At 46.6% G+C, this 144,179-nt stretch overlaps 4 protein-coding genes, 1 non-coding gene and 1 gene segment (V, D, J or C); 2 read left to right on the forward strand and 4 right to left on the reverse strand.

Annotated features, from left to right (window-relative positions):
• The first annotated feature begins 3,063 nt into the window (after positions 1-3,063).
• Positions 3,064-3,135, forward strand: TRNAA-GGC (transfer RNA alanine (anticodon GGC)). The gene has a single exon. It is a non-coding gene; the product is annotated as a tRNA-Ala (tRNA).
• An 8,159-nt stretch (positions 3,136-11,294) lies between these two features.
• Positions 11,295-104,090, reverse strand: LOC130476546 (T cell receptor beta chain MC.7.G5-like). The gene is made up of 8 exons (XM_056848492.1): positions 104,030-104,090; positions 102,228-102,530; positions 101,154-101,167; positions 24,514-24,553; positions 17,190-17,528; positions 15,704-15,721; positions 14,677-14,783; positions 11,295-11,381 (listed from the first exon to the last, which is right to left on the reverse strand). Exons 1-8 carry the CDS (start codon positions 104,088-104,090, stop codon positions 11,370-11,372), a joined length of 894 nt encoding a protein of 297 aa, XP_056704470.1. The 3' UTR covers positions 11,295-11,369.
• Positions 39,070-45,468, reverse strand: LOC130476794 (anionic trypsin-like). The gene is made up of 5 exons (XM_056848793.1): positions 45,429-45,468; positions 43,860-44,022; positions 42,479-42,732; positions 40,208-40,344; positions 39,070-39,219 (listed from the first exon to the last, which is right to left on the reverse strand). Exons 1-5 carry the CDS (start codon positions 45,466-45,468, stop codon positions 39,070-39,072), a joined length of 744 nt encoding a protein of 247 aa, XP_056704771.1.
• Positions 58,159-66,137, reverse strand: LOC130476795 (cationic trypsin-3-like). The gene is made up of 5 exons (XM_056848794.1): positions 66,098-66,137; positions 64,278-64,443; positions 61,910-62,166; positions 61,231-61,367; positions 58,159-58,308 (listed from the first exon to the last, which is right to left on the reverse strand). Exons 1-5 carry the CDS (start codon positions 66,135-66,137, stop codon positions 58,159-58,161), a joined length of 750 nt encoding a protein of 249 aa, XP_056704772.1.
• A 625-nt stretch (positions 104,091-104,715) lies between the features above and the next one.
• On the reverse strand, positions 104,716-109,769 carry LOC130476547 (T cell receptor beta variable 3-1-like). The segment is given in 5 exon segments: positions 104,716-104,743; positions 106,160-106,172; positions 108,847-108,892; positions 109,001-109,287; positions 109,727-109,769. Coding segments are annotated over 5 exon segments (417 nt in total).
• A 33,362-nt stretch (positions 109,770-143,131) lies between these two features.
• The window catches only part of LOC130476793 (trypsin-like), a 7,326-nt gene continuing 6,278 nt past the window's right edge, over positions 143,132-144,179 (forward strand). The window contains exon 1 of the mRNA XM_056848792.1: positions 143,132-143,171. Within this exon, the coding sequence (XP_056704770.1) occupies positions 143,132-143,171 (40 nt within the window). The remainder of the gene's footprint in view (positions 143,172-144,179) is intronic.

A 144,179-nucleotide genomic window follows, 5' to 3' on the forward strand; every position in this document is an offset into this window, starting at 1 on the left:
CTGAAGCTTTTCTCCGCACAAAGGTAAAGAACATGAATGGCAAATAACATCCCAAGAAGCCTCTATTAAAGGGACAGGGCATTTTTCCCCCTCCAGGCAGTTGGCAACCCTAGTGGAGAAGTTCCAATATAACCCTAGTGGAGATGTTCTTGGCCATCTTCTGGGCATGGAGTAGGGGTCACTGCGGGGGGGTGGGGAGGTAGTTGTGAATTTCCTGCATTGTGCAGGGGGTTGGACTAGATGACCTGGGGGTCCCTTCCGACCCTGTGATTCTATGATTCAAATTTGCCTCAGCCTTGAACTTGAATGGGTGCTTGTAGGCAAGTCACCTCAGCGCCGCTCCCCCACCCCAAAGTCGCTTCAGCTCCACTTCCTCCCCAAAAGTATTACTAACCCACCCCACAGGGTTGTTGTGATGATTACCAGTGTCATAATGATCAGCGGGGTGTAGCGGTTAAGGTTTTAAAGTGTTTTTTCTAATTTTATCCTCACGGCAGCCCCGTGAGGTACTTCAGGCTGAGAGAATGTGACTGGCTTGCAAAGGGGACGACCTTTACCTGTAGACCTTGATTACAAGGATGAGAAACTATATGATATTGTGGTAAAGCTGGGTTGCGAAGATGAGGAAGCGATGCAATAAAAACGGGAGAGGGCGGGGGGAAACCTCCACGTTTCTGGGGAGCAGCTGCAATCAAGTTTTTTACGTGAGCAGACAGATGCTGTCTGTTGCCAACGGCCCTAGGAGGAGTGTAAATCGACAGGCTCGTAATCGGATGTGACAGAAATGTGTCTGCGGATAATCTGGGGTGGAATGCTCTGTCTGTTTTCATAGAATCATAGAATTATAGAGTCGGAAGGGACCACCAGGGTCATCTAGTCCAACCCCCTGCACAATGCAGGAAATTCACAACTACCTTCCCCCCCCCACACACCCCCAGTGACCAGAAGATGGCCAAGATGCCCTCCCTCTCATCATCTGCCTAAGGTCACAGAATCAGCATTGCTGACAGATGGCCATCTAACCTCTTCTTAAAAACCTCCAGGGAAGGAGAGCTTACCACCTCCCGAGGAAGCCTGTTCCACTGAGGAACCGCTCTAACTGTTAGAAAATTCTTCCTAATATCAAGACGGAAACTGTTTCGATTTAATTTCACCCCATTGGTTCTGGTCCGACCTTCTGGGGCAACAGAAAACAACTCAGCACCATCCTCTCTATGACAGCCCTTCAAGTACTTGGAAGATGGTTATCATATCCCCTCTCAATCTTCTCCTCTTCAGGCTAAACATACCCAGCTCCTCCAACCTTTCTTCATAGGACTTGGTCTCCAGACCCCTCACCATCCTTGTTGCTCTCCTCTGGACCCGTTCCAGCTTGTCTACATCTTTCTTAAATTGCAGTGCCCCAAACTGAACACAGTACTCTAGGTGAGGTCTAACCAGAGCAGAGTAAAGCGATATGTTTTCAGCGAGTATGTTGGTCTACCGATCCCAAACTGTATCTGTGGGATTCCCCACAGAATATCCCCCCTCTCCAAGTTGTTTCATGCTGCTTGCCATTTGGCTCAACAGAGCATACCTGTTCCCAGATTGACCAGATGCCCAGCCGGGCAGTCAAGGAGCAAGAAGATGTCACGCTGTAAGCACTTGTTCCCGATGCACTCTCACAAGCAACACTCGCAGACAGGTAGTCCAAAGAAGGGTTGACTTTAATGGAGGTCATACAGGTATACAGAGCTTGCAACGATTAAAAAGGCAGGAATGGGGCAAAAGGGACATACAGCAGACTATATGGAGTAACAGGTCATATCAAGATAGCGAAGGTTGGCACGGAAACCCCTCAGTCCGACGGGCCAGACTCCCACGAGCTTCAAAGCCAGAGAGGAATGCAGTCCTTAGGAAAACAATCCTTGAGCAAAGCAGAGCATCTGTGAGAAACCAAAACTATCCCTAAACGCAGAGAGCAGGCCTGACACACGGGGACATGCAGGAGTAGCAATAGTGGCCCATACATGTATTGGTATCGTTGGAGGCCAGGAGAGGAGCTGTGCATGATTTAGTACGCCCTTGGGGATCGGCAGAGTAAATTCAAGGTGACCCCCTGATGGAGGGTAATTGCTTCAGTTTGACGTTTCATCTGGCCTGAAAGAAGACGCTGCTGACGACTGTTGCACTTCCTTTGAAGACACAGCACTTTAAAGACACCGTGTGTGTGTGTGTGTGTGTTAAGTGTCATGAAGTCGCTTCCAATTCATGGCGACCTGGTGAATCAATGTCCTCCAAAAGGTCCTTTGCTCTTCCCCAGTAGCTGATTAAGTGCCATCAGACCTGGGGGTCCCATCTTCCAGCACTATATCTTTTTTTTCCCCATTTTGGATTGACTCATCATAGGGTTTTCAAGGTAAGTGATGGTCAGAATTGGTTTTACCAGTGCCGCCTTCTGCGCAGTACTAACCAGGGTTAGCTGTAGTAGCACTGCCGTTGTCTACAAAGGATCCTCCTCCATTGTCACCTTTCACTGTTGCTGCTGCCCAGCAGCTAACCTTCAAGGATTCCTCTGCCCCATCACCATTGGAACCGCCTGCTCTCTTCTGCAGATGTGGCCATTGATCCCTTAAGGAGGTGGTGGATGCATCTTCATCTGGTGACTCAGCTGTGACCGTTCTGTCTTAAGTGACTCTGCTAGGAGTTTAGCCTCTTGATAGAGTCTAGACCCCTTACGGCATTGCTCCCAGTTTCCTTGACACACACAAACCCCCTCACCACGTTAAGGCGTGCATCCAAAAGGAGGAAAGTCACCCTTTGGGCATCTTGGGCATCTTCTGGGCATGAAGTAGGGGTCACTGAGGGTGTGGGGGGGAGAGGTAGTTCGGAATTTCCTGCATTGTGCAGGGGGTTGGACTAGATGACCCTGGTGGTCCCTTCCAACTCGATGATTCTATGATTCATCCCTTTACACAACTGGTGGTAGAAAGTGCTGTCAAGTCACAGACAATTTATGGCAACCCTATAGGGTTTTCAAGGCAAGGGACTTGTGGCATTGGCTGGACAGTGACCACTTGGGGAGGGGCTGTGGCTCAGTGGTAGAGCATCTGCTTGGCATGCAGAAGGTCCCGGGTTCAATCCCCGGCATCTCCAGTTAAAGGGACCAGGCAAGTAGGTGATGGAAAAGACCTCTGCCTGAGACCCTGGAGAGCAGCTGCCGGTCCGAGTAGACAATATTGACCTGGATGGACCAAGGGTCTGATTCAGTATAAGGTAGCTTCATGTGTTCATGTGTTCATTTGCTCTAACAGTTGGCTGACTGCTGAAAGTTTAAAGGAGTGAACTGGTCTAACATTGCAGACAGCTTGATGGATGTGACCCCTGGAGAACTAGGGGGTTTAATTCCACAATCAGCCATGAATCTCAGGAGCAAAGGTTGGACCAATAGCAATTCCTCATCCTTCCCTAACTCACAAGCTTAATCCGTGTATGTTGCTCTAAGCTTCTTGGAGGGAAGATAGGATGAAATTGTGATGATAAATCAACAGGAGAGCCGATATTTCACTGGTTATATACTCCCCTCCTATCCCAGGTGCTTTGTGTCATTCCCTTTCTAGTGTATTTCTATTTTTCTAACAGTAAGAGTGGTTATTCAGTGAAACAGGCTTCCTCGTGAGGTGGTAAGCTCTCGTTCCCTGGAGGTTTTTAAGCAAAGGCTAGATGGCCATCTGTCAGCAATGCTGATTCAATGACCTTAGGCAGATCCTAAGAGGAAGGGCATCTTGGCCCTTCTGGGCACGCAGTAGGGGTTGTTGGGGGAGTGGGGGGGAGGTAGTTGTGAATTTCCTGCATTATGCAGGGGGTTGGACTAGATGACCCTGGTGGTCCCTTCCAACCCCATGATTCTATTATTCTATTCTATGATTCTATTGAATCACTTTGGCACAGGCACTTATCGAAGCCACCACTCTACTGTGCTCTCTGAAGCATTGACAGTAACAGCCAATTTAAAAGGGAAATCAGAAGGCTGCCTGACAGGACACATTATAGAGTCCCCAAGTTGGAAACTGCTGTATAAATGTAGTCCAACCCCCTGTTCAGTGCTGGAAATCCAAAGCGACAGGATTCCCTACAGACGGTGCTTAGCTCTGGCTGAAGAACTGCAATGAGGGAGTGCCCACTTCCCTGTCAGTTAACTGGTCCCATTTTCCTCAAACCACTTTCACCAGCGTGGTGTCATGGTTAAGAGCGGTGGTTTGGAACGGTGGACTCTGATCTGGAGAACCGGGTTTGATTTCCCCACTCCTTCCACATGAGCGGCAGAGGCTAATCTGGTGAACTGGATTTGTTTCCCCACTCCTACAAACGAAGCCAGCTGGGTGACCTTTTAAGGAGATAGGAGAATCAAACCGGCTTACAATCTCCTTCCCTTCCTCTCCCCACAACAGACACCTTGTGAGGTAGGTGAGGCTGAGAGAGTTTGAAGAGAACTGTGACTAGCCCAAGGTCACCCAGCTGGTTTCATGGGTAGGTTGGGAAATCCAACCCAGTCTGCCAGATTAGAGTCTGCCACTCATGTTAGGGTTGCCAACCTCCAGGTAGTATGTGCAAAAAAACAACGTTAGCTTGCTGCAATGTGTGTTTGGAAAACACAGCAGCAAAAAATGCAAAGCCAATAAAGATTATTACATATATTCAACAATCATACCAAAGAGATCCGTTCACCAGGAGAAAATTGCCGCTTTGGCAATTGGACTCTATGGCATTGAAGTCCCTCCCTTCCCCAAAGCCCGCCGTCCTCAGGCTCCGTTCCAGAAACCTCCCGCTGGTGGCAAAGAGGGACCTGGCAACCCTAACTCATGTGGAGGAGTGGGGAATCAAACTTGGTTCTCCAGATTAGAGTCCACCGCTGTTAACCACTGCACCACGCTGACTTGTTTTCTAGATGCCCCCCCAACTGTGTTTGTAGCCCTCTTCTGAACTTTAGCCTAAGCCATTCAGCCTTTGAACCACCTTCTAAAGGGGATGTTGGGTCCAGGTGTCCCTGTAGAATCTAGGTCATTTGAGGCTGCTTCTGTTTTGGCCATGAGATGGTAGGTAGACCCTCCAAAACAACAAGTAAACACCTGCAACAACAGGCAACCACTTCCTGCCACGACACGATAGTGTGAGAACAGGCTCTGAAACCCCAGGCGTAGGTGGGACACGTCTGCGCTCCGCCGTTTCCAATAATAGCAGGAAAAGGTGACGGGTTTGACTGAGCTCTCTATCATAACGAAACATGGGCTGCGGTAAAGTCTGCTCAGGAGAATGAGCTTCTCAAGCAAATGTCAAAGCCGCATCCTGTTATGCCCCAAAGCGCCTGCCCTCCCCCCACTCATTCTCTTAAAGGAAGAATAATGAAGTGGGTGAAATGCAAAAAAAAGAAGAAGAAGAAGAAGAAGAAGAACCCTGAAAAAGTATCTATAGATACTTTTCAAATGGTCTCTTCCTTCTGCTGAAGTTCTCCTGATCCCACTTGGCCCTGACCTGCCCAGATCTTCTGGATTCCAGATTTGACATTTTGTTCTCCTAGGGTTGCCAGGTCCCTCTTCGCCACCGGCGGGAGGTTTTGGGGGCAGAGCCTGAGGGGTGGGGTTTGGGGAGGGACTTCAGTTCCATAGAGTCCAATTGCCAAAGTGGCCATTTTCTCCAGGGGAACTGATCTCTATTGGCTGGAGATCAGTTGTAATAGCAGGAGATCTCCAGCTAGTACCTGGAGGTTGGCGACGCTATGTTCTCCTCATGCCACTTTGACTGCATCCACATATTAATTTTCAAAAACATACAAACAAACATACACACATACCTATCCAATCTTCCATATATATACAATGTAAGCAGTCTTTCAGGGAGTTCATTTTAAATTAGTACTCATGTCAATCTAAACATTTATTCAGTCAGTTGTCTCCTTATATCCAATATCCATATTTTCCAAGCTGACTATTATGCTTCACTTTTGTTCTTCATCTGCTTGACACAATTTAGGTGTTACCTAAACACTATATTTCTGCTACCTTGATATTAGTATTCTTATATTTGATACTATATCACCAACATTCTTTGCTCACTTATTACTGTATCTCCACCCTTCTTAGCTAAATTCTAACTTCTGCTTCATACATTCAAGATAGAAAGTCCATTTCTTCTGGAATTCTTCCATTGTTCTACCATTCACCAAGTTAATCTAGCCATCACTACATATTCTCAATTTGCCCTACATATTCTCAACAGCCCTATATATTTGCCCTACATATTCTCAACAGCCCTCAGTTTGCAAGATCTGAGCAAGGCTGTCAAAGGTAGGTAATTTCGGAGGACATTGATTCATAGGGTTGCCGTTGACTTGGAAGTGACTTGACGGCACTTAACACCCACAGAGACACATATTCTTCCATTTTATCTTGCCATTTCTCAATTTCCGGAATTTCTACTTTTTTCCAAAGGATATCACACTGTTGTTCTGTTGCAAGAATAATTTGCAATTGGATTTTTTCCTGTGTGGACAGGACGAGGCAATCCAGTCGTGAAGGATCGCCATAGTGCAATAGCATGTGGATGTGCCCTTAGTTTGAATGCTTTTCATCTCTCAGATTTCGAGTTTGCCAATCTGGAGTCAACAGTCTCATTTACCGCAGCACTTAAATTTTGATTGCTCCGGACTTGTGTCTTTTGGCAGGCACCAAATATGACATCTCGTACCGTGACAGATGTCAAAAGCAGTGAAAATTCTAAATACCATGGCGTGCCAATGATCAAACGCAGTCAATTACTAACTGTTCAGGCAAGGGAACCATAAAATACAGCTTTTCCATACAAACTAGTCCTGCAGACATGAGAAGAAGAGACATACTAGCTTCAAATGTTAGAGATTTTATGGGGGGGAAGCGTTCAACCGTATGAGATCTTGACATCTGAAGGAATATAGGCCCACCAGACACAGACAACATTAAATGGTCCAGATGTATCACAGAATGTGGTGGTAACAATGTGGCTGATTGCGGTGGTGATACACATTATTTACTTATTTATCTATTTACTTATTAATTATTAAATTTATACCCTGCTTTTCTCATGTGGCTAGGGTTGCCAACCTCCAGGTGGTTAATCAAAAGTATAACTATTAATTATAATATTATAATTATATTAATTATAACATTATAAATTATAAATTATATAAACCAATGACACCTTTTTGTAAAATACTGTCTTTAATAATTATAATAGAAACACCGTTGGAATACACTACTTTAAAGAAACTCCAAAAGCTTTGAAAATCTTCAAACGGCTACAGCAAGATGCAATGCTAAAAATAAGCAGTCTTCAAAAGGAAATTAATCATAATTAACGGGACTATTATACTTACCAACTGAAGAAATTTACTTTGAAACAGGACACATACCGGAATCCTGTCTTGTTGTGTTCTTATCTTGCGTTTTTATCATTTATTGTGCTTTGCCATAACTGTTATTGTATATGTCTATAAGAAAATTTACAGCTGTGCCTATTCTTGTAATTAGAACCTTTACAAATTGCATAGTCTTTGTGAAATAACAAATGGCTAATATATAACAGCTATATACTTCTTTGTGTTTTTGTGTTATTGGTTTGTATTTCTTTAAAAATTCTTGAGCCATAGTGACTGCATACTTTTGATTAGCTACAATATTGCAACCTCCAGGTGGTGGCTTCTGTGGACATTCAGATTTTGCTATGAGAACCATGTACTGTAAAATTGAAAAGTTATATTTTTGCCTATTGTGATAATATTGCTTATTATTACAAATTGTCAAGCGGCAAGGCTTTGTCCTTGCTAGCTTGAAGCACACTGCGAACTATAAGTTGTCCTTACAAGTTAGTTCTCAAGGATATAAAAAGATTGTATATCTTGGAAATGGCTTAATAGCTATTATTCTATGCCATAAATGCTCAATTTTTTGATTTCTCAGTCTCCGTTGGGGCACTAGTTGTTTTTGTTTGACTACTAAAACCTCCAGATGGTGGCTGGAGATCTCCTGCTATTACAGCTGATGTCCAGGTGACAGAGATCAGTTCACCTGGAGAAAATGGCCGCTTTGGAAGGTGGACTCTATGGCATCATACCCCATTGAAGTCCCTCCCCTCCTAGGGTTGCCAGGTCCCTCTTCGCCACTGGTGGGAGGTTTGAGGAGGGGAGGGGACTTCAATGCCATAGAGTCCAATTGCCAAAGCGGCCATTTTCTCCAGGTGAAATGTTCTCTATCGGCTGGAGATCAGTTGTAATAGCAGGAGATCTCCAGCCAGTACCTGGAGGTTAGTCAAACAAGACAGTAGTAGGCAAAAATAAACAAGCAATAGGCAAGGATAGCAGTTAATATAGACAGCAAGGCTATCACTGTAATACAATGATTGCAACAAAATTAAGCAAACAAAGCTAAGCAACCGAGGTTACAAAGCGAAAACAGCAAAAACAATGTGGCAGAAGCTGATAATAAATATACAAAAGTTCGTGTAAGGCATGGAGTTGTGTTCTAGTCAATTTCAAATTCTTCAGGCAACGGAGATATAGGTGGTAACGCGGCTCCGGAAGTATTCCAGCGTTTTCACTACAAAAAGTAGCTTCATCAGCCAAGACGGCTTAATTGTACAATTCCTATGATAAGTTTGGAGCTCCCAAAACGGGCTGCTATCAGAAGAGTTCATACCACCTCACACTTCTGCTGTTAACCAGTCCCTGAAGACCTCCAGGTTGACTTGAGAGAAGGTCTCCATATTTGAGATCTTTGTCTTTGAGACTTTCAAAGATGGAGAGAGAGCTTAACTGAAGCCAACCTGGGGGGCTTCAGAAGCAGATTAACCCCCACCACCTCATTCTGCCTTACTGGAAACATGAAGAGTTGGTGTCTCCTAGGGTTGCCAACCTCCCGGTAGTAGTTGGAGATCTCCCGTTATTACATAGGGTTGCCAGGCCCCTCTTCGCCACTGATGGGAGGTTTTTGGGGTGGAGCCTGAGGAGGGCAGGGTTTGGGGAGGGGAGGGACTTCAATGCCATAGAGTGCAATGGCCAAAGCAGCCATTTTCTCCAGGTGAACTGATCTCTATTGGCTGGAGATCAATTGCAACAGCAGGATATCACCAGCTAGTACCTGGAAGTTGGCAACTCTAGTCTAAGTCCATTTGTTTCCATGTATAGCATTCCACCATTAGATTGTAGACACCAACTTTCCTATGGCAAGATAGCACCCTGCCTTGATCTGGATGGTTCAGGCTAGCACAATCTCTTCAGATATTAGTTACTGCTCTGATGGGAGTCCACTGAGGAAGTCCAGGGTCACTATGCAGAGGCGGGCAACGGTAAACCACCTCTGTTTGTCTCTTGCCTTGAAAATTTCCCTGAGGGGTTGCCATAGGTCAGCTGTGACTTGAGAGTACACATAGAGATAGTACCCCACATGATTTTTCCTGTCGCACTTTCCCATCTAACCCTGCACCAGGGTGCCCAACGGAATTGTTTTAACAGTAGTTGAGGGGATAGAATCTGGGCCTGGTAGGGTTGCCAGGTCCCTCTTTGCCACTGGTGGGAGGTTTCTGGGGCAGAGCTAGGGTTGCCAACCTCTAGGTACTAGCTGGAGATCTCCTGCTATTACAACTAATCTCCAGCCATAGAGATCATTTCCCCTGGACAAAATGGCCGCTTTGGCAATTGAAGTCCCTCCCCTCTCCAAATCCCACCCTCCACAGGCTCCGCCCCAAAAACCTCCTGCCATTAGCAAAGAAGGACCTGATAGTCCTAGGTGGAGCCTGAGGAGGGCAGGGTTTGGGGTAGGGTTGCCAACCTCCAGGTAGGAGCTGAAGGTCTCCTGCTATTACAACTGATCTCCAGCTGACAGAGATCAGTTCCCCTGGAGAAAATGGCCGCTTTGGCAATTGGACCCTATGGCATTGAAGTCCGTCCCCTCCCCAAACCCCGCCCTCCTCAGGCTCCACCCCAAAAACCTCCCACCGGTTGCAAAGAGGCACATGGCAACCATAGTCCAATTGCCAAAGCAGCTGTTTTCTCCAGGGGAACTGATCTCTATCGGCTGGAGTTCAGTTGCAATAGCAGGAGATCTCCAGCCAGTACCTGGAGGTTGGCAACCATAGGGCCTGGGTATAAACTTACTCAAGCCTGTAGGCATAATGAAATAAACGGACAGGAACAGTGTGGTTTGCATTTTAAAACGAACAAGAATGAAGCTTCTTCAGAAAGAAATACACAACTGAGTAAGAAACACACAATCCGTTTATTCAGAAAGAAACACAACTGAGTAAGAAACACACAATCCATTAATTCAGAAAGAAACATACAATCAGATGAGACAACACCCCCACCCATCAGAGCTAAGGTGTGCCATTACATTATCTGAAACCCACTGAGAAGATCCAAATTCTTGTGTCAGAATCACTTTTAACAGAAGAAACGCTAGAAATTAAAGTCTTCAACTTTATTTAAAAGAAGACATGGCTGTTTCCCTCGCGGTCACCCCCAGACTACTTTCGGGCTTTGTTCTGATTATGCATGCATTTCCCGACCAGCATCCAGAAAACGTGGAGAAAATGCGCAGAAATGAGTGGGGAGAGTGAGGCGATCTCTGAAGGTCGGGAAATGCATGAATAATAAAGGCAAAGCCCCGAAGTAGTCTGGGGGTGACCGCGAGGGAAACAGCCATCCATAAAAGGCCACAATTTTATTTTGAGTGCCTTCAGTGTCTTCTTTTTAATAAATTCACAGACTCCTTTTAGTCGGTTTGCCCTGTATCTTTTCCCACTCTTTTTGATAGTATAGTCGTTGTTTAAGCCCGTTTCTTTTAAATTACAGGGCTTGTTCCAGTCAAAGTGAAACACTTTAAACCACATTGATTTCAGCCCTGTAAAGATCTCGGCTCTCTTTGAAATCAATGGGGCTTTAAGGCTGTTGTTTTAAGCATGCCTATTTTCAAATGAACACAGTTAAAAATGTAAAGAAACTTAAATACAAATGGTCAGTGTATTTATGAACATAAAGAACTGAAGAGCCTCAAAGACAGAGTCAGAAGAAGAAGAAGAAGAAGAAGAAGGAGGAGGAGGAGGAGGAGGAGGAGGAGGAGGAGGAGAAGGAGGAGGAGGAGGAGGAGGAGGAGGAGAAGAAGAAGAAGAGTTGGTTTTTATAAGCCGACTTTCTCTACCACTTAAGGAAGAATCAAACCGGCTTACAATCACCTTCCCTTCCCCCAAAAGAAAGTTCCAAAATGCTGGATTGGATATTTGGGCAAGAGAGTTTGGATTCCTCTTTCCTTCCAGTTCCAAGCAATTCACTCCACGCTGGCGAGAGGTTCCCAGGCAAAGGGCTTCTATTGCACTCTCTGTCATAGGAAAGGAAAGAGAACAGAACTGATGGTTGTTATTCAAAACAAAACATGTATTATCTGCCTTTCTCCCTTGTGGCACTCAAGGCAGCTGACAATATAAATAAAGCATTATAAAAACACAATAAAAACAATTATAAAGAGTCAGAATTTGAAAAAACAAAAACAAAAAACTCCCAACTAGGACCACTAATAATAAAAGCTAAATCAATCAAATGTAGTCCTAAATAAAACTGTTTTCAATTGCCTCCTGAAGATTGACCACGAGGAGGCCACGCACACTTCCCTGGGGAGGTTGTTTCAGAATTGTGGGGCTGCCACTAAAAAGGTCCTGTCTTATGTGCCCACCCAATGAGCATCTTTTATTGGTGGGACAGTCAGAAGGGCACCTCCCTGCAATCTGAAGTCCCAGGAAGGAATATATGGGAGATGATGTTCCTTCAGATACCCCAGACCCAAGCCATGTAGGGCTTTAAGGGACAAAACCAACACCTTGATTTGGGTGTGGACCAGTAGCCTGTGTAATGTTCCTTCAGATACCCCAGACCCAAGCCATGTAGGGCTTTAAAGGACAAAACGAACACCTTGATTTGGGTGTGGACCAGTAGCCTGTGTAATTGCTGTAATATCAAGGGTACATGCTCCCAACAGCTGACCCCAACCAGCAGTCTAGCCCCAGCCTTCAGCACTAGCTGTAGCTTCCGAACACTCTTCAAGTGTAGCCCCAATTAGAGCGCATTGCAGTAGTCCAGTCTAGATGTAACTAAAGCACGGATTACTGTGGCGAGATCTGACTGACCCAGGAATGGGCGCAGTTGACGCACCAGCCAAAGCTGGGCAAAAGCAGTCCAAACCACCACAGCCATCTGGTTTTCTAAGGTGACCGCTGTGTCAAGCAGTACTCCCAAGCGGTCAGCCTGGCTTTTCAAAGGGAGTATGACCCCATCCAAGGCAAGGGAGCTCTGAAGTTCCTGGTCTGCCTTTCTACTAACCCAGAATCTCTGTCTTGTCAGGATTAAGTTTCAGCTTGTTCACCCTCATTCAGCCCATTACTGATTTCAGGCACAGGTTCAAACGTCAGCAGAATTCAGTGGAAAACAGGGTTGTGCATATCAATATACCCGAACCGAAAATAAACCCGAAATTAGCCATTTTGGCAATATTTTGGTATTACCGAATGCCAAAATTTGTGATTCAAATACCGAATGCCAAAACCTGGGAATCTTCCTGAAGCCGAATAGGACGAATACCCATATTGGTAAATATGGTATTCAGCTCTATTTCCGGGTTCCCCCCCAAAAAATCAGGTCCATTATAGTCTATGGGGGGGGAAATTGAAGCTCCTGTGGGGGCATTTTTGGAGGTAGAGTTCCCAAATTTTCAAGGACTCTCCTTGCATGAACCGCAAAGTTTGGTGAAGATTGGGTCAGGGGGTCCAATTTTATGGGGCCCTGAAGGGGTCGATCCCATAATGCTTCTCTACCTCCAAAAATGCCCCCACAGGAGCTTTGAAATTTTTTTCCATAGACTATAATGGACCCATTTTTTGTGTGTGGGGGGGGGGGGAACAAGAAATAAAGCTGAATACCATATTAACCTGTATGGGCCTTCGGCTTATTTCGGGTTTACTGGGGGGGGGGAGGGGAAGGGCCCAATAAACCCAAAATTTACCAATTTTTTTTTTTTTGCACAACCCTAGTGGAAAAGAAAGGTAGAGATGAGGATCATCCACATATTGGTGACATCACAGCCCATACCTCCCAATGACCACTCCTAGTAGCTTCATATAGATATTAAATAGCATGTGGGATAAGATGGAACCCTGCGGCAACCCACAGGTCAACAGCCATGGGACAGAGCAGGAATCCCCCAACACTATCTTCTGTGACCGAAACCCCACCCCCCCATAGGACTCGTACCACCGTAATACAGTACCCCATAGTCTCAGTTAGATGTGGGCTAAATATCTTACACCAGATAATCTACTCCAGATCCGTGGGGAGGCATTTCCCGTAGGCACCTCTCTGATTAATAGATTTGCCAACCTCCAGGTACTAGCCTTTTATGCAGGGACGTTTTCCCTCGGTCACCCCCGCCGACTCACTCTCCCTGCACATTTTGCCCATGTTTTCCAGATGCTGTTTTAGCCAGAATCTGGAAAATGCAGGCAAAACGCGCGGGGAGAGCCAGGCAACCTCCGACAGGTGGAAAAGGCATGCATAATCAAAAGGAAGCCCCAAAGCCGTCGGCGAGGGGTTGCCAACCTCCAGGTCCTTTGGCAAACAAAAGACAGCAACTTATGCGAAAAATACAAGTGGTATTAATTTATCATATCCACTGTTGCATAGGAAAATTAATTCTATAGAGAGGCAACCTTGCCCATTACAAAAATTAGTACAAAAATAATACAGGTATAATTATTCAAAAAGTACACTGTGCATCATAGCATGTGTAGCTCATCACTTTGTCTAAGAGGAGTGTTGCAGGTTCTTTCTTCGACAGGTGTCCGGTAACCATCTGTTTCGGCTTATATCAAAGCCTTCCTCAGGGACCACTAAACCATAATATAATAGCTTAGTGCAATACATGAACGCAGAAAGCATAAGGAAAAGAATACAGCATAATGAGAATATAGCAAAACATAAAATGAAATACTCAGTGTACTTTTTGAATAATTATACCTGTATTATTTTTGTACTAATTTTTGTAATGGGCAAGGTTGCCTCTCTATAGAATTAATTTTCCTATGCAACAGTGGATATGATAAATTAATACCACTTGTATTTTTCGCATAAGTTGCTGTCTTTTGTTTGCCAAATTATTGTCAGCACGCTAACTTTAGTTTGCTAAACCTCCAGGTCCTAGCTGGAGATCTCCCGCTGTTACAACTGCTCTCCAGCCAATAAGAGATCAGTTCCCCTGGAGAAAAGGGCCGCTTTGGCAATTGGACTCTGTGGCATTGAAGTCCCTCCCCTCCCTAAGCCCTGCCCTTCTCAGGCTCCACCCCAAAAATCGCCAGGTATTTCTCAACCTGGAGGTGGCAACCCTACTACCACAGCAGAATGAACATCAACACTTCAGCCACCCCTGAGATGTAAGAATCACATTTTATTGACTGTTACCCTAAATCACTGTCTTTTTTAAAAAAAATGCTACAAATAGAAATTTCTGACAATGTGCCTCCAACAGGCACAGATTAGAGCGGGATATTGGATCATGACCAAATCACACAAACGGTGGATTCCTGGGGTGGGGCTGCAAAGGGCATTTAAAAATCAGAACTGTACATTACCTTTTTCCTCAGCATCAATCCCATGACAAAGGCCCCATACAAGGTGCTCTTTAAAATGAGAAGAATGTAGACAAAGCGTCCGACGTAGCTGCTGTTTTCATATGACGCTAAAAATAAAAAAGAAAGCAAGGTGAAGAAATGCAAAGGATCACCGAGGAAGACACTGCTTTTTGTTTATTTTTATCTATTTATTCACTTATACCTCACCTTTCTCCTCAAGGGGGATCCAAAGTGGCTCACTCAAATCTCTTTTGTTCTCCCAACATCCTTTCCAGGTCGGTAGGGATGCCAGCCTCCAGGTGGGACCTGGGATCCCCTGGAATTACAGCTCTTCTCCAGACTACAGAGATCAGTTCCCCTGGAGAAAATGGCTCTTTTGGAGGGTGGACTCTATGGCATAATACCTCACTGAGGTCCCGGTCCTCCCCAGGCTCCATCCCCAAATCGCCAGGAGTTTCCCAACCTGCATCTGCCAGACCTGGCCCCCATCCCCCACCTGTGGCCAGGGGGGCTAGGATTGCCAGGTTCCCCCTAGTCACCGACGGGAGCTTTCTAGGGCTGGGGCGATGTGAACCAGATGTGACGCACATGCTCTAGCTATTGCCTCCGAAAACTCTGTGGTTTCCATAGAATTGGGGGGGGGGAGTGTGCTAGAGTGTCCCCATCACTTCCCAGTAAACTCAGAAGTGATAGGGATGCTCTAGCAATCTCCTCTGAGAACTCTCTGGAAACCATAGAATCAGCATGCCAGAAATGCAAAGCGTGTACCCTAGGGATGCCAGCTCCAGGTTGGGAAATACCTGGAGATCTTGGAGGTGGAGCCAAGAGGCAGGGCGGGGACTTCAATGGGGTACGATTTCATACAGTCCACCTTCCAAAAGAGCCGTTTTCTCCAGGTGAACTGACCTCTGTCTGGAGAGCAGTTGTAAAAGCAGAAGATCTCCAGCCACCACCTGGAGGTTGGTAAGCCTAATGCACCCATTCATTTCAGCACCAATTTGGAGGAAGAAGGATGATTTTGCCTTACCTTTTGCTGTGTCACAACCTGAAAGCAGAAGGGAGAAAATCGATGTTAGCTATTGCTGGGGCTGAGAGTGCAGGGGGTGGGGGTTAGGGAACAGTGCATTTTGGATAATAACTGAAATTCAAAAACAGTACGATTGACAAGAAAGAGTAAGGGGTGGGGTGGGGGGAGAAAGACTGCCAAATGACACCAGAAGGAAGAATAGGATGAGTGAGCAAAACAGTCCAAATGCTGTTTGCAAATAATACCAGTACTCAAACTGATAGGAATATTCGTATTATAATTAATGCTAATTACTAATTATCTAGGAGCCCCGTGGTGCAGAGTGGTAAGCTGCAGTACTGCAGTCCAAGCTCTGCTCATGACCAGACTTCAATTCCGACGGAAGTTGGTTTCAGGTAGCTGGCTCAAGGTTGACTCAGCCTTCCATCCTTCCGAGGTCGGTAAAACGAGGACCCAGCTTGCTGGGGGTAAAGGGAAGATGACTGGGGAAGGCACTGGCAAACCACCCCGTAAAGCAAAGTCTGCCTAGGAAACGTTGGGATGTGACGTCATCCCATGGGTCAGGAATGACCCGGTGCTTGCACAGGGGACCTTTACCTTTACTAATTATAATATTAATACTACTAATAATAATAATGGTGATGATGAAGATGATGTAAAAGTCGGAATAAAACTTTACTTGCCCACGGGTTTCAGAAAGTTTGGGGGAATTTTTAAAAACGCTTTTAATTTGGTTTTTTAAGTGAAACTGGTTAAAAAGCCAGGGCGGTGCTGGGAGCAGAATTCAGCTTCCCTCCATGTCTCAGCTTTTGTTTTCTGTTCCTTAAAGTCAAGTTTCTAGCCCTTATGGTTGGGGGGAAAATAGGCTGAATTTTGATGGGTAAAGGCTGGTGAAATCTCAGAAACTAGAGGGGTGGTTGAATAATAATTCTGGGAATTGGGGGGAGATTCTTATTCACAGGTCCAAAAAAAATGGTTCAAAACAGAAGAAGAAGAAGAAGAAGAAGAAGAAGAAGAAGAAGAAGAAGAAGAAGAAGAGTTGTTTTTTATATGCCCACATTCTCAACCTTTTAAGGAGAATCAAACGGTTTACAATCTCCTTCCCTTCCTCCCCCACAACAGACACCTTGTGAGGTAGGTGAGGCTAGAGAGTTCAGAGAGAAATGTGACTAGCCCAAGGTCACCCAGCAGGCTTCATGTGGAGGAGTGGGGGATCAAACCTGGTTCTCCAGATTAGAGTCTACCAGTCCTAACCACTACACCACGCTGGCTCTCATACCAACTGGATTAATTTGTTCTGTGTATTCGGATGGCAAAATCCAGCATTCATGGTGCAGAACTTGGACAACCTTGACGCAGAACTCTAATTTGTTTTTTTTGTTAAAAAATGATTATTATAAAAATGTACTGAAGTTTCATTACAAGATTTTGACTTTATTTTTTAGCGCAGAGTTTTGCCAACAGAGCTTCCCCACGTTTCGCTCACCTTCTCTACGGATTTCACTTTCATAGTCTGTACCACCGTCATTATTGTAGAACTTGACTTTACACCGGAACGGATTCAGGGAATTCTCCCACTCGTACTCGGAGAGCCTCAAACGGCTGGTCAAGGAGTAGCTCTTTGTGACGCTGTCGTATTTGCAGAACTCCTCCGTCTTTACCCCCTCCGTTATCTCTGTGTCAGACTTGTACCATCTAATGTTGACGTGGTCTGGAATGAAATTGTAGGCCAGACACACAAGGGTGACGGCATGCTTTTCTTTAATCTCCTCCTTGGAGGGGGCGAAGATGGTCACATTTGGGGGTCTGGGTTCTTGTCCTGGTTCTGGAAAACAAATTGAGGTATGGCACAACTGAAGTGATCCTTCGCGTCCAGCGAGAGTCTCTTTGCTCATATATGTTGGTCGAGCCATTACAGATCTAACAGCGCTGACAGGGCCTTCCTCTCCCTTTGGATCGCCTCAGATGCAAAGCTTTACAGATGTTCCACATGTTCATCCACTGATGGGAGACTGAGAGAAATGTACGCATGTGGGGATCACTCCTTAACACAGTGGAGTGGATCTTGCCCCTGTCCTACCACTCCACCAAGCAAAGTTTCTATATGTATTTATTAGTTAAAATATTTCTACCCACCTTTCCTGTCGGCTCAGGTTGAAAGCCTTCCTCCAATCTGAGGACCCTTCCTCCAATTTAAGTGGCTTTTCTGTTGAAGGAAGAGCCACTTAAGTTGGAGGGAGGCTCTTTAGGCTGGAGGAAGGCTCCTTGGAGAATAGTTGGATCCACCCTGGTGGTTCTTAAATTTTGTGAAGAGGGACCCATTTCCAAATTTACGGTACTTATGGTAGGAAGGCCAGCCTCCAGGTGGGACCTGGGGATCCCCCAGAATTACAGCTCATCTCCAGACATACAGAGATGCATTCCCCTGGAGAAAATGGATGTTTGGAAGAGTTGACTCTATGGTATTGTACGCCACTAAGGTCCCTGTCCTCCCCAGGCTCCATCCCTAGGGCTGCCAGGTCCCTCCTTACCACTGGCGGGAGGTTTTTTTGGGTGGGTCCTGAGGAAGGCGGGGTTTGGGGAGGGGAGGGACTTCAATGCCATACAGTCCAATTGTCAAAGCGGCCATTTTCTCCAGGGGAAACTGATCTCTATTGGCTGGAGAACAGCTGTAATAGCTGTCTTAACCTTCAGGTACTAATAGCTAGTACCTGGAGGTTGAGACAAAAAGAACAGCACGCAGGCTCTATATCTCTATACACCTATTTAATGTGAATACATGTACTAAAGGAAACTTATAGAATGGAAACTTATAAAAATTATTGCACCCGACCTTAACTCTAAGTGTGGACACTAACCTTAAACCTAACTAAGCATCTCTAGCAAACTACAATCTCTCGCGCTATATACTCTAACCAACAGCAAGTAACACACAAGGAACAAGTACCCGGAGGTTGGCAACCCTATCCATCCCCAAATCTCCAAGAGTTTCCCAACCTGGATCTGGCAACCCTAACTTATGAGGGTCCACTTGTGAAGTAACTCCATATTACTTTCTCTACCCCCCACCCCCCACACACACTCACACTTTTGGAAGAAGTGGTGAGGAAAGAAAGAAGACGTCTTATCAGAAACTTGTTGTGGGGGTTAAGAACATAAGGGGGGAAAGCGAAAAACAGAAAAGAAAGGCCATGCTGGATCAGACCCAGGCCCATCAAGTCCAGCAGTCTGTTCACACAGTGGTCAACCAGGGGCCTTCAGGAAGCCCACAAACAAGACAACCGCAGCAGCATTATCTTGCCTGTGTTCCACAGCACCCAAGATAATAGGCATGCTCCTCTGATCCTGGAGAGAATAGGTATGCAGCATGACTCGTATCTATTTTGACTAGCAGCCATGAATAGCCCTATCCATCCTCCATGAAAATGTCCACTCCTAACGGACACATAGTAATAACAGCCCAAGCTTGGAAAAAAGTACAAATTGCTTATCAGAAGAGGAGCATGCAAACAGTATTTGCTCTGAACGATGTTACCTAGGACAGTGAGCCGAGTTCCAGTTCCAAAGTGCACTTCATAGCCAGAGCACAGAGGAACAAAGCAGTACAAAAATTCTTTTCTCTCTCATCTAAACCTGGCCAACAAATCAAGGTGGCTGGGGATGACGAAACAACCTTAGAACAAGCTGAACCAAGTAGTCATTGGGGCGTGGGCAGCGCCGCCGGGACCACTCAGCTGAGAACCAGGGTGCCGCAATGACAATATGGGGTTTAGCCCCATCTTGGGTGCTGTTGCTGAGCAGACCACGCAGGCACCGCACGCAGGGTTGACAGCGTCCAGGTGGTAGCTGGAGATCTCCTGGGGTTACAACTGATCCCCAGGCGACAGAGATCCATTCACCTGGAGAAAATGGCCACTTTGGAAGGCGGGCTCTGCAGCATTCGGCCCCTCCCCTCTGCAAACCCCACCCTCCTCAGGCTCCACTCCCCAATCTCCAGATATTTCCCACCTGGAGTTGGCAACCCTATCCGCACTGACTACTTTTCATGCCAGGGAGATAAATGCGGGGGCGGGGGGGTAGATAACAGAATGACATGTTGTTCTGCCTTGAGTTATCCTTATTCCCATCACTAGGACAACATCAGGGTCAATTCAAGACACATCCATTGCCTTCTGCATCCATTGCCTACTCATGGACAGGACAGAGACGGGTAGTGGCGCAAGTCCAGGGCGCAGTGCCCGTCACCTGATGCCCATCACCTTTTGTGCCACCACTGGCTGAGAGTCAGCTAAAGCCCCTGCAGTGTATTGGCCCCTCTTCATTGTGCCCCCCACAGATGTGTTTGGCTGGATAACCAGCCTTGGTCAAGGTCTATTAGGGTGTGAGTAGGGTTGCCAACCTCCGGGTGGAGGCTGGCGATCTCCTGGAATTACAACTGATATCCAGACAACATGAACCACTTGTTTATTACGTATTTATTTAAAGCATTTATTCCACTTATCTTGGAGGAAATGGCCACTTTGGAAGGTGGTCTTCATGGCGTTCTACCCTACCAAGGTCCTTTCCCGCCCTAAACCCCACTCTCTCTGGCTCCATCCTCAGATCTCCAGTTGTCTTGTTTGTGGGCTTCCTAGATGCACCCAGAGGGGAGAGGGCTCAAGTATGAGAACCACATCCCTAAAACATCAGCACCCCTATTTTCACTCGGCTTCTGTTTGGAGGGTATTTCTCCTGCTCTTCCTAGAGTAGGTTTGCCTATGAGGAAACTGGCAACCCTAGGTGTGAGTAAACCTTGGACGACCAATGTTAGGAGGCGACATCCTGCTCTGAGGAGCAGAAAAATTTTCTCCCCGTGTTTGAGTTCATCCTAAACAAAGGAATTACACAGTTGTTGTTTTGGGATTTCTTTTTTGCCGGATTGAGTGTTCGGTATTTAGGACTAGCTATACGCCCTGACCTGGATGGCCCAGGCTGGCCTGATCTTGTCAGATCTCAGAAGCTAAGTAGGGTCAGCCCTGGTTAGTATTTGGATGGGAGACCCCCCCCCCCAAGGAATACCAGGGTTGCTGTAGTGTGCAGAGGAAGGCACTGGCAAACCACCTCTGTTAGTCTCTTGCCATGAAAACCCCCCAAAAGGGGTCGCCATAAGTTGGCTGCGACTTGAAGGCACTTTACACACACACATTCCCTATACAGTCACACGAAACTGAGGATGATACTCCACTTCAGCGCACTCCACTTTTATCAACACTCCATTAACATAGGCTGTTACCGCACTCGGTATTCCCAGCGATGTATTAAGAGTCTGAAAATGTTATAAAAAATACTGTTCGCACTTTGTTTGGCCCCTTTAGCTGTGAAGACGTTTTCCAACCATTTTTTAGCCGTGGCATCAAAAAACCCTTTTAAAGCGATGTTTTTTATAACATTTCCAAACTCCTGATACATCTCTGGGAATACCTAGTGCGGTAACAGCCATAGTTGCAGCGGCAAAGAAACGAGGCTGAAAACTGCGCTAGAGTTTCACCCTGGGGGTTCAAACACATCCGAGTTTCTCGGGAATACTAGCCTACATAATGCAGAATGCAGCGATTCCGTTTAGAGGTGTGGCTACCACCTCCTTAAATGTCCTAATGATAAATCCTTTCTCCGAAGACCAAAACCCCTTCACATTTTTTTTCAGATTCTTCTATGGCAAGCTCTTCTGATTATTATTTTGCCCAATATTGCATCAACTGCATAGTAACATCTCACCACCACCACCACCACCACCCCACATCCTACAGGATTTCATAAGCCCATCCTTTGCAGATTCTTACCTAGTACGGTAAGCCGTGTTCCTGGTCCAAAATAAAGCTTATCTGTAGAGCACAGCATGGCACCCTCGTAGGCAAACCTACTCTAGGAAGAGCAGGAGGAATACCCTCCAGACATAAGCCAAGTGGAAATAGGGGTGCTGATGTATTAGGGATGTGGTTCCAATACTTGAGCCCCCTCCCCTCTGGGTGCCTCTAAGAAGCCCACAAACAAGTCGACTGCAGCAGCATTATCCTGCCTGTGTTCCACAGCACCTAATATAATAGGCCTCCTCCTCTTATACTGGAGATAATAGGTATGCATCATGACTAGTATTCATTTTGACTAGCAGCAGCCGTGGATAGCCCTCTCCTCCATGAACATGTCCACTCCCCTCTTCAAGCCTTCCAAGTTGGCAGCCCTCACCACATCCTGGGGCAGGGAGTTCCACAATCTAACTATGCGTTGAGTGAAGAAATACTTCCTTGTATCTGTTTTGAATCTCTCACCCTCCAGCTTCAGCGGATGAGCCTGCATTCTAGTATTATGAGAGACGGAGAAAAGCTTCTCCCTTTGGGCTAGATCCAACCTGCTTTCCCATGGGTAATAAAAGGAGGAGGGGTCCCCTTTGGCTACCAAAAAGGCTACGCTGGGGATCATGAGACCTCACGGATAAACACTGCATTGAATGTGCTGTAATATGGAGAGGGATAGGTGAGATTGAGTAAAAAAGCTGGCTGGATCCAACCCTTTATATACAGCCTGTAATTCAGCTCTATTGATGAACAATTTTTCCCATGTATTGGCTCCATCACAAAGAGTTAGATAATTTTAGAATGCAGACTCTATGGTCCCATATGGGGTCCCCCCCTCTTTAGATGATAATGTATACATCAAATGAGAAAATGCTACCCGATTCCCCCCACTCCACCAAACCCTGGAATGATCCCCCAAAATCTGATCCTGACAGCACCAGTGATCTTTTCTTTATTGACCCCCTGAAGAGTTTCAGAGACCAGCAGAACAGAGAAGTCTATGGGTCCCTACTTGGATCAAATCTCCCGTGAGCCATGAATCCATTGGACGGACTTCAAGCTGGCCACTATTCTCTCTCCGCATCAGCTCACAGTTTCCAGTAATTATAATGAGAATACCACGCTGCTTTGCAGGGTTGTTTTTAAAATGTTGAGATCACTCTTGAGAATGGTTTACAATCCTTCCCTCTCGTACAGTCACCATCCCAGCGTTTCTTACCTAGCACAGTCAGCCGCGTTCCTTGTCCGAAGTACAACTTCTCGTTGATTCACAGCATGTCATCCCTGTAAGCAAACCTGAGCCCCCAGAGAACTAAGGATGGGGTTCTCTTCCTCCCCTTTATTACTAACGTGTGCTATTTTTGAGCGTAAAGAAATCCAGCGTTGGATCTCCTTCCAGAAGTAACGGCAGCACGCTGCTGGCTCAGATGAACCTTCTCGTTCACTGGGTTCCCAGCATCTCTCCAACATAGCGCTAGCAAAGTAGCCCCAGAACATTTTACTTACCCCCCATCCCAAGGATCTCTGGGGAATTACCTCATTTAATCCACACTTCTACCCTATCAGATCAACTGCTTGGTCACCTGGTCAGCTTTGTAGACCAGCACCAATTCCATCCACTTCTCCTCGATCCAAATCCCACATTCTGGTCTACTGCTCCTCAGCGGCTCTCAGGGGTTTCATACTAAAATTCAAAATTTTAAGGCCTAGCAAAGATAGTGAAAATCTCTCCTGAACATCCAGAAGAACAATACTTCCACCCCACTCCATATCGCCTGCTGCTTACCTAGAACAGTCAGCCGAGTTCCTTGGCCAAAGCTCAGTGGGTAGTTGTTGGCACAGCGTGAAACCATGCTATCAAAAAGGATGGCTCTCATCAAGGACTGGGGTACCTCTGCCTCACAATGATGACATTATATGCTACCAAGAGCTTTTTTTCTTAACTTTTTAATATCTAGCTAGCAACTGTTGACAGAAGAATTCTGGGCTATGTGGACCTTGAATATTTCCTTATTCGTTACAATTCTACCCTCCTTCCAAGGAGCTCAGGATTGTGTCCCTAGTTCTTTCCCCTGTTATCTTCACGATAATCCATGTTAGGCAGATCAGGATAAGGGTGGAGCGACATGTTCTCCCCCCCTCCCCGATGGATTTTTAAAAACAGATGGCAGTCATTGCAGCTATGCTTCAAAACAGCAGTTTAGCTCAGGAGCCCTACAAATGTTCATATCCTATAATTTCAGATTACATCAAGGCGAGCACCCTTTTAAAGCCTTTGGGTTGGATCCAACCAGCTTTTTCATTGGTAATGAAAGGTAATGAAGGGGGTTCCCCTTCGACTACCAAAAATGCTATGTTGAGACCTCATGGATAAAAGCTACATTGAGCAGGGCTTATAGAAAAGAGACGGATTCGGTGAGATTGTGCGCAAAAGTTGACGGGATCCAACCTTTTCTGAACAACCTGTAAATTAACCCTGTTGATGAACAATGTCTCCAATTTATGGGCCCCATCACAGATAGTTTTAGAATCCAGACTTTGTGGTCTTATGCAGCCCCCCCCCCCATTTTAGATGATAATGTAAACATCAAATGTGAAAATGCAGCCTGATTTTACTGGGGTCCCGGACTGCTAATCCAAAATCTAATCCTGACAGCACTACCAATTACTTATAAACCCTTTCTTTACAGGCCCTCTGGAGGGTTTCAGACACCAGCAGAACAGACTAGTCTATGGGTCCCTACTTGGATCAAATCTCCCATGCACCATGAATCCATTGGGTGGACTTCAAGCTGGCCACTATTCCCTACCAGTTTCCAATACATGACACAAGAAAACTGGGCTAGCCTGATACCATACTGCTTTGCAGGGTTTTTAAGAGTGTTGAAATCACACTTGAGAATGGTTTACACTCCTTGCCATCATCACCTAAAGGCTAAGTGTTACTCTCTCCTAGGTCACCATCCCAGTGTTTCTTACCTAGCACGGTCAGCCGTGTTCCTTGTCCAAAGTACACCGTCTGGCCGCTCCACAGCATGTCAGTCCTGCAACCAAACTTGGTCCCCGGAGATCTTTGGCATTGTGGAGTGTGTGTGGGGGTGTGGGGGTGTGTGTGTGTTCCTGTTCCTTCCTTTTATTACTGACACAACCTGTCTTTGAGCCTACAGAACTCCAACTTAGGCTCTCCTTCCAGATGTAATGGCAACATACTGCTGATTCAGATAACCCATTTCATTTACTGGGTTCCCAGCTTTGCTTCAGGGTAGTGCCAGCAAAGTCGTCGTCAGAACGTTTTACTTTGGTACATCCCACTGTCCCTCCAAAGAGTTCCCTGGGTTAGGTGGGAGTGGAATCTTGTTTTACCTTCACAACGACCCTGTAAAATTGACTGCTTGGTCACCCAGTCAGCTTTTGTGGCTGATCAGCGATTCCATCCAGATTCCCCTAATCTAAATCCTATACTCTTATCTGCGGCTCACTAGCAGCTCTTAGGTATTTCCCTACTAAAATCTGACTTAAAAAGCCTGGCGCGTAGAGTAAAAAACATCTCCCGAGCATCCAGAAGAACAATACTTCCATCCCACCCCATATTGCCTGCTGCTTACCTAGAACAGTCAGTTGTGTTCCTTGTCCAAAGCTCAGTGGAGAGGTATTACACAGCGTGAAGCCATGCTATCAAAAGGGATGGCTCTCATCGGACTGGAGTTCCTCTGTAAACACCCTGGTATGCTACCAAGAGCTTTTTTTCACAACTTTTTAATATCTAGCTAACCATTGTTGGTACAAGAAAACCGGGCTATATGGACCTTGAACCTTACTTATTCATTGCAATTCTACCCTCCTTGCAAGGAGTATGGCGACCCTGTTCTCTTCCCTGTTACCCTCACAATCATCCATGTTAGGCAGATCAGGTTAAGGGTGGAGCCACATGTTTATTTCCCCCCAAGGATTTTTTATTATTATTATTTTTTGCAGCCATGAGGGCTGTGATTTAAAGCAACAGTCCAGCTCAGGGGCTCTACGACTTCCCTCCCCTTGCATCTTTTCCTCCTTCAGAAACCCCTTCCCCCCACACCCCCAGCTCCTTTGACTTCCATTGGGGAAAATTTACGAGTATCCATAAATATTGAAACCAGCCTGGAGATGGCAATTTTCATGACATGTCGATCCCCCCTAAGGCTGCATGCAAACATTGCTGGATATCGTGTTATCATTGTAATATCGTTTGCAGCTGGATTGACTTGTCTACACAGGAGAATCCAGCTACGAATTACTGTTGAAGAAGAAGAAGGAGAAGGAGAAGGAGAAGGAGAAGAGTTGGTTTTTATCTACCAGCTTTCTCTACCACTTAAGGGAGAATCAAACCAGCTTACAATCACCTTCCCTTCCCCTCCCTACAACAGACACCCTGTGAGGTAGGTGAGGCTGAGAGAGTTCTAAGAGACCTGTGACTAGCCCAAGGTCGCCCAGCTGGCTTCATGTGTAGGAGTGGGGAAACCAACCCGGTTCACCAGATTAGCCTCCGCCGCTCATGTGGAGGAGTGGGGGAATCAAACCCGGTCCTCCAGATTAGAGTCCACCTGCTCCAAACCACCGTTCTTAACCACTACACCACACTGGCTCTCAATGATAGTACAACGATAGCACAAGGTTCAGATGCAGCCTAAGGCTGGCGCAGTGTTATACAGTGAGCTTCAGGACTTAATGGACAACTGAAGCCAGGTCTCTCTCTACGTCCTAGTGTATATGTTCATATGGCCAAACCAGATGATCATGATACCCTTGTCTCCTGCTCCGGTATCCCTTTAGCATCCAGCTTCAGGCATTTCGACCTTTTCATCTGCCAAGGCTGACATATGTTCTGCTTCTCCCTTGTGCCGTCCTATACTTCCCTTGGCCTGTTTAGGGATTTGCCCTTTGCCCATTGTTTCTTTACCAATCTTAGTCTTTGAATAGACTCTGGATGTCAGCAGCTGCTTTCTGGTCTCAACAAATATACCTTTTTCTGAAAGCAATGCTAAAAATACCCTCTTTTTTGAGTGTTGGAGCCAAATGCTAAGTATTGATTGTTCCACTGAAAAAAGGCCCAGTATCAGCAGTTTAGCTGCTGCCACACACAGTATAGGTAGATTAATCAATCTAAAATACTGGAGCCAAAGAACCTTAGCTATTCAGGCTGGAGGTGCATGAGAAAATTATATTTTTCTTACCTAAAACAGTCAACTTGGTCCCTGCTCCAAAGTGAAGCTTGTCACTGTTCGCACAGCCAGCCGGCTAAGGAAAGAAACCCCCTCGCACGGCCCACAAGGAAGCCAATGTTTTATTACACAAAGGATACCCATCAGGGATACCCACCCACTCCCTGTCTAGCGCTGATAAGGAATTAAAAGGAAAAAGGCAAAGACATGTGCTTCCTCATGATCAGTTACTAGAATTTGGCTACAGGGCTCTTTCGACGGAATCTGTTTCCTGGCTTTTCCTTCGCCCGTCATGAATGGGGCTAGAGGCCCTAAGCACTTAAAAGATTTTGGTGCCCCCATATACACGTAAAAAAACAGTTGATATTAAATTATTTAATATATTTTTTAAAAAGAAATAATATATTGAGCCTAGTGTGATTAGTGTGATTATTCTCAGTTCCCACTTTTTCTCTTTTTTTAAGAATAAGAGTAAAAATTGTGATGTTCAATTTTTTTGGGGGGGAGTCACTGTGGAGTCACTGAGAGCCAGCATGGTGTGGTGATTAAGAGCAGTAGCTTGGAGCGGTGGACTCTGATCTGAAGATCCGGGTTTGATTCCCCCACTCCTCCACATGAGCGGCGGAGGCTAATCTGGTGAACTGGGTTGGTTTCCTCACTCCTGCACACGAAGCCAGCTGGGTGACCTGGGGCTAGACACACTCTCTCAGCCCCACCTACCTCACTGGGTGTCTGTTGTGGGCAGGGGAAGGGAAGGTGATTGTAAGCTGGTTTGATTCCCCCTTAAGTGGTAGAGAAAGTCAGCATATAAAAACCAACTCTTCTAATTTTTTCATTTATTGTGGGGGCCCCTTTCTGTGGACCCTGGTTCAGCTGCACCATTTACAGTTTTGCACCACACGGTCCATGGTAAATCCGGCAATGGAACATTTCTATGATGCCCCTCCTTCCCTTGATGCCCTAAGCACCTGCTTATTTTGCTTAATGGTTAATCCAGCCCTAGAGACCCAGCATCTCAGGAAGAATGTTCATATCTGATCATTTCAGATTATATCAAAGACTTTCCCTGTCACCTCACACACACGCGATGCTTTCCAAAGGAATCTGTTCACATGTTCAGGAACAATTCAAAGTGGTGGTGAAAGACATGTGTGGCCGAACTTGCCACTATAAACCAGGGTGAGGACTGGGATGGGGAGCTGATCTAAAGTGCAATATGACTGTTGGTGTTTTCCTCCCTTTTCTTCAGCCATTTTATTCCTAGCATAACTCTAGGACTAAAAAGAACCTCTACTGAAAGAAAAACAGCCGGAGAGAAGCAGTTTTGAGGAGGGAAAACAAAAGGCATGGGATGTTCCCTTGTTGGGTTTTTACCTGCTTTCCCACTCATTCATGCCTGATTCCTCTCCACACAGTAGCCCCTGTCCTCCATGGTTTTTGCCCATATGGGACCTACTATCCCTGGCAGAATGGTGTGGATCCAACCATCCCCCAAGGAGCCGAGAGAACCCCCTTCCAACTTAAGAAGCTCTTTCTCCAACAAAAGACCCACTTAAGCTGGATGAAGAACTTCCTTTGGCCGGAGGCAGGCGTCAAGCTTTGCTTAGGGGAGTGGTAGGATAGGGGTAAATCTTCATCCCCCCCAGTGTTTTTAATGGTCAAAAGTGGCCTGTCCTCAATGTTTTTTGGGCAGAAAAGCTGGTAGGATCCAACCCCTGAGTTCCCCCAGCCCACCCACCTATATTGCACTTGAAGTCTTCCTCCATTCTCTACCTTTACAGAACTTCAGCACAACTGGGACAGGACTGGGTCGCCATCATACTTAGCCCTCAGTCACTAGCCATCCAGTGCACCACAATCCAGTGCAGAGAAATCATGATGGACGCAATGTATGTGTGAATCAGTCCCCAAAGAATGAAAGGTCTTCCTCAAGATCCCCTACATACTTTCTGCATCTGTCCTGACACTGAAATAATTAATCTGAGACTTGTCATAGTCCTGAAGTAAACACTAAATTTAAGTGTTTCTCCTAAAGCAAAACATCTGCAAAGGTTTGAAGGAAGCTCGACATATTTTTGGGTGGATGGTAGTCCATACATCAAAAAATTGTCCCCAGATTTTGCCTAAAGCAACATTCTGACTGAATCTGGGAGGTTCTTCCTCAGGCAGAACATCTGAAGATGTTCAAGAGAAGCCACGTTTTGCTCAGACTTAACAGCATTCCTCAAGCTGAAGGCGGTGGTAGTGAATGGCACATATCTCTCGTTCACTGTAATTAGTGACAGTTAATGAAAGATGTACATTGCAAGATCCCCTAAGTCCTACAGACCTATCAACATTAACCAGCTCCAATTCTGGCCGGAGAAAAATATACGTTGTGGATTTCTCTTACCAAGAACTGTGAGTCGAGTTCCCTTTCCAAAATGAACTTCAGAGTAGCTACACAATAGCAAAAGCATCTTCTAAAATGGATGCTGCCTCTCCCGGTCTCCCCGACCTTACATTCTACCTTGACGACACCAGCTGTGAGACTTTGAGCCAAATATACCACCCCCACCAATACTCCAATAGCCAGAGAAGTGAAAGAAGAATGGGAAACAAGAAATTGATGGGAAGCCACTTTGTGGCATGGAGGTTTTGGCCCATTCCCACCTCTTCCTCAAAGTGTCCCTCTTGAATAATTACTTGCTGATCTTAAACCTTTAGTGATGAAACTGTAGCTGGTATCCTGGATTTTGAATGTTGATTCAGCTTGTAAATCAAGATACCTCCCCACTCCTCCTTATTCCCATTATCAGTTTAGTTCCTGACATGCCATCATTAGGATCCTGTTTAATGTAGGGTTAGGGTTAGGGTCAGAGAGCATATTTTTCACTTCAAGTGAATTCTAGTAGCCACTGGGGAATTCTCTTGGGCAAGCCCCACTGAAATGAACCCAACTTGTCCAGGCGCCTGTTCATTTCAATAGAGCTTGCACGGGAGATATTCTTTGTGGATTGTATCCTTGATTATTAATAAAGGAAAGGGTTGTAAGAAGACTTACCAAGTACCGTCAGTCTGGTTCCCTGGCCAAAGTGCACTTCTGTGTTGAACACAGTGTTAACTAGAGATACCAGAATATTTTCCCCAGGGAAATTATCAGGTTCAGACAGGGTGATTTAGGAGCTCGTGAGGTGCAGTTTTCTGACTCCGGGTGAGATAAGCATGCATACCTCATCAAAGTTTTAAGAAAGCATCAGAATTTCTTATCTGTTGGAGGGAAAAGGCTATCAAAAGTGGCTCATCTCTTCAGGATTCACCTTCCAAAAGAGTCATCTCCATCCCCACCTCTGCTTTTCATCTCTAGAGCCTCATTATTTAAAATCTTGATCTTTTGCAATTTCAGTTAGATCTCTCACAGTTTTTCCAAGGGGGAGGTAGTAAAAAGTGAGGGAGGTGCCCATCAAACCGATATTTTCCGAAGTCCGCAACAACGGTTGTGCGAGTCTGTTATAGCCCAAACAACCCGTGGCATCTTAAAGATGAATGGATGGATTGTGGCCCATTTTTTAAAAAAGTTTTTTTTAGAAAAATAAAAGGATAAACATAAAAAAAGAAGGATGTGGGGATAGGGGTTATCTACTGTTCAATTATATCGACAAAAGTATGCATGTCTACTCCGGGTGTGGATATCCCTTGTATCCCTATACATTCTAAAGTATACTATATTTATTGTCTGTTTCTATATTTCTATTAAACTTAAACAAAAATACATTTTAATAACACAGTTTTGATATCTTCCATATCAAAAACCTTATCACTTATATTGTTCTGGCGTAAGCATAATAGGGCCTCCAGTCTGAGATAAATTCTTTTCTAGGTCTTTTATTTACTAGATTGGTTAGTTCCTCCATCACCGCATATTCTATTGTGGCCCATATTTTTTGATGACTACAGCTCATCTCATGAGAGGCTTGACATTTGATCCTCAGAATGACAGACATGAATGGGTACAGACATTTAAAAAACCTTTGCAAATAGTGGGACCAAAAGATCATGCCATGCCTAGGGTACCGGCAAAACAAATTAATAGACAGCGGAAGGGATACCCTTTAGTCTCACTGTTTAGATACTATTTTTCTTTGTTCTAAAGACAGGTGGATTGATAAGGCTATCAAAAGTGACAAGTCACTTCAAGGACCACCTTCTCAGGTCTCAGCTGGAAGACCTACCAACTGAGAATAGCCCTACTTCATGCATCTGACAAAGTAGTCTCTAATGCACAAAAATGTACTCTCTACCTGGACTCTTGGTTGTTTTAAATATTTTTATTCATCTTATATGAAACAAAAACATTCAATTGCACCAATTAAGTCTGCACTTCTCCCCTTATCTATTACCATCAACTGGATTTTTGAGTCATATGGGGGGAGGGAAAGCTTGAAATAATATATATTACTTTGGAGGTCTTTACCAGATCCTAGGTTGGAAGATCATCTTTATACAGGCATAGGAAGTGAGGCATTTTTAAAAACAGTTAAGGAACCCAAGAACAAACTGAAGAGAAATAATCTTGCACTCAGATGTAAAAATGGAGGATTTATTCAAACTGAAAGGCTGTATTCTATAGCACAAACTTATGTTGACTTTATACCCGTCTCCCACACAATCCTGGTAATTGTATTTTTGGGGAAAGTTTTGGTCCTTAACCTTCTTTAATGACCTACAGTTTCTATGAGAGGCAATTTAAAATCACATTAATTTAAAATCACATCAATGAATAACTTACCTAGGACGGTGAGTCGGGTCCCGTTTCCGAAATATACAACATTGTTAGTACACGGTGTTATCAGGCTTAGTAAAATGAACCACAGCTTTCTCTATCGACCATTTTGAGAGCGAGGTCTCCAGAATACCATTCCCTCCGAGAGTTATTCCTATAAGAGGAAACAGTGAAGGGACTTCCAAGAGTGAGTTCAAATGACAATCAACCTCACAGGGGCCAATTAAAAATATACCCTGTGATAGTTATAACGACGCAGAGAGAAGGTTGCCTGGACCCACCCTAAGTAAGCAACAATGAATGAAGAGGTCATCTTCATTCTCTTCATTCTCCCATGAGCGGAATGGGAGCCATCTTACCATGAGAAATAATATAAACAGAAAACATTGTTGAGTGATCAAGGTAGTACTATCCCAGAGTAATTCAACTGGTGGATCAACAGCTCAAGGGCACACAGACAACCTCAGGAGGGTCTCTCTCTCTCTCTCTCTCTCTGGATGGATAGATAGATAGATAGACAGATAGATAGATAGAGATAGAGATAGAGATTTCTATCTATCTATCTATCTATAATCTCTCTCTCTCTCTCTCTCTCTCTCTCTCTCTCAGATGGATGGATGGGTGGATGGATGGATGGAGAGAGAGATATGATAGATAGATAGAAATCGATATCTATATCTATCTATCCATCTATCCATCTATCTATCTATCTATCTATCTATCTATCTATCTATCTATCTATCTATCTATCTATCTATCTAATGTTTTAATGGAAGGGAGAAGGAGTATGGTGGAGTATGGTGGAAGAAAAGAAAATGGAAGAAACATGGACAGAGAGAAAAGTGGGAGAAAGACATTTCCAGTTGCTTCCAGGATATCAAGTTTAGAAACAAAATTAGATGAATAATATATATCATCTAGTATTCAAAGTGGCTCTCACGCTGGAAAATAAAGGCGGGTCTCTGGTCCTAAAAAGCTGAAGAGTGATGTGTTACCACCGGGGTCACCTCTACCACAGAATGTTGCTTGCCTCCTCTTCACCAAGTGCAGGAGGGTTTTTGTAAAGGCCTCCCAAAGAAATGTATCACCGTGGCCCCCTGTCCCCACAATGATTTAGACTAATACAGAAACGACGCCTCCTCCACAGGAATTAACGGCAGAAGAAGACCTTGGGGTTTGACCGAGTCAAGGAAGACTAGTGACAGCAGCGGTGGGAGTGATCAAAGTTACGGAGGCAGATGCAGAGGCACTGAAGGGGGCTTCTCCACTCAGGAAGCCACCGTGGTCTGCGTTTCCTCGCGGCTGTGCTAAACTGGGGACTGTATGTTTAGAAAAGTATGTAAAGGACTCTGAGGGGTAACTACGCAGAGATGCCCGCCGGCTTTCCTGTTTGAAAAATATATATGAGCATTTCAATATTCAGAGAGAAATTTTACGATGACGACGACGGCTCAAAAGTATAGCTAGGGTTGCCAACCTCCAGGTGGGGCCTGGAGATTTCCTGGAGTTTCAGCTGACCTCCAGACAACCACGATCAGTTCCCCCGGAGGAAATGGCTGCTTTGGGGTGGGTGGGCGCTATGGTATTATACTCTGCTGAGGTCCCTCCCCTCCCCAAGCCACACCCTCCCCAGGACCACCCTCCAGTTTCTCCCCCGGAGGTGGCACCCCAGTATAGGTAACAGAGATGTGGTGTAGCGGCCAAGAGTTCCCCGTTCAGGGAAGAGATCCCTATGCAACAAAGGGAGATATAATGGACAAAGGCAATCAAGTTCACAGCTTGTCAAGCTCTTAGAGAAAATTGGTATAAAATGTTCCTCCCCTGGTATATTACACCCAAAGATATTCAAAAGATAAATAAGGAGAACAGCAGACATTGCTGGAATATAAAGAGCAAGGTCACCCAGCTGGCTTCATGTGTAGGAAACAAATCCAGTTCACCAGATTAGCCTCCACTGCACATGTGGAGGGGTGGGGAATCAAACCTGGTGCTCCAGATCAGAGTCCACCGCTCCAAACCACTGCTCTTAACCACTACACTACACTGGTGTATAAGGTGTGATATATAAGGTGAAAGTAGAACACAAAATGATATATGGGCCAACTGGGGGGGGGGGGGGATGAGACCAGCTTTCCTTGAAAGGGGAAACAGACATATGGTGACCCCGTAGGTTTTTCAAGGCAAGAGATGTTCAGTGGTGGTTTGCCATTGCCTGCCTCCGCGCGGGCTGAGAGAGTTCCGAGAGAACTGTGACCAGCCCAAGATCTCCCAGCAGGCTTCATGAGGAGGAGTGGGGAATCGAACCCGGTTCTCCAGATCTGAGTCCGACGCTCTTAACCACCACACCCCGCCGGCTCTCAAAGGGGCAAGGCTGTTGGCTAAAAAAGTCTTCCTGGTGAAGTAGCCGTCACTGGAGAAGCGGGTAATTCTCTTTAATATTATAGTACCAATATATAATATTATAGTACCAATCCTGGTACTCCCGCTGCGGGCACCCTGGTTCGGTTCTTGCACTGAGCTCTTGGGAGTTTGCAGCGCTGTGTTCTCAAAGGCACAGAAATACATAGCCGTGACACTGGGGGTCATCTTGGTTATCCGCAGTGAGAAACGTCGATCGTCGTCACGCCTTATCCTGAATCCTTTCTCTTGAAATTCTGCCTCGAGAGTGGGCTCTTGAGACCCCCTAACCAGAAGACCGATGCGTTTCAGCTTGCCATCTGCCACCTTCTGCTGGTACCAGAGGTCTGAAAGGTGATCGGTGCTGACCCGGTTACAGTCAATTTGGGCCGTGGTTCCAGGCTGCCCGGTAACCCACCGGGGCTTTTTGGGTGAGAAGCACGCCATCTTCTTCTTTGCAGAGTGCTACCAGTGATAAGGAGAGAGGGTACAAAGCGTTAGGAGGTTTGAGGGTCATACCCAATCGTTTCATGACCAGGAACAAAAACTAGCAACTACTTATAATGCAAGAAAAATACAAGCTTCTCTTTGAAACTTACTAATCATGACTTTTACATATAGGCTAGAGACTGAGCGCCTGTTTATCTGGCACATTTTAATCGCACCCATCTTCCAAGGAGATTCTCCCTTTCCCATTGAAGACAGTTTGAAAGAGAAGTCATTGATCATGGTGTACACACTTATTTCACTTCTCCCAGTGGTAAACAGGTTTCGTGGGGGTTTTGTATCGTTTCAAAAACCCACCACACCTGTTTAATCAGCAGTGCCAGCCAGAGAACAGGAATTAACTTCACATGCAGTGTGAAGTGGGACCTCTCTCAAGCGGCTTGCAGTTCCCTTCAAAATTATTGTCTGTCTCCAACTTCTTTCTCCCTTCCTCCCTCGCTCCCTCTCCTTCTGTCTCTTACACCGAGGAAGGAAGAGCCACCAAAGAAATAGACACAGACTAGGCGTCATTTGGCCGGTGCAAAGTGTCGCGCTCTGTTCGAATCAAAGGATGAACTGCTGGTAAAGCTCGGGAAAGAAACGTCTCAGATGATTCACACTTCCGATGCCTTCCCTTCTCAGTTTGGTTGGCGGTAGCTCTGGTCTGGCTGACAGCAGATTCAAGACAGGCAAAAGGAAGTGCCGCTTCGTGCAAGTACTTGACTTGTGGAACTCATTGCCACTACAAGATGCAGTGATGGCCACTGGTTTAGATGGATTGAAAAGGGGACTGAATAAAGGATAAGCCAGCATGGTGTAGCGGTTAAGAGCAGTGGTTTGGAGTGGTGGAGTCTGATCTGGAGAACCGGGTTTGATTCCCCGCTCCTCCCCATGAGCGGCGGAGGCTAATCTGGTGAACTGGATTTGTTTCCCCACTCCTCCACATGAAGCCAGCTGGGTGACCTTGGGCAAGTCACACTCTCTCAGCCCCACCTACCCCACAGGGTGCCTGTTGTGGGGAGGGTAAGGGAAGGTGATTGTAAGCCGGTTTGAGTCTCCATTAAGTGGTAGAGAAAGTTGGCATAAAAAGCCAACTCTTCTTTTTCTTCTTCTTCTATTGCTGGCCGTTAGCCATGATACCTGGATGAGACCTCTGGGTTGAGAGGCAGAAGGCTTCTGCTTGCTAGGTGCAGGGGAGCAGTCGGCTGTTCCCCGATTGGTTGGGTTTCCAACCTCCAGGTACTAGCTGGAGATCTCCTGCTATTACAACTGATCTCCAGCCGATAGAGATCAGCTCCCCTGGAGAAAATGGCTGCTTTGGTAATTAGACTCTATGGCCTTGAAGTCCCTCCCCTCCCCAAACCCCGCCCTCCTCAGGTTCCGCCCCAAAAACTGCCCACCGGTGGCGAAGAGGGACCTGGCAACCCTATTCAGCAGGGATGTCACCCTCCAAATCAACCATTTTCTCCAGCGGAACTGATCTCTGTAGTCTGGAGGTTAGTTGTACTGCCAGGAGATCTCCAGGCTCCACTTGGAGGTTGGCAACCCTAGCAGAGGGGTAGGATACCATGTAATGAATCAGCCAGAAGGAACACAGGTGTTCCCCGGGAGGCGTGATCATAAGTGATTTGTGTCTGCATACCACTTCAGACAGCAGGTGGGGGCACAAATGGCTGAATGCTTTCCAGCCCCAAGAAAAAAACAATTTTTAAAATCCTGCCTATGGTAAACTGGATGTGAAGGGAAAATATTCTAACCTAGCCATCTTGCTGATGTCTAGCTTTTTATGTGCAGTCCCCCCCACACACACACACACCCGTGGAGAAGCACTCAATGCTGTGAGCGCCCATCTGCAGTCCATCTGCAGTCTAAAGCGGTATGGCGAAGAACTATGCCTCAGGCGCTAGCTATGTATCAGATGTAACTACACTGGTTCCCTCTCTGGCTGAGGCTGGGACTTTTGCTATTGTATATACTGCCCTCTGCTGTGGGAAAAGGACCCCGCACAGTTTAGATGCCACCAACTGCGAGGGTGCATCCTAGGGTTGCCAGGTTGCTTGGATTGGTGGGCAATTGCTCATCAATCCAGAAGAAGAAGAAGAAGAAGAAGAAGAAGAAGAAGAAGAAGAAGAAGAAGAAGAAGAAGAAGAAGAAGAAGAAGAAGAAAGAAGAAGAAGAAGAAGAAGAAGAAGAAGGAGGAGGAGGAGGAGGAGGAGGAGGAGGAGGAGGAGGAGGAGGAGGAGGAGGAGGAGAAGAGTTGGTTTTTAAACGCCAACTCTCCCTACCACTTAAGGGAGACTCAAACCAGCTTACAATCACCTTCCTTCCTCTCCCCACAACAGACACCCTGTGAGGCAGGTGGGGCTGAGAGAGCTCAACGAGAGCTGTGACTAGCCCAAGGTCACCCAGCTGGCTTCATGTGGAGGAGTGGGGAAATCAACCCGGTTCACCAGATTAGCCTCCGCCGCTCATGTGGAGGAGTGGGGACTCGAACCCGGTTCTCCAGATCAGAGTCCGCCGCTCCAAACCACCGTTCTTAACCACTACACCACGCTGGCTCGGATAGGGTTGCCAACCCCCAGGTACTGTGGATCAAGTAAGGAGTAGAACGGGAGAAACAGGAGGCTCCCGTCAGTGCCAGCAGGGACACTACTGGAGTACAATGAAGAAAACCGAAATCCAACTAGACACCACCCTAGGCTGGTGTGCGTTTCGACCCTTCTTCAGTTAGTTGGTCTTTCCTTCAATACTTTTTATTGGTAAACTTTCTATGTGGGATATTGCCCACTCACGATATCTGGTATGTAAACCTCTTGGAGCAATGTGTATAGACCTCTCATGGTTCCTGTTACAGGAATATCCATCGTAAGGAGGACTGAACATTATTTTTGGTTGCATGTATTTTTCTGCGTGAAGTGTTTGTGTCTGTGTGAAGTGAACACAGCATTTATTTATTTCTCTGTGTAAAGTGTCTGTGTGAAAGGAACACAGTATTTTGCATTTGCATTTACTTCTATGTAAAATGAATACAGCGTCTTGCATTCCTATTGAATTGAATTGAACATGAACCAGTGAAACTGATGAAACTGCGGGGGTTACCGCACTTTGTATTCCCAGCGATGTATTAAGAGTTTGAAAATGTTGTAAAAAACATCGCTTTAAAAGGGTTTTTGGATACCACGGCTTATAAATGGTTGGAAGACGTCTTCTCAGCTAAAGGGGCCGAACAAAGTGCGAATAGTATTTTTTATAACATTTCCAAACTCTTAATACATCGCTGGGAATACAAGTGCGGTAACCGCCTGTGTTATGTATTATTTATGAATAATCTTTAGTTTAAAATTGAGCTGATGTGCTGTTGTTGCTAACTAACTGTGTTGATTCAGCATAGGTATATTGTTTTCGCCAACCCCCAGGTACTAGCTGGAGAACTCCCGCTATTACAACTGATCTCCAGGGGACAGAGTTGAGTTCACCAGGAGAAAATGGCCGCTTTGGCAATTGGACTCTATGGCATTGAAGTCCCTCTCCTCCCCAAAGCCGCCCTCCTCAGGCTCCGCCTACATGCACCCTTAGGCAACTATGGGGGTTTTGCTTTGTTTTTCAGGAAAAAAATATTTAAAATTGCCAGCAGAGGGAAACCTACTACAGCCTGTAATAGATTGGCAGGGGAGGGAGGGGAGGGGAGATGGAATTTTTGCAAGATGTTCATGTAGTTCTGACACCCCACCCAAATATGTATACAAATAAAAGGAAATGGGGGGAGAAAGGGTGGGAGGCAGGGAGAGATCTTGTTTCTGTTTCTATTTCTGGCTGCTTCTATTTCTGTACATGGCTCCTACTATTTCTAGCCCCAAAGGTAAATTTGCATTAGAAAACCAGGACTTCAGTGTCTCACTCTTATTTTCTCCATCTATGCCATCTAGGGCTGTTGAAAAAAAATTCGGTAAAATTCGGGTTCTGATTTATTTGCCGTTGTGGGGGGGAGCCCGAATGCTGAATTTCCTATACCGGTAAAAGTAGGAATTTGGCTTTAAATTCGGGTTTCCCAAAACATTTCACGGCTTTCTGCGGCTCCTGGGGGGCATTTTTTGCAGGTAGAGGTCCCAAATTTTCAGGGTTGCTAGAGGGGACTCTCCTTGCAAGAACCCCCAAGTTTGGTAAAGATTGGGTCAGGGGGTCTGGTGTTATGGGGTCTGGAAGGGGTCACCCCCTCCTCCCCCACTGAAAAGCATTGGCAAAGTGGCTGTGTTCAGATGCTTTAGTGTGATCTTCGCAATGTATCTCAATGGAGAAGCCGGGCTTGAAACGGTGGGAAAGGTCGCCCCGTGCCTCCATAGAGATACAAGGTCCTGGAAATGGGCTTTGACTTTGCATGCAGGAGTAGAATATTGTCCCATTGGAAATTTGGTCTTTCCTTTCTTGGACATGGCCAGGTTCCTAATGGAACATGGTGTGTGGACAAACCAGTACCCTTTAGAAATGAGTTAGAAAGGCTCTGAAAGCGGACATACGGATAGGCTCTTCAGTCAATATAACCAGAGTGCTTATTTCTTGTAATAAAAAACAACGTAAATAAATTGGCAATTAGCAGATGTGATGTTTATTTCCAGTGTGTGTACATATGTATTATTTATGGATTAAATGAGAAGGAAACGCACACATCTCGTGACCAGAAGAGAAATGGCTGCTTTAATTAGCAGCGATGGTTTCTTGGATCCAGTCATTATAGTTGCAGACTTTGGTGTAGACTCCAGGGTAACCGGGCAGAGCACATCCGATTCCCCAGGAAACGATACCATGGAGCGCCCCTTCACAGACCACGGGGCCACCGGAATCACCCTGCGAGACAAAACGGTCAATAAGGAGGGAGAGAGGGGTCGTTTCAGACAGGATGTCGACAAGTCTACCTGTACTTTTTCTCTTATTTGCTCTCTTATTCATTTGGTCACCAAGTTATATCACTTGTCTCTAGGGCTGCCAGTCTCCAGAGGGCTGGAGATATTAATTCTACATGGTATGCTTCTTTTCTTCATCCCTACGGGAGATTATTACCACTGGCTTTGAAAGCTTGCATTGAAACAAGTGTAGTTGTTAAGACTCAAACTAAACGGGACGGAGGAAGACTTGAAACGATCATATCCCTGTCTACCTTCTCTTCTTCTGAAGATTTCCAAGCTGGATTGACTGTGACTGTTACTCTTTTGTAGACACTCACCTTTGGATTGATGGTTACTCTCTTGTAGACACTTACCTTAGATTGATAGTTACTGTATATTATGTGATGTTTGCTTATGCTTATTACATTTCTTGAGTATTTGGCTATAGTGATTTGTTCTGTACTTATTTTCTAACCTTAGGTACTAGTACAGAGGTGTTAACCTTTGATTACTTAGTCTCCAGAGGGCGTGGAGGAAAAATGCTTCCTGACCCCAAAGTGGCGATCGGCACTACCTTGGGCATGCAAGAAAGGGCCACGAGAGCCAAACGCTGATGCCAACCTTTCTGATCTCCCTCACATGCTTTGATTATGCTTGGATTTTCTGACCATCAGAGGTCGCCTCACTCTCCCTGCACGTTTCCGCTCTCCCCCGCGTTTTCTGGACGCTGGCTAAACACGAACCCAGAAAACGCGGATTGTGTTTTTCCTCTGACAGTCGGAAAATGCAAGCAAAGTAGTCAAAGCAAAGCCCCAAAGTAATCAGCGGGGTGATCACGAGGAAATAGCCATGCATAAATGGCCTTAGTGTTTAATTTTTTTAATGATTAACGTCTAGCAAATGCTCTGAATTCCTAGCCTAGCAGCAGGACTGAAAGCAGAGTCTCTTACCTGGCAGGAGTCTTTGCCACCCTCCAAGTATCCAACACAGATCATATTGTCGGTGATTTGCCCGGGGTAAGCGTTTTCACACTCAGAGTGGCTTAGGATGGGAGCCTCCACACACTGCAGAAGGTCAGGGTAGTTAGCTGGAAGGAAAGAGAGATGAAGCGGGATTTAACTAAAGAATGTTGAATGCCGGCGTGGTGTAGTGGTTAAGAGCGGTGGTTTGGAGCGGTGGAGACACGGGTTTGATTTCCCACTCCTCCACATGAGCGGCAGAGGCTAATCTGGTGAACTGGATGTGTTTCCCCACTCCTACACACAAAGCCAGCTGGGTGACTTGGAACTAGTCACACTCTCTCAACCCCACCTACCTCACAGGGTGTCTGTTGTGGGAAGGGGAAGGGAAGGTGATTGTAAGCTGGTTTGATTCTTCCTTAAGTGATGGGGAAAGTCGGCATATAAAAGCCAACTCTTCTTCTTATCTGGGAAACAAGTGCTATCCAATTTCTAGGAGTACTATCACATAATTTTAATAAAAAGAGCCTGGTCTTCATTGATCGATTCAGGCCATATCAAAATCACTAAGGTGCTCCCACAATGCTTACATAACTGTAATGTGTTAGAAAAGGCTAGAAAACATCTGTACGCTGTACAAGTAGCTTTAGTTTCTCTCAGTGCTTTGCTCTGGAACACATGAAGCGAGGCTGCTTCCTAGGGTCGCCAACCTCCAGGTACTAGCTGGAGATCTCCTGCTGTTATAACTGATCTCCAGCAGATAGAGATCAGTTCACCTGGAGAAAATGGCCGCTGTGGCAATTGGACTCTATGGCATTGAAGTCCTTCCCCTCCCCAAGCCCCGCCCTCCTCAGGCTCCTCCCCAAAAACCTCCCAACGGTGGAGAAGAGGGACCCAGCAACTCTACTGCTTCCAGACTGGGGTGCAAAACGTGTCCCTGCTATGGCAGCGGCAGCAAGGGGCGTGGGAGTGGGCAGAAAGGGCATAAACACACACATATTCCCATGCCACTCTCTGCTGCCACCATCCATTCCTTCCCTTCTGCCCCTCTCCCTATCACAAAAGTGGAGATGTGATGACAATTCCCAAGAGCACTCTAGCCTGGAATCCTCCCCTGGTAATGTTACAACACGGTTGGCAGAGCAAAAGGGAGAAACCTTTTCAAGGGTTAAAAAAAAAAGGTGGGAATGACATATGTAGGGTTGCCAGCTCTGAATTGGGAAATACCTGGAGATTTGGGGGGCAGAGCCTGAGGAGGGCAGGGTTTGTAGAAGGAGGGATTTCTGAGCCATAGAGTCCAATTGCAACAGCGGCCATTTTCTCCAGGGGAACTGATCTCAGTCACCTGGAGATCTCCAGCCGCCACCTGGAGGTTAGGAAAAATGATCAGCACGCAGCTCCATGTAATAACAAGATCAATGACTCTCCAAAATCTATTTCCTGTGATAACAATCACTGTAATAAAACTGTAAATATGCTCATACAAACTACAAATATAGCCAAACAACCATGCATATGGTACATTAATACATTTCTTCAGAAGGATGGGACTCTAGAACCCTCTGGGTCCCAATCCAAATGAGTGAACTAACGAAAGTACGGATGAGTCGGGCAGTATCAATGAGCCGACAGAGCGGTGAGCCTGCAGAATGATGCGCGCGGCTGCTGACAAGCCAATTTTTGAAAAACGTCCCAAAGGGATTCGTATGTGCCGCGCGCGCAGCTGCTGCTGGAAGCCAAGCGGAGAAGACCGGCAAAAGCCGACAGAGCGGTTAGCCGCTCTGTCGGCTCATTGATACTGCCAGACTCATCCATACTTTTGTTAGTTCACTCATTTGGATTGGGACCCAGAGGGTTCTAGAGTCCCATCCTTCTGAAGAAATGTATTAATGTACCACATGCATGGTTGTTTGGCTTTATTTGTATTTTGTATGAGCATGTTTATAGTTTAATACAGTGATTGTTATCACGGGAAATAGATTCTGGAGAGTCATTGATCTTGTTATTACGTGGAGCTGTGTGCTGATCGTTTTTCCTTACTTCCTAGTAACAGCACAGGTGTATTTTCTTTTTGTTGTACCACCAGGAGGTTGGCAGCCCTACCCACAACAGTAGGCCGGATGCTAGCAGAAAAAACAACAAACAATGTGTGGGACAAAAGGACAGCATATGGCTTGTTTGCCCTTCCACACTTGGGGGGTGGGGAATCCCAGGCTGGATCTGTAAAACGAAGGGTCAGCCGAGGGACGTTCACACACTCACCGCCACCGCTGAGGGTGTTGCCCCACCCTGAGATCAGGCATTCGGTGCCGGGAGCTGCACATCCCTGGGGCAGGGTGATGGGCGCGATGCGGGAGGAAACCTCAGCATGGTCCGACAACTTGATGAGCATAATATCGTTATCCAGGAGCCAGGAATTGTACCTGGGATGGCGAATGACTTTTTCCGAGCTGACAAACTGCTCGTCTCCTTCTATCTGCATAATGTCGTGCTCCCCGAGCCTCACTTCTATACGGCTGCAAAAAAGAAAAAGAAAAAGCATGCGTGCAACACAGAATTCAGTACACTGTCGCAGAGCAAATGTTCAAGAATATCACAGAAGCCTAGGAATAGGGTCAGATGACTGCTGATCTGGTCCTTGGATTGGGTTGCCAGCTCTGGGTTGGGAAATGCCTGGAGATTTGGGGGTGTGTGTGTCAGCAGCCGTAGAAGCTGCCATTTTTTTATTTGGAGGGTATATCCCTCTAGATGGGACAGGGTAAGCCCCGTCTTTTAAATGACCCTTCTGCCTCCAGACTAGCTGGATAGTTTGGTCAGACCAAGTTGGCTCTGATTACACGATCCCTACCTCAAAAGGGCCCCAACTGTGGGGCCCTAACAAAACCAGTCAAAGATAAAAAAAATGGGAGAAAGCACAGAGCCGTCCACCTGAGTGAAGGCAAATAGCCAAACCTGAAAAATTCGGCCTTTTCGGCTTCGTGCAGATCCCCAAGTTTGGGTATTTGGTCTACCCAAAACCCGAATATTGCTGAAAAGGCAAATTTGGGGTTTATTGTCTATTTGGGTATATCAGTATGCACAACCCTAATTGCAAGATCTCAAGCTAAGCAACTGTCGTCTTCTGGATCCTACTTGAGTAAATCAAATGTCATTTGTAGCAAGAGGCCTTTTTCTAATACAGGGGCTTTGCAATCTCTAAGAAGCAATCTCCATACATTTTCCGTACCCTAAAGGGTTCCTAATTGCTGTCACTGAATTCACAGGTTTTCTGATTGCTTTGTTACCCCCACATATCCGAAGAAGTGAGCGGGGTATGCATGGAAATATTTTTAAACAATATGTTCATTTTTAATGGCATCCTGTTAAAACTTCTGCCTGAAGTGTTGAAGAGTTACTATTAGTTACCTACAACCTAGGGTTGCCAACCTCCAGGTACTGGCTGGAGATCTCCTGCTATTACAGCTGATTTCCAGCTGATAGAGATCTGTTCCCCTGGAGAAAATTGGGCTCTATGGCCGTTGGTCCCTCCCCTGCTCAAGATCTGACTCTTTCCAAAGTCTAGGTGTACTGAAAGCAGGAGATCTTGGAGGGTCTCACCTACTGGCGGCTGAATAACACAAAAATGGAGGAAGGATTCACTTACGATTTGTAGCAATGAGCAGCAGATAAAACCCATCGGTCATTGATGAGGGAACCCCCACAGAAGTGGTACCCGGCATTCAGCGACACCTGGTAGGGGGCAGAGTTCCTGGCGCAGGTATAGCCCCCCACAATCTTGTCATCGTCACCATCATCAGGGACAGCAACTGACAAATGCAAGGAAATAAATTGTAAGAATTCTGCAAAAAGAATCCTGCAAAATGGAACCCCTAATGAGGTACAATTTCATAGGCTTTCCAGGTTGCTTGCTGCTGCCACAATCCATCCCACATGCTGGATTGATGAATCAATGGGAGGAAAAAATGGCAGGGATGATGTAGCAAGTGCCTTGATTTCACTTCCAGGTGAACATCCAGAAGTGACATTGTAGCATCTGTGTCACTCTAGGAATTCTCCAGAACCTCTATGGTAAAGATAGGGGTCCCCAACACCTGTGGGCACCATGGTGTCTGGTCTGCCAACACCTGTCCAGCTGCCCACCAAGTGTTGTGAGAAAGTGGGTGTGGTCAGGTCGGGCAGTTGCCCAATAGGGCTTCTGATTGGCCACTGGAGATCGGATTGGCTGGGTAGATTAAAATAATGTTTGTGTGGCAGTTGCCACTAGGTTGGTTATATTCGCTCTCACTCCTTATTTCCAGAGTATTTTTTAAATTACCCATTTCCCCTGCACTTGTGTGTGTGGCTTCACCTCTTGCAGCACCCCTTTTGTGATTGGCTCCCTTTCCTGTGGCAGTAGGGCTGTCAACTCCCGATTGGGGAATACCTGAAGATTTTGGGGGTGGAGCCTGAGGAGGGCAGGGCTTGGGGAGGGGACGGACTTCAATGGAGGATAATGCCATCGAGATCACCATTTTCTCCAGGTGAACTGATCTTTGTCACCTGGAGATCAGTTGTAATAGCAGGAGATCTCCAGCCATCACCTAGAGGTTGGCAACCCTATGTGGCGGCCATATGGTGGTTGTACCCACCACTATGTGTCAGAATTCTAAAGGTGCCCACAGGCTCAAAAAGGTTGGAGACCTCAGCTACAGAGACTGGGGGTGTGTGTGTTTCTAGTATGCCACATATGTTGTGATGTCCCTTCTGGGAGCTTACCCGGATGTGACTTCTTGCTGCCCATGTTGCTCCCCTTCCCAGGCTCTGTCCCGGAAATGGTTGTGGGGATTGCCAGAAGAGGGCTGGCAGCACTACGGTGCAGGTGCTCGCTACAGGTAGCAGCCCAATTTAAACAAGACTCTGGACCATGTGCAAAGTGCATTCTTTGACCTTGCCATCTTCACACTGAAACCAGGTACGTGTCAGAGGAAGGTGTAAAATTGTCAATAAGGATCGGGAAAGGAAGGAGAAGAACTCTATGGATATGGTTGCGACTGGCAGGAGATGAAGGCAGGGGCTTGCTGTGTGGATAGGGGCAGCTATGATCCCTGCCAGCTGCAGTGGTACGATTCAACCCGTTCAGTCTCATTCTTATCTCATTGCGCTCACTGGAAGGATACACTAGATCTTAGAGAAACTCTAAAGAGAATCAAAGGCATTTGAAGGAAAATCTCACCTGCTGCGCCCAGGAATGCGAAAAGCAAGAAAAATTTCATGGTGTCTTTGCCGGTGGACTTGTTGGACGTAGGACTTTTGGGAGAAATCTCCCATTTATACCTTCCCCAGGAACTTATCTCTCCATTTGGAAACCCCACCAGCTTCCGACTTCCCAGGATCTTGCATAAGCTTACTTAAAGATACTTTATCAAAAGCACACCCTGATATATGTGACTCCCAGATGCCACACGTCTGAAGCGAAACATATCTAGGAACAGAAAGAGTAAACAGACGGTTGGGCATGTGGTAAAGCGCTGCAGATACCTGTTTTTATCACCAGGAAATTGGGATTTACTCAGCTGGCCTAGGTCTCAAGCTGCTAGGTCCCAATGAGGAATTCCTGTGACCCACCTGGATCCTACCCAGTGTGTCGTTCTGCCAGTGTACTAAATTCTGTCTTAATTCTCTGTCTTGGGAATTGTATTCAGCCTTAACAAGTGTTCCCTTTTCGTTATGTTCTGTAAGTGACAACCCAAAGCTAGTTTTTCCTGAAAATAGCATTCTAGGATCTCCCAAAGCCACATGGACTTATGTGATTGACAGATCAGATCTGCTTTCTGTTGGGACCTATCTGCTGAGGGGACAGGACCTAGAAGACTGCTTAGCTCTCCTTCTTCAGCTAGAATTGCAGAACCCTCCCCCATCAATAACTACACATTCTGACCAAGGAGGGTCTGGACTCAACACTAGGGTTGCCAGCCTCCAGGTAGTAGCTGGAGATCTCCTGCTATTACAACTGATCTCCAGCCGATAGAAATCAGTTCCCCTGGAGAAAATGGCCACTTTGGCAATTGGACTCTATGACATTGAAGTCCCTCCCATCCCCAAACCCTGCCCTCCTCAGGCTCCATCCCAAAAACCTCCTGCCAGTGGCGAAGAGGGACCTGGCAACCCTACTCAACAATGTGTGACCATCAGGTAAAACCCAGATGTGACAAAGGACTTTTATGCATGGGTGTTTCACTCGCCATTCAGAACATAAGAAAAACCATGCTGGATCAGACCCAGGCCCATCAAGTCCAGCAGTGTGTTCACACGGTGGCCGACCAGGTGCCTCTAGGAAGCCCACAAACAAGATGACTGCAGCAGCATTGTACTGCCTGTGTTCCACAGCGCCTAATAGAATAGGCATTCTCCTCTAATCCTGGAGAGAATAGGTATGCATCATGACTAATTTCCATTTTAACTAGAAGCCATGAATACCCCTCTCTTCCATGAACATGTCCACTCCCCTCTTAAAGCCTTCCAAGTTGGCAGCCAATACCACATCCTGAGGCAGGGGGTTCCACAATTTAACATTACCCCTCCGACGACTTCGGGTCTTTGTGTTGATTATGCATGCCGTTTCCGACCTTCAGAAGTCGCCTCGCTCTCCCCCTGCATTTCCTCGCATTTTGCCCAAGTTTTCAGAGATCTGTTATATCTCAAAATTGAAAACGCGGACAAAACTTGGGGAAAGGCAGGGGGAGAGCGAGGCAACCTCTGATGGTCAGAAACGGCATGCATAATCTACACAACGACCCAAAGGCATTGAAGGGGTGACGGCAAGTGAAACAGCCAAGCATAAAAGACCAAAGAATAGCTCTAGGAATCACCAGAATACTAGCGATTTCTAGAGCTACCCTGTGTCACTTATGGGTTTTATTTGGAAGTGACAAAAAAAATCAGCGACATTGCTTCCCCCATCCTCCCCCACTGCCACTCACTGCCCCACAGCTCTCCGGAGCCGGAAACCCTTCTCACGAACCTGTTGACTTCAGAAAGACGATTGCTGTGTTAAGCTTTTGGAAACAAAAACGGATCTAGGAAAACAGCGTTCTTGGGAAATACCTGTTATTTCATGCACCGTGCTACAAGGTGATGGGGGGGGGGGCATTATTGTACTCTACCAAAGGCGACAGAGATTTCTTAAAATTATATTTATTTATTTTTAGATACTAATGAATACAAAAACAAATGAAAAATGGAATCGACGAATGACAAAGGACTGAGATTATTACTACACTTAAAAATATGTTTCAAATTCAAAACAACCGCTGATTTAAACATTGTGTTTAAATAAAGACAAACATACTCAATGTAACATACAATATGAAACAAGTCATTACTTCGAATAGGTGGCAAGCTTCAAGAATAGCTTGGCTATTAATCAAATATATCATATTGAAAATAGTTAAAGCGATAAATGAAATACATAAACCAGAGGGATTATTCCTATGATGTCTATAATTAGGCAACAGAGATCTTGACCCGGCGCTGAGGTGACAGAAATTTTCCACAGACCAACCCTGAATTTCTTGGCTAACCTCTATTTAAAACTCAAAGGTGACGTCTCTGGACTCTTGTCAGTTCCAGATTTTCCATTCCCAGAATTGTTTCCTACATGGAGTGTGTGTCAGATATGTGCAGCCGCTGGAACTAGGGTTGCCAGGTCCCTCTTCGCCACCGTTGGGAGGCTTTTGGGGCGGAGCCTGAGGAGGGCGGGGTTTGTGGAGGGGAGGGACTTCAATGCCATAGAGTCCAATTGCCCAAGTGGCCATTTTCTCCAGGTGAACCGATCTCTATTGGCTGGAAATCAGTTGTAATAGCAGGAGATCTCCAACTAGTACTTGAAAGTTTAAACAAAAAAACCCAGCCCTTATGGCCCAAAAGCAAGACTACTTATCTTGAAATAAATGCAAAGTTGTATTCCTGTAATCATAAGGAACAAATTACCAAGACACTCTAGCAGCAGCTTGTCATAAATAGCAATTACAGTGAACAGAATGCAATTTGTCTGCAAAAAAGCAGTACAATACAGTTACTGAAGAGTCACAATGAACAACGTCCATGGGTGCCAAAAAAGACGGGTTTCCGGTATCAAAGTCCCATTTCACTTAGGCTTCCTCAATTGTGGCAATCCTGAGAAAGAAGACTCCCACAGAACATATGTTCCAAATAGTAGGCGTGTACCCTCTCTGTATTAGTGGATGGCTGAATGATGCATCTGAAGTTGGCAACCCTAGCTGGAACTCATGAGTACCTGGAAGTTGGCAACCCTAGCTGGAACTCATGAGAGTAACACCTGCCAGGGACTGGAAATCATAATGAGGATTGCCGCTGGAGGGTTTTTTTTTTATTAAATTACACTTGCTTAAATTAGCCATTAAGAGCAGCCTGACAAGAGGCAATTCAGCGATGATGCTTTCCCCTCAAAGGTACTCTCATCCAAGAACCACTTCATCTACTAAATTTCTAGAGTATTACTATCAATCAATCAATCAATCAAGTTTTATTTCGATACAATATCAGCTCTGAATAAAAATCAAAGTTAGGTTAAAATAATAAAATAATAAAAAGTTGATGATTCTAGAAAGGATGATTTGAAGAAGAGGAGGAAAAAATCTTCTATGGGGAAAGGTTTTCAATTAGCCGTTTACGAATCCCACTAGACCGAAGGCAGAATTTGGCTACTTGAATGGTTATCTCCCGGGAGGAGTCTAGAGTATTACTAAGGGAACAATAGGGTGGCCAACCTCCAGGTGGTGGCTGGAGATCTCCCACTATAACAACTCATCTCCAGGTGACAGAGATCTGTTCCCCTGAGGAAAATGGCTGCTTTGGCAATTGGACTCTATGGCATTGAAGTCCCTCCTTTCTCCAAACCCTACCCTCCTCAGGCTCCGCCCCAAAATCTCCAGGTATTTCCCAATCCGAAGCTGGCAACCCTAAGGAACAAGAAGCAGACTTTCCTCCTGTTTCTTATTTCAAGGAATAGCCCTTTATCTAGTACTAGAAGTGCCCCCTTGCCAAAGATGTAACTTGCTGCGCTCATGATAATTTGACTACTTGGCGAATAGTTCTGCTGCCTTCCAAAAGAGATGCAGCAATACCAGTTGAATAGGGTCGCCAACCTCCAGGTGATGGCTGGAGATCTCCAGCTATTACAGCTGATCTCCAGGCGACATCAGTTCACCTGGAGAAAACAGCTGTTTGGAAAATGGAACCCATGGCGTTATACCCCACTGAAGTTTTGTCCCCACACCAAACCCATCCCTCCTCAGGCTCCACCCCCAAAATCTCTAGGTATTTCCAAACCTGGAGCTGGCAACCCTATGGATGAAGCAACAGCCATCGTGATCATCCTCTTTTGCAAACTGCAGGCAAAATTAGATTGATAACAAATGTCACACCTTGCCTTTCTCCCCCAAGTGGTACTCAAAGCAGCTTACAAGATTCTCAAAATTTTATCTTTGCAAAAGCCTTTGAGGTAGGTATAGGGTTGCCAACCTCCAGGTGGTAGCAGGAGATCTCCTGCTATTACAACTGATCTCCAGCCGGTAGAGATCAGTTCACCCAGAGAAAATGGCCGCTTTGGCAATTGGACTCTATGGCATTGAAGTCCCTCCCCTCCCCAACTCCCACCCTCCTCAGGATCCGCCCCCCAAAACCTCCAGGTATTTCCTAACCCGGAGCTGGCAACCCTACACGGCAGCCGTGTTGTAGTTGTGCCCAACCCCCTGTGTCAAAATTCCAAAGATGCCCACAGGCTCAAAAAGGCTGGGGGCCCTGCCCTATAGCCATTTAGTCTGTCCTTTAAATAAGGGGGTAGCAGCACATATAACCCATCTTAGCCCAAGCTTGTCAGAGTATGGGATAGGGTTGCCAACTCTGGGTTGGGAAATACCTGGAGATTTTGGGGGCGGAGCCTGAAGAAGGCGTGGTTTGGGAAGGGGATGGACTTCAATGCCATAGAGTCCAATTGCCAAAGCGGCCATTTTTCCCAGGAGAGATAATCTCTGTAGTTTGGAGATCAGTTGTAATAGCAGGAGATCTCCAGCTACTACCTGGAGGTTCAGTATAGGAATAGCTGTAACTAATGCCAACAGTTTTGAGGCTATATATTTACAGTATGTGGTAATATACCCACCAGCATCACATATTACCAACAACACATGTATTTATTTCTTTTACACATAGAATTTATGAACAAAGACACATTCTCAGCACTTCCTATAAAAGGTAAGTATAATAGTATTGCATCATAATCAATTTGTCCTTTATGATGTATTTCTTTTTCTTTTGCAGCAGCTGATTAGTTGAAGGAGAAAACGATCGTTTCAAGGCACAGAGGCCGATTCTTCTTCAGTTCTTCCTATATGATACAATAAATGAAGCTCTCTGATAATCATAAATATCTTACAAATTATTCTATATCAAAACTGCAATAAATAACAATTCAAACACAAACAGTATATACAATTTCCATCATGTACTTACAATCATACGTCCTATGCAATTTATTTCTCATCATCCAAAGTTTCAGGTTTCAATTGAATAACCATTTATGGATATGATGTACAATAAGTCCCCACACAGGGTAAGTAACAGGAATCAGTCCACTCTGGTAACGATCCCAATGGCGTTATTACAAAAGTGCAAGCTAGTTACCTAAATAGCTCTCCGGTGTTTGCTCCCTAATACAGCTGATGTACATTGCCTACGAGCCAGGTTCTTAAAGTGCCAGTACACATTTACAGAAAACAAGACAAATCGTTCTCCAAGTTTAAGCCATGAGGAGCCATGGTATTTAAAACATGTATAAAGTATGCTTCCTTGCGTCTAAGGATTCTTTCATTATCATTCCTGTTAAATCTATTGCCTTGCAGACGCCAAATTACAAAAAATCTTAGCTCATTCTCATTATGTTTCAATTTTAAAAAATGGTCGACAACCGGGGCTGTAGTTAGTCCTGCCCTAATTCTAGATTTGTGCTCTAGGATCCGTGTTTTTATTGGCCTTATGCTAGATCCAACATAAATCAATTGACAGGGGCAAATGAGGCAATAAATACAATATTTTGTATTGCAATTAGAAAATGAGCGTAATGTAAACTTGAAATCTGAATCTGTTCTTTTGAACTCCTTCACCTCCAATGCCAAATTACAAGCGAGGCATTGATGACACTTGTAATGTCCCACAACAGATTGTCTTTTAGTTTCCCTGTATATGTCAGAATGAACCAGTCTATCTTTCAACGAGTTAGTTTTTTTAAAACCTATTTTAGGAGGTACTGCACATCCGGGAATATCGGACAATAAATGCCAATGTTTCTTGACAATCCCTGCAATCTGTGCCGATAGATGACTATGCTGTAAAGCGAAGGCTAAAGGTTTCACCCCTTCTCCATCCTTGCGATTCCTGTAAATTATGGTATCCCGGTCCACATTATTTGCCTTCCATCTGGCTTTTTGGATGACTTTACTGGGATACCCCCTATCCTTCAAAGCAGTTTCTAGAGCTGCTGCATGCTGCTGATAGTCCGGTGGGCGGGTATTGTTGCGTTTAATGCGCAAAAATTGTCCGTAGGGTAAATTCTCTCTCATATGCCTGGGATGAAAGGATTGAAAATGTAAAAGAGCATTCCTGTCCGTATCTTTTCTATACAGAGTCACTGCCAGTTTATTATTGTCCTTATATACCATTGTGTCCAGATAGGGGATATGCTCCCTGTCCGATTTCCCAGTGAATTGGATACTAGCGCAGCTATTTAACCAATCTAAAAATGCATCAAATTTTATGTCAGGGGAAAATAAGAATAAAAGATCATCTATATACCGTCTGTACCCCCACACCTGCTTTTTAAAGGGGTGGTTGCCATAAATATATTTTCTCTCGAAATCAATCATGAAAATATTGGCGACGGTCAGGGCAACGGGGGACCCCATCGCAATACCCCCAGTTTGCAAATACAATTGCTTATCAAATCTAAAGAAATTGTTGCCGAACACAATGTCAACGAGAGAAATTAAGAACTTAGTGGATGGTGTGGGATCTATTCGGGACTCTAGTAAGGATACAATAATATGCCGAGTATCATTTAAAGGAACATTCGTGTACAAAGACACGACATCTACGGTGGCCAGAATGCAGTCCCCTGGTAACTGAATGTTCTCAATGTACCTGATGAAATCGGTAGTGTCCTTTATAAAGGATTCAGTATCTACGGCAAATTGCCTAAGATGAAAATCTAAATATTGCGCAACCGGTTCCAGAACACTCTGTGATGCTGATACTATGGGTCTTCCAGGTGGAATCCGCCCAGGTTTATGTATTTTTGGTAACGTGTAAAGTACCGGCATTCTCGGATATTTATTGTTTAGGAATTCAGCTGTAATGTTGTCAATGTCACCCTCCTGTAAAGCCTCCTGTATTGCTTTATTTATCATATTAGAAACCATGCTAGTTGGATCTTTTCCAATTTTCTGATAGTATTCACTGTGTCCCAACTGTCTCATAATTTCCTCCACATAGTCTTTTTTGTCCTGTAGGACTATAGCTCCGCCTTTGTCTGCGGGATGTATAATCAAATTATTATCAGTCTCAAGTCCCTCAAGTGCAGTCCTCTCAACACTAGTTAAATTCTGATACTTAGGAATGTGTTTTTCTTCCAGCCTCTCAATGTCTCTACCCACCGCCGTCTGAAAGGCGGTTATCATGGGGTTACTCGTATTGGGAATAAATCTTGATTTGGGGCGAAAGGGAGTCATAAGAGCATTTTGGTTTTTGAAATGATCTTTTATTTTCACAAGTCTGAGCATTTTAAACATGTCCACTCGGGTTTGAAAGGAGGAATAGTTTGGTGTCGGCACAAAGTTTAAACCATAACTCAGGACTCTTTCCTCAATGGAAGTCAAGGTCCTAGAAGATAAGTTGACTACTAATTGATCTTTTTGCGATACGGGCGCTTCTCGAAAAAACGAGTTTGCCCATCTCGCGATCTCAATCCATAGCTCGAGCCCGAGCTGGTCATAGAGTCACTATTGGAGTCACCCTCACTAAGCTGTTCATCTTTCCTATATGGTCTCTGTCTATTTTGTCTGTTCCTCCCATTTCTTCCTGTTTTTGGATTGAAACTTTCCTCCGAGTAGTACCATGGATATACTCTCTTGTTAGCATAATCATCTTTATCTCTTCTAAATTTTTTTGCCTTGAACTCCTTAATTTCCTCTGCAAATTTGTTAATTTCTGATTCCAATTTTTCCATTTGTTTTTTATAATTATCTGAACTGACTTCTTTTTCCATATTAGTTCTCATTTTCTGTATATCAACTTTGATATTAGCTGCTTCCTTCTTAGCCTGTTCGATAATGAGCAGCATTAAGTCTACCGAACAACGGTTCAGTATTGCAATCCATTTATCCTTGAATTCCTTATTGCCCCTAAACAATGTAGGGATCTTGTTCATCCTGAGCCCTCTAGGGATGATATTCGCACGGATATAATCAGAGAGCACAGCAGCGTGTAACTCTGTGCGAGTAAGTTTTTTGTGGGCATAAACAAGTGCTGATACATCAACTTCATCTTTATCAACATTAAGGTCACATATACTAGGTAAGTCTTGCAAAATGCGATCACGTTCCGCCACAGTAAAAGAAAACGTATCCATGAAATTAGCCATAGTGCCACACAATAGTGGAAACAAATAAAACACCTCTATACACCTATCTTAAGATGAGAAATTCAGTATAGGAATAGCTGTAACTAATGCCAACAGTTTTGAGGCTATATATTTACAGTATGTGGTAATATACCCACCAGCATCACATATTACCAACAACACATGTATTTATTTCTTTTACACATAGAATTTATGAACAAAGACACATTCTCAGCACTTCCTATAAAAGGTAAGTATAATAGTATTGCATCATAATCAATTTGTCCTTTATGATGTATTTCTTTTTCTTTTGCAGCAGCTGATTAGTTGAAGGAGAAAACGATCGTTTCAAGGCACAGAGGCCGATTCTTCTTCAGTTCTTCCTATATGATACAATAAATGAAGCTCTCTGATAATCATAAATATCTTACAAATTATTCTATATCAAAACTGCAATAAATAACAATTCAAACACAAACAGTATATACAATTTCCATCATGTACTTACAATCATACGTCCTATGCAATTTATTTCTCATCATCCAAAGTTTCAGGTTTCAATTGAATAACCATTTATGGATATGATGTACAATAAGTCCCCACACAGGGTAAGTAACAGGAATCAGTCCACTCTGGTAACGATCCCAATGGCGTTATTACAAAAGTGCAAGCTAGTTACCTAAATAGCTCTCCGGTGTTTGCTCCCTAATACAGCTGATGTACATTGCCTACGAGCCAGGTTCTTAAAGTGCCAGTACACATTTACAGAAAACAAGACAAATCGTTCTCCAAGTTTAAGCCATGAGGAGCCATGGTATTTAAAACATGTATAAAGTATGCTTCCTTGCGTCTAAGGATTCTTTCATTATCATTCCTGTTAAATCTATTGCCTTGCAGACGCCAAATTACAAAAAATCTTAGCTCATTCTCATTATGTTTCAATTTTAAAAAATGGTCGACAACCGGGGCTGTAGTTAGTCCTGCCCTAATTCTAGATTTGTGCTCTAGGATCCGTGTTTTTATTGGCCTTATGCTAGATCCAACATAAATCAATTGACAGGGGCAAATGAGGCAATAAATACAATATTTTGTATTGCAATTAGAAAATGAGCGTAATGTAAACTTGAAATCTGAATCTGTTCTTTTGAACTCCTTCACCTCCAATGCCAAATTACAAGCGAGGCATTGATGACACTTGTAATGTCCCACAACAGATTGTCTTTTAGTTTCCCTGTATATGTCAGAATGAACCAGTCTATCTTTCAACGAGTTAGTTTTTTTAAAACCTATTTTAGGAGTTACTGCACATCCGGGAATATCGGACAATAAATGCCAATCCTTACTAGAGTCCCGAATAGATCCCACACCATCCACTAAGTTCTTAATTTCTCTCGTTGACATTGTGTTCGGCAACAATTTCTTTAGATTTGATAAGCAATTGTATTTGCAAACTGGGGGTATTGCGATGGGGTCCCCCGTTGCCCCGACCGTCGCCAATATTTTCATGATTGATTTCGAGAGAAAATATATTTATGGCAACCACCCCTTTAAAAAGCAGGTGTGGGGGTACAGACGGTATATAGATGATCTTTTATTCTTATTTTCCCCTGACATAAAATTTGATGCATTTTTAGATTGGTTAAATAGCTGCGCTAGTATCCAATTCACTGGGAAATCGGACAGGGAGCATATCCCCTATCTGGACACAATGGTATATAAGGACAATAATAAACTGGCAGTGACTCTGTATAGAAAAGATACGGACAGGAATGCTCTTTTACATTTTCAATCCTTTCATCCCAGGCATATGAGAGAGAATTTACCCTACGGACAATTTTTGCGCATTAAACGCAACAATACCCGCCCACCGGACTATCAGCAGCATGCAGCAGCTCTAGAAACTGCTTTGAAGGATAGGGGGTATCCCAGTAAAGTCATCCAAAAAGCCAGATGGAAGGCAAATAATGTGGACCGGGATACCATAATTTACAGGAATCGCAAGGATGGAGAAGGGGTGAAACCTTTAGCCTTCGCTTTACAGCATAGTCATCTATCGGCACAGATTGCAGGGATTGTCAAGAAACATTGGCATTTATTGTCCGATATTCCCGGATGTGCAGTACCTCCTAAAATAGGTTTTAAAAAAACTAACTCGTTGAAAGATAGACTGGTTCATTCTGACATATACAGGGAAACTAAAAGACAATCTGTTGTGGGACATTACAAGTGTCATCAATGCCTCGCTTGTAATTTGGCATTGGAGGTGAAGGAGTTCAAAAGAACAGATTCAGATTTCAAGTTTACATTACGCTCATTTTCTAATTGCAATACAAAATATTGTATTTATTGCCTCATTTGCCCCTGTCAATTGATTTATGTTGGATCTAGCATAAGGCCAATAAAAACACGGATCCTAGAGCACAAATCTAGAATTAGGGCAGGACTAACTACAGCCCCGGTTGTCGACCATTTTTTAAAATTGAAACATAATGAGAATGAGCTAAGATTTTTTGTAATTTGGCGTCTGCAAGGCAATAGATTTAACAGGAATGATAATGAAAGAATCCTTAGACGCAAGGAAGCATACTTTATACATGTTTTAAATACCATGGCTCCTCATGGCTTAAACTTGGAGAACGATTTGTCTTGTTTTCTGTAAATGTGTACTGGCACTTTAAGAACCTGGCTCGTAGGCAATGTACATCAGCTGTATTAGGGAGCAAACACCGGAGAGCTATTTAGGTAACTAGCTTGCACTTTTGTAATAACGCCATTGGGATCGTTACCAGAGTGGACTGATTCCTGTTACTTACCCTGTGTGGGGACTTATTGTACATCATATCCATAAATGGTTATTCAATTGAAACCTGAAACTTTGGATGATGAGAAATAAATTGCATAGGACGTATGATTGTAAGTACATGATGGAAATTGTATATACTGTTTGTGTTTGAATTGTTATTTATTGCAGTTTTGATATAGAATAATTTGTAAGATATTTATGATTATCAGAGAGCTTCATTTATTGTATCATATAGGAAGAACTGAAGAAGAATCGGCCTCTGTGCCTTGAAACGATCGTTTTCTCCTTCAACTAATCAGCTGCTGCAAAAGAAAAAGAAATACATCATAAAGGACAAATTGATTATGATGCAATACTATTATACTTACCTTTTATAGGAAGTGCTGAGAATGTGTCTTTGTTCATAAATTCTATGTGTAAAAGAAATAAATACATGTGTTGTTGGTAATATGTGATGCTGGTGGGTATATTACCACATACTGTAAATATATAGCCTCAAAACTGTTGGCATTAGTTACAGCTATTCCTATACTGAATTTCTCATCTTAAGATAGGTGTATAGAGGTGTTTTATTTGTTTCCACTACCTGGAGGTTGGCAACCCTAGCTTGGGAGCTAAGCAGGGTTAAGAACATAAGAACATAAGAAAGGCCCTGCTGGATCAGACCCAGGCCCATCAAGTCCAGCAGTCTGTTCACACAGTGGCCAACCAGGTGACTCTAGGTTAGGTATGGTCAGTACATGGATGGGAGAATTATAGGGAAGACAGGGGTTGCTACTCAAAGGAAGGCAATCTTTGCTGATCTCTTTCCTGGAACGCCCCATGTATGGGGATTGCTATGAGTTGGTTGTGGCATGTTCTTCTACTTAAATAAGAGGTACTAAAATGAGGTATTATTCTATTAGTATTCCATAGAACTATATGTGCTAGAATCTGGAGGACTCCCATCAATGCCTCAAAACTAGAATATTTGAATAAAATATGAGAAACAGACCTGAGCGGTAGTGCGGTGTAGTGGCTAGAGAATCGGACTAGGCCTGGGGAGATCCTGAATCAAATCCCTACTTGCCACGGAAAATCTCGCCAGGTGTTCTTGGACCATTCCTTCTTTCTATGACTACCCTACCTCAATTGGGGCTCCCCAAAGAATCTGGCTGAATAACATTATCAAAAGCAGGGTGCAGGGTCTTTTGGTGTGATCCAAGCTGGGCTGTGCTAATGAAAGACACTACTGAAGCCAGATGTATAAGAGTCATGCCACATTGTGTTTTTGCAATGGTTCAATTAAAAATAAGATTCAAAATAAAATATTTATAACGTCGGGATTTAATAACTTGGGCGACAACAAATGGTGCCGTCACATATGCCTTTATTTGTTTTGTTCCATATGCTGTTTGCTGCAGCAATGCTGAATTCGATTACAGAAGCAGCAAATAACCCAAGCAAGCTTGGCAGGCGACAGATCCTTTAGTTGGCGGCAACTGTCTCCTGGATCCAGTCCACGTAGTTACACACCTTGGTGTATACCCCAGGGTAACCACTCAGGGCACACCCTACCCCCCAGGACACGATGCCTTGGAGTTGCCCGTTGCACACCACGGGTCCACCAGAATCCCCCTGTGGGAAAAGAAAGGAGGGAAACATTAGTATGTAGATTGCTGACCCTGGGTTCATGATATCTGCGAAACTTGGAATTAGAAAAAGGCAAGCTGGGAATTACAAAAAGGCTGATTGCTTATTTGCCACAACCAGGTACCCAAGGTTGGCTGGGATAAATAAAACATATAGATAATGAAAATATAATTTATTTAAGGTGCTATGTCAAGATAAAAATTATTTTAAAAATTGTTAAAACAGCACAATGGCATTTCCTAAGGTAGATATATTATAACCGTGTGTGTGTGTGCGCGTGCGCGCGCGCGCGTCAGGTGCTGTCAAGTCGTTTCCGACTCATGGTGACCCTGTGAATGAAATGCCTCCAAAATGTCCTATCTTTGACAGCCTTGCTTAGATCTTGCAAATTGAAGGCTGTGGCTTCCTTTATTGAGTCCATCCATCTCTTGTTGGGTCTTCCTCTTTTCCTGCTGCCCTCAACTTTTCCTAGCATGACTGTCTTTTCCACATACCAGACGCATTTTGGCCTGTTTGTTTTACCAGGTTGATTATTGCACACATTTTATATGGAAGACATATACAGCCCAGTATAACAACTTGTAGACAATCTAACCGGATGTTTGTATAATTGGAAATATACTATACAACCTATATACATGCCTGGTCTGATATGTGATTGTCTGTATATGTTTATATATCTGTAAATATGTGGGTATGTTTTACATGGGTTTCAATTGACCACTGAGGAAGGCCAAATAGGCCGAAACGCGTCTGGTATAATAATTTTTATCTTGACATGGTGCCTTAAATAAATTATATTTTTATTATCTATATATTTTATTCATCCCACCCAACCTTGGGTACCCAGCTTCTGTTTTCTAGGTTGGGTTTTGTTCCCCTTTTCTCTTTTTTTCTTCAATTGTGTGTGTAAAGGGCCTTCAAGTCGCAGCCGACTTATGGCAACCCCTTTTGGGGTTTTCATGGCAAGAGACTAACAGAGGTGGTTTGCCAGTGCCTTCCTCTGCACATGAACCCTGGTCTTCCTTGGTGGTCTCCCATCCAAATACTAACCAGGGCGGACCCTGCTTAGCAGCTTCTGAGATCTGACCAGATCAGGCTAGCCTGGGCCATCCAGGTCAGGGCTTTCTTCAATTAGAAAAAGGCAAAACATAAACCTTTGGGATCTTCTCAGGACAAAGGAGGTCAGTCTGATGATGGAAAATCTATGCCACTCCCCATTAACATTGGTTCTGTTTTTTCTTTTAAAGACTTTTATTTCATTTTAATAAAAATAGAAACAGAAATGAAAAATAGAAGACAGAAAAATACGGAAAATAGAAAACAATACAAAACAATACATCGAAAAAAAGAAAAAGGTTCTGGGTAGTCGTACAGAGAGTTGTTAGAATTACAATACTTTTTCCATCCTCCTTATAAACTGTATTATGCCAAGTTTCTAGCCTCTTAATAATAAATCCTCTGAGCTTTTTACTTGCTCGTTCATTCTCCATATTGTTAATATTTTAACAATAACACAATAATACTTGCCTTCACTACATATTTTAAATCAATATCTAATGCTTACATCTCTAGTATAAAATTATATCCAACCATACTCAATTTTGATTATACATCATTTTATGAAACATATGAGTAATAAAGCTTCCAATTATTTTAACGCTGGTTCTCTTTTTGAACGTTTCTCATGCCTACCTGCTACTTCTCACTTAGAGAGAAAAGTTGAATTTCCGGATAGGACAAGATTCAGAGATTAGACTTTCACTCTGATTAATAAGGAATATCTCCCTTTCAGAGGACTCATTGTGGCACCCCCCTTTTTCCCATTCTTCCAAAATCACTCAGTCTTCAGAATAATTTAGGTTTCCCCTCCTCCCAATAATGCATTGAGACTCTGAGAACCTTTCAAGTCCCATCGTAATGTTTTGGTAGAGCCACATTATTCCATCAGGTTTCCAACTTCCAGAATGTGATTCCATTTTGAATTCTGGATGCTCTCATTGCAGCCAGAAGCCAGCTGTTTTAAACACTTTCAGAGGCACCAAACATCACAGGTGCATGGAAGTTTTCAGTGTTGGCACTGAACAATGCTGTGCTTCCTTTGCTGGATGGCAGGAACACTCCTCTTTCCATCTCTGTTTTGGAGCTGTTTTACCCTAGATGGTGTGTCTTAAGGGCATATTGGTCTTTTATGTATGAGAGTTTTACCTTTCGATGCTCGTTAGACCCACACTTTTCTGTTGGGAATCCTAAAAATGCTATGCACCAGTAAAATCACTATCTCAAATCTGGAAGCGTCTGAGTCCCCGCCCCTTGAAAATGCTGCTTTGTAGTTGGCTGTAGTGCTTACTGTGAGAAAAACATCCAGTTCCCTTCTCCCCTCAGTGGAAACCCAAACCATTTCACAAAACGGAGCTCTTTAAAAGGAACAGGGTGGGAGAGGGAGAAACCCAAGCATCATTGTAAAACTCATTTTTATGTGGCAAATGTCTGCTCAGAAAGAACTCTGAATCAGGAAGCATTTGAGTCCCTGCCCCTTGAAACGCTGCGTTTTAATTGGCTGTAGTGCTTACTATGAGAAAAATGTCACACACACGCCCCAGCTCCCCTGAACCACATTTTGGCTTCTGCAGGGAGATGAGGACAATTTGACCCAGGCTGATCTCAGGAGAGATCAAAGAATTGGATTTTAACAGCACCGGGAAGACCCAGACATTGCGAGGGCAGGCTGCGAGTTCATCTCTAAGGGGCAGAAAATTCATACATAATTCTGGGAACAACAGAGTCAGTCCAAGGCTGAACGTGAGTCAAAGTACCCATGCATAAAGGACCATTATATTAGTTAGGAGACGTTTTAGAGTTCAGAGGTCATAAGAGATTTTTCCTCCCTGAGAAAAGGCATCTCACCTGGCAGGAATCTTTGCCACCCTCCAAGTACCCCACACACATCATGTTTGAAGTGATTTTCCCAGGAAGGGCGTCCTTGCACTCGGCATCCGTTAAAACTGGAGCATCCAGGCACTGCAGGAGCTCTGGCAAGTTATCTGCCAGACGAGGAGAGAAAAGAGAATAAAGACATGTTGGGACCCCCTGGAAACTAGAGAGCGGGAACATATATTGTACTGTGGACTTAAGGGACACAGCCTTCTTGGGACTGAACCACTTTAGAGTGCAAGTGGTGGTGGTGGTGGGGAGAATCGCATGTTTGCATGCAAACAAGCAAACAAACCCTCACTTCGCACTCTGAAAAGTCGGGGATAGGAGTTCTGGAGTAACCAGTCAGACCTGCTATATTTCATTCCAACAGATTGTTTTATATGAGGAAGAATTCAAACATGTGCCCCACCCCTGTGCGCAGTCTGAAGCGGTACAATCCAAAGTATCTCCAGGTACTAGCTGGAGATCTCCTGCTTTTGCAACTGATCTCCAGCTGATAGAGATCAGTTCCCCTGGAGAAAATGGCCGCTTTGGCAATTGGACTCTATGGCCTTGAAGCCCCTCCCCTCCTTAAACCCTGCCCCAAAAACGTCCTGCCAGCGACGAAGAGGGACCTGGCACCCCTAGAGAGAAACGCTTCCATACTCACATCCGTTGCCGAGGGTGTTTCCCCATCCCGAGATAAGGCACTCGGTCCCAGCCGTTACACACCGGGAAGGCAAGGAAATGGGTCGGATGCGGGAGTTCAAGGTGGCGGGGGTGGCCAGCTTGATGAGCATAATATCATTGTCCATGTTCTTCGGGCTGTAGCCGGGATGGCGGATTTGTTTCTCGGCTTCGATGAACTCTTCAGAGCCTTCCAGCACGTCGATGTTGTGCTCCCCGAGTCTCACCTGGATTTGCCCACTGGGGAAACAGAGGTACAACACAGCATGCAATTAACGCGCTAGCTTCTTGCGGTATCCTGACACTCTGCTTAGCCTTCCTCTGATGGAAGAGGATCTTCCAGTGGATGCCAGAACCCTCTCTCTATCCAGCAAGTTTTGCTAATCCTTCCCCTATCAACTGTGCCGGCCTAAACTGCCTTAGAGCCAGCGTGGTGTAGTGGTTAAGAGTGGTGGTTTGGAGCGGTGGACTCTGATCTGGAGAACCGGGTTTGATTCCCCACTCAACCACATGAGCGGCGGAGGCTAATCTGGTGAACTGGATTTGTTTCCCCACTCCTACATATGAAGCCAGCTGGGTGACCTTGGGCTAGTCACAGCTCTCTCTGGACTCTCTCAGCCCCACCTACCTCACAGGGTGTCTGTTGTGGGGAGGGGAAGGGAAGGTGATTGTAAGCCAGTTTGGTTCTCCCTTAAATGGCAGAGAAAATCAGCATATAAATACCAACTATTCTTCTTCTTCTTAATTTCCGGGTCGATTTGGCAGGTGAGGCAATGAGTTGTATTGGAGCAGGGTGATGGGGAAGGGGAAATATTTTGGCCAAAAGAGCTTTAATATCCAATTGCCCTGGTCCACAATTCTTTGCATGCAGCTATACACCAGCACACTGCAAGAATCTCTGTGCACATCCAGCAAACAGATGGTTGATACTTGAAGGAAGAACCCCATAAAAATGAAAGAAGTTTAGATTTTGGATCAAAAGCATTGAGGAACTTTGCCTTACAGCACAAGAAGAACCCTGATGCATCAGACAATAGAGCCATCTAATCCAGCTTCCTGATTTTCTTCCTCCGCAGTTGCTAGCCAGATGCCTCTGAAAAGCTTTCAAGCAGGACATGAAGGCAATAGCCTTTTTCCATCATCCCTCGGATCTGATATTCAGAGGTAGACTGCCTCTGAATCCGGAGGCTCTATTTTGCTGTCACGTCTAACAGCAAAAGAGTGGCCTAATTTCCCTGAACTTGTTTTCAAGCCCCCTCAAGCCCAGTTCACATGTTACAGTGAATACATGTACAACCTGCATGTAAGTGCAGATACCTGTTTGTAAGAAAGAGCCAATGCACATTTACTTTACAAATGAAGCCAGGGACCATCACCTGAATGAATGTGGGGTTTGAATTACATTGTGAACAGTACATGCATTGAACATAACATGACGCTTGAAGTGTATATGAAGAAAAATAAATTGTATACTGTACACAGATTGTACACGCATTCACTGTAACTTGTGAAAAGGGCTTCAGCTAATGACCCTCACTGTATCCCGGAACACCAAATTCTACAAGTGAGCAGCATGAAGAAGAAGAAGAAGAAGAGTTGGTTTTTATATGCTGACTTTCTCTACCTTTTAGGGAGAATCAAACCGACTTACAATCTCCTTCCCTTCCTCTCCCCACAACAGACACCTTGTGAGGTAGGTGGGGCTGAGAGAGTTCGGAGATAACTGTGACTTGCCCAAGGTCACCCAACTGGCTTCATGTGGAGGAATGGGGAAACCAACCTGGTTCTGCAGATTAGAGTCTGCCGCTCTTAACCACTACACCATGCTGGCTCTCTCATGTTATATGAAGAAGTATTTTTTTAATCTTTCCTAAATGTACAGCATCTTTTGTGTAACAAGATTTCCAACTTATCTCACCCAAGGTTATAGAATCATAGAGTTGGAAGGGTCCACCAGGGTCATCAAGTCCAACCCCCTGCACAATGCAGGAAATTCACAACTACCTCCCCACACACACACACCCAGTGACCAGAAGTTGGCCAAGATGCCCTCCCTCTCATCATCTGCCTAAGGTCACAGAATCAGCATTGCTGACAGATGGCCATCTAACCTCTTCATAAAAACCTCCAGGGAAGCAGAGCTTACCACCTCCCAAGGAAGCCTGTCCCACTGAGGAACCACTCTAACTGTTAGAAAATTCTTCCTAATGTCAAGACAGAAACTGTTTCGATTTAATTTCAACCCGTTGGTTCTGGTCCGACCTCCTGGGGCATCTAACTGTTAAAAAATTCTTCCTAAAAGGACAGAATTAAACAATGCAGTAAAAAAGCTTTGCTTATTCCACACTTACGATTGGTAGCAGTGAGCAGCCGACAGGACCCACTGATTGTCGATGAGGGAGCCCCCACAAAAGTGGTACCCGGCATTCAGAGACACCTGGTAGGGGATGGAATGCTCCAGACAGGCGTAACCCCCTACGATCTTGTCATCATCATCCCCACCATAGGGGAAAGCAGCTGTAGGAAGCAAGATCACATTAGAATCATAGAATCATAGAGTTGGAAGGGACCACCAGGGCCATCAAGTCCAACCCCCTGCACAATGCAGGAAATTCACAACTACCTCCCCCCTCCACACCCCTAGTGACCAGAAGATGGCCAAGATGCCCTCCCTCTCATCATCTCTCATCATTATTCTAACAGAAGACTGTAAACGTTTGAGAGAAGCTGTAAAAAAAAAAGTCATTTTAATATCGTCAACATTCGGAAGATCGATTCACGGGTCACAAAGGCATCGATCATCTGGATTAACCAGAGTGAGACAACCGGTAGTATTCTAATACTTAAATAATGAGATTTTCTAACACACTAACAGGATTATCCATTCCAAAACTCCAGCCTAGAAAAATCAATTTTTCTGTTTTGAAGTGCCGCTGTTAGCAGCCTGGATAACATGATGTTTAGAACAAGAGGAAAAAGCCCACCGCCTGCCAAGAGGAAAAGAGAAGCACGGAAGAAAAATGCCAGTTATTAAGACCCAACATGAGATGGATTGACTCAATAAAGGAAGCCTTCCGTTTGCAAGACCTGAGCAAGGCAGTTAACAATAGGGTGCTTTGGAGGTCATTAATTCATAGGGTAGCCATAAGTCGGAAGCAACCAGACGGCACATAACACATGTAACCCTTGTGAATACGGCCAAGTATTTTGAAATTCTTGACTCATTTAGCCTCAGAAGAACTCAGATAAAGGTAGATTAGGCTTAAGTAGCACTTTAGCAAGATGCACACAGATCTTTGGAGGTGAACAAGAACTTGAATTTGAGGTCTCCTAGGTTCAAATTCATCCCCTACCAGACAGGTTTTCACAGCAGGTTAAAAACAGATGTTGCTCAAACAGATTCACGTAGCTCAAATGTTAAAACCTCCATTGGCTAGAATGTCAAAAGGGGACGCCAGAACAATATGAGCAAAGTCAGGAGGGAAAGCGAATTCTGTCTGCTCGTTCAAACTGCTGCCGTTCCATCTATTATTCAATTGGTAGGTAGGTAGGTACAGATTTATTGTATATAGCCAAAGGCCATTACAATCAAGTAGACAAAATCAAATCAAATTCAACAAGAAAACAGTTAAAATCAAGCACAAAAATAAATTTAAATCATATACAAATATTGTCCGGTTTAACTGAAATGCTGGCTCGAACTTTCCTGGCCACTAGGGCGAAAAGAGACATGTTGTAAGTAACAGTGTCGGGCAGGAGAAAAGAAAGCTTCTCCTGATCACTAAAACAACGAATCTTAGATTTAAAAAAAGAGTTCCAGTTTGGGGGTCCTGGGTTCAAATCTCCATCCAGTCATTCTTTTCTTTCAGAATGGCTCAGTGGCAAAGCATGTGCTTTGCATGCACGGGATCCTAAAGGCCCCTGACATCTCCACTTAGAAGTATCTCAGGCATCTCTCCGTGATAGAAAGCTACCGCCAGGAAAAATACTGGGCTTAAGCCGGCCAATGTTGCTACTCAACATATAGGAGCTTCATACGGTGACCCATCAGTGTGGTATCGGTATGCCCTCCAAACAAGGCCACAAATAATTTGGAGTGCATAGGTCACGCTGAATTTAGCAGAACCTATGATTCCGATAAGATCAAGAGGAAATGGTGTTATAGACCCACCGGCTGCGCCCAGGCAGGCAAGGAGCACAAGAAACTTCATGATGTCTCCGTCAACCCTCTACCTGCTTCGTGAGGAGATTGCTAGGGAAGGCTTCACATCCTAAATACCCACCAACAGGCCTTATCTTGCCAACTCCCAAGGCTGTGGCAGCTTTTCACTTCCCAGAGTCTTGGAAGAACTTTGAGTGCGTTATCAGAGTTACCTTGACCACTAACTGCACTGATCAACTCCTGTCACATCAGAGATTCGGAAGGGCCATCTTTGCAGGGGGGGCTGTGTGGGTGCCAGGTTATGAAGGGTCCGGCACCTTGAACTGGAAAATGGGCAACCGATGGTATTCTTTCAAAACCAGTGTGATAAGGTTAGATTGGCTTTCTCCATCCAAAAGACAGGCCATTGCTTTTTGTACAAATGGAAATGTTCCAGTACAAGTACATGAATAATTGCTGAATTGTAAGTATGCTTATGAAATTATATAATATTAGTCATAGACTATTGTGGAAAAATATTTTATTGTGAACTATTACATTCATTATATTCACGTGTTAAGGATTAGAAGCAGGACTGAAGAAGAATTCGAAATGGCCGTATCCCCTTCTGCTTCTTCTGGTGGTACCATGTTTGGACCTCTTCTTCTGTTTCTCCCTGGAAACACCAGTTTGGACCAGGGTGGAATTCAACTTTTGAAATCTGAGGATTCACATAAGGATAATGTATTAAATTGGACTTTTCGCCTTGTATGTATTGGATTAGGATAGCATTACTTTGTTTGTAAATATCTTGATGTGTTACATTGCTTTTTTTTTTTATGTTGTAGCACTTAATAGAACTTTGCACTTGGTTATATGTTTTTTCGCTCCTGTGCTTAATACCTGGAAGTTGGCAACCCTGGGGGAAGAGGGGGAGGCCTGGTCACACCGTGCTCATTCAGATCAGCACTAGGCGAGCTGGCAGAAAATGGGGCTGGGGGAAGAGGAGAATGTGGGGGGCCGCAATGCAGGGGGGGATGGGAGGAATCTGCAAGCTTCGCAGGCCCCAACTTGTCTATATAATATTATTATTATTGTAAGCCAACTTGAAGCAAGAAGAAAAGCTGGATATAAATGTTTTGATAATTAAATACATTAAAATATTCAAACCCAAGTCCCACTTTCACTCTGAAGGGGTACAGCTCAGTCACAGGCTAACCATGTGACCTGCTGTTTGTGGGCATTGAGGTTAGGTGTGGTGAAGGGAACCTTCTGCAGGTGCGGCTGGTTTGCATACACAAGGATGGTAAATTATGGGACTTGTACATGATCACTTTATGCGAGGAAAATCAGTAGAGGGGTGGGGGGAAATAGGGAGAGGAAACCATTGCCTGGTGGAGCCCCCCGCTCTGACCCCGATAAGACTGCCATGCAAATGCAACCACCCTGGCCCATACATTAGCATGATGTGGGACGGTCAGGGCGTGTGTTAAGTGCTGTCAAGTTGCTTCCGACTCATGGCGACCCTATGTATCAATGTCCTCCAAAATGTCCTACCTTTCAGATGCACACCTTAACGCGGTAAGGGGGTTTGTGTGTGTCAGGGAAGCTGAGAGCAATACCGCAAGGGGTCTAGACTCTGTCAAGAGACTAAGCTCCTAGCACAGTCACTCAAGATGGAACGGTCTCAGCTGAGAAACCAGACGAAGATGCATCCACCCCCGTAAGGAATCAATGGCCACATCCACAGAAGAGAGCAGGTGGTTCCAATGGGGATGGGGGCAGAGGAATCCTTGAAGGTTAGCTGCTGGGCAGCAGCATTAGTGGAAGGTGACACTGGTGGAGGATCCTTTGTAGACAATGGCAGGGCCACTACAGCTAACCCTGGTTAGTACTGAGCGGAAGAAGGCACTGGTAAACCACTTCTGAACAACCTTTACCCTGAAAACCCCATGATGAGACGGTCAGGGTAGGAAATCCTTATTTCTCTACTAACCTCAGTTTCTGCAGGCACACACTATGTGAGGCCGTGAGCAGGTTTTTGTAGGAAGTGGCGGTGACTCTGAAGCGCTGTGTCTTGGCTGCTGGCGCAGAGATACACGGCCGAATCTTCTCGCTTCACACGCGAAATGTTCAGGTTCAAGTGGTACATCTCTGGCTGCTTCGCTGTGAATCGCTCCGAAATGTTGCCTTTCTGTTGTTCTTCCTTATTCAAGAAGTAAAACAGGAACTCGGGGCCCTGCCCTGTGTTCTGCCGGTACCAGTACATGTAGTTGTGATTGTTTGTTTGACGGCATGCAAAGTGGGCATCTTCGCCTTCCTGCAGAACCAGACTCGGCAGTTGAGTGATCTCAGCATTGGAGCCTCCTAGAAGAAGAAAAAGGAGGGGGAGGAATATGTCGGTAATTTTCATTGAAAAGAGTAGTGAGACCTGTACAGAAAAATATCTTGAGCCAAGGACGTACCTAGTTCTAGGAGGCAAATGGCTACGCACCATCTGGTCCACATCTCTCCTGGGTGAGTAAGATTGTGCTGTGGTACAGGGTTGCCAGACCCCTCTTCGCCACTCCCGGGAGGTTTTTTGGGTGGAGCCCGAGGAAGGCGGGATTTGGGGAGGGCAGGGACTTCAATGCCATAGCGTCCAATTGCCAAAGTGGCCACTTTCTCCAGGCGAACTGATCTCTAGCGGCTGGATATCAGTTGTAATAGCAGGAGATCTCCAGCCACCACCTGGGGGGTTGGCAGTCCTACCCAAACCTGAGTTTGATGAAATTATGGGAATGCGTGGGAGAGAGCAGAGAGGGATGGCGGCATGGTAGAGCCCGATCTCATCAGAGAAGCCAAGCAGGGTCAGTTCTTGGAAGGGGGACCACCACAAAAGACTCCACAGAGGAAGGCACTCAAACCTCCTCCGCTTCTCACTTGCCTTGAAAGCCCTTTGCTGTGGTCACCATAAGTCGGTTGTGACTTGATGGCATTTTACACGCACACACACATGGGGGAGAACAGGAAAGAGGGTTAGCTTACCCTTCCCGTCAACGTTTCTCTCCTAACATCAGGTCGCAGCCTCACACATCACACACGCTGAGGTTTTTGTAGGAAGAGGAGGTGACTTTGAAGTGCTGTGTCAGGGCTGCTCGCGCAGAGATACACGGACGAATCCTCTCGCTTCACGGTTGAAATGTTCAGTGTACAGCTCCCCGTCCGGGGCCACTTAGCGGTGAAACGTTTAAGATTCTCGCCGGATTGTATTAATTCATTATTCTGGAACAAAAAGAGAAACTGTGGCCCCTGCCCTGCATCCTGCCGGTACCAGTACATAACATTGTGCCCTGAAATCGGGTCGCACTCAAGATGGGCAAGGTGACCTTCCTGCAAAACCAGGCTTGATGGTTGAGTGACCACTTTACTGGAGCACCCTGGGAGAAAAAGAGAGAGAGAAGAAAAAATCTTGATGGTAATACCAGTTGAAAACAGCAGCTCGGATTGGGAACTCGAGAGCATCCTCTGAAGAGTCACCTTTGCAGCCCGAAAAAGACTTACCAACTTCCAGGAGGCCAAGGAGCACACCCCAGCCGATCCACATCTCCGTTCATATGACAGCAGGGTAGGGTTGCCAGGTCCCTCTTTGCCACCGGCAGGAGGTTTTGGGGGTGGAGCCTGAGGAGGGCGGGATTTGGGGAGGGGAGGGACTTCAACGCCATAGAGTCCAATGGCCAAAGCGGCCATTTTTCTCCAGGTGAACTGATCTCTGTCGGCTGGAGACCAGTTGTAATAGCAGGAAATCCCCAGCTACTATCTGGAGGTTGGCAACCCTACAGCAGGGTAAGCTTCTGACTTGCACTTTATTTGGGTTTGGTGTGTTACTTCCTCCTCAGGGTCCAGCATAGGGGTGCTGTCTCCGAATTGGGAAATTGCTGGAGATTTTGCGGGTAGATCCTGGGGAGGGCGGGATTTGGGGAAGGTTGGGTATAATGCTATAAAGTCTACCCTGCAAAGCAACCATTTTTCTCCAGGGGAACAACGGAGCCAGCGTGGTGTAGTGGTTAACAGTAGTGGTTTGAAGCGGTGGACTCTGATCTGGAGAACCGGGTTTGATTCCCCACTCCTCCACATGAGCAGCAGACACTAATCTGGTGAACTGGATTTGTTTCCTCACTCCTACACATGATGCCAGCTGGGTGACCTTGGGCTAGTCACACTCTCTCAGCCTCACCTACCTTACAGGGTGTCTGTTGCGGGGAGGGGAAGGTGATTGTAAGCTGGTTTGATTCTTCCTTAAGTGATAAAGTCGGCATATAAAAACCAACTCTTCTTCTTCTGATCTCTGTCATCTGGAGATCAATGGTAATTTTGGGAGATCACCAGCTCCCACCTGGAGGTTGGCAGCCCTACTGCAGTTAACTGCTCTTCTTGTAGCACTAAAATGAGTGGCACCGGGGTCGTCCGTCACCTTTAATTGTTTGATCAATCCATTCAACCCTTGGCTGATTAATCGGTGCAAACATATTTTAATTATTGTAATTGAGGCATGGAAGAAGAAGAAAAGGAAGAGGAAGAGGAAGAAGAAGAAGGAGAAGGAGAAGAAGAGTTAGTTTTTATATCACAGATTTCCCAAGGTAACCAGTAATTTGGCTGACAAAGATGCCATCTTAAAACGAGTTGCATTCAATATGAAAGTTCAGCGGGAGTATTTCTTCCAGGGCAATCGGGGCCTACCCTGGTGACCCCTGGAGGATTTCTCCCTTCCATGCTACTGCTATTGGACTATGATCCTGCACCGCTAAGGCACATTTCTCCAAAACAGCAGATGAGATTAAGGTTGCCAACTCCATTTTAGGAAATTCCTGGAGATTGGGGGGTGGATCCTGGGGAGGGCAGAATTTGGAGAGGGGAGGGACCTCAGTGGGGTATAATTCTATAGAGTCCAGCCTCCAAAGCAGACATTTCCTCCAGGGAAACTGATCTCTCTAGTCTAGGGGTCAGTTGTAATTCTGGGGGATCTCCAGACCCTGCTAGGAGGTTGTCAGCCCTAGACAAGGTGTTAATCCTGCATCTGAACTACAGACTACATGGGGATTCATATGACCGAATGGTACTCCCAAAAATTCCTAACACCTAAAAACAGATGACAGCCAGCATGGTGTAGCGGTTAAGAGTGGCAGACTCTAATCTGGAGAACAGGATTCAGTTCCTCGCTTCTCCACATGAGGTCTGCTGGGCGACCATGGGCCAGTCACAGTTCTCTCAGAACTCTCTGAGCCCACGCGGAGGCAGGCGATGGCAAACCACCTCTGAATGGCTCTTTGCTTGAAAACTCTATGGGGTAGCCTTCTAACAGCAGTTGGAAAAAAGGAATCGGTAGTCATGGAAAGACTGCAACTGTTCTTCACGGCTCTCCATGGATCCCAAGCTGCAGTTGTTTTCACCAAGCGCCTTCCAGTATCCCAGAGAACGTACAGTCCTTACAACTTTACAGGGAAATTAGTGAGAGGCTCCTTGGGTTGCTGTCCGTCGTGATCCATACTTTCCTATCCAAGTTTCCCCTCAGACCTCCTTTTAGTAATGAGTAAGTTATTCATAGGGTCGCCATGAGTCGGAAGCGACTTGACGGCACTTAACACACAAGTTGTTCACAGATTTAGAGCGAAGGGATCATCTTGAAATATGTGGTGATGCCAATGGTTTTGTGTGTTTGAAAGGTCCTTATCCGCCCTGAGCCCTGACTTGGCTGGGAATGAGGGCGGGCTATAAATCTGAATAATAAATAAATAAATAAATGAATGAATGAATGAATGAATGAATGAATGAATAAATGAAGGAAGGAAGGAAGGAAGGAAGGAAGGAAGGAAGGAAGGAAGGAAGGAAGGAAGGAAGGAAGGAAGGAAGGAATTTGGCTGCAACACACACACACATACAAACACACACTCAAACACACGCAGAGATGCCAGGGAGAAGTCTTCCAGCCTAGCATTCAACCCGGCATGTTATTTTCCATATGCATTTTGTTTGATTTTCTTTTAATATTAAGGAATATCCAAACGCATGAGTGCCCCCTTTCGATCCGAAGTGGTACAGCTCAGTCACAGGCTCACCATGCTGTTCGTGGGAACCGAGTTTAGGTGCGGTAAAGCAGGTGCGGCTGGTACACAAGGATGGTAAATCATGGGACTTCTACATGATCACTTTATGTGAGGAAAATCAGTAGAGGGGTGGGGGAAAATAGAGAGAGGAGACCGTTGACCGGTGGAGCCCCCCACTCCGACAAGACTCCCATGCAGATACAACCACCTTGGCCCATAAATTAGCATCATGTAGTGCTTAAGGTAGGAAATCCTGCATTTCTATGGTAAACTCTGCTTACCAGAGAGCCAGCGTGGTGTAGTGCTTAAGAGCGGTGGTTTGGAGTGGTGGATTCTGATCTGAAGAACCGGGTTTGATTCCCCACCCCTCCACATGAGCGGCGGAGGCTAATCTGGAGAAATGGATTTGTTTCCCCACTCCTACGCATGAAGCCAGCTGGGTGGCCTAGGGCTAGTCACAGCTCTCTCAGCCCCACCCACTTCACAGGGTGTCTGTTGTGGGGAGGGGAAGGCGATTGTAAGCCAGTTTGAGTCTCCCTTAAGCGGTAGAGAAAGTCGGCATATAAAAACCAGCTCTTCTTCTTCTTCTCTAGCCACACTCTATGTGATGCCGTGAGCAGGTTTTTGTAGGAAGTGGCGGTGACTCTGAAGCGCTGTGTCTTGGCTGCTGGCGCAGAGATACACGGCCGAATCCTCTCGCTTCACACGCAAAATGTTCAGGTTCAGCTGATACTTCTCGTGCTGCTTAGCCGTGAATCGCTCCGAAGTGTTGCCTCTCAGTTGTTCTTCTTTATTAAAGAAGTAAAAGAGGAACTCAGGGCCCTGACCTGCATACTGCCGGTACCAGTACATGTGGTCATGATTGTTTGTTTGACGGCATGCGAAGTGGGCATCTTCCCCTTCCTGCAGAACTAGACTCAGCGGTTGAGTGATCTCAGCATTTGAGCTTCCTGGAACAGAAGAGAGAGGGGGGGAAAAACAGGTTTGTAATTTAGATTGCAAACAGTAGAACGACCACTAAAGAAGCAAATATTTTGAGCCGAGGACCTACCTAGTTCCAGGAGGCAAAGGGCCATGCACCAGACACTCCTCATCTCTGTTGCGAGAAAAAGCTTGTGTTGTGTAGAGCTTTGAGGTGCACTTCCTTCTCAGGCACCAAGAGGCAGGCTCCACTTACGGCATCAATATGGGTGGAAACTGGGCATGTCGGATGTCATTGCTATACTTGAGTTATGAATAGGATTGCCAACTTCCAGGTAGTAAGGAAGCAAACACAGTAGCGAAAATGTATCACAAAGTGCAAAATGCTATATTATACAAGCTACACAACATGGCAAACAAAATCAATGACAGTACAACTATGTATCTATCCTAATAGCTATGAATAGCCAGGTAAGTAACACGTGATTACTAACACCGTCCATGTGTTACAAAAGTCCAATGCTAGTACAAAAGCCTGTAAGAATTCATATTGTTGTATGTCTTCTTATTTTCAGATGTCCTTCAGCCAGGTACAAGGGAAAATGCAGGTACCAAATGTCAAGGAAAGAAGGGGAGACGGCCGTTTCTGATTCTTCCTCAGCCCCTCTTCCATTCAATACATGACTGTGCAAAAGCCTCCCCCCAATTCATTGCTGGAACCACCCCTAATATAATCCAATTTTCACTTATTCCATTATTAGGATAGTAGTAGCTGGAGATCTCCTGCTATTACATCTGATCTCCAGCCGATAGAGATCAGTTCACCCGGAGAAAATGGCCGCTTTGGCAATTGGACTCTGTGGCATTGAAGTCCCTCCCCTCCCCAAACCCCGCCCTCCTCAGGCTCCGCCCCAAAAACCTCCAGCCAGTGGTGAAGAGAGACCTGGCAACCCTAGTTATGAAACTACCCTTAAGGTGGCAAGATTTTGCACGTTGGCATGTCTAATAGACAGAAGGTGGCCTAAAGTATTATTGATTGTTAAATTTATCTTTTTTATTAACTGCACTCCCTGTGTAGAGTTCTATGTCTATTTAAATGCAATCTTTGTTAACACCAAGTATGCATATATAGATCTAGATATATCGATATCGATCTCTGTAAGTAAAGTATGTAAATAGATATGTCTATGCCTGTAATGTTGGTGTAGCACCTAGTAGCCTGTGTATTTAGATCAGGGAATTATTATTTTACTGTATTAATAATGTTTGACAGTTTTAACACTTTTTTTTGGCTTTGTATCAGATTTTGCTTGTCTTTGACCTTAGATATATTTGACTATTGACTATTGGCTATACTTGAGTTGAGACAGTTAAGTAGGGTTGCCAACCTCCAGGGAGTGGCTGGAGATCTCCTGCTATTACAACTGATCTCCAGCTGACAGAGATCAGATCACCTGGAGAAAATGGCCGCTTTGGCAATTGGACTCTATGGCATTGAAGTTAGGGTTACCAGGTCCCTCTTGGCCACCGGCGGGAGGTTTTTGCGGCGGAGCCTGAGGAGGGCGGGTTTTGGGGAGGGGAGGGACTTCAATGCCATGGAGTCCAATGGCCAAAGCAGCCATTTTCTCCTGGTGAACTGATCTCTATTGGCTGGAGATCAGTTGTAATAGCAGGAGACCTCCAGCTAGTACCTGGAGGTTGGCAACCCTAATTGAAGTCCTTCCCCTCCCTAATTGAAGTCCTTCCCCTCTCCTCAGGCTCCACCCCAAAAACTTCCCACCGGTGAAGAAGATGGACCTGGCAACCCTAGAGTTAAGGGATCGCCTCTGAGAGTAAACAGAGTTGGGCCACAAGCTTGCCAACTCCCGGTTGGGAAATTCCTAGATGTTTAGGGGTGGAGCCTAGGGAGGGTGCGGTTTGAGGAGGGGAGGGACCTCAGCAGTGTATAACGCCATAAAGTCTACCCTCCAAAGCAGCCCCTTGCTCCAGGGGAACTGGTTTCTGTAGTCTGGAGATCAGTTGTAATGCTGGAAGAACTCCAGCCCCACCTGGACGTTGGCAATCTCGAAAGGTACTGTCTTTGAGCAAGGAGGAGAGTTGCCATTTCTCTCATTTGTGAAGTAGTCACTCTTTCTCTCACTCATTTGGGCAGGAATAAGCACTGCCACAGGAATAGGGTTGCCAGCTCCGGGTTGGGAAATACCTAGAGATTTTGGCGCTGGAGTTTGAGGAGGGTGGTGTTTGGGGAGGGGAGGGACTTCAATGCCATAGAGTTCAGTTGCCAAAGCGGTCATTTTCTGCAGGGGAACTGATTTGTATCGGCTGGAGATCAGTTGTAATAGCGGGAGATCTCCAGCCACTACCTGGAGGGTGCAAATAACACCCTCAACAAATACATATACAATTATATCTAACTATTTACAAGCTTTTATTATAATTTTCTATTTTCTTCAAACACCTCAACAGGTTGATAACTGCTCAATCCTTGGGTGCTTATAACTTGCTAATATTACAAAATCAAACAATTGTTGAAGTGCCTATAAACTTCACTTATGGGAAAACATATATTCTTTCACATGTACGTATACTCATAGCTTTATGAGGTGCTATGCTCAGGTATAAGAGCATAACAGGCACATATGTATTCTGCACACACATATATAAAGGCATTGCCCCATGGATAAGGGGTAAAGAATTAATCTTTGGTTCAGAGATTCACTAGTGTGTGATCACTGGGTTAGCAGAAGCTGGCAGCCATTTCTGGTCATGTACCAGTGAGATCATTCTTTCTCTGCTGGTACAACCAGGCTCCTTAACAAGGCCTAAAACCAGTGATTGAAGACACCAGAAGTGTCCGATAGGAATGTTAGGTTTCGTTTCTTCAGTAGAGATCATATAGCCATCTAAGCGAACGCCTTAAGACCACGCTCATAGGACATGCAAATGATTGTACATACACGAATTTAATGTGCATTGGCTCTGATGGTTATACGCAATGCGAATTAGTGATCTATAACACACGATGTCTTTCTTTGTTCTGGGTGGACTGTTCTGACGCTTCTTGAGATCAGCTCCACGCGCGCTACTTCTTTTATTGGCCTAATAAAAGAATCGTTTACTCCTGATAACCTCTCCTGAATTACTTTATTGGGCAATTGGAGGTAATTGAGGCATTTCATCGTCAGCGCAGAAAATTCATACAGAAAGTCTGGATGCGCCTGTACACAAAGTTCAACAGGCATCACCTCCCTGTCACACAAAAAATAACAATGCGCTGACAATTATTTGATTTTGTAATATTAGCATGTTATAAGCACCCAAGGACGGAGCAGTTATCAACCTGTTGAGGAGTTTAAAGAAAATAGAAAATTTTAATAAAAGCTTGTAAATAGTTAGATATAATTGTATGTGTATTTGTTGAACCCCATGCGGGTTGTTGTTTGCAGTTTCTACTGTAGCAGCATAGGTTTTCTGTCTACTTCCTGGAGGGTGGCAACCCTACACAGGAAAAGTATAGGCACAAACCTGAGTTTGAAGAAATTAAGGGAATGTAAGGGAAAGAGCTTAACCTTCCCGCCAACGTTTCTCTCCTAACATCAGGTTGCAGCCTCACACATCACACACGCTGAGGTTTTTGTAGGAAGAGGAGGTGACTTTGAAGTGCTGTGTCTGGGCTGCTCACGCAGAGATACATGGATGAATCCTCTCGCTGCACGGTCGAAATGTTCATTGTACAGCTCCCTGTCCGGGGCCACTCGGCGGCGAAACGTTTAAGATTCTCGCCAGTGTATATTAATTCATTACTCCGGAACATGAAGAGAAGCTGAGGCCCTTGCCCTGCCTCCTGCCGGTACCAGTACATGGCATTGTGCCCTGAAATCGGGTCGCACTCAAGACGGGCGCGTTGACCTTCTCGCAGGACCAGACTCGGTTGCTGAGTTATCTCTTCACTGGCGCATCCTAGGACAGAGGGGGAAAGACTGGGCAGTAAGGTCAGCTTTTTAAAAAGTGGCCCGGATTTGAGACTTGAGAGCAGCCTCTGGAGATTAACCTTTTTAGCCCAACAAAGGCTTACCGATCTTCAGGAGACAAAGGAGCAAACTCCAGCTGATCCACATTTTTGTTCCTGTGGGAGCAGGGTAAACTTCTGACTTGCACTTTATTTGGGTTTCGTGTGTTACTTCCTTTTCAGGCTCTGCTATGGGGTTGCCATCTCGGTTGGGAAATTCCAGCAGATTTGAGGGGTGGAGCCTGGGGAGGGTGGGGTTTGGGGAGGAGAGGTGGCTCAGCAGGGTTATAATGCCATACATTCTACCCTCCAAGACGTGACATGACATGAAGACATGATGAAGCTACCTTCTACTGAACCAGACCCTTGGTCCATCAAAGTCAGTCTTGTCTACTCAGACCGGCAGCGGCTCTCCAGGGTCTCAGGCAGAGGTCTTTTACATCACCTACCTGCCTAGTCCCATTAGCTGGAGATGCCAGGGATTGAAGCTGGGACCTTCTGCATGCCAAGCAGATGGTCTGCCACTGAGTCGCAGCCCCTCTCCAAAGCAGCTATTTTCTCTGGAGCAACTAGTCTCTGTAGTCTGGAGATCAGTTTTCATTCCAGGAGGTTGTCAGGCCCCACCAGGAGATTGGCAACCCTACTCCAGTTAATGGTCTCCACTTGCGTCATTGAAATGATCAGCACTGGGGTTGTCACCCTCCAAAGCAGCCATTTTTTCCCGGGGAACTAATCTCTGTAGTCTGGAGATAAATTGTAAATCCACAAGATTTTCAGGCCCCACCTGGAGGTTAGTAACTCTAGATGAGGGTTTAATCCTGCTTCCAAACTACAGACTACACGAGGACTCATATGACTGAATTACGGAATGGTACTCCATACAAAAAGGCTCCAAACATCTAAAAATTGCATGCTGGTGGAGGTAGGGTTGTGAACCTCCAGATAATAGCTGGAGTTCTGCTACTACAACTGATCTCCAGCCGATAGAGATCAGTTCACCTGGAGATAATGGCCGCTTTGGCAATTGGACTCGATGGCATTGAAGTCCCTCCCCTCCCCACACCTTGCCCTCCTCTGGCTCCATCCCCAAAACTTCCTGCCGGTGGCAAAGAGGGACCTGATAACCCTCGGTGGAAGTCTTCTAACGTAGTATTCACTCAGGTATATTAGTTTTCCATATGCAATTCATGTTTGTTTGTTTGTTTCTAGTATGGTCCATGATCGCCCCCTGACAATCTGAAGTGGTATATAGCCCAGACACAGGCTAACCTTGTGTTTGTGGGAACTGAGGTTAGGTGTGGTACAGGGAGCGTTGTGCAGGTGCAGCCGGTATAACGGCTCAAGGACTGTAATGACGAGACTGGTACATTATCACATTATTGTCAGGAAAATCAGTAGAGGTATAGGGAGATGGGAAGAGGAAACCATTGGCTGGTGGAGTCCCCCGCGCCCATCCCAATAATATCCCTTGAAAATACAATCACTCCAGCCCAATGAGGGAAGTTCAAGGTAGGAAGTCCTATATTTCTCTGGCTAACTCTTGTTTCTGTAGACACACACAATTGAATGACGTGAGCAGGTTTGTGTAGAAAGTGGGGGTGACTCTGAAGTGCCTTGCCTTGGCTGCTTGCACAGGAGGGCTGCCAGCTCCGGCTTGGGGAATACCTGGAGATTTTGGGGGCAGAGCCTGAGGAGGGCGGGGCTTGGGGAGGGGAGGGTCGTCAATGCCATAGAGTTGAATTGCCAAAGCAGCCGTTTTCTCCAGGTGAATCGATCTCTGTCGGCTGGAGATCAGTAGTCTCACTTGCCTTGAAAGCACCCTGCTGGGGTCACCTTAAGCTGGCTGCGACTTGATGGCACTTTTGTTGGGTCTTAGATAGCGAGATTTGTTACATGTCAGACAGTCAAGGGTTAATTAGCCAAATGGTCAGGAAGAGCAGATCGCCATTGCATTCATGTCATATAGTCACGTAAGCAAAGTAATCTGCATTTTACTGCTTTGGTATATCCTTTGTTTGAAAGGGAAACTGTATCTCAGCAGATCCTAACAACTTTACACACGCACAGACATTTCATCCCCTCTTTGGTCACCCACACAGACACGCACTCCATAGCATGAGGTTTTTGTAAGAAAAGGAAGCGACTTTGAAATGCTGTGCCGAAGCTGCTGGCACAGAAATACACAGCCGAATCCTTTTGCTCTGCAAGGGAAATCTTCAGGTTGGAGTTGCTGGTCTGCGGCTGTTCAGCTGTGAAACGTTGAGAAATGTCACCTCTGTGTTGCTGTTCTCTGTTGTAGAAATAAAAGAGGAGTTGCAGACCCCGTCCCACATCCTGCCGGTACCAGAACATGGCATTGTGCCCCATCGTTTGTAGACACTTCATCTGGGCAATTTGGCCTTCCCACAGAACCAGACTCGGTTGCTGAGTGACCTCAGCCCCTGAGCGTCCTTGGAGAGAAAGAGAAACGCTTTTGTTGGTCATTCGAATCCAAAAGAGTGGCTGCTTTTAATAGAAAACAAGCGAAAATGTCTTGAGCCCCCCCCCCCAAGAACTTGCCGACTTCCAGGATGCAAATGAGCACACCCCAGTGGATCCACATCCCTGCTGCTTTGGGAGGGATCAGGTTTTGAGGTGCTTTATTCAGGTTCAGTGTTCACTTCCTTCTCAGGATCCAACAAGGAAGCTCCACTGGGCATCAAAACGGATTAGGATTGCCGACCTCCAGGTGGTGGCTGAAGATCTGCTATTACAACTGATCTCCAGGAGACACAGATCAGTTCCCCCGAAGAAAATGGCTGCTTTGGAAGGTGGATTCTATGGCATTATACCACATTAAAGTCCCTCCCCTTCCCTCCCCAAACCCCACCCTCCCCAGGCTCCACCCCCAAAATCTCCAGATATTTCCCAATCCGAAACTGGCAACCCTAAAATGGGTAGAAAGCGAGGCGGCTGGCTTTATTGCCTCTCTTCAGTCCAATAAATCATTAGGTGATTTACCAGTGTAACTGTTAGGATGGAGAAGTAAGGGATTCTCTCTTAATTTAATAAGATCCTCCACTTTCTTTCATGAAAATCAAACTTCACGGCGTTGATATGGGAAGCCCAAATCTGCAACCTTGATGGAAGGACAAGACCTTAACCAGCTAGTGCAACTTCTTAACAACCAGTCTACCAAACCGAGTAGCCCCATCATATATTAGGGTTCACGAGAGATGTGGTACGCCCTAGGGATGCCATCGTCCTGTGGGGGCCTGGAGTTCTCCCAAGGTTACAACTGATCTCCAGACTACAGTGATCCATTCCCTTGGAGGATGTGAGAGTTGGAGAAGGTGGACTCTATGGCATCACATCCCTGCTGAGCTCGCTTCCCTTCTCAAACTCCGCCTTCCCCAGGCTCCACCCCAAACCACCATGAATTTCCCAACCTGGAATTGGCAACACTAGGACAACCCTACAAGAGCTGCCTGCTTGGTCCCACCAAGAAAGGGGGAGTGGACTTTGCTAAGTGCCTCCTGGACTACAGTTAGGGTTGCCAGCTCTAGGTTGGGAAACACATGGAGATTTTCGGGGCAGAGCCTGATGAGGGCGGGGGTTGGGGAAGGGGGGGACTTCAATGCCATGACGTCCAATTGCCAAAGCAGCCATTTTCTCCAGGGGAACTGATCTCTATCGGCTGGAGATGAGTTGTAATAGTAGGAGATCTCCAGCTAGTACCTGAAGGTTAGGGGGGAAAAATAACAGCAGAAAATTGCGGTGCTTTTATCAGTTGGTATCCTATGTGAACACCATCGGTTGTGGAAAAACGTCCCGTCCCGCAAACTGAGTCAGTTGCATGGTATCGATAGCACACAACTGACTCACATTGCGGGACGGGACGTTTTTCCACAACTGATAGTGTTCACATAGGATACCAACTGATAAAAGCACCGCATGAGGAGATACTTCTGTCAACTTACCAGAGCTTTGAAAACAACGGAACTGTAAGACGGAAAGTCGAAGTTGCTATAGGATTATACCATTGTGGACCTAATCAATATGAATGGACTATAATTTAGCACATGTGAATATTTGGTGGGATTTTGGTGATGCACATGTAGTTGTAGTTTATAATTATGTTAAGCATTTTGTAAAGGACTGGCAATTATCTGCTGTTATTTTTTTCTAGCATACATTACAGCAGGCTGACCGTCTTGTGTTGTCAGTACCTGGAGGTTGGCAACCCTAACTACAGAAGATGGCGGGTGTTTAGCATGAAGTTGTGCTGGCTTAATGTCATCGGAACTATAGGAACGCCTTTGCTAGTGTTACCGTGCAGTCCTAGAACTGCTGTAGGTCAGTGATAGCGAACATGTTTGCATGCGCTGACTCTATACTTCAAATGCCGCGGCTCCCCAGGACCTCTATATAGGCAATATGAGAGAAAGCCAGGGGAGAAGGTTTCCCTGATGGTCTCTCTTGACACGTCCACAGATGAAATAGGGGGGTAGGAACATAAGAACATAAGAAAGCCCCTGCTGGATCAGACCAAGGCCCATCAAGTCTAGCAGTCTGCTCACACAGTGGCCAACCAGGTGCCTCTAGGAAGCCCACAAACAAGGCGACTGCAGCAGCACCATCCTGCCTGTGTTCCACAGCACCTAATATATTCGGCATGCTCCTCTGATACTAAAGAGAATAGGTATGCCGCATGACCAGCATCCATTCCAACTAATAGCCATGAATACCCCTTTCCTCCATGAACATGTCCACTACCCTCTTAAAGCCCTCCAAGCTGGCAGCCATCACCACATCCTGGGGCAGGGAGTTCCACAATTTAACTATGCATTGTGTGAAAAAATACTTCTTTTTATCTGTTTTGAATCTCTCGCCCTCCAGCTTTAGCAGATGACCCTGTGTTCTAGTATTATGGGAGAGGGAGAAAAACTACTCCCTGTACACTCTCTCCAAAACATGCATAATTTCATAGACCTCTATCATGTCTCCCCTTAGCCGCCTTCTTTCCAAGCTAAACAGCCCCAAGCGTCCTAACTGCTCCCCATAGGACAGTTGCTCTAGTCCCCTAATCATTTTGGTTGCTCTTTTCTGCATCTTCTCAAGCTCTGTAATATCCTTTTTTAGGTGTGGTGACCAGAACTGTACACAGTATTCCAAGTGTGGTCTCGCCATAGATTTGTACAAGGGCAGAAGGATAGCAGCAGTTTTATTCTCTATTCCTCGTCTAATTATGGCCAGCATGGAAAAGGAGGTGGTATATCAAAATTGGTTGCCCAAAAATACATGGCCATATCCATTTGCTTGAAATATTCAGATGAAAGCTCTCCTTGTGGGGCCGCTGATCTAAGAAACATACAAAACTGTTACCCGTGACTTGCTGCTTTAGAAAACAGGAATCATAGCGGAGCGGAAGACCCTGTTCTGCATCCTGCTGATAACAGTTCATGGCACTGTGCCCCCCCCCATTTTTTTTTTTTGTTGTTGTTCTTTGGTGGCACTTAAGCAAGGTGATAGGTTTTCCTGCAGAATCAGGCTCGGTTGTTGAATGATCTTAGCATGAGAGCATCTTGGAACATAAGAACATAAGAAAAGCCCTGCTGGATCAGACCAAGGCCCATCAAGTCCAGCAGTCTGTTCACACAGTGGCCAACTAGATGCCTCTAGGAAGCCCACAAACAAGATGACTGCAGCAGCACCATCCTGCCTGTGTTCCACAGCACCTAATATAACAGGCATGCTCCTCTGAGACTGGAGAGAATAGGTATGCATCATGACTAGTATTCATTTTGACTAGTAGCCATGGATAGCCCTCTCCTCCATGAACATGAACATGCCCTTCTTCAAGCCTTCCAAGTTGGCAGCCATCACCACATCCTGGGGCAGGGAGTCCCACAATGTAACTATGCATTGTGTGAAGAAATAGTTCCGTTTATCAGTTTTGAATCTCTCACCCTCCAGCTTCAGCAGATGACCCCGCATTCTAGTATTATGAGAGAGGGAGAAAAGCTTCTCCCTGTCCACTCTCTCCATACCATGCATAATTTTATAGACCTCTATCATGTCTCCCCTTAACCACCTTCTTTCCAAGCTAAACAGCCCTAAGCGTTTTAACCACTCCTCATAGGGCAGTTGCTCTAGCCCCCTGATCATTTGGGGGGTTCTTTTGGGGGTTCTTTTGGGTTCTTTTGGGGGGAGCCTGAGGAGAGTGGGGTTTGGGGGGAGGGGAAGGACTTCAATGCCATAGAGTCCAATTGCCAAAGTGGCCCTTTTCTCCAGGTGAACTGATCTTTGTCGGCTGGAGATCAGTTGTAATAGCAGGGAGATATCCAGCTAGTACCAGGAGGTTGGCAACCCTAGTTTCCACACATGTGTACGCGCACGCGCACAAATGCAGATGAAAGGAAGAGGTTTTTGTAGGAAGAGGTGGGGGCTTTGAACCGCTGTGTCTTGGCTGCTGGCACAGAAATACACGGCCGAATCCTCTCGCTTCGCCTGCGAAATGTTCAGGTTCAAGCTTTCCTTCTGGGGCTTGTTGGCTTTGAAACGGTCTGAAACTTTACCTGTGTCTTGTTGCTTTTCGTAATAGAAATGAAAGAGGAGCTGCAGACCCTGTCCTGCGCCCTGTCGATACCAGTACATTACATCGTGGCCTTTTTGTTGGTGGCACATGAGCAGGGCGGTTTGGTTTTCCTGCAGAACCAGGCTCGGCTGTTGGGTGATCTCTTCACTGGAGCATCCTGTGAGAGATAGAAGGGGGAACTTGCTAATTTTACTGGGAAACAGCAGCTTGGAGGAGAAGCTTCGGAGCAGTATCTAAAGCAGCGGTTCCCAAGCTTTTTGAGTCATGGAGCACTTTTCAGGAGACAAATTGGTCGCGGAGCACTATTTTTCACCTAGCACCTGTATCCTAAACCGAATGACGGTAGTATTTGTCTTTCCAATCACTTTGCGGAGCACTGGAAGATGTTTCGCGGAGCACCAAGTGCTCCGTGGAGCACAGTTTGGAAACCACTGCTCTAAAGAATAACGTTTTTGAGCCAGACAAGGACATACCGACTTCCAGGAGGCAAATGAGCACAGCCCAAGCGATCCACATCTCTGCTGCTCTGAGAGGAGGCGGAGCTTCTGGGAGGTTCTTTATTGGCTTCAGTCTTCCCTAACTTCTCAGGGTCCAATCGATGGGCTCTGCGTATGGCATGACTCCAGTTGTCTGCTTTAATTACTCTGACTAATTCACCAACTCTCTCGATGATTGTTAGGGTTGCCAGGTCCCTCTTTGCCCCCGATGGGAGGTTTTGGGGGCAGAGCCTGAGGAGGGTGGGGTTTGGGGAGGAGAGGGACCTCAATGCCATAGAGTCCAATTGGCGAAGCAGGCATTTTCTCCAGGTGAACTGATCTCTATCCATCCGAAGTGAGTCCACTCGTACACGAAGACCTTGTTCACACACACTACTACCAGAGGTGTACCCTATCGAGTATGCCTGTTTCTCGTTTTTGTTACCGAGATGTAGAACTCTGCATTTATCCTTCTTGAATTGTATCTTGTTTGCATCCACCCACTTTTCCAGTGGCAAACTGTAAATGACATGAATAAATAAAATAAGAGTAAGGTAGACCAAGAGCCCTGTGGTGCAGAGTGGTAAACTGCAGTATTGCAGTCCAAGCTCTGCTCATGACCTGAGTTCGATCCCAACAGAAGTCGGTTTCAGGTAGCCGGCTCAAGGTTGACTCAGCCTTCCATCCTTCCGAGGTTGGTAAAATGAGGACCCAGCTTGCTGGGGGTAAAGGGAAGATGACTGAGGAAGACACTGGCAAACCACCCCATAAACAAAGTCTGCCTAGTAAATGTCAGGATGTGACGTCATCCCATGGGACAGGAATGACCTGGTGCTTGCACAGGGGACCTTTACCTTTACCTTTAAGGTAGACCAGGGGCCAGGGCTCATATGTTTCCCTGGTAATTTCTGTTTCCACGCATGTGTGATCACACACACACACAAACAAGTATAGATGAAAGGGGGAGGTTTTTGTAGGAAGAGGTGGCGACTTTGAACTGCTGTGTCTTGGCTGCTGGCGCAGAAATACACGGCCGAATCCTCTCGCTTCGCCTGCGAAATGTTCAGGTTCAAGCTCTCCTTCTGGGGCTGGTAAGCTCTGAAACGGTCTGAAATTTTATCTGTGTCTTGTTGCTTTTGGTAATAGAAATAAAAGAGGAGCTGCAGGCCCTGTCCTGCGCCCTGCCGATACCAGTACATGGCATTGTGCCCTTTTTTCTGGTGGCACTCGAGGAGGGCGGTTTGGTTTTCCTGCATGACCAGGCTGGGCTGTTGAGTGATCTCTTCACTGGAGCATCCTGGGAGAGAAAGGAGGGAAAACCTGTTAATTTTACTTGAAAGGGGCAGCTTGGATGAGAACTTTTAGAGCAGTCTCTTTGGAATAATGTTTGGAGCGAGACAAGGGCATACCAACTTCCAGGAGGCAAATGAGCACAGCCCAACCGATCCACATCTCTGCTGCTCTGAGAGGAGGCGGAGCTTCTGGTTGGTTCTTTTTTGGCTTCAGTCTTCCCTAACTTCTCATGGTCCAATCGTTGGGCTCCATATATGGTACAATAATGGGCAAAAACTCTGGCGGTCCACTTTAATTGCTCCAATTAATTCTTTAACTCTTTCGGTTATCTATCAACACAGACCACTTTTAACTGTGAGGCCAGAGAGCTGGTGGATTCTCTTTGAACACCCACAAGAGTTGGGTCAGGATGTCTCCTCATTCCTTGATTTTATTTCAATGAACAGGCGGGAATAATCCCCTCTCCGTCATGAGGAGTTTCCCTGGTTAACTGTGCGCTTCAGAGCAGGTTTGCAGTGCTAAATTGATAATGTTTGCTTCCCCCATTGCTCCCCATGCTCTTTTCCTGTTCAAACATACCCTTCAAGGCTACAATTAACCCCCATAGGGCACTATTGCTTTCCTACTGGGATTGTATTCCGAGAGGCAGTTTTAATCAGTATACATGGAGAAAGAGTTACATTCCCCCTTGCCTGGTGTCCCAGCTGTCTTCTTAAACTGCCTCCAAATAGATGCTCTTCATAGCAGCAGATAAAATTAAGCAGGACCTATCCTGCATCCCATGATGTACCATGTAACGTGGCTGTCAGTGGGGACTCTGTCGTACTGGGAGTTGCTTCGTCGTATTTCGACTGTTCCTTTTCAATGTGATGGTGGTTGTCCTAGCAACTCCCCTTCTAGAGAAATTCTCCCCTCCATACCACTCCTGTCCTGCATCAGGTCTTTGACCAAAAATAAAGCACCACTGGACTACACAGGGACTCACATGACTGATTGTTAAAGGTAAAGGTAGTCCTTTGTGCAAGCACCAGGTCATTACTGACCCATGGGGTAACGTCACATCCTGATGTTTACTAGGCAGGCTATGTTTATGGGGTGGTTTGCCATTGCCTCCCCCAGTTGTCTACACTTTACCCCCAGCAACCCGGGCACTCATTCTGACCCTAGAAAGAAGAGGAAGAGGGAGAAGAAGAAGGAGAAGGAGGAGGAGGAGGAGGAGGAGGAGAAGAAGAAGAAGAAGAAGAAGAGTTGGCTTTTATATACCAACTTTCTCCACCACTTAAGTAAGAATCAAACCAGCTTACAATCAACATCCCTTCCCCTCCCACAACAGACACCCTGTGAAGTAGGTGGGGGTGGAGAGAGCTGTGACTACCCCAAGGTCACCCAGCTGGCTTCATGTGTAGGAGTGGGGAAACAAATTCAGTTCACCAGATTAGCCTCCGCCGCTTATGTGGAGGAGTGGGGGATCAAACCCAGTTCTCCAGATCAGAATCCACCACTCCAAACCACTGCTCTTAACCACTACACCCCAAATTGGACCGTTCACAGAACTATAAGGGAGGAAGACTCCCTAGAAATGTAAATTGTTTCATGAAAGACCTAGATCTGCAAGATGCATGGAGGACTAAAAATCCTACTGTTAAAGATTATACCTTCTACTCAGATCGGCATAAAACGTATTCTCAGATTGATCAATGCTGGATCTTCTCAACTTTAAATAAAAACTTAGAATACATTAAGATTCTGGCAAAAACATATGCCGAAATTAAATGGAAATGGGCAAGAACTGGTCTGTTTCGATGGAGATTAAACCAAAATATTTTGTATAAACAATCGAATATTGAAAAATGTTGTAAAGAGCTTAAAGAATTTTTTTGTGTAAATCAGACACCTGAAGTAAGCAATACAATGGTTTGGGACCATTGTATTATGCATATATGTGGGGAGTTTTCATAGCAACGCAAGTATAAAGAAAGAAAAACAAAGGAAAATGACAGAATTAAAACAGAAACTGAGACAATCAGAGAAACAACATCAAATAACAAACAATAGAAAAACTTTAAAAGAAATAAAACTGATTTGTAAAGAAATAGAGCAGTTCCAGATAGAAGAAATGAAAAAAAAAAAATATTCGCAACACAACATTTTTTCCAACATGCAAACAAACCTGGTAAATTTCTTGCTCATATACTTAAAAAAGAAACTCAACAGCGAATAATCCCAAAGGCTAAAATAAACAGAAAATTAACCTATAAAGAATCCGAAATATTAGAGTGCTTTTATGACTACTTTGAGAAACTATACAAAACCGAGGGGAAGGAGAGACGCAGAAATAAAATAAGAGAATATATAGAAAGAAGTCACTTAAATAAACTCTCAGAAGATGAAGAAAATGTTCTAAATCAAGAGATTATCCAAGAAGAAGTGATCCAGGCGATAAAGAATTTAAAACCGAGGAAGGCACCAGGTCTCGACGGTATCACAGCTAAATATTACAAATGCTTCATAGAACAGGTTACATCACCATTACAAACAATAATGAATGAAATACTAACCACTAAAATCATCCCAGATTCCTGGCAAGAAGCATTTATTACACTTATCCTGAAGGAAGGTAACGATTTGACCTTGCCATCTTCCTACAGGCAGATTTCACTCCTCAACACAGACTATAAAATATTCACCTCAATCCTTACCAATAGACTAAAATACTGTGCAGCTAATTTGATTCATGAAGACCAAACCGGCTTCATGCCAAAAAGACGCATGAGAGAGAACATAAGATTCATACTTAATGCAAGAGAGGTGGTCTGGCGCCGGGCTGAGAAATTTGCATTTATCTTTGTTGACGCCGAAAAGGCGTTCAACAATATCTCATGGGAATTCATGACTCAGGTCCTCTGAAGTTTTATTGCAAACAGGAATTTTACCAAATGGGTATCTAGCATCTATAGTAGCCAGGCAGCAAAATTATTAATAAATGGAAGAATAACACAAAACATAAAAATCGAGAAAGGTACGAGGCAGGGGTGTCCTTTTTCTCCTCTACTTTTTAATCTAGCTCTTGAAATCTTAGCTAATAAAATATGGCAAAACCCTAAAATTAAAGGTTTGATCATAGGAGAAGAAGAGTTCAAAACACGAAGTTATGCGGATGATGTACTGTTAACAATCTTGGAGCCACATAAACAATTAGGATATCTAATGGAAGAGATATTGAACTAGGGAACAATGTCAGGATGTAGAATCAATAAAACAAAAACGAAGATATCTCTGGAATCTCTTACTCCCGAGGAGGAGGTAGAAGTGGAAAAGAAATCAGGATGTAAAATAACCAAAGACCCAATTAGATACCTTGGAATATATATCCCTAGAAAAAATGGCAACCTATTCAATTTAAATTACGGGAAAGTCTGGCAAAATATTTCTAAAGATTTACAAACATGGTCCAAACTACAAACATCTTGGAAGGGGAGGATAGCAACAGTTAAAATGAACGTGCTCCCCAGAATAAACTTTCTTTTCCAAACTATACCTATTACTATTAGTGATAAGACAATAGGAACATGGCAGCAAAAACTCAACAAATACATATGGGCAGGAAAAAAATCAAGAATAAAATTCAAATGCATGCAGGATGAAAAAAAAGAGGAGGACTGGTGGTCCCGAATTTAAAACTTTACTATTATGCAGCAGGGTTAGTCTGGATCAGGGATTGGATTGTAACCCCAGATACTAGGAATCTGAAAGTGGAACAAGCTGAGCTTAATTGTGGACTCCATCGGTTATTATGGATTTAAAATGTAACAAAGGAAATGAAACAATCCTATTGGTGAAAGCTTAATTCGGATATGGAATAAGGACAAACACAGACTCAGTCCCACTCCTTCTTTACTAATGGCTCTTTACAATGCTTATGGAAATAACAATAAAATAAAAGTATTTGGACATATCAGGTACCAAGATTTATTGCACAAAAACGGAAAGATAAAAACATGGCAAGAGGAAGCAATATTAAATCCTGAACTTAGCTGGTTTGCTCATTACCAATTGATATCGACTTAAAAGTGATTGCATGATAGCAGGGAAGTGGAAAGAAGAAACAGAATTTGAGACAATAATAATAAAATCCGAAGAGCACCTGTTGGGTAAAATATACAAACTACTTCTAAAATACAACACGGAAGCAGAACAGATAAAAACTTGTGTAATCAAGTGGATGGAAAATTTTAAAGAAAATATTCCACTGGAAAATTGGAAAAATTTATGGAAGAAAGGGATGAAATTCAAGTTAGTCAAAACATCATAGAGAACTGGTTTAAAATGTTTTACCGTTGGTACATCACCCCTAATGATATTCAAAATATAGACAAATCAACATCAGGAATGTGCTGGAAATATCACAGTAATACGGGCACATTTTATCATTGTTGGTGGACATGTTGTAGAGTACAGATATTTTGGAAAGAAATACATGAAAATATCGAAAAAATACTTAAACAGCATATTGATTTCAATCCTAAAATGTTTCTACTTAACATGATGCCAAGGAATATCAAAAAAGACCATCACATCATGATTAAATATCTAGTAACAGCGGCAAGAATAGTAATAGCGACAACGTGGACAACGTGATTGTATCCCAGACTCTACAACCTGGATGGAAAAATCGAGCAAATATGCCAATATGGCGAGACTCACCGATCTTCTAAACGACAGAGCATATGAATACCATCAAAAACATTGGGAACCCCTTTATATATTCCTGAAAGGTTGTGAATGATGAAACGATAAACCCTTGATGTATAATATTACACAGAAACCAGAGAGGATAAGGGAGAACAAGGGAATAAAAAAGAGTAAGAATAACTCTTAGTAACTATAGGGCAGGAAAAAAGGTTACTGAACAACACAAAACTGGTTTAATGGGGAATAAATGTTAATTAAACCAATGTTTGATGGAGGTTAACCTTAAACTCAAGCAAATATGTATGCATAAATATATTTAGATTGACTATGACCAGAAAAAGGGAATATATCTGTAACTCAATTAGGATGTTAGAAAAGGTGGGGGTATCCCTTCCCCCTTCCCCTTCCCCCTTCTTTATTTTTTTTGTCTTCTTCTTCTCTTTGTATTACCGTTTATATGTAAAACTTGTTTTAAAAAAAGTAGCTTCAAAGGAAACATTCTGGAGGTGCAGGTGGTAGAACTGCTCAACGGTTGTGAGCGATGGGAACAGAATATGTTCACTGTGGGTCAGGAAGATCAATCAAAAAGAACTGGCAGGGGTACATGTTTAGGGGGGGGAACTAGAAGGAGCAAGAGAACTGAAGAGACCCACTCCTTCCTGCTGATTTCTATCTGGAAATGCCCCACAAGCAGACCACGTATTAGTATTATGAGGGAAAGCCGTGGCTGGGAACGCAGCATGTTCCAAGTTCACCTCTATTTTGATAAATGCAAAAGCACACACATACCCCAACACACTGATGATAAAGCCTGGCTTTCAGCCAGGGAGGGTGGGGTAAAAGTGTAATAAAATTAATTAATTAATTAATTCTGGAGCTCCCTGCATCAGGATGTGGTGATGGCTGCCAACTTGGAAGGCGTTAAGAGGGCAGTGAACATGTTCATGGAGGAGAGGGCTATCCACGGCTACTTGTCAAAATGGATACTAGTCATGATGCCTACCTATTCTCTCCAGGATCAGAGGAGCATGCCGAATATATTAGGTGCTTTGGGACACAGGCAGGACAATGCTGCTGCAGTCATCTTTTTTGTGGGAGTCCTAGAGGCACCTTGTTGGCCACTGTGTCAACAGACTGCTGGACTTGATGGGCCTCGGTCTGATCCAGCAGGGCTGTTCTTATCTATCTTCTCTATCTATTTATTTGTGGAACTCCCTGCCCAGGATGTGCTGATTACAGAAAAAAACAGCAAAGGGCTCAAAATATGAATACAAGTGTTGTATTATGCTAATAAAAATGACAAAACATTATTCACAGTGTAAAAGTGAAAAACACCACCAAAGTGCAACAATAATGATACATACAACATATAAGAACTCATACAACAATACAATAAATATATACAAAGTTTCTCTGTGTGTTTTTTCCTCTTCTTTCATGCACATGGCATTGCAAGAGTTCATGCATGATACAAACGGCACGGATAATTATTGCCTGGTACGCTACTTATGAGCTCAATGGCTTGTAGAGAAATCTTCAACCCCAGAAAGGGAAATAGGAATGCCTTGCGGATTGTTTTAGCACGTTTTCACCCATAGGGGGCTTCTTCAGCCTGATAGAAGATATAATTATAATAAGCAAAGTTGCTTCCTCTAAACACCAATGTAAATTGTATAAATATAGCAGTATTGTGAAAAAATAAGAATAGAAATGAGAGTTGAAATATACATACATCTCAATAGCACAATCGGCTTTTATCTGCCCCGAAGGGCTTTGTGTCTTAATGAATAGCGGTCATGATGCATACCTGTTCTCTCCAGGATCAGAGGAGCATGCCTATTATATTAGGAACACAGGCAGGATAATGCTGCTGCAGTGGTCTTGTTTGTGGACTTCCTAGAGGCACCTGATTGGCCACTGTGTGAACAGACTGCTGGACTTGATGGGCCTTGGTCTGATCCAGCAGGGCCTTTCTTATGTTCTTATGTCTTTATGTTAAGTGAGAAGGTTTTCATAGGAAGAACATTTCACAGATGAAATGTTCGGGTTAAAGTGCTCCTTCTGGGGCTGCTCAGCTGTGGAACTCTGAAACCCGGCCTCTTTCCTGGTCTCTTTCGTAAAAGAGAAATGGCAGTTTGCCCCGCCACCTGCTGGTCCCAGAACATACACTTGTGACCATCAGTTTGTGTGAACTCCAATGGGTAGAACTTCCCGCATCAGCTGACCCTGGTTGACTGACTTTTAATTTAATAACATCAGCAGATATTTAATCACATCAGCTGACACCTAACCTGGTGGAACCCGGTGGGAGAGAACAGGCTTGCATGCCTGTCATTCCACATTTGGATACAGCATTAATCTAGCAAAAAGAAAAAGGTTTCAAAACTGGAAGAGTTGCTGCTAATCTTGATGGACTAAACTTGATGAGGTGATGAACCATTGGTCTGATGGCCCAGAGCAGTGGTTCCCAAACTTTTCGGGCCACCGAAACTCAACCCCATCGCCCCCTACCCTATCCAACAACACAGTTGAAGGGGCCCACCTCTAGTGCCCCCCTGGTGCCCCCTTGCATCTTAGTGCCCCCCTAGGTAATCCCATCACCCCCTAGGGGGTGGGACTGCCCACTTTGGGAACCACTGGCCTAGAGTAATGTCATGGTGTGTGGTAGTTGGGGTGGAAATATTCAGGCAGTGGTTAGCAGGTGGGATAAAATGGCACAGATGCAGGCTGAGCACATCATGTGCTGTTTCTGAGAACTAAGACGACGAGTTGCTCAAAAGCGAGCATTCTGTGGGTGCAGCTGGTATACCTGTTTGGGTACTTTGAGCTAAGTATGCTTACTCTATGGCAGAGAGAACAAAACAAAAGGGAGAGGAGAGGAGAGGTTTGTGGGACAGCATTGGCAGGAAACAGAAAGTGCCCCACTCTTCGCTGAAAATGCCCCCTACTAGTATTATGAGGGAATACTTGGCTTTGGGATACTGCATTCTAGGGTTGTCAGCACTACTTTGGAGAATGTGATGGTGCTTCTGGGTGACGCTCTAGGAATTTCCCATAATCTCTGTGGTTAAGACCATACAGACATGGAGAAATTCCTAGAGCATCACTGTGTGGGCCATTTTCCAGACATTTTTTCTTTTGCTCCTCAATTTAATGAGTGTGGGAGACTGGGGTTAGGATTAGGGTTGGGAGTTTACCCACCACAAGTGGCAAATGGCAAGCCTACTGCATTCCCTACTAATCTCTATTACCTCACACATGAATTAATGTGTGCAAAGATGGTCAGAGGAGGTTTTTGTAGGAAGAAGCAGTGACTTTGAAGGGCTGTGTATGATGCTTGCACAGAAATACACAGATGAATCCTCTCGCTCCACAGACGAAATGTTCAGATTAAAGCTGTAGGTTTGGGGTCGCTCCGCCGTGAAACGTGCAGGAATTTGGCCTCTCTCTTGTTCTGCGTCATAAACAAAATAGTAGAGAAACTGCAGCGCCTGCCCTGCGTCCTGCCGGTACCAGAACATTCTCTTGTGGTTGTCCATTAGCGTGCAGTCCAACAGGGCAGTTTGACCTTCCCACAGCACCTGGCTCTGCGGCTGGCTAATTGCTTCGTGTGCGAATCCTGGGAGAGAAAGAGAGGCATTGAAAACTGTAACACGGGCGAGAACCTTTCAGGGCTCCTCTAAAACATAAAAGGGGATTTTGAGCCAAGAACATACCTACTTTAAGGAGGCAAACGGCTGCATACCAACTGGCCCACATTTCTGCTTCTCTGAGATGGCAGCCAACTTAAGTTTTGATATGGCCTTGAAGTCTGCTTCCTGGGTTCGCCAACCTTCAAGTCTCCCAGAATTATAGCTTTTTTAAAAAAAAATTATTATTATTTTTCAAACTAGTTCACATTCTATTATATCATTCCATTCCATTCCTAAGGTATAAACTATAAACAATTTGTATCTTATCATTAAAGAAATATATATAGTTGACTTCCCCTCCCCCTCCTCTGTCCATTTGATATTCTTATTTCTCTCTTTGTATTTAGTGCCTAATTCATTATAATAAACCACCTTTATCATTATCTGAATGTGAGGGTCTCTGTCTTTGTGTCTCTGCTTTCCATCACCTGCGGTGTTATCAGTGAACTCGTAAAAGCAGTTCACACCTTCTGGTCTCAGGCGCCAGGCCTGATGGCCCATGTATCTTCCCCCCCGCTGTTCTTCCTGCCAGTACTCCCTCAGGCCGGTGCGGCCTTGGAAGTGTGATAGCCGCACCAGACTTCCTGGGATCCGTCTGATGTTTTGTATTATGCCAAGCTTGTAACTTCCCATAACAATAAGTGTGAACCCCAGTGCCCCAGTGCCCTGGAGTCAATATATTCTGTAAACCCGTATAGCCCCTCACTTGCAACTTTCTACCTGTGCCTGTCTCATCTCCTGAAGGCTTCAATAAATCTATTGTTTCTGTATCAACGTCTGAGCAACTGATTTGGAGAAGCAAACTCAGAGAGGGGGATCTCTCACATTAAGTTGCAAGTCATTGCCTCTCGGACTGCAGCTGTACCGCTTTGGACAGAATGTCAGCCGACGAGGACACCACCCCTAACCCCGATGCCCCCAAGGAACCGGACGAGCCGGAGAAGCCGGACCCGAAGGAGGAGGGAGCCAAGCCAAAGAAACCGGAGGGTCGCGTCCCCGACCAAGATCGGGACGGACGTCCCCGGGGGCTTACTTATTGGCTGGACTCTCCCAAGGGCTGGTCGCTCTCGCGGACTGCGGCGAAGGATCGCCGGTTGGCCTTCCCCAGCACGGGACTCGAAGGGGACCCGGCCCGCAAAGAGGCCCTCATGGAGGAAGAACGAAAGCAGTGGCAGGAAGACCGCCGGGCTATGCAGGAGCAGATGGAGATCATGCAACGCGTAATGGGTGAGATGGCCACGACCCTAGATGCGCTGAAGTTGCAACCTCCAGCCGGTGCTCCCCCAGACGGGGCGCCGGTAGTTCCGCCCGCAACCCCTGCCCCCCCGGCCCGTCGGGACCTGAAAGTCACGTATGACGGGTCGGGAGACCAGTTGACCTTTTTTATGGTCCAAGTAGACATTTTTATGCGGGAACAAGGCCGAACCTTCGTTTCTGAGGAGTCCCGGGTGCAGTACGTGGCTTCCTTACTGCAAGGGGAGGCGGCTGCCTGGATGGTGTTGCAGTATGAACTCCGCTCGCCGGTGCTGCGAACCCTGGACGAGTTCATGGTAGCACTCCGAAACCGTTTTGAGGACCCGACTCTGGGTGAGCGGGCTAAAGCCTCCCTGATGCAACTGCGCCAAGGGACTAAGTCGGTGGCGCAGTATGCAAGCGAGTTCCAGTCACTGGCTAGCCGAATTCTGGACTGGAGTGAAGCTACCTTGGTACAATGTTTCAGGGAGGGTCTCAACCCAGACCTCCAACATTGGGCCTTCATGCAAGGGAACCCCCCGGATGTGGAAGGTTGGGTTCGCCATGCTGCTGACATCGAGAATCGCAAACAACTCCTGAACTTGTCCAAGCAACGGCTTGGGCGAGACCCCAGGCCCCGAGGTGACCGTGGCCGGGAACTCCGGCAAGGGGGTGGCGGGGGTCTCTCGGCCGCGGAACGCCGCAAGCGGTTCGAGGCCGGCGTCTGCCTGAGCTGCGGGGGAAAGGGTCACTTTGCATCGCAATGCCCCTCTCGCTCAGGCCGTCCGACCCCCCCCGCCAAACCCAGGCCGAGCCGACGAAACCGGCCGCCGACAGCCAGCCTCGCCGCAGAAGTGGACCACTGAGCCGGCGCTCCGGCGCACCCTCCGCTCTCCACGCGCGCCCCCAGGATGGGGCATCCGACTCTACGGTCCCATCGGGGTCCCGGATTACAAATACCGTCTTTGATTCGGACGGCTCCCCGGAAGCCACCACCCCGTCCCCCTCTTCCAGCGAGGAGGAAGAGTGGGAACAGCCGGCAAAAAACGCCGTCGGTCTGCTGTAGAGGGGGCTCCGCAGCAGACCGTCCCTATCGTTGTGCAAGGAGCTCCACCGATGGTAAGCGCCCAAGAGGACAATGTATTTGTGCGTGTTCATCTGTCCCTACCCAAAGGGGGTCCCCCGTTAGAGGTCCCCGCGTTGGTCGACTCGGGGTGTGCCCGCACCATGATAAATGAGGAAACTGCCAAGAAGTTGGGTGTCCGGCGCAAGCGGCTTCCGGGACCCCTCCGTTTTTCCCAAATGGACGGGAGTGACTTTAAACGGGGCCCTGTGACCCACAGAACTGCAGCCGTGATTATGTCCGTGGGGGAACATTGGGAACGGTTGTATTTCACCATCGCCCCTATTGTAACCCCTGTGGTGTTAGGGATGAACTGGTTAAGGGGACACAATCCCTCCATTGATTGGGTTAAACGGGTGCTTTCCTTCCCCGAAAACCCCTGTGGGTTGCATGACAAGGAACGGGTACTCAGAACTCCAGCCGCCGCACTGGTAGGGTCCCCCGCCCCAGTCTCTCCTCAATTACCCTCTGAGTACTCGCAGTTTACTGATGTTTTCGATGTTAGAGAGTGCGACGAACTGCCTCCCCACAGAGAAACGGACTGTGCCATCGAGATTGTAGGGGAAGGCAAACTGTCTAAGGGAAAGGTTTACCCCATGAGCCCTAGTGAAAAGACTGTATTGCGAGACTATCTGGATGTCAATCTGGCGAGGGGTTTCATACGCCCCTCCAAGGCTCCTTATTCAGCCCCAGCTTTCTTTGTAAAGAAAAAGACGGGAGATTTAAGACTGTGTATTGACTTTCGCAGACTGAACGCAGTCACCCAGTCTAATGCTTACCCCCTCCCTCTTATTCCTGACCTTCTAGCACAATTAAAGGAGGGCCGAATCTTCACCAAACTGGACTTGGTAGAAGCCTACCACCGCATTCGCATCAAAGAAGGAGACGAACCCAAAACGGCCTTTTCCAGTTGTTTTGGGATGTTTGAGTACCTGGTCATGCCGTTCGGACTTTCGGGGGCTCCGAGTGTCTTTATGCAATTAATTAATGAAGTTTTGCATGATTTACTGTTTCGGGGGGTGGTGGTATTTCTCGATGACATTCTTATTTACTCTGAGACCATGGAAGAACATGTGCGCCTAGTGCGAGAAGTGCTCCAGCGGCTGCGGGAGCACAAACTGTATGCTAAGGTGTCCAAGTGTGAATTCCACCAACCTTCTATTACATTTCTGGGGTATGTGATTTCCCACCAAGGGTTGGAAATGGACCCCGCCAAGGTCCAGGCGGTGCGGGACTGGGAAACCCCCACTACCCGCCGCCAACTTCAACAGTTTTTGGGGTTTGCCAACTTTTACCGGAATTTCATTCCCAACTTTGCCCAAGTTGCGCTTCCCCTCACTGCCCTGTTGCGTACCAAGGACAGGGGGGCTAGCGCCGCACTCCCCTCAGCCCGTCTGCAATGGTCTCCCCAGTGCCAGCAAGCTTTTGAACGTTTAAAGCTACTTTTTTCATCCGAACCCGTTTTGGCTCACCCGGATTGCACCAAGCCCTTCGTGGTGCAGGTGGATGCCTCGGATGTAGCCATGGGCGGGGCCCTATTGCAGAGGGATGAGGGGGGACGGTTGAGGCCATGCGCCTACTTCTCCAAGAAGTTTTCCCAGTCCGAAATCAACTGGGCCATTTGGGAGAAGGAGGCAGCAGCGGTCAAACATGCCCTTACCATATGGAGACACTTCTTGGAGGGGGCCGAGCTGCCGTTCGAAGTGTGCACAGATCACAAGAATCTTGAGGCTCTCAAGGGAGCTAGAAAACTCAATGCCAAACAAATTCGGTGGGCCCAATTTTTTGCAAAATTCCGGTTCACCCTCAAACATGTCCCTGGCAAAGAAAATGCCCTAGCTGATGCTTTGTCACGACTTCCCCAGTATCGCAACGATTTCGATCGCCCCGTCGACTCCCTGTTCACTCCCGAACAGCGAGGGGAAGTCCCTGGCTTAGCCGTCACCACCCGATCCCAAGCCCGCCAACCGGAGACCCCCCCTACGCTCAAAGGTATCCCGGAAGCATTCCAACAGCGACTCCGGGACGCCTCCTTACAGGAGGAGGAGCACCATCTCCTCCCCACTGGCTTGGAACGAACCAACACTTGGTGGGTGCAGGGGGGGAAACTATATGTCCCATCTTCCCTTCGCAAAGAAGTATTGGGACTTGTACATGGGGCCAGGCTAGCGGGTCATTTTGGTTTCATAAAAACGCTTCACCTGGTTCGAAGGCAATTCTGGTGGCCCGGTATGAGATCTGATGTAGAGTTGTATGTGCGCAGCTGCCCCATCTGCGCCACAGCCAAGAAACGGATGGGAAAACCCCCGGGGCTTCTCAAACCGCTTGAGAACCCCTCCCGTCCCTGGGAAGTCATCGCCATGGATTTTATCACCGACCTACCTCCAAGTCGGGGGAAAACGGTTCTCTGGGTTATCACAGACCTCTTTTCCAAACAGGTTCATTTCGTTCCATGTGCAGGTCTTCCTTCAGCCCAGGGCTTAGCTAAACTGTTCATCACGCACGTCCTCAGGCTACACTCGATCCCGAGGAAGGTCCTCTCCGACCGGGGGGTCCAGTTTGTTGCCAAATTCTGGCGGGCTTTCCTAAAGTTAATGGGAGTGGAGGAACAGGGCCTTTCTTCCGCCTATCACCCCCAAACGGATGGTCAAACGGAACGAGTAAATGCGGTAGTAGAATGTTATTTGCGTTGCTATGTAAATTTCCACCAGGACGACTGGGTCGACCTGCTGCCATTTGCCGAATATGCGTACAACAATGCGCCTCATTCCTCTACCGGCTTTAGTCCCTTCCAAGTTATATACGGGACGGATTTTGGCCCTTTCGGTTCTGCCCCCGTCTCGCCAGAGCTCCAGTCTACCCCTGATCTTCAGGAGTGGATTCAGGTGGTTAAATCCACCTGGCCATGGTTGCTCAAAAATCTGGAAAGGGCAAAAAGCAAGTACAAGGAACAAGCAGACAAACACCGGTCTCCGGGATGGGAACTCAAGGTGGGGGAGCAAGTCTATCTGTCCACCAAAAACCTCCGCTCTCTTCGCCCCTGCAAAAAACTGAGCGACCGTTATGTAGGACCTTTCCCCATTACCAGAGTAATCAACGAGGTTACCGTGGAACTGAGTCTCCCTAAGACTCTCAAGGGAGTTCATCCAGTCTTCCATATAAGCCTCCTCAAACCTTATGTAGCAGCTCCCCAGTTCCACCCCCCTCCCGCTCATGAGATTCCTACCGTAGTAGGAGGGGATACCCATTTGGAAATATCCAAGGTTTTAGATTCCAAATGGAAGAAAGGGAAACTGTTTTACTTTGTTCGCTGGAAAAACCTTGGCTCCGCTCATGACGAATGGGTGGCCGCACCCCACATGGCAGCTCCTCGCTTGGTCCGAGAATTCCACCTCGCTTATCCCGATAAGCCTCGTCCTCTCGGAGGGGGGCCTTAAGGGGGGCAGAATGTGAGGGTCTCTGTCTTTGTGTCTCTGCTTTCCATCACCTGCGGTGTTATCAGTGAACTCGTAAAAGCAGTTCACACCTTCTGGTCTCAGGCGCCAGGCCTGATGGCCCATGTATCTTCCCCCCCGCTGTTCTTCCTGCCAGTACTCCCTCAGGCCGGTGCGGCCTTGGAAGTGTGATAGCCGCACCAGACTTCCTGGGATCCGTCTGATGTTTTGTATTATGCCAAGCTTGTAACTTCCCATAACAATAAGTGTGAACCCCAGTGCCCCAGTGCCCTGGAGTCAATATATTCTGTAAACCCGTATAGCCCCTCACTTGCAACTTTCTACCTGTGCCTGTCTCATCTCCTGAAGGCTTCAATAAATCTATTGTTTCTGTATCAACGTCTGAGCAACTGATTTGGAGAAGCAAACTCAGAGAGGGGGATCTCTCACACTTAAACTCTACTTATTAACGTTAGTATCTTAACTACTTCAAAAAATTGAATTAGATCAAAACATATCCCTTAATGTTTCCCAAATTAAGTTCATTTACACAATATGTTGTCCATGCCTCCCATTCTTCCACAAATTCAGCATTTTCTTTTTGATTTATTAATGCGGTAAGTTTTGCCATTTCAGCCAGTTCCATCATTTTAGCTATCCAAGCGGTCTTATCTGGTATTTCAGATGTTTTCCATTTCATTGCATAGACCAGTCTTGCAGCAATAGTGGCATGTATCAAAAATGATCTCTGAGTCACTACCGAATCTGGTATTATACTTAACAACATCGTTTCAGGTGCTTTAGGGAGATTATGTTGTACTAGCAACCTTAGTTCATTGTAAATCATATCCCAGAAATTTTTTGCCTTTTCACAAAGCCACCCAACATGGTGAAAAGAGCCTAGTCTCCCAGAATTATAGCTAACCTCCAGACTAGAGAAATCAGTTCCTCTGGAGGACATGGCAGTGTGACGGACTAAGGGTTCATTTCTGTGAGTGACTGCAGGAGCTGGGCGGAGATTAAGGGAAGAGACTCTGAGCTGCTGGAAGAGAGGAGGTCTTTTACTCTGGGTTCCGGTGTGATAGGTTGTGCCTAGTGTGACTGGACAGAAACCGGAAGGGTGACGAAAGAGAGAGTTTGGGGAGAAAGGTCCCTACACTAGTCACTGAGGGGAGGAATACTCTCTGGGGAAGGAGGTATTCCTGGCCCAAGTGTTTAGTGAAAACTACGTTGTGTTGTGAAGCAATTCCACAGAGAGACAAAGAGGAATGGAGAAGGGAGAATCTCCACGTTTCCTAGTTTTAGGCACCAGAGCATACACATGCACCTCTGTGCTCAGGTTATGGGACTAAGCTACATTAAAGGGTTGGGAACCTAAGTTAGATAAAATATCATCTGTGCTGTATGTGTTGAGCTACTCATTATATGTATAGAAACTTTGGGGAGGGGCTGTGGCTCAGTGGTAGAGCATCTGCTCAGCATGCAGAAGGTCCCAGGTTCAATCCCCGGCATCTCCAGTTCAAGGGACTAGGCGAGTAGGTGATGTGAAAGACCTCTGCCTGGGACCCTGGAGAGCCGCTGCCGGTCAGAGTAGACAATACTGACTTTGATGGACCGAGGGTCTGATTAAGTTTAAGGCAGCTTCACGTGTTCGTGTGTGTACCTTTCCTTAATATGAGTTTTCCCTCCCATACCTTTCCCTGTGGCCATTTATTCAGGGGAGGTTTTGCCTTGGATTTGCCACTCTCTAGACGCACATTTTCCCCATCCAGATTCTCAGAACTTAACAATAAGCCCCCATGCAGAGTTTTGAGAATTTAGATCGGGAAAATGTGCATCTAGAGCACTGGTTCCCAACCGGGGGTCCACGAGAACTAAATTAAGGTCCGCAAAACAAAGTTATAAACCCATAATAAATTAATCTTTTCAATTAAAAGTTCTCTATTATAAAAAAAAATATTCAAATATTATTCTAAGTTTAATGTTTAACGAACAGTTATGATTAAAGTTTATTTTCAAATTCTCGGAATTTTTATTTTGAACCTTGGGGTCCCTGCACCGAACAAAAAAGTCCTAGTGGTCCCTGGTCAAAAAAAGGTTGGGAACCACTGATCTAGAGAGTGGCAAATCCAATGCAAAACCTCCGATGAATAAATGGCCTCTGAAATACAATTCTGTTGTTTTATTGTTGAACTGAGTGAAGCCTCTGGTGTCTCGGTTGTCTGAAGCAAAGCAAAGTAGGTGATGTGGGAGAGATCCCCCCCCTTGCCACAGGCAGCTTTGAAGGGTGGACTCTATGGCATCACATTCCTGCTGAGCCCCCTCCCCTCCCCGAACTCCACCTTCCCCAGGCTCTGCCCCCAAATCTCCAGGAGTTGGCAACCCTATTCCATGCTGGCCCACATTTGTGGGGACACAGTAGAGCATATGACTGAGGGCACTGCACTGTGCCGTTGAGGGACACCTTGGGGGATAGTGTCAGGGAGCCTACAGCAGCTGCGGGGTTTCCCTCCTCCCTCCTCCTGTGGCGTACTGCTTTGAAGGGTGGCCGATGTCGGTTTGTGGGCTGTCTGTGTTCGGATGTTCGTGTACGGCTGGGAGGCAGACAGCTCGCGCTGTGCCTCTACTGGCTGCGCAGAAATAGCCTGCCGTGTCCGCCGTCTGGGCTGCCGCGACGGTCAGGGAAGCCTCCCTCAGGCTCGGCCTCTCGATAGCGAATTGGGTTTTGTCCTTTTCCGTCACGGAACTATTTGTGTCTGCCGAGTAGCCGACGAGCTGCATCTCCCTGCCTGCGCTGTTGCTCTTCTGCCGATACCATGAGATAGTAAAATAGGTGTCGTCGTCGTGTTCGCAGGGGATTCTGGCCTTGGCCCCCGCCTGGAGGATCATGAACCGTTCCTTCTGGGTCACTGTGACCCCTCTGCAGAGACCTGGAAAGACCCAAGAACTGGTGAAGGGCCAAATACGGAAGCTTGTTTGGCATAGCTCAATCCCAATGGGACATCTTGATTTGTCTAATGGGATTTGTCAATTCCAATGGGACATCTTTAGACCTCTTGCACGGGTCTAAAGCAGGGGCTTCTTAAACTTTTTCCATTGGCTACCCCTTTTCGCCAAAGAAATTTGTATGCGACCCCGGGTATATAGGTATATAAAATAGGTGTCCAAACCTTTTACTGTTACCAAATTTTTCACGACCCCCACATTCAGTTACGCGACCCCGTGTGGGGTTGCGACCCACAGTTTAAGGAGCTTTGGTCTAAGGAATCACCAGGCCCTGTGGTTGACCTCAGTCATTTTTATTTATTTATTTATTTTGTGATTGATAACCCGCCCGCCCTGGCCGAAGCTGGCTCAGAGCGGGTAACATCGCATAAAAAACAGGGCTACATCGATAATGAAAATCTAAATTTAAAATAATAAAATCCCAATTAAAACTTAAAACACAAAATTACAAAATTGCACAGGGCGCCTGACTGATCCCTTACAGTTTAGTAGGAAGAAGCCTGTGAACTTTCACGGGCAGGAGGAAGGTCTGAGGGAAAGTCTCAGCTCCGTCTCTCCAGCTCTTTCCACCTCATAGCCGCCTCTTCCTTTCCATTCCCTCCATAACTCAGGTTCTCTACTTTCCCATATGGCCCTTTAATTTTCCTCACAGGAATGAATGGCAATTATTCAATATTCAGACAAATGTGGGGAGGGATCTTGGGTACAACCTGGCCCTGGGTTCGGGTTGCCAGCCTCCAGGTAGTAGCTGGAGATCTCCTGCTATTACAACTGATCTCCTGCCGATAGAGATCAGTTCACCTGGAGAAAATGGCCACTTTGGCAATTGGACTCTATGGCATTGAAGCCCCGCCCCTCCTCAAACCCCCCCTCCTCAGGCTCCACTCCAAAAATATCCCACTGGCAACCCTATGGGAGCTGGAGATCTCCTGCTATTACAACTAATCTCCAGGCGACAGACATTAGTTCACCTGGAGAAAATGGCCCCTTTGGAAGGTGGGCTCTATGGCATTATACCTCATTGAAGTCTCTCCCCTCCCCAAACCCCGCCCTCCTCAGGCTCCACCCCCAAATTCTCCAGGTATTTCCCAAACGGTGCTGGCAACCCTACCCTGGGTATTAAACCCACAATCCCTCCACTCCTAATGAAACTGGGCTTTTTACATGTCGGCGCTGCTTTCTATCCAGACCAGTCTTTTCCTAGCTCTTTTCCTAGCTCTTTTCCTCCCGCCTCTTCCCCTTTAGCAACACATCCTTTCATCACCTTATCTGCGGCTCCCACTGCCTGCAGTACGCAGCTTCTACTTCGCCGATGCCTCTCTTGGCGGATCTCTCTTCGAATCCTAATTTTCGCCCCTCATAATTGCTTTTTGTCTTTCTGATCACGGGGGAAGCCTTAGATGCCCTGCCTTGTAATTCCTACCTGCCAAGAGCTGCAGAACCACAGAGATGCCCAGCAGCATCTCCCACCACATGGCCTCCATCCCAAGAGAACAGCAGGCTGGAACTGAGAGACGGTGTGGAGCTGCCTTCAACTTGTGGTGCTCTTGAGAACCGCCTCAGTGGGAGGTACCGACTCTGACACATCTAGGGTTGCCAGGTCCCTCTTTGCCAGCGTGGTGTAGTGGTTAAGAGCGGTGGTTTGGAGCAGTGGACTCTGATCTGGAGAACCGAGTTTGATTCCCCACTCCTCCGCATGAGCAGCGGAGGCTAATCTGGTGAACCAGGTTGGTTTCCCCACTCCTACACATGAAGCCAGATGGGTGACCTTGGGCTAGTCACACTCTCTTAGAGCTCTCTCAGCCTCACCAACCTCTGTTGTGGGGAGGGGGCGGGAAGGTGATTGTAAGCCGGTTTGATTCTCCCTTTAGTGGTAGAGAAAGTCGGCATATAAAAACCAACTCTTCTTCTTTGCCTCTGGTGGGAGGTTTTTCCGTCGGAGTCTGAGGAGGGAAGGGTTTGGGGAGGGGAGGGACTTCAATGCCATAGTGTCCAATTGCCAAAGCGGCCATTTTCTCCAGGGGAACTGATCTCTATCGGTGGGAGATCAGTTGTAATAGCAGGAGATCTCCAGCTACTACCTGGAGGTTGGCAACCCTAGACACAGCCCTACTGAGGAGGCAGAGAATCTGGAGGTCTGCACAGACAGGGAAGAAGGAGAGTCAAGGATATGTAAGCTTTGCAGCAAAATGGAAAGCAGAGATTTAGATGAATGGATTAACAAATTAACAGAATACGCAACTATGGGGAAATTGACATCTTTTATAGATAATAGGCCAATCACAGAATTTCGGGGGAAATTGAATATTTTTTAAAAAATTATATAGCTAGAAATTTGGAACAGAACCGAATCAAATTTAGATAAAATAAAAGAGCTTTAGGTAATAAAAAGGTAAAGATCCCCTGTGCAAGCACCGGGTCATTCCTGACCCATGGGGTGACATCACATCCCGACGTTTACTAGGCAGACTTTGTTTTATGGGGTGGTTTGCCAGTGCCTTCCCCAGTCATCTTCCCTTTACCCCCAGCAAGCTGGGCACTCATTTTACCGACCTTGAAAGGATGGAAGGCTGAGTCAACCTCGAGCAGGCTACCTGAAACCAACTACCGTTGGGATCGAACACAGGTCAAGCAATAAATGTGACGTGAAACAATATGTTATAAACAAAGACCAATGTAATTTAATGAGGCTGACAACAGAATTGCAGTTTTGAATGTCAAGCTTCATATATACTGTTATATTGAGTTTATGTTTAAATGTTTTAATGTGTTTGTGGTTTAGGGTTGCCAAGTGCCTGGTGGTGGCGGGTAAAATCCTGAGTGGCGGCGGGCAACGCGTGCGCACACACCCAAGCAACGTGCCCACGTCATTTCCAGTTTTATCCGGAAGTGACCAGGATGCTCTAGCAACCTCTGCCGAAACTCTATGGAAACCATAGAGTTTCTGCAGAGATTGATAGAGCGTCCGAGTCATTTCCAAGTAAACCTTGAAGTGACGTAGGCGCATTGCGCGCTGAAGAAAAGCTCCCGCCGATGGAGCTGCGGGCCCTGGGAAGCCTATTGTGGTTGTTTGTGTTTTTTAAAATAAAATAAAACTGTAAAAAAAGGATATGTAATCTTAACCTGATGGGTTAATTCATCGCCTGAAAGCAAGTGTAGTTAAACAATAAGGGAGCAACTCTGCTTTTATGGTATTGATTTCTGAACTGATCATACAATATCACAAGTTTGAGCCCTATTAGTAGGCCAGTCAAACGCCCCTCTCTCATTCTTCTTGCATTTTCAGGGTCCTCAATTCAGATAAATGTTCTGCATTGTTCCTCTTTAGCATGTGTGATGAATAGGGTTGCCAACTTCCAGGTGGTATTGAGCAAAAGAACACCACTGTGTACAAATTTTAGGTTGCCAAAATTCTGACACAGTAACAACTCCAATGGTTATCAAAAATGTAAACTAAACATATATTGTGCGAGAGGTCAAGGAGATACCAAAATGTGCCACATCACATACAACTACAAAAACATACAGCTGATACAAAAAGAAATATACTTACCTATGATTCAGACCTGGAAAAGAAGAGAAAACAAGTTATATGCATTGGAAAATTGTATAGTCCTAGAGACTTTCCATATATGGGATACTCCTAGAGAGTGACCAACTTTGGGTGAAAACGCATGGTCGCTTTAGCCTCCTTTAATCCCTGTTTTAGCCAGGATTCAGCCAGGATCGAACACAGTTCGACAAAAACACATGCGTTCGATCCTGGTTGAATCCTGGCTGAAACAGGGATTCAAGGAGGCTAAAGCGACCATGCGTTTTCGCCCTTTGTGTGTGTGTATATATATTTTTGTAGTTGTATGTGGTATGGCACATTGTGGTTTGTACTTGACTTCTCGCACAATATATGTTTAGTTTACATTTTTGATAACAATTGGAGTTGTTACTGTGTCAGACTTTTGGCAACTTCCAGGCGGTGGCTGGAGGTCTCCTGCTATTACAACTGATCTCCAGCCGATAGAGATCAGTTCACCTGGAGAAAATGGCTGCTTTGGCAATTGGACTCTGTGGCATTGAAGTCCCTCCCCTCCCCAAACCCCGCCCTCCTAAGGCTCCACCCCCAAAATCTCCAAGTATTTCTCAACCCAGATCTGGGAACCCTAATGATGAATGCCCCCCCCCATTGTTCCACCCCAACAAGGCCTTTTTCTGCAATATTATTATTGGCACTCTGGCGCCCTCTAGTGACAATGAGGCATCTGTTGAGTCTCCTTGGGCGAAAACGCATGGTCGCTTTAGCCTCCTTTATTCCCTGTTTCAGCCAGGATTCAGCCAGGATCAAACGCATGCGTTTTCGCCGAACGTGCGTTCGATCCTGGCTGAATCCTGGCTGAAACGGGGAATAAAGGAGGCTAAAGCGACCATCCGTTTTCGCCCCTTGTCTCTCCCAGTCCCTTCCCTTGTGTTTCATGTTGTTTAGATTGTGAGCCTGCTTATTTTGAGTCTTCTACAAGCCCAGAATATTATAGATGCTTTGATAAATAATAGAAGGCTATGGTTTGTCTTCCCACTTCTTCCCCCTGGAAACCCTCTGCACTGCGTGTAATAGGCCAAGGAATTGGCCCTACTCTGAAGCCAGAATCGAGTATGCCATCCTAATCGGGTTTCTCATAAAACAAAAGTCTGGAGCCAATTTTGGCTGCCTCTGGAGTCTGCGAGGAGAGGAGCTTGCTGAACTCCACAGCAGATGAATGGCTTGGCCTGACAGGTCACCAGCTGTGCAGGCCAGATGCAGCCTGTTTGAGCTGGAAAGATTTTTTTGGGTAACAGTGCCACACAAGAGACAAGGATTCCAAATGAGAAATGAGAGCAATGTACCAACAGTCAAGGCTCATGTGATTCTGAACTACATTTGGGATGGTAGAATTATTAGTGTTCTTCAAGGATGAAATTAAAGTAGAATAAATCCAATGAAAAGGGACTGAATAATCAATGAAACATGTCAAAGAGGAGGTGTTTTTTTCTTTTCTTTTTCTCGGTTGGATAGTTTTCTTCTAAGCCAAAATATTCACAAATTGCCTTTGGACTGGTGGTAACTAAGGGTCCCCTTTTAGGTAGCTCTTTACCACAAGGGAAGATGCTTGTGTGGGAATGTTCCCCATATGTGATCCAAATACTTTTGACCATACAACAAAAAAATATTTTTCCCCCCTTGGGTTGTTCTGATGTAGGATTTCCAAGTGGCTGGGAAATTCTAGGCTTGGCCAATATTATGGATTTTCTCTCTCTCCCGCACTCACACATATATCTATAGCTCTGTTCACAAGTTACAATGAACATAGGTAGAATCTTTGTACAGTGTATACTTGTTGAGTAATTCCTGTGTTATATTCAGTGCATGTACAGCTGAACATGTGGGTGAAACCATATGTTCATCCAGATTAGGATTGACAATCTTCACATGGCAGCTGGAGATCTCACACTATTACAACTGACCTCCAGGCGATAGAGATCAGTTCCCTGGAGAAAATGGCCACTCGGGCAATTGGACTCTATGGCATTGAAGTCCCCACCTTCTCCAAACCCCACCCTCCTCAGGCTCCACCCCCAAAATCTCCAGATATTTCCAAACCCAGAGCTGCCAACCCTAATCCAGATACTAATCCCTGGTTTTATTTGTCAAGTGAATGCACACTAGTTTTTTCCTACAGACAGATGTATGATTGTACATGCAGGGTGTACATATGTTCACTGTAACATTTGATCAGGGCTGGGGGGGCGTTCTCCTTGCCTCCATTTTATTCTCACAACAACCCAGGCTGAGAATGTGTGACTGGTCCAGGGTCTATGGCAGTGAGGCTTCCAACCAGAACCTAGCTCTAACCACTACACCACACCGGAATTACAATTCAGTAGTTTGTGATAATTTACCCTGTAGACAATGCTTATTATTTTAAATGGTATAATGTATTTAAACCACAGATTTAAGTTTTGGGACACAGTGTTTGAATGACGCTTTTTTGAATTCTGTGAATTCTAAGAAGTTGAAGAATAGCGTTCTCCAAACATGGGAGGCTTCAACGCTTGCAGTGCTTCTGCACATACATAAAGATTTTATTAATATTCTAAACACCTCCTTGTTTGAGAATCAGTAGAACCCACAAGTGTGTCCCCCAAAGCCCATTCCCCTCCAACCCAAGTGGAAAAAATGCAGGGACGGGGAACATCTGCAGGTAGGTTTACCCATGTGCTGATTGTCCCCGGCAAATTCCTCCTCCAGCACCCACAGCAATGTGAAATGGTGTGCTCTCTCTCTCACACATACACAAACACACACAATGGCTAACTGCGGAGGTTTTTGTAGGAAGAGGCGGTGACTTTGAAGTGCTGTGTCTTGGCTGCTAGCGCAGAAATACACCGACGAGTCCTCTCGCTTCACATGCGAAATGTTCAGCTGGCAGTATTTCGTCCCGAACTGCTCAGCTGTGAAACGTTTGAGATTGTCACTGGTGTACACCAGTGCGTTACTCTGGAATGCAAAGAGACACTGCAGAGCCTGCCCTGCATCTTGCCGGTACCAGTACATGGCATTGTGCCCCTTTGTTTGTTCACATTTCATGTGGGCAGCTTGGCCTTCCTGCAGGATCAGGCTCTTTTGCTGAATGATCTGAGGATCTGAGCATCCTGCGAGAGGAAGAAGAAGGAGAAGAAGAAGAGTTGGTTTTTACACCCCAATTTTTTCTACCTTTGAGGAGTCTCAAACTGGCTTACAATAGCCTTCCCTTCCTCTCCCCACAACAGACACTTTGTGAGGTAGGTGGGGCTGGGAGAGTATGGAGAGAACTGTGACTAGCCCAAGGTCATCCGGCAGGCTTCATGTGGAGGAGTGGGGAATCCAACCCGGTTAGCCAGATTAGAATCCACCGCTCATGGCGAGGAGTGGGGAATCCAATCCGGTTCTCCAGATTAGAGTCCACCGCTCTTAACCACTACACCATGCTGTACCACAAGCACAAAGAACACCACACACAGAAGAACAACAAAAAAGTTTTTCCCCCACTCAAGTGAGAACCTTTAGCACTAATAAACAATACAGGGGAGTGTGTTCTGAGCAAGTTTTTACCTACTTCCAGGAGGCAAATGGCTACACACCACCTGAGCCACATCTCTGCTTCTCTGCCATGTGGGGAGATGTTGCAGTTTGGTATTTATACGGCTGCAGAGTCTACTTCCTTCTCTGCCTCTCACAGCCTCTGCTTGTGAAGGCGATGCTGGGCGATTGGAGCAGCAAGCTTTCGTTGCGTCAGTAAGTGGGTTAATCCATTTAAACTCTAGCAGATGCATTGGTGTTTGGGAGTAGGACTCAAGGGCTTGCTTATGTATTTGGGGGGGGGCTTTGGGCAGGTCCCTCCGAAGCACCTAGTAGTTTGGTATAGCAACAGCTGGATCGGGAGACCCCCTTGCATGGCAGCAAAATCACTTCAGAATGAGGGGCTAGCAAGTGTGGTTCAGATTCAATGAAAATGTCCCTTATTTGATTCAGGCAAATGCCTTTGCCACATGACTGAGCCAGTGTGGTGCTGTGGTTAGGGTCTTGGAGTAGGATCTGGGAGACCCAGGTTCAAATCCCCGCTGTGCCATGGAAACTTGCTGGGTAGGCCAGTCCCACACTCTCAGTCTATCCTACCCCATAAGGTTGTTGAGAGGACAAAATGGAGGAGAGGAGAATAATGTAAGTCACTTTGGGACAGGACCCCATTGGGAAAAGAGGCTGGCTATAAATGAAGTAAAATTAAATAAATACAAATGAATATATAATTGAATGGGCCTTTTTGTAAAACCATGTAGATATTGTTACAAAGGGAGGCGTCCCAGTTTCAATCCCTGGGACCTCCACTTAAAAACAAAGACCAGGCAGTAAGTGATGTGAAAGACCACTCCTTGAGTAGGGTTGCCAACCTCCAGCTACTACCTGGAAAAAATGGCCGCTTTGGCAATTGGGCTCTACGGCATTGAAGTCCCTCCCCTCCCCAAGCCCTGCCCTCCTTAAGCACCACCCCCTCGGTGGCAAAAAGGAACCTGGCAACCCTAAGCACAGCTGAGAAATGTAGTTGCAGTTCACTAGCAGAGCTAGGGTTGCCAGGTCCCTCTTTGCCACCGGCGGGAGATTTTGGGGGCGGAGCTAGAGGAGGGCGGGGTTTGGGGGAGGGACTTCAATGCCAACGAGTCCAGTTGCCAAAGCTGCCATTTTCCTCCGGGTGAACTGATCTCTGTTGGCTGAAGATCAGTTGTAATAGCGGGAGATCTCCAGCTAGTACCTGGAAGTTGGCAACCCTAAACAGAGCACTGGCAGGTGTGGGAAAGGCATAAGCAGAAATGCTCCCCAGCCCTCACAGACAAGGTCGGTAAGCCCCGTATTTCCCTTGTGGCTCCACTCTCACCCCGCGCACATGCAACATCAAACTAAGGAGGTTTTTGGAGGAAGAGGCGGTGACGGTGAAGCGCTGTGTCTTGGCTGCTGGCACAGAAGTACACCGCCGAATCTCCTTGCTTTGCCTGCGAAATGTTCAGATTCAAGTGGTACTTCTCGGGCTGCTGAGCTCTGAAACGCTGAGACACGTCGCCCCTCTCTTGTTCATTTTCCTGATAGAAATAAAGGAGGAACTGCAGGCCCTGCCCTGGGTCCTGCCGGTACCAGTACATGTAGAGGTGAGTATCTGTTTGCCGGCATTTCAGCTGGGCAGTTTGGCCTTCCCGGAGGACCTGACTCGGTGGTTGGCTCACCGCAGCCCTGGAGCATCCTGGGAGAGAAAGAGCAAAAACTCATCGAATATTATCATTTTGCAACCGTGGCTAAATAAAAGTCATTAGTGTATAACAGGTCGATCTCTGGATTTTATGAAAAATGGAAAATATTTTTAATTACGTAATCTTTAATTAGAAAAAGAAATCGAATGTAAGAATATAAGCAATATGTAAATGTAATTAGAAGCTAGAAAGCAGTAATTCAAAGAAAGCGTCACATGGATTGGGATCAAAGTAAGCTCCAAAACAATCTAATCATCTGTATGTGTATGTTTATTTGTTTTGTTTGAAAAAATATTTTAAAATGTATTATAAAGCATATTATCATTTAAACCAACAGATCAAAGGAGAAACCTTCCAATGAACAGGTGACGATTTTGAATCACAGCCTAAGACCCACCGACGTGTACTAGGCAAACAGCCACATGCCACCCGATCCACATCTCTGCCTCTCTGACACGTGGGAAGGCTTTTGACTTGGGCTTTTATATAACTGCCGCATCGACTTCCTTTTCTAGCCTCACTATTGCTAGGGGGTGGGGGGAGACAGAAACTGACAGCTCCGAATGATACGCTCGTGGGATTCATGTGTGCGTTCACAAAACCGTCCGCTCGTTTATCAGAGCAGCTCCTTTTTAATCAATTCATTGATTTATTATTTTATTTTTGGTCTTATACCCTGCCCTTCTCCCGGCCCGAAGCCGGGCTCAGGGCAGCTCACCACAAGTACAACATCAAAACCACAATAAAAAGGTGCAAAATACCCTGAGTTAAAAACCAATCAACTCTAGTTTAAAAACAGATGGCCCTCATTGACCAGCACACAGGGGGCCGCCAGCTTGGTAAGCAGTTAGCGTTGTTGGGGATTCAATGCAAGTTCCATTTCTTTCAGGGCAGTTAAAGGGTTAACTTGTTTATATCAACAGTTTAGATAGTCTCAAGATGATGATGAAATAACAGATGTCAGTATTCTATTTGGTAGCAAATCGCCATTGCAAACGTGCAGAAAGGCACAGAGTCAGATTTGTTTTATTGCTCTATTCCTTTGTTAAGGTTGTAAAAGTTTAGGGCAGGATGTTCAGTTGCTTTTTGAGTCTCACAGATGCAAGATGCTTGTTTCAGCTCTCTTGAGCTGGGACACAGACAAAGAGATTTAAGCCGTAGTACCTGCTAGAATCTCTAGCAAGTTTTATAGGGAACTAGATAGATTGTTATTTGTTTTCATCCCATGTAACCTACCCTGTTTAGGAAAGTAAAGGATTTTTGTTTGATTAAGAAAAAGTCTTTGACTCTGTTTTATTGTGTGCTCTGACCTGACTCTTTCTAACCACAATCACGATCCATGGGGCCTCAATATCTAACAAGTGTCCCCTATTCAAGGTCCAGTACAAAGAGCAGGGGAACAAGAAGGGAGGCCAGCTATGTTGGATCTGAGGTCCCTCTTCACCACCGGCAGAGCATTGAAGAGGGACTTCAATGCCATAGAGTCCATTTGCCAAAGCATCCATTTTCTCCAGGTGTCTATTGCCTGGAGATCAGTTGTAATAGCAGGAGATCTCAAGCCACTGCCTGGAGGTTGGAAGGAAGATAGACCACACCACCGTACTAGTATCAAGGAGATTAGGAAATCAGTACAGGAGCGAAAAAGGTAACCATGTGCAAAATAATTTTATCTAAAGGCTACCAAAGTAATACACCTATGTACATGAATAACTAACAAACAAAGAGCAACAAGTGAAACCTACAATACGACATCAAATATCACCATCCAAGGGGGGAAAAGTTCAAGAAAGATTATCTTAGAAAGTCTCTGGTGGAGTACATAAGTAGTAATCAAGCTGTATTTCTTATATTCTTGTGTAGAAGAAGCAAAGTTCCCAATGAGGATATGGCCGTTTCAAATTCTTAAATATTAATTCTTCATCAGTCCTTCGTGGGAAGCAATATGTACATTACACGTTGTGAATATGCAAGAAAAAGAATATCAATTGAAGGGAAAAAAACTTCCCTGAGGGATCATATGGTTGATACATATCAGGCGAGGATGCCACAGGAAGCAAACATCCGAGGTCATTTTAAATGTGGATCCTGTTCGTTTTGCCCCTATAGCCTACCGGTAAAGGAAATTAGTTCCTCAGCGTTTAAATTCAAGTATCAATTAAATCACTTTAGCAACTGTTCCACACACAATGTCGTGTACGCAATTTCCTGCCCCTGTTCTCTTCTCTATATTGGTTCCACATCTAGACAATTAAAATTACATATTGGCAAGCATAGGGCACGCCTACACGCGAAAAATCTGGAAGCACCCCTCACACAGCATTTTCTTGAGAAAGGTCATTCTGAAAATGATATACGATTCTTTGCCCTATGGAAATATAAACCTAAACCATATCAGCATCAGGACATTCAAAAAAATTTGCATCAACAAGATATGAAACTCATATTTCAAGACACTGACCCCTACTGGTTTGAATAATGATTTTGACATGACATGTTTTTGTGAAAGTGTCTCTTTAAGAGCAACCTAAGCTAGTAATATTGTTCAGCTGGAGAGACATGGGTTTTTGTAATTTATTAGGTCTCTTCTGCTAAGATTATTGAATCAATTACCTCGCAGTAGGACAGAGGAACCTTTTGGTCAGAGAACCTTGCTGAGGTCTGAAAGCATAAGATATATGGTAAGATATAACTAAGAAAATGACTTCATGGAATATTTTATGTATGTACTCAGACTTTAGTTGCTATGTGTATGTACTTGTATTATTTTACAGAGGTAATTCACCTTGGAGTTTGTACACAACTGAAGAAGCAACGTATATGCGAAACGAATACCAACCTGGGGTATCGTCTTGCTGTCTTCTGCCAACTGCTGTCTTCTGCCATCACATTGCCAGCAGCCATTGGAGTGCTATCTCCTCTACATTTTGTTTGGATTTATTTGGGTGAAGTAACCATATTTATGTTGATAGAACCATAAGGAATTTGGACTTTGAAATATTATTCCTGCATACTTTGGACTGATCCACACCCCTCATGGGGAATATAATTAGGTTGTTTATTTAAGTTGTATGTTGTTATTGATTTGATTTACTTGTATTGCTGTGGAGAAACAGTACTGTTCGCTTACCTTATTCTGAAGGAGATTACAATTCCTGTTGGAACGTTGCTTGTAATAGTCTTATTTTTACATTGGAGCCTACGTGCTGATTGTTGTCATAACTTAGTTAATTTCAGCATAAGTGAGTTTGTTTGCACAGCTTTAACCACCCGGATGTTGGCAACCTTACGAACTGGGCTGGCGAGGCATGGCCCGACCCGACCAAGTGACATTTATGTCATATCCGGCCCTCGAAGCAAATGAGTTTGACAGCCCCGATCTAGAACATAAGACAGCTCTATATTCCCATTACAGTCCTCCTCCACAGCAAAGGCTCAAATGAGCAGAGCGTTACTGCAACATACCACCGGAAATCTTGCCTTCTTCTCTGCCTTCTTCCCAGCTCTGCTTCCCTCTCTGCCTTTTTCCCAAGGGAGCGACAACATTCCAGTCCATTTCAGGCAGTGTTAGGGGTGCCAACCTCCAGGTGGGGCCCAGAGATCTCCTGGAATTACAACTGATCTCCAGACAACACAGATCAGTTCCCCTGGAGAAAATGGCTGCTTTGGAAGGTGGACTGTAATGTAGGGTTGCCAACCTCCTGGTACCAGCTGGAGATCTCCTGCTGTTACAACTGATCTCCAGGCGACAGAGATCAGTTCCCCTGGAGAAAATGCCCGCTTTGGCCATTGGACTTTATGGCACTGAAGTCCCTCCCCTCCCCAAACCCCGCCCTCCTCAGGCTCCGCCCCAAAAACCTCCCACCGGTGGCGAAGAGGGACCTGGCGACCCTACTCAGGCCGCTCCTGAAAAAATTGACAGTTGTCACACAAGGGTGACACGTGTGGATAGGAGAAAGCTGCACTGTGCAGTCAGTAGTAGGGTTGGGGAGGGGAGGGACTTCGGTGCCATAGAGTCCAATTGCCAAAGCAGCCATTTTCTCCAGGTGAACTGATCTCTACCGGCTGGAGATCAGTTGTTATAGCAGGAGATCCCCAGCTGGTACCTGGAGGTTGGCAACCCTAGCAGTCAGGGAAACCAACACCTGGGGTGACAGTTTGTGGGAACTTTCTGGGGCTGCTGTGTTTTCCTTCCTCCTCCTCCTCCCGTTGGGGTGATGGTGTGGGCAAGTCTTTGGTGGCTGCTTTGTTGTTTCCCATCCTCCTACAGGTGTACTGCTCTAGGGGGAGGCCGATGTCGGTCTGTGGGCGGTTTGCGGCCTAGACGGAGGGCCAGGAAGCTCTAGGGTGTTCGTGTACGGCTGGGAGGCAGAGAACTCGCACTGTGGTTTGAGTAGCGGCACAGAAGTAGCCTGCCGTGTCCGCCGTCTGCGCCGCCGCGACGATCAGGGAAGCTTGCTCCACGCTCGGTCTCTTAATCGTGAATTTGGTTTTGTTCATTTCCATGACAGGATCGTTCCCCTGGACCGAATAGCCGATGAGCTGCATCTGCCTGTCTTCGCTGTTGCTCTTCTGCCGATACCACAGGATGGTAATGTAGGAGGCGTCGTCGTGTTCGCAGGGGATACTGGCCTTGGCCCCCACCTGGAGGACCATGAACCGTTCCTTCTGGGTCACTGTGACCCCTCTGCAGAGACCTGGAAAGATCCACGGACTAAATGAGAGGCACATAGGGGAGGCTGCTCATCATCCCTCAATTCAGTTCCCGTTTGACATCCTGAATTGGTCGAAGAATCTCCCAGCCCTTTTTTTTTCTCCAGATCACACCTAGTTTTTACACCAATTGCTCACAAAAACGTCGCCAGAAAGAGGTCAGTGAAATTTCATGGGCCATGGTTTGAAGCGAAGGCCGCATTCACTCAGCCTACCGCTTTCCAATCCGTCCCTTTATTCTATCCACCCTTCTCCTAACCCTTTCTATCCTCCACTGGGCCTCAGGTTCTCCCTTCCCCATGTAGCTCTTTGCTTAGGGAAGCCAGCCTCCAGGTAGGACCTGGGGATCCCTCAGAATTACAGCTCATCTCCAGACAACACAGATCGGTTCTCCTGGAGAAAATGGCTGCTTTGGAGGGTGGACTCTATGACATTAGATCCCGCTGAGGTCCCTGTCCTCACCAGGCTCCATCCCTGGAGTTTCCCAACCTGGATCTGGCAACCCTACATCCCCCGGCGATGGCCAGAGGGGACCTAACAACCCTACCTTCTCTTTTTTTTTCCCCCAGGAACAAATGGCAGCCATTCAATTCTGAAGAGAAAGATGGGCTCTTGGGCACAATCTGGCCGTTAGTGCTAAACCCAGGAACCGTCCACTCAATACGAAACTGTTTTTATTTTTTACATCTGGAAAGTAGTCCACCTCTGTTGTCCAGGCTGATCCTTTCTTTCATCTTTTTCTGCCACCTCCTCCCATTTGGCAAAGTGTTTGTTCGTCTCCTCATCTGCAGCTTGTATTTGTCATGCTTCTGACTACTATGGAGGTCCTTGGTCACCTTCTCCTCCCTTGGCATTCGCAAACCTGGAGATATTCCTACCTCCCAAGAGCTGCAGGCCCACAGAGACACCCAGTAGCATCTCCCACCGCATGGCCCCTGTTGCAAGACAAAGGCAGGCGGGGAAATCTGTTGCACCAAAGGCTGAGGTGGAGTCCTCTTCAAGAGGTGGCTCTCCTAAGCAGCACCTAAGTGGGAGGTACCAACTCTGAGGCAGACCAACCCAGGAGGCAGAGAGGTTGGAGGCCGTATTGAGTTAGTTCAATCTTAAACGGATGAGATAATTCATCATCAGGCAGATGATGGGAGGGAGGGAGGGTTGCCAGGCCCATCTGTGCCACCGGCGGGAGGCTTTTGGGGTGGAGCCTGAGTAGGGCGGGGTTTGGGGAGGGGAGGGACTTCATTGCCATAGAGTCCAATTGCCAAAGCGGCCATTTTCTCCAGGGGGAGTGATCTCTATTGGCTGGAGATCAGTTGTAAAGGAAGGATATCTCCAGGTACTACCTGGAGTTTAGGACAAAAAGAAACCACTGTACTTAATTCGGCCTCAATGCCATGGAGTCCAATGGCCAAAGCGGCCATTTTCTCCAGGTGAACTGATCTCTGTCACCAGGAGATCAGTCAAAATAGCAGGAGATCTCCAGCTACTACCTGGAGGCTGGCAGCCCTAGTCACAATGCCAGAGTTGTGGCATTCATGACGATGCAGATTTCTGAAGGATACTACCTGCCACACACAGACACTCCCCCGCATCCATCCACAAATATCCACCCACTTCTGCCAGCTGGCTTCTGCCACCTTCCATTAGCTAACTTCCTCAAGAGTGTCAGATACCTGATACTCCACCTGACGTCAGGCCATGCGTTACCAGCTCTTACACTACAAGTTCCCTGCTTTCGCAGAAGAACTTGCCTTTCTTATCCTCTCCCATCCACAGGATCAGCTTCTTCTTCTATGCTACTTCCGCCCTCTTCCTCTGCCGGATCCTCCCAACAGCACTGTAGTCCTCTTGATCATGTTCATAGCCCCGCTTGTCCAAAAGGCCAATTTCGCACATCCCTGAAGGCAAACATGCGGTAAGCAGACTGGCCGTGCACTCGCTTCCACCGGCATCCTCCAGGTACTTCCATCCCCCTCCGTTAGCCTGTTCCACCAGCGTCTGTCTGCCCCATGCTGAAAGCACAAGGCTCAAAGCGATGGAACACCCCCATTCATCCCCCCATTCATGACCTCATTCACTACCTGCCACACACAGACACTCCCCAGTTTCCAACCACAAATATCCACCCACTTCCGCCAGCTGGCTTCTGCCCGCTTCCATCAGCCAACTTCCTCAGGAGTGTCAGATACCTGATACTCGGCCTGGCTTCTGGTCATGCGTTACCAGCTCTTACACAACAAGTTCTCCGCTTTCATAGAAGAACTTGCCTTTCTTATCCTCTCCCATCCACAGGATCAGCTTCCTCTTCTATGCTACTTCCGCCCTCTTCCTCTGCCGGATCCTCTCAACAGCACCGTAGTCTAGGGCTGTCGGGGAAAAAAATTCGGTACAGTTCGGATTCGGCCGAATTTGGCCCTTGTGGGTTCGGTACGTGCTGAAGTCCGAACTCCCCCACTTCGGATCCGTTCAATTCGGCGGGAATTCAAAGTTCGGGAAAAAAATTCGGCCGAATAAAGCCATTAAAAACACAATCGCGCCTTTCCGCGGCTTTGGGGGGGCATTTTTGGGGTTAGAGGTCCCAAACTTTCAGCAGAGCTTCAAAGGACGTTTATTGAAAGACTCCCCAAGTTTTGTAAAGATTGGGTCAGGGGGTGCTGAGATATGGGCCCTGAAAGGGGTCCCACCAACCCTTAATGTGCATCTCTCAGCAGAGCTTGCCGCCCACGCACAAAGCTCCCAGCGCCGACAACAGTTTGCAAAGCAACTCAACATTATAAAACAACACCTTTGCAACAGGGAAAAACCAGAAGACACACAACTGAAACCTCCCCCCTCAAACCAGGGAGCGAGAGACTCGAGGGGGAACACACACCCCAGGCAGAACCGACGACAGCCCCCTTTGGCTTCCCCCCCACCCACAGAAACTGCTCCCTCCCCACACACACACAGACTCTGCTTTCCCACACACACACACACATACACAGGAGAAAAGTTATAGATTAAAGCCCCCAAAGGGGTCTTACTGTGGCTGTCTTCTGTTCCATCAGGAGGGGCTGGGGAGGACTTGTAATCCAAGATGATTCCAATTAGGCACGGAACATTTTGCTCTGGAGAAGATGCACACAGGATCGGCTCGCTGATCCATTCATCCCAATAGGGAAAAGGGGAAAGGGGAAAGCCCATATCTCGAGACCCCCTGACCCAATGTTCACAAAACTTGGGGGGTATCTTAAGAACACTGCTCTGAAACTCCGCTCAAAGTTTGGGATCTGCACCCCAAAAAATGCACCCCCTGCAGCCATGGAAAGAGAAAAGGGGGGGAGGCGATATTTCTGCCCCCACTGAACCCATCTTTACAAAACATGGGTGGTATCTTAAGAATAACTGTCTGAAGCTATGCTAAAAGTTTGGGGGCTATATCCCCAAAAAAGCGCCCCCTGCAGCCACATAAATGGAAAAAGGGGGGAGGGAAAAGGGGGAGAGCCCATATCTCGAGACCCCCTAACCCAATGTTTACAAAACTTTGGGGGCATCTTAAGAAGCTTCATCTGAAGCTCCACTAAAAGTTTGGGGTCTGTACCCCCAAAAATGCGCCCCCTGCAGCCATGGAAAGAAAAAGGGGGGAAGCCCATATCTCGGGACCCCCTGACCCAATGTTTACAAAACTTGGGGGGTATCTTAAGAAGCTCCATCTGAAGCTCCACTAAAGGTTTTGTGTCTGTACCCCCAAAAATACACCCCCTGCAGCCACAGAAAGGAGCAAATGTGCACAAGCACCCCCCACACACACACACGAGGATTTCGCTATCTCTCTCTCTCTCCCTGGCCGGGCCGCACATCAGCTGATTCCTCCAGTACTCAATCCTGACTGATTGGCCAGAAGAAGACCCAGCTTGGCCACCAATTGGCCGGGGGAGGAGAATGCTGCTTACTGACGGTTATGCTGCTAATTGACGGCCGAATTTGCTGAATTTATTCGCGAACTCCCGAACTCGCTGAATTCGGTCCCCCCGGTTGCCCGCCAGTTTTGAGTTCGGTTCCTCCCGAACTAAAAACCACCGAATCAGGGGAAATTCGGCTGACTTTCAGTTCAGGCCGAACCGAATTGACAGCCCTACCGTAGTCCACTTGATCATGTTCATGGCCCCCTTGTCCAAAAGGCCAATTTCGCACATCCCTGAAGGCAAACAGGCGGTAAGCAGACTGGCAGTGCACTCGCTTCCACCGGCATCCTCCAGGTACTTCCATCCCCCTCCGTTAGCCTGTTCCACCAGCGTCTGTCTGCCCCATGCTGAAAGCACAAGGCTCAAAGCGATGGAACACACCCATTTATCCCCCCACTCATGCCCTCTTTCACTACCTGCCACACACAGACACTCCCCAGTTTCCCACCACAAATATCCACCCGCTTCCACCAGCTGGCTTCTGCCAGCTTCCATCAGCTAACTTCCTCAGGAGTGTCAGATACCTGATACTCCGCCTGGCTTCAGGTCATGCGTTACCAGCTCTTACACTACAAGTTCCCTGCTTTCGCAGAAGAACTTGCCTTTCTTATCCTCTCCCATCCACAGGATCAGCTTCCTCTTCTATGCTACTTCCGCTCTCTTCCTCTGCCGGATCCTCCCAACAGCACCGTAGTCCTCTTGATCATGTTCATGGCCCCGCTTGTCCAAAAGGCCAATTTCGCACATCCCTGAAGGCAAACAGGCGGTAAGCAGACTGGCAGTGCACTCGCTTCCACCGGCATCCTCCAGGTACTTCCATCCCCCTCCGTTAGCCTGTTCCACCAGCGTCTGTCTGCTCCATGCTGAAAGCACAAGGCTCAAAGCGATGGAACACCCCCATTCATCCCCCCACTCATGCCCTCTTTCACTACCTGACACACACAGACACTCCCCAGTTTCCAACCACAAATATCCACCCGCTTCCACCAGCTGGATTCTGCCAGCTTCCATCAGCTAACTTCCTCAGGAGTGTCAGATACCTGATACTCCGCCTGGCTTCAGGTCATGCGTTACCAGCTCTTACACTACAAGTTCCCTGCTTTCGCAGAAGAACTTGCCTTTCTTATCCTCTCCCATCCACAGGATCAGCTTCCTCTTCTATGCTAGCTCCGCCCTCATCCTCTGACGGATCCTCCCAACAGCACCGTAGTCCTCTTGATCATGTTCATGGCCACGCTTGTCCAAAAGGCCAATTTCGCACGTCCCTGAAGGCAAACAGGCGGTAAGCAGACTGGCAGTGCACTCGCTTCCACCGGCATCCTCCAGGTACTTCCATCCCCCTCCGTTAGCCTGTTCCACCAGCGTCTGTTTGCCCCATGCTGAAAGCACAAGGATCAAAGCGATGGAACACCCCCATTCATCCCCCCACTCATGCCCTCTTTCAATACCTGCCACACACAGACAGTCCCCAGTTTCCAACCACAAATATCCACCCGCTTCCACCAGCTGGTTTCTGCCAGCTTCCATCAGCTAACTTCCTCAGGAGTGTCAGATACCTGATACTCCGCCTGGCTTCAGGTCATGCGTTACCAGCTCTTACACTACAAGTTCCCTGCTTTCGCAGAAGAACTTGCCTTTCTTATCCTCTCCCATCCACAGGATCAGCTTCCTCTTCTATGCTAGTTCCGCCCTCTTTTTCTGCCGGATCCTCCCAACATCACCGTAGTCCTCTTGATCATGTTCATGGCCCCGCTTGTCCAAAAGGCCAATTTCGCACGTCCCTGAAGGCAAACAGGCGGTGAGCAGACTGGCAGTGCACTCGCTTCCACTGGCATTCTCCAGGTACTTCCATCCCCCTCCGTTAGCCTGTTCCACCAGCGTCTGTCTGCCCCATGCTAAAAGCACAAGGCTCAAAGCGATGGAACACCCCCATTCATCCCCCCACTCATGCCCTCTTTCACTACCTGACACACACAGACACTCCCCAGTTTCCAACCACAAATATCCACCCGCTTCCACCAGCTGGATTCTGCCAGCTTCCATCAGCTAACTTCCTCAGGAGTGTCAGATACCTGATACTCCGCCTGGCTTCAGGTCATGCGTTACCAGCTCTTACACTACAAGTTCCCTGCTTTCGCAGAAGAACTTGCCTTTCTTATCCTCTCCCATACACAGGATCAGCTTCCTCTTCTATGCTACTTCCGCCCTCTTCGTCTGCCGGATCCTCTCAACAGCACCATAGTCCTCATGATCATGTTCATGGCCCCGCTTGTCCAAAAGGCCAATTTCGCACATCCCTGAAGGCAAAAAGGCGGTAAGCAGACTGGCAGTGCACTCGCTTCCACCGGCATCCTCCAGGTACGTCCATCCCCCTCCGTTAGCCTGTTCCACCAGCGTCTGTCTGCCCCATGCTGAAAGCACAAGGCTCAAAGCGATGGAACACCCCCATTCATCCCCCCCACTCATGCCCTCTTTCACTACCTGACACACACAGACACTCCCCAGTTTCCAACCACAAATATCCACCCGCTTCCACCAGCTGGATTCTGCCAGCTTCCATCAGCTAACTTCCTCAGGAGTGTCAGATACCTGATATTCCGCCTGGCTTCAGGTCATGCTTTACCAGCTCTTACACTACAAGTTCCCTGCTTTCGCAGAAGAACTTGCCTTTCTTATCCTCTCCCATCCGCAGGATCAGCTTCCTCTTCTATGCTAGCTCCGCCCTCTTCCTCTGCCGGATCCTCCCAACAGCACCGTAGTCCTCTTGATCATGTTCATCGCCCCGCTTGTCCAAAAGGCCAATTTCGCACGTCCCTGAAGGCAAACAGGCGGTAAGCAGACTGGCAGTGCACTCGCTTCCACCGGCATCCTCCAGGTACTTCCATCCCCCTCCGTTAGCCTGTTCCACCAGCGTCTGTCTGCTCCATGCTGAAAGCACAAGGCTCAAAGCGATGGAACACCCCCATTCATCCCCCCACTCATGCCCTCTTTCACTACCTGCCACACACAGAAACTCACCAGTTTCCAACCACAAATATCCACCCGCTTCCACCAGCTGGCTTCTGCCAGCTTCCATCAGCTAACTTCCTCAGGAGTGTCAGATACCTGATACTCCGCCTGGCTTCAGGTCATGCGTTACCAGCTCTTACACTACAAGTTCCCTGCTTTCGCAGAAGAACTTGCCTTTCTTATCCTCTCCCATCCACAGGATCAGCTTCCTCTTCTATGCTACTTCCGCCCTCTTCCTCTGACGGATCCTCCCAACAGCACCGTAGTCCTCTTGATCATGTTCATGGCCTCGCTTGTCCAAAAGGCCAATTTCGCACATCCCTGAAGGCAAACAGGCGGTAAGCAGACTGGCAGTGCACTCGCTTCCACCGGCATCCTCCAGGTACTTCCATCCCCCTCCGTTAGCCTGTTCCACCAGCGTCTTTCTGCTCCATGCTGAAAGCAGAAGGCTCAAAGCGATGGAACACCCCCATTCATCCCCCCACTCATGCCCTCTTTCACTACCTGCCACACACAGAAACTCACCAGTTTCCAACCACAAATATCCACCCGCTTCCACCAGCTGGCTTCTGCCAGCTTCCATCAGCTAACTTCCTCAGGAGTGTCAGATACCTGATACTCCGCCTGGCTTCCGGTCATGCGTTACCAGCTCTTACACTACAAGTTCCCTGCTTTCGCAGAAGAACTTGCCTTTCTTATCCTCTCCCATCCACAGGATCAGCTTCCTCTTCTATGCTACTTCCGCCCTCTTCCTCTGACGGATCCTCCCAACAGCACCGTAGTCCTCTTGATCATGTTCATGGCCTCGCTTGTCCAAAAGGCCAATTTCGCACATCCCTGAAGGCAAACAGGCGATAAGCAGACTGGCAGTGCACTCGCTTCCACCGGCATCCTCCAGGTACTTCCATCCCCCTCCGTTAGCCTGTTCCACCAGCGTCTTTCTGCTCCATGCTGAAAGCACAAGGCTCAAAGCGATGGAACACCCCCATTCATCCCCCCACTCATGCCCTCTTTCACTACCTGACACACAAAGACACTCCCCAGTTTCCAACCACAAATATCCACCCGCTTCCACCAGCTGGATTCTGCCAGCTTCCATCAGCTAACTTCCTCAGGAGTGTCAGATACCTGATACTCCGCCTGGCTTCAGGTCATGCGTTACCAGCTCTTACACTACAAGTTCCCTGCTTTCGCAGAAGAACTTGCCTTTCTTATCCTCTCCCATACACAGGATCAGCTTCCTCTTCTATGCTAGTTCCGCCCTCTTCCTCTGCCGGATCCTCTCAACAGCACCGTAGTCCTCATGATCATGTTCATGGCCCCGCTTGTCCAAAAGGCCAATTTCGCACATCCCTGAAGGCAAACAGGCGGTAAGCAGACTGGCAGTGCACTCGCTTCCACCGGCATCCTCCAGGTACTTCCATCCCCCTCCGTTAGCCTGTTCCACCAGCGTCTGTCTGCCCCATGCTGAAAGCACAAGGCTCAAAGCTATGGAACACCCCCATTCATCCCCCCACTCATGCCCTCTTTCACTACCTGCCACACACAGACACTCCCCAGTTTCCAACCACAAATATCCACCCGCTTCCACCAGCTGGCTTCTGCCAGCTTCCATCAGCTAACTTCCTCAGGAGTGTCAGATACCTGATACTCCGCCTGGCTTCAGGTCATGCGTTACCAGCTCTTACACTACAAGTTCCCTGCTTTCGCAGAAGAACTTGCCTTTCTTATCCTCTTCCATCCACAGGATCAGCTTCCTCTTCTATGCTACTTCCGCCCTCTTCCTCTGCCGGATCCTCCCAACAGCACCGTAGTCCTCTTGATCATGTTCATGGCCCCGCTTGTCCAAAAGGCCAATTTCGCACGTCCCTGAAGGCAAACAGGCGGTAAGCAGACTGGCAGTGCACTCGCTTCCACCGGCATCCTCCAGGTACTTCCATCCCCCTCCGTTAGCCTGTTCCACCAGCGTCTGTCTGCCCCATGCTGAAAGCACAAGGCTCAAAGCGATGGAACACACCCATTTATCCCCCCACTCATGCCCTCTTTCACTACCTGCCACACACAGACACTCCCCAGTTTCCAACCACAAATATCCACCCGCTTCCACCAGCTGGCTTCTGCCAGCTTCCATCAGCTAACTTCCTCAGGAGTGTCAGATACCTGATACTCCGCCTGGCTTCAGGTCATGCGTTACCAGCTCTTACACTACAAGTTCCCTGCTTTCGCAGAAGAACTTGCCTTTCTTATCCTCTCCCATCCACAGGATCAGCTTCCTCTTCTATGCTACTTCCGCCCTCTTCCTCTGACGGATCCTCCCAACAGCACCGTAGTCCTCTTGATCATGTTCATGGCCCCGCTTGTCCAAAAGGCCAATTTCGCACGTCCCTGAAGGCAAACAGGCGGTAAGCAGACTGGCAGTGCACTCGCTTCCACCGGCATCTTCCAGGTACTTCCATCCCCCTCCGTTAGCCTGTTCCACCACCGGTGGAAGCGAGTGCACTGCCAGTCTGCCAGCTCTTACACTACAAGTTCCCTTCTTTCGCAGAAGAACTTGCCTTTCTTATCCTCTCCCATCCACAGGATCAGCTTCCTCTTCTATGCTAGCTCCGCCCTCTTCCTCTGCCGGATCCTCCCAACAGCACCGTAGTCCTCGTGATCATGTTCATCGCCCCGCTTGTCCAAAAGGCCAATTTCGCACGTCCCTGAAGGCAAACAGGCGGTAAGCAGACTGGCAGTGCACTCGCTTCCACCGGCATCCTCCAGGTACTTCCATCCCCCTCCGTTAGCCTGTTCCACCAGCGTCTGTCTGCCCCATGCTGAAAGCACAAGGCTCAAAGCGATGGAACACCCCCATTCATCCCCCCACTCATGCCCTCTTTCAATACCTGCCACACACAGACAGTCCCCAGTTTCCAACCACAAATATCCACCCGCTTCCACCAGCTGGCTCCTGCCAGCTTCCATCAGCTAACTTTCTCAGGAGTGTCAGATACCTGATACTCCGCCTGGCTTCAGGTCATGCGTTACCAGCTCTTACACTACAAGTTCCCTGCTTTCGCAGAAGAACTTGCCTTTCTTATCCTCTCCCATCCACAGGATCAGCTTCCTCTTCTATGCTTGCTCCGCCCTCTTCCTCTGCCGGATCCTCCCAACAGCACCGTAGTCCTCTTGATCATGTTCATGGCCCCGCTTGTCCAAAAGGCCAATTTCACACATCCCTGAAGGCAAAAAGGCGGTAAGCAGACTGGCAGTGCACTCGCTTCTACCGGCATCCTCCACGTACTTCCATCCCCCTCCGTTAGCCTGTTCCACCAGCGTCTGTCTGCCCCATGCTGAAAGCACAAGGCTCAAAGCGATGGAACACCCCCATTCATCCCCCCACTCATGCCCTCTTTCAATACCTGCCACACACAGACACTCCCCAGTTTCCAACCACAAATATCCACCCGCTTCCACCAGCTGGATTCTTCCAGCTTCCATCAGCTAACTTCCTCAGGAGTGTCAGATACCTGTTACTCCGCCTGGCTTCAGGTCATGCGTTACCAGCTCTTACACTACAAGTTCACTGCTTTCGCAGAAGAACTTGCCTTTCTTATCCTTTCCCATCCACAGGATCAGCTTCCTCTTCTATGCTAGTTCCGCCCTTTTTTTCTGCCGGATCCTCCCAACAGCACCGTAGTCCTCTTGATCATGTTCATGGCCCCGCTTGTCCAAAAGGCCAATTTCGCACATCCCTGAAGGCAAACAGGCGGTAAGCAGACTGGCAGTGCACTCGCTTCCACCGGCATCCTCCAGGTACTTCCATCCCCCTCCGTTAGCCTGTTCCACCAGCGTCTGTCTGCCCCTTGCTGAAAGCACAAGGCTCAAAGCGATGGAACACCCCCATTCATCCCCCCACTCATGCCCTCTTTCACTACCTGCCACACACAGACACTCCCCAGTTTCCAACCACAAATATCCACCCGCTTCCACCAGCTGGCTTCTGCCAGCTTCCATCAGCTAACTTCCTCAGGAGTGTCAGATACCTGATACTCCGCCTGGTTTCAGGTCATGCGTTGCCAGCTCTTACACTACAAGTTCCCTGCTTTCGCAGAAGAACTTGCCTTTCTTATCCTCTCCCATCCACAGGATCAGATTCCTCTTCTATGCTAGCTCCGCCCTCTTCCTCTGCCGGATCCTCCCAACAGCACCGTAGTCCTCGTGATCATGTTCATGGCCCCGCTTGTCCAAAAGGCCAATTTCGCACGTCCCTGAAGGCAAACAGGCGGTAAGCAGACTGGCAGTGCACTCGCTTCCACCGGCATCCTCCAGGTACTTCCATCCACCTCCGTTAGCCTGTTCCACCAGCGTCTGTCTGCCCCATGCTGAAAGCACAAGGCTCAAAGCGATGGAACACACCCATTTATCCCCCCACTCATGCCCTCTTTCACTACCTGCCACACACAGACACTCCCCAGTTTCCAACCACAAATATCCACCCGCTTCCACCAGCTGGCTTCTGCCAGCTTCCATCAGCTAACTTCCTCAGGAGTGTCAGATACCTGATACTCCGCCTGGCTTCAGGTCATGCGTTACCAGCTCTTACACTACAAGTTCCCTGCTTTCGCAGAAGAACTTGCCTTTCTTATCCTCTCCCATCCAGAGGATCAGCTTCCTCTTCTATGCTACTTCCGCCCTCTTCCTCTGACGGATCCTCCCAACAGCACCGTAGTCCTCTTGATCATGTTCATGGCCCCGCTTGTCCAAAAGGCCAATTTCGCACGTCCCTGAAGGCAAACAGGCGGTAAGCAGACTGGCAGTGCACTCGCTTCCACCGGCATCTTCCAGGTACTTCCATCCCCCTCCGTTAGCCTGTTCCACCACCGGTGGAAGCGAGTGCACTGCCAGTCTGCCAGCTCTTACACTACAAGTTCCCTTCTTTCGCAGAAGAACTTGCCTTTCTTATCCTCTCCCATCCACAGGATCAGCTTCCTCTTCTATGTTAGCTCCGCCCTCTTCCTCTGCCGGATCCTCCCAACAGCACCGTAGTCCTCGTGATCATGTTCATCGCCCTGCTTGTCCAAAAGGCCAATTTCGCACGTCCCTGAAGGCAAACAGGCGGTAAGCAGACTGGCAGTGCACTCGCTTCTACCGGCATCCTCCAGGTACTTCCATCCCCCTCCGTTAACCTGTTCCACCAGCGTCTGTCTGCCCCATGCTGAAAGCACAAGGCTCAAAGCGATGGAACACCCCCATTCATCCCCCCACCCATGCCCTCTTTCAATACCTGCCACACACAGACACTCCCCAGTTTCCAACCACAAATATCCACCCGCTTCCACCAGCTGGATTCTTCCAGCTTCCATCAGCTAACTTCCTCAGGAGTGTCAGATACCTGTTACTCCGCCTGGCTTCAGGTCATGCGTTACCAGCTCTTACACTACAAGTTCACTGCTTTCGCAGAAGAACTTGCCTTTCTTATCCTTTCCCATCCACAGGATCAGCTTCCTCTTCTATGCTAGTTCCGCCCTCTTTTTCTGCCGGATCCTCCCAACAGCACCGTAGTCCTCTTGATCATGTTCATGGCCCCGCTTGTCCAAAAGGCCAATTTCGCACATCCCTGAAGGCAAACAGGCGGTAAGCAGACTGGCAGTGCACTCGCTTCCACCGGCATCCTCCAGGTACTTCCATCCCCCTCCGTTAGCCTGTTCCACCAGCGTCTGTCTGCCCCTTGCTGAAAGCACAAGGCTCAAAGCGATGGAACACCCCCATTCATCCCCCCACTCATGCCCTCTTTCACTACCTGACACACACAGACACTCCCCAGTTTCCAACCACAAATATCCACCCGCTTCCACCAGCTGGCTCCTGCCAGCTTCCATCAGCTAACTTTCTCAGGAGTGTCAGATACCTGATACTCCGCCTGGCTTCAGGTCATGCGTTACCAGCTCTTACACTACAAGTTCCCTGCTTTCGCAGAAGAACTTGCCTTTCTTATCCTCTCCCATCCACAGGATCAGCTTCCTCTTCTATGCTATCTCCGCCCTCTACCTCTGCCGGATCCTCCCAACAGCACCGTAGTCCTCTTGATCATGTTCATGGCCCCGCTTGTCCAAAAGGCCAATTTCGCACATCCCTGAAGGCAAACAGGCGGTAAGCAGACTGGCAGTGCACTCGCTTCCACCGGCATCCTCCAGGTACTTCCATCCCCCTCCGTTAGCCTGTTCCACCAGCGTCTGTCTGCCCCATGCTGAAAGCACAAGGCTCACAGCGATGGAACACCCCCATTCATCCCCCACTCATGCCCTCTTTCACTACCTGACACACACAGACACTCCCCAGTTTCCAACCACAAATATCCACCCGCTTCCACCAGCTGGATTCTGCCAGCTTCCATCAGCTAACTTCCTCAGGAGTTTCAGATACCTGATACTCTGCCTGGCTTCAGGTCATGCGTTACCAGCTCTTACACTACAAGTTCCCTGCTTTCGCAGAAGAACTTGCCTTTCTTATCCTCTCCCATCCACAGGATCAGCTTCCTCTTCTATGCTTGCTCCGCCCTCTTCCTCTGCCGGATCCTCCCAACAGCACCGTAGTCCTCTTGATCATGTTCATGGCCCCGCTTGTCCAAAAGGCATATTTCACACATCCCTGAAGGCAAAAAGGCGGTAAGCAGACTGGCAGTGCACTCGCTTCTACCGGCATCCTCCAGGTACTTCCATCCCCCTCCGTTAGCCTGTTCCACCAGCGTCTGTCTGCCCCATGCTGAAAGCACAAGGCTCAAAGCGATGGAACACCCCCATTCATCCCCCCACTCATGCCCTCTTTCAATACCTGCCACACACAGACACTCCCCAGTTTCCAACCACAAATATCCACCCGCTTCCACCAGCTGGATTCTTCCAGCTTCCATCAGCTAACTTCCTCAGGAGTGTCAGATACCTGTTACTCCGCCTGGCTTCAGGTCATGCGTTACCAGCTCTTACACTACAAGTTCACTGCTTTCGCAGAAGAACTTGCCTTTCTTATCCTTTCCCATCCACAGGATCAGCTTCCTCTTCTATGCTAGTTCCGCCCTCTTTTTCTGCCGGATCCTCCCAACAGCACCGTAGTCCTCTTGATCATGTTCATGGCCCCGCTTGTCCAAAAGGCCAATTTCGCACATCCCTGAAGGCAAACAGGCGGTAAGCAGACTGGCAGTGCACTCGCTTCCACCGGCATCCTCCAGGTACTTCCATCCCCCTCCGTTAGCCTGTTCCACCAGCATCTGTCTGCCCCTTGCTGAAAGCACAAGGCTCAAAGCGATGGAACACCCCCATTCATCCCCCCACTCATGCCCTCTTTCACTACCTGACACACACAGACACTCCCCAGTTTCCAACCACAAATATCCACCCGCTTCCACCAGCTGGCTTCTGCCAGCTTCCATCAGCTAACTTCCTCAGGAGTGTCAGATACCTGATACTCCGCCTGGTTTCAGGTCATGCGTTACCAGCTCTTACACTACAAGTTCCCTGCTTTCGCAGAAGAACTTGCCTTTCTTATCCTCTCCCATCCACAGGATCAGATTCCTCTTCTATGCTAGCTCCGCCCTCTTCCTCTGCCGGATCCTCCCAACAGCACCGTAGTCCTCGTGATCATGTTCATGGCCCCGCTTGTCCAAAAGGCCAATTTCGCACGTCCCTGAAGGCAAACAGGCGGTAAGCCGACTGGCAGTGCACTCGCTTCCACCGGCATCCTCCAGGTACTTCCATCCCCCTCCGTTAGCCTGTTCTACCAGCGTCTGTCTGCCCCATGCTGAAAGCACAAGGCTCAAAGCGATGGAACACCCCCATTCATCCCCCCACTCATGCCCTCTTTCAATACCTGCCACACACAGACACTCCCCAGTTTCCAAACAAAAATATCCACCCGCTTCCACCAGCTGGCTTCTGCCAGCTTCCATCAGCTAACTTCCTCAGGAGTGTCAGATACCTGATACTCCGCCTGGCTTCAGGTCATGCGTTACCAGCTCTTACACTACAGGTTCCCTGCTTTCGCAGAAGAACTTGCCTTTCTTATCCTCTCCCATCCACAGGATCAGCTTCCTCTTCTATGCTAGTTCCGCCCTCTTTTTCTGCCGGATCCTCCCAACAGCACCGTAGTCCTCTTGATCATGTTCATGGCCCCGCTTGTCCAAAAGGCCAATTTCGCACATCCCTGAAGCTAAAAAGGCAGTAAGCAGACTGGCAGTGCACTCGCTTCCACCGGCATCCTCCAGGTACTTCCATCCCCCTCCGTTAGCCTGTTCCACCAGCGTATGTCTGCCCCATGCTGAAAGCACAAGGCTCAAAGCTATGGAACACCCCCATTCATCCCCCCACTCATGCCCTCTTTCAATACCTGCCACACACAGACACTCCCCAGTTTCCAACCACAAATATCCACCCGCTTCCACCAGCTGGATTCTTCCAGCTTCCATCAGCTAACTTCCTCAGGAGTGTCAGATACCTGTTACTCCGCCTGGCTTCAGGTCATGCGTTACCAGCTCTTACACTACAAGTTCACTGCTTTCGCAGAAGAACTTGCCTTTCTTATCCTTTCCCATCCACAGGATCAGCTTCCTCTTCTATGCTAGTTCCGCCCTCTTTTTCTGCCGGATCCTCCCAACAGCACCGTAGTCCTCTTGATCATGTTCATGGCCCCGCTTGTCCAAAAGGCCAATTTCGCACATCCCTGAAGGCAAACAGGCGGTAAGCAGACTGGCAGTGCACTCGCTTCCACCGGCATCCTCCAGGTACTTCCATCCCCCTCCGTTAGCCTGTTCCACCAGCGTCTGTCTGCCCCTTGCTGAAAGCACAAGGCTCAAAGCGATGGAACACCCCCATTCATCCCCCCACTCATGCCCTCTTTCACTACCTGACACACACAGACACTCCCCAGTTTCCAACCACAAATATCCACCCGCTTCCACCAGCTGGCTTCTGCCAGCTTCCATCAGCTAACTTCCTCAGGAGTGTCAGATACCTGATACTCCGCCTGGTTTCAGGTCATGCGTTACCAGCTCTTACACTACAAGTTCCCTGCTTTCGCAGAAGAACTTGCCTTTCTTATCCTCTCCCATCCACAGGATCAGATTCCTCTTCTATGCTAGCTCCGCCCTCTTCCTCTGCCGGATCCTCCCAACAGCACCGTAGTCCTCGTGATCATGTTCATGGCCCCGCTTGTCCAAAAGGCCAATTTCGCACGTCCCTGAAGGCAAACAGGCGGTAAGCAGACTGGCAGTGCACTCGCTTCCACCGGCATCCTCCAGGTTCTTCCATCCCCCTCCGTTAGCCTGTTCTACCAGCGTCTGTCTGCCCCATGCTGAAAGCACAAGGCTCAAAGCGATGGAACACCCCCATTCATCCCCCCACTCATGCCCTCTTTCAATACCTGCCACACACAGACACTCCCCAGTTTCCAAACAAAAATATCCACCCGCTTCCACCAGCTGGCTTCTGCCAGCTTCCATCAGCTAACTTCCTCAGGAGTGTCAGATACCTGATACTCCGCCTGGCTTCAGGTCATGCGTTACCAGCTCTTACACTACAGGTTCCCTGCTTTCGCAGAAGAACTTGCCTTTCTTATCCTCTCCCATCCACAGGATCAGCTTCCTCTTCTATGCTAGTTCCGCCCTCTTTTTCTGCCGGATCCTCCCAACAGCACCGTAGTCCTCTTGATCATGTTCATGGCCCCGCTTGTCCAAAAGGCCAATTTCGCACATCCCTGAAGCTAAAAAGGCGGTAAGCAGACTGGCAGTGCACTCGCTTCCACCGGCATCCTCCAGGTACTTCCATCCCCCTCCGTTAGCCTGTTCCACCAGCGTATGTCTGCCCCATGCTGAAAGCACAAGGCTCAAAGCTATGGAACACCCCCATTCATCCCCCCACTCATGCCCTCTTTCACTACCTGCCACACACAGACACTCCCCAGTTTCCAACCACAAATATCCACCCGCTTCCACCAGCTGGCTTCTGCCAGCTTCCATCAGCTAACTTCCTCAGGAGTGTCAGATACCTGATACTCCGCCTGGCTTCAGGTCATGCGTTACCAGCTCTTACACTACAAGTTCCCTGCTTTCGCAGAAGAACTTGCCTTTCTTATCCTTTCCCATCCACAGGATCAGCTTCCTCTTCTATGCTAGCTCCGCCCTCTTCCTCTGCCGGATCCTCCCAACAGCACCGTAGTCCTCTTGATCATGTTCATGGCCCCGCTTGTCCAAAAGGCCAATTTCGGACGTCCCTGAAGGCAAACAGGCGGTAAGCAGACTGGCAGTGCACTCGCTTCCATCGGCATCCTCCAGGTACTTTCTCCCCCTCCGTTAGCCTGTTCCACCAGCGTCTGTCTGCCCTTTGCTGAAAGCACAAGGCTCAAAGCGATGGAACACCCCCATTCATCCCACCACTCATGCCCTCTTTCACTGTAGTGGCAATATGCTGAAGAATATTGTACGAGGAATTCTAGGTTGACATGTCACATATTCCTCCATATTCCTTATATGAAAGTATAGTTTTTATAATGAATGTTAGTTTAGTTTGTTTCTGTAGTGTTTTGGGTTTCCAGATGTACTCCGCTAGTTGATTAGGCAGTCTATGCTGATTCATGTAACAGCTGGTGTGCATGATTAGGAAGGCATGGCTGTGGGCCAGGTGTCCTAAGTCAACCCAACGTACCTGGCTGGAGTGAAAAACCCAAGAAGGAGACGAACAAAGGGGCTTCTACACAGATCAGGCTGGATGCTGTGTGACTGGATTCTGGGATCTCTCTAGATGCTGCGCACGGGGCCCCTGCAGCCAAGGAGGAGAGAGAGACTCATGTAAGGGGCTTCTACACAGATCAGGCTGGATGCTGTGTGACTGGATTCTGGGATCTCTCTGGATGCTGCACACGGGGCCCCTGCAGCCAAGGAGGAGAGAGAGACTCATGTAAGGGGCTTCTACACAGATCAGGCTGGATGCTGTGTGACTGGACTGTTGATTCTGGGATCTCTCTGGATGCTGCACACGGGACCCCTGCAGCCAAGGAGGAGAGAGAGACTCATGTAAGGGGCTTCTACACAGATCAGGCTGGATGCTGTGTGACTGGACTGTTGATTCTGGGATCTCTCTGGATGCTGCACACGGAGCCCCTGCAGCCAAGGAGGAGAGAGAGACTCATGTAAGGGGCTTCTACACAGATCAGGCTGGATGCTGTGTGACCGGACTGCTGACCCTGGGATCTCTCTGGATGCTGCACACGGAGCCCCTGCAGCCAAGGAGGAGAGAGAGACTCATGTAAAGTGTTATTACTTTGTGTTACTGTGTAATCCACCCTTCCTCCCAAAATTTCAAGGTGGATAATTTCAGACTCTTGTCCTGAATTTAATCCTCACAGCATACATTAAGTTTTATAGGTCAGTGGGGATTTAACCCCATGTACCCTACATCCCGTTTGGACCACCAGACCACCACTCCTCACTGACTGGAGTGTTGGTCCCCAAGGACCATTTCTGGATTCCTCCTCCTCCCCCCCTCTTCCTGTTGCTTGCCTCTGCCCCTGAGCTGTCTATCCTCTGAAGTTAGCAGTGCCCTCAAGGTAACAAGACCTCTCTTGCTAAGCTGGGACTGTGATGTCACAAGAGCCCAGAGGTCACTGCTCCAAAATGTCTTGGAAATGACATATGGGGCTACCTTGTAACAAGAGAGGAGGCCAGGCAGAGCGCAAGGCTAGCGGCTCTTGTGAATTTGGAATCATATTCCTGTGAATAGGCTACCCTGTGGTCTTGGCCACCAATGGCATCCTTCCCCCACCAGAAGCAATTGATATTAGTAGCATAATTAACTCTACGAGTTTTCTCCATTTAACTGGCATGCCGCACAAGTTGTGGCTTCTTAAGTGTCTTAGGGAGGCTAAGAAAAAACAGGTGTACCTGTTACTGCTGTTTGTAGAGGTCTTCAGTCAGAATCCTAGAGTTGGAACCAAATGATATGTATGAGATCAGTCCCTTCTTCTTAGAGTTAATTACCTCACCGTATGCTCTCTTGCATCCCAAATCAATTTGTCCCTTACCACTAGGTTGCAAACCTCCAGGTACTAGCTAGAGATCAGTTCCCCTGGAGAAAATGGCCACTTTGGCAACTGGACTCTATGGCATTGAAGTCCCTCCCCACCCCAAACTCCTCAGGCTCCACCCCCAAAACCTCCTGCCAGTGGCGAAGAGGGATTTGGCAACCCTACTTACAGGCCCTGTGGAACTCTTTAAGGTCCTGCAGGGCCGATGTTTCTCGGTAGAGCGTTCCACCAGGCTGTCATCTAAAGCATCTTTTCGAATGCTCCTTGCCGAGGATACCGGCATTCTGGCTTGGCGGCCTTGGTGGCTGGAGAGGACGACTTAAGCAGCCAAGCAGCAGAGGTGAATCTCTCTCTCTGATCTCACAGATCAAAAGCTGTGAGGTGGGCTGTTAGAACTGGAATCGGACACACTTGTGTCCTGATAGGCCGGATGTATCATCTCTGATTGAAGATGAAGATTGCAGTGTCTAATCTACCTTCCCTTCCTTCAAGGCTAAGAATGTGAATGTTGTAGCCTGTGGGCTGGAGCCTGTGCGTTTTCCATTTTTGTACATCACCCAATAGTTATACCTACTCCCAAAATTACACAAATTGTATTTGGGGTATATTCACTATCCTGTGCCAATTCCAGGGCAGTACGATGTTACAAAAACCCAAAGTCCCTGTGCTTTTCACAAATATCTTCTTTCATCTATACATGCAAAAATGAAACAACCACACACATTACCTCCTTCCCCAAGGTTATTTATCTTTTCCTTTCCACCTAGTGCTACCCTGAGTATCCCCCCACTTAGTCTAAACCCACCCATGCCTCCTGCCAATCACCCCCTCACCCCTGCAAGCTTCCATATCAAAAACTGTGGCTTTTCTCACCTGCCGTTGATTATGCCTTTTAGGACTCTGCTTTTAATTTGAATACAGGCCTTTTCTAAAAATACAGGAATCCACTGAACTGGCTCACAGCCTCAGGAACTGCTATGAACACAACGACTGCAGATCCCACTCTTACTAATTTTATATGTTTATTATATTTCTATTCCACCCTCCCCCTCCCCCCACACCGAGACAGGGCTCAGGGTGATGTACAACATGAGAATAAAAAGTTATGTGACAATTTACAGTACGCATAATAATAAAAACATACGTAAAAGCACACCATAGGTCTAAAATGATGGCACCTAAATTAGCCATGAGAGCCAGCATGGTGCAGTGGTTAAGGTTTCAGACTAGGATCTGGGGAGCCCAGGTCTGAATGCCTACTCATGCCATGGAGTGTTGTTGAGTGACCTTGGGCCGGTCACACACTCTCAGCCCTGACCCTGGCTAGCATTTGGATGAGAGACCTCCAAGGAATACCAGGGTCACTACACAGAGGCAGGAAAGGGCAAAACAACTCTTTTTTTAATTTTTTTAAATTAATTTTTATAATATAAAACAAAAAAACAATAGAGAAAAATACAAAAATACAAAAATAAAAATAACAAAAATACAAAATGCAAGAGTACATACAATTATTTCAGCTATTTTGAATATTTATTACAGTAAAATTACAGTAATTTAAAGTACTCTTAATACCCACCACCCACCCTAGTACATGTATCCCACCACCAGTATTTGACTTCCGGAGAAGTGTTTGAACAGTATTAAAATTATTGATTATTAATAATATACTATATATAAAAAAACAATAACTCTATAACTCATTAACTATTTTCGTAAAATTCATTTTCGCCAGTTTGTTCCAATATACGACGGCTTTTGACCAAGATCTTTTAAAATCTTCCATATCTTTACCGTGTAAAGAATCTGTTAATTTAGCCATTCGCATATACATCCATAATTTCTCTCTCCAGTCTCTGATTGAAGGTTTATTACTTGCTTCCAGGTTTTAGCAATTATAATTCTTGCTGCTGAGAAACTGTATTGGCATATGACTCTATCACTCTGAACATCTCTTGCCTTGAAAACCCTACGAAGTTGTCATAAAAGAGCAACTAAATAAATATTGTGAAGAATACGGGGAGATAAAAACATACGTAACCTAGTTGAAGACACAAAGAGGGGGATGGAGAAAGGAGCTGCAGAAAACGAGAGCAGGAGGGAGGCCAGCTGTCAGTTAGGAGGGCAGGTGTCAGCTGAAGCATCCTTCAGAAATCTGCATCACCATGGATGCCATAATTCTGGCATTGTGACAGCAGTGGCTCAGATTAAAGCAGCAGGGCAGAAATGGCTGATATGTGGGATCAGTGGCTGTGGACTGAGCTACTGGAATTGGATAGGGCAGGGATATTGAAAAAGTAGGGGCTAGTCTACCTTCTCTCATAATAGGCAAAGAGTTTTAATATGCTAGAACCTGTGGGATGGGACCTGTGTGTTTTCCATTTTGTACATCACCTAGCTATTATAAGCACTTAATAAGTTGGTTTTATACACTGTTCCAACTGTGAAAATATTACACAGATGTGACAGGCACTGTTTACTTTCAGTTTTGTGCAACCCTTAGTTATTTGTTGGTGCTTAATAAGCGGTTCTTCTATTTTAAAAAAAAAATCACCTAAAGAATGTGTTTTGCACATTTTTGCCCACTTTCCTTCAGGGAGCTCAAGGTGGCGCACAGTGTTCTTGCCAGCTCTGCTCTGTCCTCACAATAACTTTGTGAGGTAGGTGGGGGGAGGAGAGAAAGAAAGACTGGCTTTTAGTCTTGTACTGTATATGGCCGCAGACCGGCCCAGTTAAAGTCTTCTATCTTTGAATAAAATGAATTTCAAACCCTGACTCGGTGTAGCTTGCCATCACAAATTGTGGCTTTTTGCAGCGATACAGCTCTGGGGGGGTTAGGATGTGCGAAGTTGGCCTTTTGGAGATGCGGGGCCATGAACATGATCAAGAGGACTACGGTGCTGCTGCAAGGATCCGGCAGAGGAGGAGGGCTGAATCACAGAAGAGGAGGCTGATCCTGGGGATGGGAGAGGATGAGAAAGGCAAGGATATCTCCAGGTACTACCTGGAGTTTGGCAACTTTAGAGGGAGAGCATCTTGGCCATCTTCTGGACAAAGAGTGGAGGTCACTGGGGGTGTAGCGGGGAGGTAGTTGTGAGTTTCCTGCATTGTGCAGGGGGTTGGACTAGATGACCCTGGTGGTCCCTTTCAACTCTATGATTCTATGAAAAACAACTCTTGCTAGTCAGCTTTGAATGAGATAGCACTAGGGTTGCCAGGTCCCTCTTCACCACCGGTAGGAGGTTTTTGGGGCGGAGCCTGAGGAGGATGGGGTTTGGGGAGGGGAGGGGCTCCAATGCCACAGAGTCCAATTTCCAAAGTGGCAATTTTCTCCAGGTAGGATTGCCAACCTCCAGGTAGTAGCTGGAGATCTCCTGCTATTGCAACTGATCTCCAGCCGATAGAGATCAGTTCACCTGGAGAAAATGGCCGCTTTGGCAATTAGACCCTATGGCAGTGAAGTCCCTCCCCTCCTCAGGCTCCACCTCCAAAATCTGTAGGTATTTCCCAACCCGGAGCTGGCAACCCTATCTCCAGGTGAAAAGATCTCTATTGGCTGGAGATCAGTTGTAATTAGTTGTAATAGCAGATCTCCAGCTACTATCTGGAGGTAGTGGAACATGCCAGGAAGTTGCAGCCGACTTATGACAACTCCATAGGGCAGGGGTGTCAAACATAAGGCCTCCAGGCTGGATCGGGCCCCTTGATAGCTCTTATCCGTAGGGTTGTCAGCTCCCTCTTCACCACTGACAAGACATTTTTGAGGTGAAGCCTGTGAAGGGCGGGGTTTGGGGAAGGGAGGGACTTCAATGCCATAGTGTCCAATTGCCAACGCGGCCATTTTCTCCAGGGGAACTGATCTCTACTGGCTGAAGATCAGTTGTAATAGCAGGAGATCTCCAGCTAGTATCTGGAGGTTTAATTATCACAAAATTCCACTAGTGGTGCTGGTATAGTTATTTCAAAAGTAATACAGCACACTTGCTCAACTCTTATTCCAAGAAAAAAAATAAACAAATCTTTTCAGACCACAATCTTTGTCTGTTATTTGTCAATAAGTTCAAAGCACAACAGTGTTCACATTACACTTCCAATCATATATACTTATAGATAAAACAAAGCAAAACAAAACACAAGGAAAAACCTTTTTGGTTATTATGTTATTTTTCAATGAAACCACAACACAGCAGTGTTAATGTCACACTTCCAATATCATATACATGTAAATCAAATCAACAAAATATAACCGAAATGTTCCAGTCTGTCCTTTATCAGTCTGTCCGTTATAATTCTAAAGGTTCCCGTCCGGAGATTCCACAACAGTAACAGCTTGTCATTTTCATTCATTCATGAATTGCAAGTTGCACATGTCAATTTCCTTTGTGGATTGCAGACAATGCATACTAGTGCTAAATGCACTTTGTGTCCCCGAGCACGGGCTTGCAACTAGGTTGCTAACTCTTATTCATCCAAAATGTTGAAAAAAATGAACCTTATCCCGAAGGATACCAGGTGTAATAAGGACGTGTCCTCCGGATATCAAACCCGTTTCATATTGCTTTCCTCAGCTTATTACCCGGTAGTAGGATTCCTATTTTTAAGGTGTATGCACACCTCTCCTTAAGACCTCCAAGTGTTCCTATGAGTAGCTATACCTACTCATTGGCAACCCAATTTATCCAGCCCACGAACCAGCCAAGGCTGCCACCCCAGCTCTTGATTTGGTCTGGCAAGGCATGGCCCAGCCCGGCCAAGGGACAATTGATTTTTTTAAAAACAAAACTTGAGATATCTGGGCGAAAACGCATGGTCGCTTTAGCCTCCTTTATTCCCTGTTTCAGCCAGGATTCAGCTAGGATCGAACGCATGCATTTTCACTGAATGTGCATTTGATCCTGGCTGAAACAGGGCAAAAAGGAGGCTAAAGCGACCATGCGTTTTCGCCCTTTCTGTGCAGTGTGATTGTTGGCACTCTATTGCCCTCCAGTGGCAATGAGGTTTAAGAGAACCTGTTTGTATTCTCCCAAGAGATCCGGTTTGCTGGATGCTGTAATCCAAAACTCCAGATTACTTGGTTTTGCATGAGAGATTAAAGCTTCATTCACATAAATCAGGGTTCTGATAAGTGCTCAGGAGATGTTCTGTACACATTTGAAAACCATCAGATTTTTGAATTTGGAACACTTTGCGATTTTATTTGTGAAACAGCCTTTGGCAGGACTCTTAATACAACATAAACGCTGTCAATTTTAAGGCAGCAGTAGGGATTGGAGTGGAAATATACAAGCCATGAAGTAATGCCAAATTCCGGGCTTTAGAGAGCAATCCAAAACAAGTCTACTCAAAGTCCTGCTCAGGTCTATGCAGTGGGGCTTACTAACAGGAAAGCGTTTTTAGGATTGCACTGTTGGTCTCTTGGTCTTTCTTTGTAAGTTCCTAGATCTCATTGCATCCATCAGTGGGAATGTTGAGAGCCAATGTAGTGTAGTGGTTAGAGTGTCCCTCTAGGATCAGGGAGAACCAGGTTTGAATCCCCACTCTGCTGTGAAAAACTTGCTGGGTGACCTTGGGCCAGTCACACACTCTTAGCCTAACCTACCTCACAGGGTTGCCGTGAGGACAAAATGGAGGGGAAGAGAATGATGTAAGCCACTCTGCATTTCCATTGGAAAGAAACATGAGATAGAATCATAGAATCACAGAGTAGGAAGGGACCACCAGGGTCTTCTAGTCCAACTTCCTGCACAATGCAGGAAATTCACAACTACCTCCCCCACACACCCCAGTGACCCCTACGCCATGCCCAAAAGATGGTCAAGATGCCATCCCTCTCAAGATCTGCCTAAGGTCATAGAATCAGCACTGCTGACAGATGGCCATCTAGCCTCTGCTTAAAAACCTCCAGGGAAGGAGAGCTCACCACCTCCCGAGGAAGCCTGTTCCACCGAGGAACCGCTCTGTTAGAAAATTCTTCCTAATGTCTAGATGGAAACTCTTTTGATTTAATTTCAACCCGTGGGTTCTGATCCAACCTTCTGGGACAACAGAAAACAACTTGGCACCCTCCTCTATATGACAACCCTTCAAATACTTGAAGATGGTCATGAGCTAACTATAGCTTCAAAAATTTGCTTTACGGTCTCCACCCCATCCTGGGTCCAAATTGTTACTCAGCTGTGAAGTTTGCCAAGTGACCTTGGGATAGCCACTGTCCCTCAACCTGCCTTACCTCATTGGTATATTATTAGGGTTGCCAGGTCCCCTCTTCTCACTGGCGGGAGTTTCTTTTGGGCGGTGCTGGGTTTCCAAACTAAAAGAAAGCACCCCGGCTTCTCAAAATGATGCAAAGAGTGCTGTGCATTCTCATTGCTTCTCAAGATGGAAGGAATGTTGAGAGCTGTTGGCCATAAAAAAGATGGGGTGGGATGAAGGGGGAAAGATGGGGTGGGGGAAGGGAAGAGGAAACTGGCCCACTCAAGCACCTACAGATATATAGCATCCTAGAAGGAGAAGAGGAGGTCAGGTGGAGATTTCACAGTCCAACCTGGTGATTCCTCAACAGCCCCCAATTTATCCCTCGCCTACATTGTGATAAAGTGCCTCTTAGGAATGCAGTGGAAAGGGTCCACCCACATGCAAAGTTGGGCTTTCTCATACTTGGCGGTCTGTACTAGTGGAAAGAGCTGACACATCACAGCCAACTTATGGTGACCCTGTAGGGTTTTCATGGCAAAAGATGAACAGAGGTGGTTTGCCATTGCCTGCCTCTGCATAGCGACTCTGGTATTCCTTAGTGGCCTCCCATCCAAGTACTACTCAGGGCTGATCCTGCTTAGCTTCTGAGATCTGACAAGATTGGGCTAGCCTGGGCCATCCAGGTCAGAGCTGTGCTTCACCAGTAGGAAGAAAAATATTACTATGAAAATTAAAAACACTATGAAAATTAAAAATCTCCCCACCCCATAGTCTGATAAGGAGTGAGCATGGTCATTCCTCTCAGAAAGACTGGAAGTAATGTTAGCAAATGCCATTCTTGGCACATTAGTACTGATGGGAGAAGAAAGATGTTAAATTGTGGAACTCCCTGCCCCAGGATGTGGTGATGGCTGCCAACTTGTAAGGCTTTAAGAGGACGTGTTTATGGAGGAGAGGGCTATCCATGGCTACTAGTCAAAAGGAATACTAGTCATGATGCATACCTATTCTGTCCAGGATCAGAGGAGCAGGGCTATTATATTAGGTGCTGGGGAAAACAGGCAGGATTTTGCTGTAGTCGTCTTGTTTGTGGGCTTCCTAGAGGCCCCTGGTTGGCCACTGTGTGACTACTGGACTTGATGAGCCTTGGTTTGATCCAGCATGGCTTTTCTTATGTTCTTATGAGCAATGATCTTAATGGCAATGGTAGATTTTGAGGAAGGATTTGGAGGGAAATAATTTGGAATCTGCAGCAAATTGGTGTAGAAAATGCTGGCAAGTCACAGCCGACTTATCAGGACCCAGTGGTTCTCAAAGCAAGAGACGTTCAGAGGTGGTTTGCCATTGCCTCCCTCTGCATAGTGATCCCGGACTTCCTTGGTGGTTAGCATCCAAGATCTGACAAGATCGGGCTAGCCTGGGGCATCCAGGGAAGGGCTGCAGCAACTTACACAGTTCAAAAATGTTTCTGCAGAAAGGTTGTTTTCTTGCACAAGGCCCCTATACAGATACAATGTCCAAAGCCAGCATTCTTATCAAATATTGCACTTAGAGTAACAGGAAAAGTATTAAAAATAGCCAGGTGTGTGAAAAACAGTTATTATTAACTCTGTTTACATGTTCTGTATTTGCGTTTTATGATTAATGCATTGAATCTATGTTTCCTTTCCACCTGCTGTTGGTGGAGACCCAAGTATGGATTTTCCCTTGTGTATTTTTCCATCTGAAGAAGTCCTTGAGATAGAGATTAAATCTGTATAGGGGGATAAATACCCAGCAAACCCTTCTGGCTTCCTGGTTGAGAGGAAGAGACCATGAAATTCATTTTGTTCATAGCCTTCTTGGGAGCGGCAGGTAAGTTTGAGGTCTTCTTTGTAGGTCCTTTTAGGAAACAAAATGTGAAGGTGAATCCTCTCATCTCTTTGAAAAGTCCCTTCCTGTCTCAAAACAAATGAAGCAATATTTCTATTGACTTAAAAACATAATCTAATGTGCCCACCCTGGCTGAGATGGAGATACTTTTTTCTGATGTTTTAGTATGCACACATTTTCCTTAAGTGAGGGTGGTGTAGGGGTTAGACCATCAGACCTGGATCTGGGGGACTCAAGTTCAAAACCCTATTCAGCCATGGAAGCTCACTAGCCAGTGACCTGGAGGTTGGCAACCTTATTTCTATCTTGAACACTGATTCTCCAGCAGGTTCTCTATGCAGCGGAGAACACTCTCCAGTGCATGGATCCGGGTCCAGCTACCTGTCCTGTGCCTAACATGTGTTCTAAAACAATTTGTGCAGTCCTAAGTAGAGTTACAACCTTTCCAGTCCATTTAAGTCAACGGACCTGAAAGGGTGTGACTCTGTTTTAGGGGAGTCGCCTCACTCTCCCCCTGAGACCTGTTTTATCTCAAATTTGAAAATGCAGGCAAAACACGGGGAAACGCAGGGGGAGAGCGAGGCGACCTCTGACGGTCGCAAACGGCATGCATAATTCACACAAAGACCCGAAGCCGTCAGAGGGGTAACCGCAAGGGAAACAGCCATGCATAAAAGGCCAGTACTGACCCGTCTGACTCAGTATAAGGCAGCTTATTGGGACTTGTGCCCATGGGGAAGAGCTGTGGGTCAGGCTCAAACTGGAAGAAACGTTTGGCATGAGTCGCTTCTGGGTCCCACCCACCCCGACCCGACTCTGATTGTTTCAATCATGACCTGCAAGGGGGGGGGGTCTTCAGCTTTCCCCCTATGCTCCATTTTCCTAACCTGTGAAGCCATAAAATGGGGCAAATGGCACGGGGGGGGGCTGTTGGAGGTGAGAAAAATTGCACGGGGAAGGCTGAATCCCCCCTCCCAGTGCCACAGTCCT

The sequence above is a fragment of the Euleptes europaea genome, chromosome 4 (genome assembly GCF_029931775.1).
Source record: "Euleptes europaea isolate rEulEur1 chromosome 4, rEulEur1.hap1, whole genome shotgun sequence".
In the NCBI taxonomy this organism is placed as follows: Eukaryota; Metazoa; Chordata; class Lepidosauria; order Squamata; family Sphaerodactylidae; genus Euleptes; species Euleptes europaea.

What these genes read in the sequence shown, in the direction of transcription:
- LOC130476794 (XM_056848793.1), bottom strand. Translation starts at nt 45,468, where the DNA reads ATGAAATTTTTCTTGCTTTTCGCATTCCTGGGCGCAGCAG. An exon ending in CAACACCCTCAGCGGTGGCG is followed by an intron (nt 40,345 to 42,478) that starts GTGAGTGTGTGA and finishes CTTTCCTTCCAG; the next exon opens with CTAACTACCCTGACCTTCTG. An exon ending in GTGGCAAAGACTCCTGCCAG is followed by an intron (nt 39,220 to 40,207) that starts GTAAGAGACTCT and finishes TTTGTCTCGCAG; the next exon opens with GGTGATTCCGGTGGCCCCGT.
- LOC130476546 (XM_056848492.1), bottom strand. Translation starts at nt 104,090, where the DNA reads ATGGAGGCCATGTGGTGGGAGATGCTGCTGGGCATCTCTGTGGTTCTG. An exon ending in GGTTCTGCAGCTCTTGGCAG is followed by an intron (nt 102,531 to 104,029) that starts GTAGGAATTACA and finishes GGGTCTTTCCAG; the next exon opens with GTCTCTGCAGAGGGGTCACA. An exon ending in AACACGGCTGACCGTGCTAG is followed by an intron (nt 17,529 to 24,513) that starts GTAAGAAACACT and finishes TTTGTTTTCCAG; the next exon opens with AACCAGGACAAGAACCCAGA.
- LOC130476795 (XM_056848794.1), bottom strand. Translation starts at nt 66,137, where the DNA reads ATGAAGTTTCTTGTGCTCCTTGCCTGCCTGGGCGCAGCCG. An exon ending in TGCCTGCCTGGGCGCAGCCG is followed by an intron (nt 64,444 to 66,097) that starts GTGGGTCTATAA and finishes TGCTTCCTACAG; the next exon opens with CTGCTTTCCCCTATGGTGGG. An exon ending in AAACACCCTCGGCAACGGAT is followed by an intron (nt 61,368 to 61,909) that starts GTGAGTATGGAA and finishes CTCGTCTGGCAG; the next exon opens with ATAACTTGCCAGAGCTCCTG.